Source organism: Delphinapterus leucas, chromosome 4 (assembly GCF_059928025.1).
Source record: "Delphinapterus leucas isolate spDelLeu-1000000601 "Yukka" chromosome 4, BTC_Dleu_Yukka2, whole genome shotgun sequence".
NCBI classification, from domain to species: Eukaryota; Metazoa; Chordata; class Mammalia; order Artiodactyla; family Monodontidae; genus Delphinapterus; species Delphinapterus leucas.
Window position 1 is genome coordinate 135,407,867 of NC_143132.1, and position 144,179 is coordinate 135,552,045.

A 144,179-nucleotide genomic window follows, 5' to 3' on the forward strand; every position below is an offset into this window, starting at 1 on the left:
AACACTCTGTGTGGGAGAGAGAGTATACAGGAAGTCTCTGTACAATCTGCTCAATTTTTCTGTAAACCTAAAACCGTTATAAAAAATAGTCTACTAATTAGAAATTATTACCTAATTTTATAAATTTTAAATAATAAATCCCAAATTTAAAGTTTTTGTCTCAATGTTTGCCAGTCAAAATTTCTAGAGCTAGATAAGTATACAAGAAATTTTAATACTTTAACTTTAAAATAATTTTTTGTAAGTTTGTAGCATATATATGTCTGAAGTTCATAAAGCTTAATACTGCATTAAGAATTTTGGGATGGTTATCTATTTATCTTTCTATCTATCTATATCTATCAATCTATCTATCTATCCATCTATCTATCCATCAATCATCTATCTAGAATGTTAATATTTGTGGAATCTGAGTGAAGCGTATACAGGAATTCTTTGAAATTTATTCTTTCAACTCTTCTGTGTCTGAAATTATGTCAAAATAATAAGCAAAAGAAAAAACCCTTCAAATCCCAAACGTTGTAGCCTTATGGGTGGGTTACTGAGTTTAGTTTACAGACAAATACACTTTGTGTTGCTTCTGGAAATCTAGCTTTGCGCCCCTTTCCTTGTGGTGGCTGGTGTGTAAAGTACAGCGTGTGTCTCACTTTAGAAGGTCTATCCCAACAACCCCAGACCACTGGCCCCTCAGAGGCTTCACCCATGTTCATAGGGTTTATCTCCCCCATCTGGCATGAAGGTACCTTACTGAGGCACCTAGATGCTAGCTCCTTGGGCCCACCAAGTCCAATTAGCATCATGAAAACATGTAATGGATCAGCTTGGTGTTCTTGGGTCCTTCTAGAATACATTATGACCAAGTGCAGGGGAGCAGACATGGCTGGAGGCAAGACAGGAAATGTGTACCTTTGTCCCTGCCGGGAGGGACAGGAGAGGATGGGGGTAAAAGCATTTTCCGGGTCAATAGAGGCACACCAGGTGCCAGGGCTATGTGGATTTGCTCCAGTGAAAATACCACCCCTGCAATCTTGCTGTGATTCCCCTCACCATTTGCTTACTCTGTGATCATTCTCCCTGACCCCCCTGACTGTGCACTGACCACCCAGGTGAGTTAGTTGGGCATAAGGTAGGAACCACCACCCTGCATCTTCAAGTCTTTGGTGGTGGCACTAAACTCTCATGGGGGGCAGAGAAAAGCATTATAAGAAGGCTGGCACACTGAAGGAGCTTGATAAATGGTAACCATCATCATCATCGTCGTCATCGTTGTTGCTGTTATTGTTTAAGCTAAACCAGGGCCAAAATTTACATTACCACTTTGCTTTATAAATACCATATTTCATTGGTCCTAAGAAGCACATTGTTTCATACTTTAACATCTCTGAAATCAATATATGATAACAGTGATGATGTGTTACTGCTTTCCAATTGGATTGAAATTGAATTCATTCACAGAGGATTTCTATTTGCTTCTACCAGTCCCTTGGGGGCAGAAACAGATCTACCTGAAGACAATGAAACTAAAACTTCAAGGCCCCTCACTTGTGCTGCTCTTCCAAGGCCCTGCAAGGGGCCTGAGTCACAGCTTCATATGTTCATCTGTTTTTGTAAAATTTGCAAGAAAAAGATATTCTTTATTCCTTTCCTAAAGATGGCTCCAAATCCTGTAAGCTTCAGGGTCTGGCTGAACCTTCTCTTGCTGTCCTACTCTGCTTGTCTTTTTCTTGCTCTTTTTTTTTACATCTTTATTGGAGTATAATTGCTTTACAATGGTGTGTTAGTTTCTGCTTTATAACAAAGTGAATCAGTTATACATATACATATGTTCCCATATCTCTTCCCTCTTGCGTCTCCCTCCCTCCCACACTCTCTATCCCACCCCTCTAGGTGGCCACAAAGCACCGAGGGGATCTCCCTGTGCTTTGCGGCTGCTTCCCACTAGCTATCTATTTTACGTTTGGTAGTGCATATATGTCCATGCCACCCTCTCACTTTGTCACAGCTTACACTTCCCCCTCCCCATATCCTCAAGTCCATTCTCTAGTAGATCTGTGTCTTTATTCCTGTCTTAACCCTAGGTTCTTCATGACATTTTTTTTCTCTTAAATTCCATATATATGTGTTAGCATATGGTATTTGTCTTTCTCTTTCTGACTTACTTCACTCTGTATGACACACTCTAGGTCCATCCACCTCATTACAAATAGCTCAATTTCGTTTCTTTTTATGGCTGAGTAACATTCCATTGTATATATGTGCCACATGTTCTTTATCCATTCATCTGTCGATGGATACTGAGGTTGCTTCCATGTCCTGGCTATTGTAAATAGAGCTGCAATGAACATTTTGGTACATGACTCTTTTTGAATTATGGTTTTCTCAGGGTATATGCCCAGTAGTGGGATTGCTGGGTCATATGGTAGTTCCCTTTGTAGTTTTTTAAGGAACCTCCATACTGTTCTCCATAGTGGCTGAACCAATTCACATCCCCATCAGCAGTGCAAGAGTGTTCCCTTTTCTCCACACCCTCTCCAGCATTTATTGTTTCTAGATTTTTTGATGATGGCCATTCTGACTGGTGTGAGATGATATCTCATTGTAGTTTTGATTTGCATTTCTCTAATGATTAATGATGTTGAGCATTCTTTCATGTGTTTGTTGGCAGTCTGTATATCTTCTTTGGAGAAATGTCTATTTAGGTCTTCTGCCCATTTTTGGATTGGGTTGTTTGTTTTTTTGTTATTGAGCTGCATGAGCTGCTTGTAAATTTTGGAGATTAATCCTTTGGCAGTTGCTTCATTTGCAAATATTTTCTCCCATTCTGAGGGTTGTCTTTTGGTCTTGTTTATGGATTCCTTTGCTGTGCAAAAGCTTTGAAGTTTCATTAGGTCCCCTTTGTTTATTTTTGTTTTTATTTTCATTTCTCTAGGAGGTGGGTCAAAAAGGATCTTGCTGTGATTTATGTCATAGAGTGTTCTGCCTGTTTTCCTCTAAGAGTTTGATAGTTTCTGGCCTTACATTTAGGTCTTTAATCCATTTTGAGCTTATTTTTGTGTATGGTGTTAGGGAGTGATCTAATCTCATACTTTTACATGTACCTGTCCAGTTTTCCCAGCACCACTTATTGAAGAGGCTGTCCTTTCTCCACTGTACATTCCTGCGTCCTTTATCAAAGATAAGGTGACCACATGTGTGTGGGTTTATCTCTGGGCTTTCTATCCTGTTCCATTGATCTATATTTCTGTTTTTGTGCCTGTACCATACTGTCTTGATTACTATAGCTTTGTAGTATAGTCTGAAGTCAGGGAGCTTGATTCCTCCAGCTCCATTTCTCGTTCTCAAGATTGCTCTGGCTATTCGGGGTCTTTTGTGTTTCCATACAAATTGTGAAATTTTTTGTTCTACTTCTGTGAAAAATGCCAGTGGTCGTTTGCTAAGGATTGCATTGAATCTGTAGATTGCTTTGGGTAGTAGAGTCATTTTCACAATGTTGATTCTTCCCATCCAAGAACATGGTATATCTCTCCATCTATTTGTATCATCTTTAATTTCTTTCATCAGTGTCTTATAATTTTCTGCATACAGGTCTTTTGTCTCCTTAGGTAGGTTTATTCCTAGATATTTTATTCTTTTTGTTGCAATGGTAAACGGGAGTGTTCTCTTGATTTCACTTTCAGAATTTTCATCATTACTGTATAGGAATGCTAGAGATTTCTGTGCTTTAATTTTGTACCCTGTTACTTTACCTGTTTCATTGATTAACTCTAATAGTTTTCTGGTAGCATCTTTAGGATTCTCTATGTATAGTATCATGTCATCTGCAAACAGTGACAGCTTTACTTCTTCTTTTCCGATTTGGATTCCTTTTCTACTCTGATTGCTGTGGCTAAAACTTCCAAAACTATATTGAATAAGAGTGGTGAGAGTGGGCAACCTTGTCTTGTTCCTGATCTTAGTGGAAATGCTTTCAGTTTTTCACCATTGAGGACGATATTTGCTGTGGGCTTGTCATATATGGCCTTTATTATGTTGAGGAAAGTTCCCTCTATGCCTACTTTCTGCAGGGCTTTTATCATAAACGGGTGTTGAATTTTTTCAAAAGCTTTCTCTGCATCTATTGAGATAACCATATGGCTCTTCTTCTTCTGGAACCCCTATAATTCGAATGTTGGTGCATTTAATGTTGTCCCAGCCGTCTCTGAGATTTTCCTCAGTTCTTTTCATTCTTTTTTCTTTATTCTGCTCTGCAGTAGTTATTTCCACTATTCTATCTTCCAGGTCACTTCTCCGTTCTTCTGCCTCAGTTATTCTGCTATTGATCCCTTCTAGAGTATTTTTAATTTCATTTATTGTGTTGTTCATCATTGCTTGTTTCATCTTTAGTTCTTCTAGGTCCTTGTTAAATGTTTCTTGCATTTTGTCTATTCTATTTCCAAGATTTTGGATCATCTTTACTATCATTATTCTGAATTCTTTTTCAGGTAGACTGCCTATTTCCTCTTCATTTGTTAGGTCTGGTGGGTTTTTATCTTGCTCCTTCATCTGCTGTGTGTTTTTCTGTCTTCTCATTTTGTTTATCTTACTGTGTTTGGGGTCTCCTTTTTGCAGGCTGCAGGTTCATAGTTCCTGTTGTTTTTGGTGTCTGTCCCCAGTGGCTAAGGTTGGTTCAGTGGGTTGTGTAGGCTTCCTGGTGGAGGGGACTAGTGCCTGTGTTCTGGTGGATGAGGCTGGATCTTGTTTTTCTGGTGGGCAGGTCCACGTCTGCTGGTGTGTTTTGGGGTGTCTGTGGACTTATTATCATTTTAGGCAACCTCTCAGCTAATGGGTGGGGTTGTGTTCCTGTGTTGCTAGTTGTTTGGCATAGGGTGTCCTGCACTGTAGCTTGCTGGTCGTCGAGTGAAGCTGGGTGCTGGTGTTGAGATGGAGATCTCTGGGAGATTTTCGCCATTTGATATTACGTGGAGCTGGGAGGTCTCTTGTTAACCAGTGTCCTGAATTTGGCTCTCCCACCTCAGAGGCACAGCACTGACTGCTGGCTGCAGCACCAAGAGCCTTTCATCCACACGGCTCAGAATAAAAGGAGAAAAAGTAGAAAGAAAGAGGATAAAAGAAAATAAAATAAAGCTATTAAAATAAAACAATAATTATTAAGAAAAAAATATTTTTAAAAGTAAAAAAAAAAAAAAAAAAGGACAGATGGAACCCTAGGACAGATGGTGAAAGCAAAGCTATACAGACAAAATCTCACACAGAAGCATACACATACAAACTCACACAAAGAGGAAACGGGGAAAAAATAATATATCTTGCTCTCAAAGTCTACCTCCTCAATTTGGGATGATTCATTGTCTATTCAGGTATTCCACAGATGCAGGGTACATCAAGTTGATTGTGGAGATTTAATCCGCTGCTCCTGAGGCTGCTGGGAGAGGTTTCCCTTTCTCTTCTTTGTTAGCACAGCTCCCGGGGTTCAGCTTTGGATCTTGCCCCGCCTCTGCGTGTAGGTCGCCGGAGGGCGTCTGTTCTTCGCTCAGACAGGACGGGGTTAAAGGAGCCGCTGATTTGGTGGCTCTGGCTCCCTCAGGCCGCGGGGAGGGAGGGGTACAGTGCAGGGCAAGCCTGCGGCGGCAGAGGCCGGCGTGACGTTGCACCAGCCTGAGGCGCGCCGTGCGTTCTCCCGGGGAGGTTGTCCCTGGATCCCGGGACTCTGAAAGTCGCGGGCTGCACAGGCTCCCCGGAAGTGGGGTGTGGAGAGTGACCTGTGCTCGCACACAGGCTTTTTGGTGACGGGAGCAGCAGCCTTAGCGTCTCATGCCCGTCTCTGGGGTCCGCGATGTTAGCCGTGGCTCGCGCCCGTCTCTGGAGCTCCTTTAAGCAGCGTTCTTAATCCCCTCTGCTCGCGCACCAGGAAACAAAGAGGGAAGAAAAAGTCTCTTGCCTCTTTGGCAGCTCCAGACTTTTCCCCACACTCCCTCCCGGCTAGCTGTGGCGCACTAACCCCTGCAGGCTGTGTTCACGCCGCCAACCCTGGTCCTCTCCCTGCGCTCCGACCGAAACCCGAGCCTCAGCTCCCAGCCCTGCCCGCACTGGCGGGTGAGCAGACAAGCCTCTCGGGCTGGTGAGTGCCGGTCGGCCCCGATCCTCTGTGCGGGAATCTCTCCGCTTTGCCCTCTGCACCCCTGTTGCTGTGCTCTGCTCAGCGGCACCGAAGCTCCCCGCCCCCCTCCGCCTCCCGCAGTCTGCACGTGCGAAGGGCCTTCCTAGTGTGTGGAAACCTTTCCTCCTTCACAGCTCCCTCCCACTGGTGCAGGTCCCGTCCCTATCCTTTTGTCTCTGTTTATTCTTTTTTCTTTTGCCCTATCCAGGTACATGGGGAGTTTCTTGCCTTTTGGGAGGTCTGAGGTCTTCTGCCAGCATTCAGTAGGTGTTCTGTAGGAGTTGTTCCACGTGTAGGTGTATTTCTGATGTATCTGTGGGGAGGAAGGTGATCTCCGCGTCTTACTCTTCCGCCATCTTCCCCCTCTCCACATTGCTATCTCTTTTCTGTATATTCTCATTTACCCATAAACTGAGGCCTTTAGTGTCTCAGCTTTATCAGGGGTGTCCTAGTAGACTTCCATTTGGGGTGGTTTTATTTCTTAGGGTTACATCCAGTAATGGTGCATTTTATAATCAATGATGCCTTAAGTCCTATGAACATAGTATGTATTAGGGCACTCAGGCTGGGTCCAGCTGAGACCCTGTGGAGTTGGACTGCCCTGTTCCCTAGAGGTCCCTTTTGTGCTCTGGGGAGATTAGCCCCCCTAACTAAAATGGACAGTTCAGGAGTTTCTTAAAACTTAGGAAATATCTGGGGACATTGAAACAGATGCCTGGTCACATACCCTGATTTGCCGAGAAAAGAATATGAATTCAGCCCAGATGTGGGGTTCACATCTGTCTGAGGAACCAAAGTGGTTGGTGGTAAGTCCTGATGTAGCTAGACTGAGGGAGAGGCTGTGGGACCTTGGAGAGAAAGTCACCATGAGGGAGAGAGAACTGGCAGAATGGTTCAGCTGAGCAAGTGAGAGCTAGATGTGAGGTCATGTGAGCCTCTCTTGATTCATTACCCCTTCCAAGAGGTCAAAGAAAGGAGAGGGATGCACATAAAATGAAAGACCTATGTCACAGGAGGCCAAGCGCTCTGCTAGGGGAACTCCTTCCAAAAGAGCTGGTTATGAGAAGCAGTGCAGTGGAATAGAAGGATTACCTGGAGGAAGGCTGCAAAACTTGGAATGGCAGCCACGCAATTTATACTCACTTAGGATACTATGGGATATCCTCCTGCCAGGCACTTCAGACATAATTGGGGAAGTGAAAGCAGGACTTCTCACAAATAAGCTTGCAAGTATGACCTCAGTTGTTTTCATGGTTAAGCCCGTTGTACATCCCACCCACCTCTACTCAACTTTAATCTTCACTGTCCAATATGGTAGCCACCATCCATGTGTGGCTATTGAGCTCTTGAAATATGGCTAGTGTGGCTGAGGAACTGAAATTTAAAAAAAATTTTTTTTTAATTGGGATATAGTTGTTTTACAATGTTGTGTTTGTTTTTACTGTACAGCGAAGTGGAGTTCCCTGTGCTATATATACAGCAGGTTCTCATTAGTTATCTGTTTTATACATATTAGTGTATATATGTCAATCCCAATCTCCCAGTTCATCCCACCCCCCCCTTCCCCCTTGATGTCCATCTGATGTCCATCTTGTTCTTTACATCTGTGTCTCTATTTCTGCCTTGCAAACTAAAATGTTGTTTAATTTTAATTTAAAAATTGAAACAGTATAGAGTATTTGTCCTGTAAAACTTATAAGAAAAATTTGAAACATGTTTCATTTTTGATATTTATAGATTTAGAATTGATTTTGCAATTTATGTAATACCTCCTTAAACATGATATTAATAATTGGACACAAGAGTGAGTGGATTTACTCAACTTGGGCAGGTGTGGTTTTGAAATTAACATGCTTTTGCTTCAAAGTTACATGAACTCTTCTGAAAAAGGTGAATATAGGTGGTCAATATTGTTGTAAACATCAAAGGAAAACAATTTTTTGGCCCTCAATTCACTTACTGGAAAACTTTTAAGTATGTTTGGAACAACTTGGATTTGTAAATCTACTTTTTCAACTATAAATTTTATGAGAGCTAAATACAGATCAAGTACTTCTGATGAAAATTTAGTATCCAAATTGAGGTGGACTAGAGGGCTAAAATATAAGCCAGATTAGAAGATTTAGTACCCCAAAAGAATGCAAAATTTCTAATTAATAAATTGCATGCTGAAATGATAGGATTTTGGATATAATGAGATTAAGTAAAATGTTATCAAAATTAGTTTGACATATATACACCTGTCCCCCACTCCCTTTTAAAAATGTGACTATTAAAAATTTTTAAATGACATATGTGGCTTGCATTCTGTTTCTGTTGGACAGTGCTGATCTAGGTTATTTGAAGGCAGGTCCACATTTTGTACATCTCTGTATCCTTGGCACCTACCATGGTGACATGTAACAGGGCTGCATAAATGGTTATTGAGGAAGAGGATTTAATCTTGGAGTGAGTTTTCCACTACTGAGCATGATGGTTGCTCAGGTAAACTGCTAAGACTGAATTCCCAAAATAATGTGTAAAACCACTCTTTAACTTTCCCAGGACAGTGTATGACCCTGTATGTTTCTCCTACCTCTTTTCTCTTAGTCACCAGTAGCTAAATGATGAGGTGCTGAACCTACCACTAGTCTATTGATTCCTGCCACCCGCCCCCCCCCACCCCTATCCTGTGATTCCCTCTTAAAGCACCCAGAGCACCACTGGTTAGCAACAACTTGTACGCTTTTTTGCCAAGTATGCTTTTTAGTTTAAACTTGTGAACCTTGTTTATACATTTTTCCTGTTCAGGGCTTCAATAAGAAATTTCCCTGCACAAGACAAAACAAAACAAAACAAGCCAACAAAGTATCTATGACTTGTCCAAAGAAATTATGTAGTTTGTTGCTCACCCACTTTGCAAAATGCCTTCCCCTAAAATGCAACATGGGTTTTGTGTCCAATCCTAGAGCTACACTGAAAGCTTGACTCCCTGTGGTGTGAATTACTTTTCACTCTCAGGAGGAGCTGGAGAAAATGGAGTATTTCCTCTTGTGTATGACCAGGACAATGGGGCTTTTTGTTGACTCTGCAGCACAGCACATCTATGCTGGGATCTACTCTGGTTCCTGCTCAATCTATTGTTCAAAATAACCAGTCTATATGATCTAATTAAGCCAGTCGCTTCTGCGGAGAAAATAGTTTGCTTTATTTCATCACTCATCTAGCAGATTAATTTCTTGAACATGACTGGACCTGCCTGTGCTATTGTGTCAGGAGACGGAGTTTTCAATCAAGACTGGGCAAGGACATGGCCTGGGTCGCCCCTTCCTCTTCTTGTGTGTTGGAATATCCAAGCTAGAAATGCTGGACAAAACTTCATGTATTATTTGAGGTCCGGGGATATGAAGTATGGAGTGTTTCTGTCTGATATGATTAGGGCTGCCAGATAACTTTTTAGTAGACATATGTCTCAGACAATATGTGGGACATACTTCTGTTAAAAATTATTCTTTATTTATCTGAAATTCAGATTCAACTGGGCACCTTGTATTTTTATTTTCTAAGTCCAGGAACCCCAGATAAGATGCTAGAATTGCCCCAAAGAGGCACCATCCTCTTTTACCATTTCTCAAAACAAAAAGATTACGTGTTTATGAAAGGATATCTATAGCACGATAGCATCAAAAACAATAAAATACTTAGGAATACATTTAACCAGGGAGGTGAAAGATCTCTACAGTGAAAACTATAAGACACTGATGAGAGAAATCAAAGAAGACACAAAGAAATGGAAAGGCATTCTGTGTTCATGGATTAGAAGAATTAATATTGTTAAAATGTCTATACTACTCAAAGCCATTTAGAAATTCAATGCAATTCCTATCAAGATTCCAATGGCATTTTTTACAGAAGTAGAAAAAACACTTCTAAAATTTACATGGAACCACAGAAATCCTGAATAGTGAAAACAATCCTGAGAAAGAAGAACAAAGTGGGAGACATCACACTTCCCGATTTCAAGCTATAGTAATCAAAACAGTATGATATTGGCATAAAACAGCCACATAGACCAATGAAACAGAACTGAGAGCCCAGAAATAAACCCACACATATATGGTCAACTAGTATTTGACAAGGGAGCCAAAAATACTCAATGAAGAAAACACAGTCTCTTCAATAACTGGCAAAATTGGATATTCACACATAAAGCAATGAAACTAGATTCTTATCTTACACCACTCACACAAATTAACTCAAAATGGATTAAAGACTTAAATGCAAGATGGAAACCCATAAAAGTCCTCAAAGAAAACATAGGAAAAAAGCTCTTTGACATGGGTCTTGACAAATGATTTTTTGGATGACACCTAAAGTACAAGAAACAAAATAAAAAGTAAACAAGTGGGACTACATCAAACTGAAAAGCTTCTGTGCAGCAGAAGAAACAATCAACAAAAGAAAAGACAACCTACGGATTGGGAAAAAATATTTGCAAACTATACGTCTGATAAGGGGTTAACATCCAAATTATAATAAGGAACTCACACAACTCAATAACAAAAAAACCAAATAACCCAATTAAAAAGTGGGCAAAGGGCATGCAAACATTTTTCCAAAGAAGATATATGAATGGCCAACAGGTAAGTGAAAAGATGCTCAACATCACTAATCATTAGGAAAATATAAATCAAAATCACAGTATGTTACCTCATGCCTGTTAAAATGGTTAGCATCAAAAAGACAAAAGATAGCAAATGCTGGAGAGGATGTGGAGAAAAGGGAACCCTTGTAGAATTGTAAATTGGTACCATCGCTATGGAAAACAGTGTGGAGTTTCCTCAAAAAATTAAAAATAGAACTGCCACATCATCCAGCATTTCCACTTCTGGGACTATATCCAAAGGAAATGAAAACACTATGTGAAAGAGATATCTGCACCCCCATGTTCATAGCATCATTACTTACAAAAGCCAAGGTATGGAAACAACCTAAGTGTCCATTGATGGATAATGGATAAAGAAGTTGTAAGATTACACACACACATACATACACACACACACATGCACACACACACACACACACACAGTGAATACTATTCAGCCATTAGAAAGAACGAAATCTTGCCATTTGTCATAACGGATGGAATTCGAATGCGTTATACCAAGTGAAGTAAGTCAGACACGGAAAGACAAATACTGTATGATCTCACTTATATGTGACACCTTAAAAATAAAAAAAACAACTCATGGAAAAAGAGATCAGATTTGTGGTTACCAGAGGTAGGGGGTAGGGGGAGGGGAAATTGGATGAAGGTGGTCAAAAGGTATAAACTTCTAGTATATGATAAATAAGTACTAGGGACGTAACATACATGATGCTATAGTTAGCATGATGATTATGGTTAACACTGCTGTATGGTATAGATGAAAGTTATTAAGAGAATGAATCCTGGGCCTCCCTGGTGGCGCAGTGGTTGAGAGTCCGCTGCCGATGCAGGGGACGCGGGTTCGTGCCCCTGTCCAGGAAGATCCCACATGCCGTGGAGCGGCTGGGCCCATGAGCCATGGCCGCTGAGCCTGCGCGTCCGGAGCCTGTGCTCCGCAACGGGAGAGGCCACAGCAGTGAGAGACCTGCGTACCGCAAAAAAAAAAAAAAAAAAAAATAAGAGTGACTCCTAAGGGTTCTCATCACAAGGAAGAAAAATATTTTTGCTCTCTATTTAAGATAATGGATGTTAACTTATTGTGGTAGTCATTTCACAATATATCAAATCATCATTCTGTATACCTTAAACTTATACAGTGTTGTATGTCAATTTTATCTTAATAAATCTGGAAAAAATATTTGTGTGCTATTTGGAGATAATCAGAGACCAGCATGGTGCTTGACGATTCCTGTTGAATCATCTTACCGAAACCAACAGAGATCAGATCTGAATGTCTATGTTCATGTTTCCTACGATAAACTGAATTATGCGAAGGGGTTGTGCAAAGTGTAACGTGCTGCTCTGCCTGCTTTGCTTTGTTTCTCCTTTTATGTGCACATGTGAACTCCTCAAAGAGATTGTAAACCCACCAGCGCAGAAACTGTCTCTTCTTTTTACTGGGATCCCCAAAGTCCAACAGAATGTCTGGGCACCAGCAGGTGCTTGGAAGTGTCATAGGTGATAATGAAGGTGAGACTTAAGGACTTTGGTCTGAAATCCAGTGGATGTTCTAGCAATCTCAGTGGGAGTTTACACTGTGCTCCAGGAGCCAGGCCAGAGGCCAGTGGAATTCGTTACCTCGTCTGGAAATACAGCCTGTCTGCGCTTTCGGAGGAGTCCGTCGGGAGCCCTTCTCTGGTCTGCCCCAGAACAAACACTCTGTCCTTGAGACCAGCACAAGCAGCATCCTCCCTGCCACCTGTCAGTGAACTGCCTCCAGAGTGTAATTGTACTGGATGTTGTAAGAGGGAGTCTGAGTTAAATGAGGCCCCAGAGGAGTCAGGGGGTCAGCAGTGCCTTTTCTTACCTGTTAATGAAGCCTCATTAGAAACAGCAAGAAACTGTGCTGAGAACTGGAAGCACCAGTCTGCTGGGCTCTCCCTGCCAAAGGATGATTAACTTAATGGTTTAAGGCAGCTGCTCTTTGAGATTACGGAACCAAGGAGACCAAGTGTGTGCGGTCCGGCACAGCGTGCGTCTGGTGGAAACTCAGGAGGGTGTGCAAATCCATTCTCCCCTTCCTCCCGTGGCTGAGACAGCTTCCAGGTTCTGGAAAATGCACAGCCATTCAGACACAGAAGTACCTCCTTCTGAGGCCCTCCAGCTGTGTTTAGGTTAGGGATTCAGGTCTTGGCTGGGGGGCAAAAATTCACTGTAACAAGCAAGAAAGAAAAGAAACAGACCTCAGTGAATGGGCATTTGATATAGCCAGGCGCACACTCTCTCTTCTGGGGAGGCCCTGGTACCCAGTGTTTCAGTCGTGGGCACCCCTGGGGTGTGCAGCTGCAGAGGGGATTGGTGCTTTGCTGAAATGCAGCATTAGGTGGTGTCTTGATGATTTCTGTGCCTCAGACAACAGAGGGAATTGTGCGAAGGTGCCATACAAACTGTAAATAGCTGTCCTGCCCACGGGACTTATTATTACAATTTCTTTGATCCTGGAAGCCAAAAAGGGAAAGCAGCTGGAGCAATTTCAACCGGGAGACCTAATGTCTTGCCTTGCTTCTCTTTCCAGCTTTCTTAAGAGTAAATAAGATTTCATTTGTTTATGTCGGCCTTAGCTATTTGGAAGCCCAGGTACTGAGGGAGGGTGTCTTCCAATGTGCCCATATTGGACACATCGTTCTGTCTGGATTAGCAGCTTACATGAGGACAGAGACTCAGCTTGGATATTCTGGTCTGCAGTTCTGTGTGACAGGTGGACTGACAGAAGCTTGGGGGAAGAATTGAGAACTTAAGTCTGGGCTGCGTGTGTGTGGTTTTGGAGGCATGCGAGACTGCGCTAGGACACAGGTGGTGGTTTCAGTTTTAATCAGAAGGCCGGGGGGTCTTGGCTGGGTATGTGGCGGATTCATGAACTATATTTGGCTGGCCTGGGCCCTGAGAGGGCTGGGGAAGGACCCTTGAAGTATATTCTGAGGCTGCAAGTGTAGGCAACCACAGCCTAATTCATCCCCCACAGATTTAAACTGAAGCTCCATTTAAGCTGATCGAGAAGTGCTCTGACAACAGCAGGGAAGTGGATGTGTCTGTGCATTACTACCCACGAAGAGCACGTTAAAGACACCCAAATACTTTGTGATGCCTGTGGTTATGATACACACAGACCCCCTCTGTAGCAAGAACATTGTTTTTGCCTCCAGTGGTGGCAATCTTGCCTGCCACGAGCACAACTCTTGCCCAAGAAGCACATTTATGTTGATAAACCCAAGAGCAGCTGACCCTTGAACAACAAGGAAGATGGCGTTACGCTCAGGGACCCTTCCAGAAGCCTTTAAGAATGGCCCCATGAGGAAAGGCCAGGCAGGTAAAGTGATATCCATCTCCATCCGACAGTGGATTGAACAAGGTGGGCAGACTGGAAGCCACACATGAAGCATTTATTTGGAGAGGGGCAAGGGAGGTTGCTCAAGCTACAGACTATTTGAATTCAGGCAGCAGGACACTCTCCACTTCCAGGAAGCTTTTCAGCTCAAGCTGAGCCAGCTGGGGAATCCAGCAGGGAATCCAGCTTGGGATGGGGGTGAGGAGGGTGAGGGAAGATGCGGGTTGTGGGGTGTGAGGGGGTGGGGACTCCTCAAGGAACTTCGCTGGTCACTCGGTGAGGAAGGTAGCATTTTCTTCATGAAAAGAGGGTGTTTCTCCATTAGCTGAAACAAACAAACAAAACCCAAAAAACACATTTGAGTGAGACAAGCAATGGATGATGAAAATTAGTAAAGAAATCACAACAGAATTATACGAAAGGCAGGTGTCTCATGGAAAGAATTTGGCCTTTGGAACAAGACAGTTTGGCTTTCAAATCCCACCTCCATGGTAGTTAGCTGTGTGACCTTGGGCAAATGATTGAAGCTCTCTGAGGTTTCGTTTCCTGGCTGTAAAGTGGGGATAATGATGTAGTTCTGGCAGGGTTTTGTGGAGAAATGACGATAACATAGAGCTTAAGACTGTGCTGGCACATAGCAGGCACTCACTGGATGGAGTCCTTATATTCTTGAAGTAAATTCAGTCTATCTTGTTACTTTTTGGATTTGTTTAATACGGTTTTGTGTAGTCAGATATTCATAGGCATCTGAAAAAATTCGCTTTGTTACAAACATCTAGCTTTTATAATCAACAGAAATCAGTCCAATAAAAAGACAGCTGGAAAGGAGCTGGATGACATGTTTTTGTTTGAAAGAGCAAGGGTTAGGTTGCTTCCAGGTGGCCCTCTTGCCTTCTGAGAAAGGGATGGTACAGAGCACACTGGAGACCCAGGAGACCCAGGCTCTGGTCGAGCTCTGCCTCTTCCTCCTATTTTGATCACTGGCAAATCCTTTTCTGCTCTGGCCTTCTTATTCTCTCTGGAATCAGGAGGGGTTGTACTACGTAATTGATAAGTTGTCTCTTAGAGCTGCTATTCTACTATGTATTCTCTTCCTCATTCAATGTATGCCACAGAAGGGACCTTGGAGGGCAATATGACGATACAGAATTGTGATAAAGGCTTCAATTTCCTTAAAAAGCTGGCAAGGAAGCTAAGCCCCAAGACTCATGCATATGCCACAGGAATCCTTACCCATTAAAAAAAGACTACATATGTATGTGTATACACATATATGTGTATACATATATGTATATATACCACATACACACATATATATACATAGACGTATACATGCCATTCCCAACCTGTTGCCTCTCTCCAGTATGGAGGCTGGAAAAGCTAAATAGTTGCTTTCCCAGCATCCCTTGCAGGTAGGTCTGGTCATGTGAGATAGAAGGAAAAGTCTGTTGGAGCCTCCCCAAAACATTTTTCCTTCGCTGAAAACAGGAGTGAGCCATACAGGGAAAAGCCTTTCTGCTGTTTCCTCTTGCCTCCCCTTTTCTGGCCATGCATGATGTCTTGTTATGATGTCTGGAGCTGTGGTAGGCATTTGGCAATTGGGGGTGACAAAGATGAAGACAGGGATGGTGTATCAGAAGGATGAAATGAGCTTGGGACCTGACTGACATCACGGAGCAGCCTGGCCTACCTCATTTCTGGAACTCTTAGGTAAACATGGTTTATGCCCTTGCTGCTCAAAGTGTGGTCTGTGGACCAGCAGTATAGGCGTCACCTGAGAGTTTTGTCAGAAATGCAGAATTTCAGGCCCCACCTCAGACCTTCGGAAATAGAATCTGCATTTTAAAAAGATGCCCAGGCTTGGCATGTTTTGAGTGCATATTAAAGTTTCACGAGCATTAGTTTATAGCTACACTAATTAGGTTTTATTACAGGCAGCTGAAAGCACTCCTAACTGCCACCATGTATGGTAGGAAGTATGCATGAACACATATAGGTATGTCTGTGGTGTGTGGCTGTATGTCTGCATCTATGAATGCATACAAACATCCACACATATACGTATACATACATAAGTACATAATATATTTTTGTCTATATATTTGCATATACATGAATAGAAAAATCCTGGAAGGACACAGGCTGTGGGAGTGGGGCTGGGTGTTGGGAAGTTTGGGAGGTGATTTCTCCTTTTTACACTAATTACTTCTATATTGTTTGAAAAAGTGTCTAGTTTAAACCCAAGAGTATCTACTCCTTTCCTAACAAAGCCGAGCAGAGACGCACCTGCTCTCCTCGCGGTCCAGCAGCGCATGGTAGGATGCCACGTCCCGCTGCATCTGGCACTTGTGTGCCAGCAGGTGCTCGCGGGCCTGCAGATGCTGCTCTGCCTCTGTGCGCATCTCCCTGAGCTCCGCCTCCAGCCTGCTGACCACGGCGCCCAGGTTCTGCAGCTCGATGTCGTGCCAGTGCTTGGCATCGTGCAAGGTGTTCTCCAGGCCTCGTTTCTACAAGAGAGGGAATATGGTCCAGACCCAAGGCCGATGGGCAGGGCCTTGGAAGAGGGAGATGGACAGAGCAGTGGGAGGGGCTGGCATCGGCCTGGTCTTTCTGTTTCTCCCAGGACGATGACCTTGACAGGCTGACGTGGCTCAGTGGGGAAGTAATGAATCCTCCTGGGGAGGCCAGAGTCTTGCTTAGTCTGATTCACTGATCCTTCCAACAGGGGTGGAGGTGGGGAGGGAGAAGAGGAAGAAGGAGGGGGAGAGAGACAGGAACCGGAGAGCCGGATGAGAGAGAATGATGAGAGAAGAGGCAGATGAGTGAGAGAGAGAATGAGAGAGGACAAGTGAGAGAGAGAGAGAGAGAGAGAGAGAGAGATTCTCACACACACACACACACACACACACACACACACACACACACACACGAGGCAGTTTGCAGGTGTTTTTTCTTCGTGAACCGCCACCGCCTCCTGCATTCCTCCCAGATTCCCACAGTCAGAACAAATGTCTCTGGCCTCTACACACTCACTGTGGTTTTTTAGTGTTTTAGTAGCACATCTTGCTAGTTCCTCTGCCCCTTGCTGCCCATTCGCCCCCTCCTCTACCTGAGCTGTGCTGTGCAGGTTGGTCTCTACTCCACTCGCAGCTTGGTCATCTCTGTGGATGACTCCTGTGTTGATGCGTCCAGCACAGATCTCTCCCCCAAGCAGACTCGGTACTGAGGTTCTTACCGGAAATATATGCAGGCCATGGGCCCTATTCAAATCAAGGTGTCCGAAATGGAGCCATCGGCTTCCTTTGGAACCTGCTGGCCCCCCCTCTCCTGTGCTCCAGCTGGTGAACCCACATGAGATACAAACCGGGGAAAGATATGGCCCTGATCCTGCTTCCCTCCCAAATTCAGTCATTACTGAGTCCTACCTCTTGTACATTCGGAAACATTTTCCCATACGTGCCCCCTCTTGTCCAGCCACCAATGCCCCAGATCGATTCTTATCACCTCTCACCTGGGGTAACCTCCATGGCCTCCTAGCTCATCTCCCTGCCTGTGGTTCCTCTCCCTCTGTATCCCCCCACAGCAGCCACAGTGTGCTGTCTAAAGTCCAAATCTGGGCTTGTATCTCCCCTTCTCCTCACCTGGCTGACTCCTATTCACCCCACGTCCAAGCTCAAGGGTTACATCTCCTAGGAAGACTTCCTTGATGCCCTCTTGCCTCTGACACCACCAGGCTGGGTTAGGGTGTCCCTCCTCTGGGTTTCGCAGCTACCCAAGCACGTGCATGCCCTTGAACTTATCATAGCGGGCTGAGCTTCTTAGGGGCGTGTCTGCTCTAGCAGATGCTGAGCTCTTTGAGAGCAGGAACCTAGTCTCTGTAACCCCAGCGACAGGACAGGGCCTGGCACAGAATAGGGGTGTGTGTGTGTGTTGCCCAAGTGACAGCAGTTTTATTATGGTGCACTTATTGCCCTATCTGTCTCCCCACTGGACTGAAACTTTCTTCTCATCTTCCCATATACCAAGCCCTGCAAACTGTAGGGCTGACCAATAAAAAAATGGTATGCCCCTCTCTTTAACATCTTTTAGTAGTAGTAATTATGTAGTTCTATAATTTAGCATCTGGCTTTTTATTTTATATAACACATAAGAAACAAATAAATATCTTTCTAAATTGGACTGAGTCAAGTCTTGATGAAACAAGTTTCTATACCCTTTTTTGACCACTGTGGCTGAAATAGAAGACTCTTGGTCATGATGTCATCTTGAATCATGGCTGCTGTTAAGCAGGGGCCACCATATTATCTTATTTAAATCTTCCCATTTCCATAGGATATGAGGAAGTTGAGTCAGATTCCCATCCTAGGTATGTCTACAGGTGGCAAAATGTGATTAGTGGAAATAAATCTAGATCAGTGTCTGGTCTGGTTATTATTTTGCTGGTGAGATCTGAAAACCCCTCCATGGCAGTGAGGATGCAGAAATGGTCACCTGGACTTTGAGAATCATTCGTTCCAACCTCTCTGGGTTTTCTCCCTTTGTTTATCAGGGAACTGCTTGGTTTGTGAGTGGTGGTTGTTGACATTGGACCTGTAACATCTGTGATTTGGAAAAAGCTTTCATGGAATCAGGTTTGGATCACCTGTCTATAGTTTTTGCCCTGTGTACGTGGTGACTTTTCCATGTGGCTTGGGGTTTTTCGCTGAAGACTTAGGACCCACTGCCCAAGGTGGGTTCATGGGAACACCTATCAGAGGTGCCACGTCTTTTCCATTCCACCCTTAGAGTCCAAGTCAAGCTTCTGCGCCTATGTCCCTGACATCTTGACCTGGTTCTCACAGAGATGCCTGTGCTTGAGTCTCTATGATCAGCCACTGCTGTGGGTCTCCTGCCCCGGCCCACTCACGACACAGCACCAGCAAGCAAACTGAGATCACAAAAGCATGCTTACTCTTGTCTCTAGAGATCTGAAGGGACTTCCTTAAATTGTTAAGCCCTCCGGAAAGTAAAATAGTGACCTTCTGTGATTTCTGGGCTGAATTCCATTCCTGGTCTGAGTTGACTGAACACAGAGCTCAGGGGCCCTCAGACACCATTATTGATGCCTGGCTGCCGCTATAAACAGTGCCTTGTTGGCAAAGGAGCTGAAAATGTCACCAGCTCGGCTATCTGAGACTTACATAGCTTTGAGGGCCTGTGTGTGCACAGGTTGCTGTGACTGAGGGTAGCAGGATGGCTGGATGAACTCTGCCATGTCGGAAAGCCGTAGACGTGTGTGCTACCTGTTCTGGCTCATCTGTGTTCCTGACCTTGCCTGCAAGGCCCAGCGACCAGAACTCTGATCTACTAGAGCCACAGGGGACAGAGGCAGCCCATCCTGGGTTCCGAGCCCAGCCAGCACGTCACTGCTCCATCTTCTGGTTGGGGGGTGAGTTCTTGTCCTATTTGTTCCAATAGTCAGGACCATGGGGTTTAGGTGTGGTGATCAGATGATGCCAACTTGGGGCTACTATACTAGAGGTTATAATAATAATTTTATAATGATAATTAATAACAGATACCATTTATTGACTCTGTGCCGGGCATGGTGCTAAGGGCTTGACCTGCATTATCTAGTTAATCATGCCAATGACTTTATGAGGAAAATTCTATGATGGTTCAGTGGTTGATCACGTTTCCAAAGGCAGCTGCAACAATGATCTCCAACCCACCTGCACTTTCTCTCCGTGATTTTGCCACTGTCTCATCAAGAGGCAGATTCCTGTGGAATCTGGGCTGGTCTGTGACTGCTTTGACAACAGAATGCTGCATAAATGATATTCGGGGACTTTCAAGCCCAGGTGTTAAGAGGCCTGGTACGTTCTGTGTGCACCCTCTGAGGGAAGCCAAATGCCATGTCCAACAATGTAAGACTGCCATGATACGAGGAAGTCAAAGCTAGGTACGTGCAGAGGCCACGTGGAGAGAGAAAAAGAGATGCAGAGCTGAGGCATTGGGCATGTGAGCTGAAGCAGCCATTCTTGGGCATTCCAGCCCCAGCAGATGCCACATGGGATGGAGAAAAGCCATCTCTGCTGAGTGCTCCCTAAATTGCTGAATAAATGAACAAATGATTTCCTGTTGTCCTAAGCCACTAACACAGCAGATGGATGTGATAACCAAAATAGATCCTCACTGTACAAGGGAGAAAACGGCATCTTCGGGAGGTCACACAGCTAGTGAGTAGAGGAGCCAGGATTCAAGACTCCAGGGTCTGAGTGTCCGTCCCGAACTCCACAGGACAGCCACTGTCTAGTGCATGATAGAGCCAGAGAGCTCTGCTCTCTACTTATGACTCGTGTTAGTGGGCAAATCCCTGAACCACAGTTTTCTCTTCGGCAAAATGGGATGCAGTCACAGTCTACCCTACTTAATGTTTCCATGAAGCTCTGATGAGAGATTGCAGGTGAGCATGCTCTTATTACTGTTTCTATCACTTTGAAGAAATTGTGTTTTGGGCACTGTACCAAGTGCTTTGGGGACATAAAACTACTTAGACATGGTCCCTGCCCTCCAGGAGTTAATGTGAGTTCAGTGCATGAGCTGATATAACCACATGAACCAGGGGCTCTGAGTGTGAGTGGGTGGCAGGTGGGAGGGATCACCCCAGCTCTGGAGTCAGGGTCTAGGCTTCACGGTGGGTGTGGCACTTCGGTGAGCTCCACCTCACCTGTGCCCACGGTGTGGATGACAGGAGCAGGTAGAGGAGGCAGAGTCGGGGGAGGAGTCTCCTTCTAGACATGGGAGAACATATCCAAGGGCTCAAGTGTAGGAAAGCAAAGGCTGAGTTCTGGGCATTAAAATGAAGCCGGAGTTGGGTGGTATTGGAAGGTCTGGCAAAGGAAGACTTTCTATTTTACCCACAGGCAATTCCAGGCGGTGGGGACACTGATAAAGCAGGAGAGAGGGGACAGTAGATAGAGGAATGGCCCAGATGGTGCAACAGGGGACAGGTGGAGTCTATTGAAGGGAGGAGAGGGTGGATAAAGCTTCAGAGATATTTTGAGGTGGGAAATGGAAGCCAGAGACCGCAAGTTGGAGGACATTCATCTTCTCTGCAGAACAGTGCTGGTGACAGCATCTGCCAAGGGGCAGAGCTAAGGGCGGGCTGGGGGCGTGTGAGGATGGAGACTGCTGGAGCATCCGCTCTGGGGAACACAGGAAGTATCCCTGCTTTTTTCTGTCATTTGTGTACTGGTTTTCTTTTACCAATCAGGTGATGAGCGTTTAGAAGACAGGAAACATATAATTCTTGATGGCCTCTCCCAAGTCTAAGGGAGGGCTCAGCACGTAGTAGGCTCCCAATACATGTGTGTGCAGTATGAGCTGGGTGATGTGCACCAGCTACTTAGGCTGCAATTTCTCCAGGCTTTGTTTTTGATGATGTGGCTTGAGGATACATCCCTCACCTTTTGCCTGGAACTTTCTATCACCAGAAGAGTTGTAATTTTGGCAGCCACGAGGACATCTGGGGGAGAAATGGCAACCTCTTAACTGTGTCTAAAGCAACTGCATTCCCGACATTAGGATGTTTATCAAGGGTTATGGCAGGTGAATAAAAGTGATTAGCATAAAATCCACATAACACTGAACAACGCAATCTCTTTCAGACAACTTTTTAGTTAAAGTAGCAGTGATTTAGGCTGTAGTTTCCTGATCTTTCTCACCTCAGATCCTTTCCTCACACCCCCTTGCACTGACCCAGATCCCATCAGAGGACGACTTGGAGAAAAGTGGAGCAATGAGACGTGTGTCATGTTGTAGCAAGACTGAGCATCTTCCCTGAGCCGACTGGGCACCATGTGACCTTGTTGCCGAGGACAACGGACCAAGTGAACTGAAGACCCTTGAAGGAAGGGAACTGGGGGTGATGGGATGATCTTGGCAGTAGGCAGAGGAAAAGTTGTTTCTGAGGGGAACCAACTAGAGCAAATACTTGAGCTAACTTGGTGGCAGGCTGTGGCTAAAGCAGGAGGTGGGGCTGGCGGTTTGTGATGGAGCTGTCATGGGTGGCAATACTGAGATGAGGTGTATGGGGCGGGTGGAAGAATGAGTACCCAAATAGCCCAGGACTTGAGGCTGTTGGGAGAGAGGGGCTTCTTGGGCCTCAACGACGTCCAGACTACCTCAGCTGCACAGGGATTATACAACCCAACACCTTCGTGCACTCTGGTGTGTACGAACACCTGTGGTTTGATTCAGTACACATGGCCCCCTGGAGGCATCCAGGAGGAGCCGTGCTTGACCCTAACAGAACTTCAGTCCACTCCAGAGATCAGAAGGTGGATTACTGTATTATTAATAATCATTTTAACTAATAATTAATAATGCAAGAGATCCGTCCACAAACCACAGTGAGTCTGAAGAGCTAGCTAGCTTACTAGTTTTGCTTGGGTTCCCCAGAAGCACAGCCAGACACAGGGATCCTGGTACATGCCAATAATTAAGGAGTTCCTTTCAGGAAAAGGGGGAGAAGGAAAGCAGCTCAGGGCAATGTAAAGTGTTAAGCCAGGAGGTGGTCTTGGCTGGACTGTGGCTACAGCCTGACCCCTTGGAGAGCTCTGGAGTGTGGATTACAACACAGAGCAGAGTCCACTTTGAAGCAAGTGGTCTGGGCTTTTAAACCCCACTGTCAGTCAGTCATTGGCCAATGGCTGAGGACTGGGGGGGCACGCCTACCATCCTAGGCCAGGTCTTCTTTTTGGCAGAGGGCAAGTCTCTGGGCATCTGTGGCGTCAGCAGCCAACAGTCATGGCAGCAGCCTGGTGAAGGGGATTTCACTGGGGCACTAACTGTGTCTACTACATTTGTCATTTGGTATCGGTTGATCCTTTGCAGGCCTCAAAACTCATGTGCTGTGAGATGGGAAACCCATATGACTACAGTTAGACAGTTGAGAGTAAAACTTCACGCAGGAAAGGCCAAGGCTCTTCCTGGCGCACTCACCAGGGCCCGTAAGGATTCCGTCTCAGCCTGCAGGCTCTGGATTTGGCAGGAAGTGTTGTGCACCTCCACCCTGAGGGCAGCAGCCAGCTTCTCTTCCTGGGTCTGGGCCCTGCGGGCCACCTCCGTCTGTTGCTGTGGAGAGGCAGGGGTGAGCAGGGGGAACCGGGGCCTGAACCCGTCCTTCCCTCTTATCTTCTCCAGTCACCACTCTGCAGCCTCTAACTCAGAGGAAACAGCCATTTGATTTAAAAATCGCTCTTTTTCTATTGGCGCTCACACCAGCTTGTATTCCAACATTTATTTAATTTGAACATATAATGCATACAAATGGAATAAAATTCAAAAGATTTTCTAAAGGATATATAGTAGAAAGTCTCCTTTTCTTCCTGTGCCCTACTTACTTTGTTCTCCTGTTTCTAGTTTCTCATATCTCCTTCCAGAAATATTTCATATATTTATAAATAAATGCATATGAGCATCCCTCCTTGCTTTGGTACTTAACATATTTTTAGAAATTTTTCTATAGCAGTATATATAGATCACTTACATTTTTTTTAAGGGCTGCATGGTAATGCCTTGCTTGGAAGTACTATGATTATTTGGAAGTTCCCCACTGATGGACACTTAGCTTGTTTCCAGTCTTGGCTTATTATGAACAATGATGCAGTCCCTCATTTTCCATACATGGGAGGATCTCTGAGGGGTAAATTCCTGTAGTGGAACTGCTGAATCAAAAACGTAGGCATTTGTGGACTTCCCTGGTGGCTCGGTAGTTAAGAATCCGCCTGCAATGCAGGGGACACAGATTTGAGCCCTGGTCCAGGAAGATCCCACATGCCACGCAGCAACTAAGCCTGTGAGCCACAACTACTGAGCTTATGTGCTGCAACTACTGAAGCCCACGAGCCTAGAGCCCGTGCTCCGCAACAAGAGAAGCCACCACAGTGAGAAGCCCACGCACTGCAATGAAGGGTAGCCCCTGCTCGCCGCAACTAGAAAGCCCGCGTGCAGCAATGAAGACCCAACATAGCCAAAAAGAAATAAATTTTAAAAAATAAAAAAAAAAGGAGCATATGGCCCTGAGGGTCAGAGCTGGGATTCAAGCCCAGCAGCCGACCCCAGTGCTGTGCTCTTAACAACCAGTACTTAATGCTGCCGATTCCACCAATGCCTCAACTTAAGACCCTCCAAATTAGAGCTGTCTCCCTCAAAGAGAAGGTGGATCCCTCTAAAATACCCTCATGGTTCACCAAGTCCTGTGATCAGTAGCCCGGTTTTTCTTCCTCCCTCTGGGGCCGGGGCCTGGCCAGATGGGCTGTGTGGGAGAGGGGTACCCTGGCAGACAAATGGAGTCAGAGTGGCCAGGGGCAGCCGTGAGCTGAAGCTGGCTCCTAAAAGCTCACAAAAGCCAAGTGTTAAAGTTTCAGGAATTTTGTGATCTGGTTGTTATGTAGCCATCATTCAAAATTAGATTATATCAAGTTACAATCAAATAAGTTATATGAAAAAGGGTAATAAATACATCACTGGCTAATTATTTTGCATTTTATCATTATCTATGCTACTGAGGTAATTTACATCAATGGTACTTGCGTGGTAGAAATAACACATAATGCTGTGCTCCAGCACATCTCTTCCCAACTTTGTGTTCATTTACATCATGTTAGTAGTTTGAAATCAACCATGGTGAGAGTATTTACACCATGGAAACTGGCAAACACTCCAAATCAGGGGTTGAATTATTGTTTTGTTGATTGTCCAGATTTAAGAAAGGGATGCAGAAAATGTTAATAATGCAGATTAAACTTAAAAGTGGGTCATGTCTGTAGCTATTGTACTGGGAATGGCACAAAAATTAGAGGGACTATTCTTCCAGTATATGAAAATTATCATGTGATTCACAAAGAAATCACTCACAATGCTGATGAATGAACTCATCCAAATATTAATCAAAATTCATAGCAGAGCTATCCTCATTCATCATTGATGTGAGTGACTATTTGCTTAACCAGATATTAATAATCAAGCATTTTTCTGTAATCTGACTTTGTGACACTATTGTTGATGACAGAATTGTAAAAATGGCTGGTGGATTTCGCAAGAAATAGCAAGTCACACTGAAGCTATAGATGCAAATGGAAGAGCAAAGTATTTTATCTTAAAGTGTGTTATTTCTAAAATTACATAAAGAAAACATCAACAGAAACTTTCATGTTACCTTTTAGGTAGTGTTATGAATTTGACTGGCACATGAAAACATATGTTTACATTTCCTTGCAGAGAGCAGCTGGGAAACATCACCAGCACAGGATGGGTAAGAGCCAGGCATGAGGGGAAGTCCAGTCCCACGGAGGCATGTTTTAAAGCCTTGGTGGGCATGTCTGGGGTAAAGCTGCTGGCCAAGGCCATAGCCCTGGCACTGAATGAACTGTCCCTCCTCTCGACCCAGATAATGTACTCGGTAGTTCAGTGGCGCACACTGGTCTCTGGAGAGATGAATCCCCAGGTCTTAGTTTTATTGGCAAAATGCTGTACCCAAGTGTTTCCCAAATATTCTTGGACAACCAGCATGGTTTGTCATATATCTGCATACTAATTCAAACTGTTTTTATTTGAAACAATTCACTTTTTCTTTGTAAATAAGTGTCTTTAAAATGTAAACTACAGTTAAGTTCTCAGATTTTAAAGTGTGTCAGCATCAACTGGGGGACCTTGTGAAAATGCAGATTCTGAATTCAGGAGATCCTGAGTGGGCCCCAGGAATCTGCATTTAAAACTTCCACGTGATGCCTGGTTCACGGAAGCAAAGTTCTAGATTGCTACAGAAACTGATAAAACTGTATTATTTGCCATAGATAAAAGATAACTGAAAAAAAAATCAATAAAATTAAACCAACCACTGTATTATATTCTAGCAAATGTCGCTTGCCAAGCTGCTGAGTCTCAAAGCTGGCTTTCTCTTTGTTGAAAGGCAAAATTAATAAGTATAAGAGAAGTGTTAATGATGCCCCAGCACCAAATGGAAAATTTCTTGCACCATTTTTAAATTAAGATGGAAAGAGAAAAAGAAATTAATTTGGTCACTGTGGGTTTCAGTTTTGTTTTATATCACGTCCCAGACCTTCTCAAATCAGCTTGCCACAAATGATACTTGCCCTTCATCTGGGGACAGTTAATTGTTTTAACTCACCTAAAAGTATTACATGTTCTTCTCCAATGGCTTTTTAGATTTATGTTTTCTCGTTATTATAATAACTCCTGTTTCCATTTCAACCCAACGCCTACAGATTTCTCCTCACAGACCAAATAGGAGGTGTGTGGTTCTAGCTCCTGAGCATGGGAAGGGAGGATTGATCTGTCGTTCAGTGTCATTGCTGGGATGTGTGCTGAGGTTCAGATATGTTGGTTCCCAGGCTTGCAAACCAACTTGAATTCTGGGCTCTACTACGCACGAGCCGAGCCACCCAGGTTTGCACTCCAGCTGTGTTTCTGGGGCAGGAAAGCATGTTGACATTTTGAAATATGGTAAAAATTTTCAAATTAAAATTTAAAAATTGGCACAGTGTTGCCCATGAAGGATGGATGTGACAGACAAAGAGCAGCAGGCTGTTGAGTAAGTCAGAATGAAGAATTGGAGGGTCTCCAAATGGAGGGGAAAAGAGGCATCTCCACACCCCACCCATTTGGCTGATTAGCGTTGCCATTCCCCAAAACACCTTTGGCGATTGGAAAAAATGGCCACTTTGTGGTGTGAGGGGAGAGTGAGAGTTTAGGAAGGGGCAGAATGTGGAGAGCAACGATGCTGGTGTGTTCTTAGCAGAACACATGTCCAGGCTGAGCCCTCAAGGGTGGACGTGTGCAGCCTGCCTTTCCCCGAGCAGTTGCTGTGTGGGTTCCAGCAAGTCACAAGCTCTCTGGTTTTTGCAGCTGGGGGACAGCTTTATGAGAGTATTGCTCTGCTGCAGAGCACAGCTAACGGCCTTGCTCTTAAGCTTCTCAGATCTCACAGGATCACACGGACCTCATTATGGTCACTTTCATGGAGAAAGGGAAAGCAGTGGGCTCCTTGGGGACAAAGGAGTTCCCGATCTTGCATGATAGAGGAAGCTTATCCGCAGGGAAGGCACAGATTTGTGGTCTGGAAAGATCCTGACAGAAGTCTGGCCTAACCTTTTGGTCCCTCAAGACAAAGCCCTCCCAACCTCATACAAGATGTCACTTGTGCTCATCCTTAAAAAAGAGGATGAATCAAGGTCTGCCCACTCCATGAGGTCTGTCTGGGTCAGAGTAGCAGTTAAGAGTGTTGATTCTATAGTCAGAACATGTGGTTTGAATCCCAGCTCTGCCATGGTCTAACTGTGTGATTTACCTAACCTCTCTGTGCCTCAGTTTCCTCCTCTATAAAATGGATAAAATCACAATACCTATCTCGGGTTGGGAAGATGAAATGAGAACAGACCAGTCAAGTGCTCAGGACACTGTCGGGCGCTCTGTAAACCCTCAATAAATGCACTGCTGGCCCTGCTTTCCCAGCACAGCTCACTCTGCCTGGTGTGGTCTTTCTGTCCGTTGTCTCCCCAGCCAACCTCACACTAGACTGTGGCACCTTGTGCGCAGGAACAACTTCTTACTCACCCCTCAACACCCCCGGGCACCTAACGTGGTTTTTACCCCTAGAACATGCCCAACGATGTTTATTGGAAGTCTACAACGTGTTTCAGGTGCAGTCTTGGGACTGCGGAAGAGGAAGATCTACCAAGAATGGAATTAAATCTCCTTTTCATTAGGAGGATCGGCTGTCATTATTGTAATGACTTTAAGGCACTTTCCAGTCACCTAGTGTCATATAAATGTTATTTAGCTGAGGACAGATTTTGATAGGCAGCACACACACACCTGAACTACCCCAGCCAGGTGTAGGATTCACTTGGGAGAAAGCTGGATGCCATCCAGTCTTCATCAGAGACATGGGTCCTCCTTAGTGGGAATTAAAAAGAAGTGCATGTCTCACTCGGTGAAACATCAACACTGGCAGAAGAGCTGGCCTGGCTAGGCTGAGCCATGTCTCTCCTTAACTTACATGAGAGCTGCTTGGCTGTTGAAGCGTGTCTCTTTAGGGTGTAGGACCAATTCCCAGCCTCGGCTGAAGCTGCCAAAGGAAACACAGAGGAGCGTGTGGCTTGGCAGACTTGCTGCCCCAAGGGTCGCGAGTGAGCACATCCAGCTGATGCACGAGGCAGAAGGGGCTCAGCAAGGAGGGGCATTCTGAGGAGAGAATATATTCTTCATCTGCAAGTAATTATTGGAGAAGTCTACGTGAGGGCATTTTTGTTCGGGTTCATGGAGATCATTCCATTCCTAAGAAGGCTCGCCTCTGCTCTGTCTCTGCCAGGAGACTAGGTGTTGGATACGAGCCACCTTACCTTAATTTCTCAGGGATTTGGGTTGTTTTGTCTTTGCAGATCTCTTAGTTTCGAAGTAAGATCCCTACGCTTTTCCTGGGAAAGAGTTACTGTTAAGAAATACCTAAGACGGCTTTGAGATAGTCAGAATCAGTGGCTGGGGATGAGCAAGAATTGAAGCCAGGGACGTTGTGTCCACAGCACCAAGCCTGGGGCCTGCAGCTTGGTTTGTGGTTGACAAATGGAGTCTGAATGAGTGAGTGAAGATTCCTTGGTGGAAGGTATGAGGATGAGGTTGCAATGGTGGATGGGTGTTGACCAGTCGTGGGGTTGAAAACACAATATAGGAGATGAGGACCTGGGCTCCCCCCGCATGTGGCTGTGCTGGGTAGTGGGGTAAAGGACTGGCAGTGCCCCCTTGATGAGACAGTCTCTTTATTTTCCCTAGTCTGATACCCTACCTTCCTGCCCCCAGCCACACCAGCTGGGGCACGCCACCGTAGCACACAGCTATACTAACACTTCCTTATAGGCTAACAATATGTTTTGAAAGCCAGCTGGAACTACCATAAATTAGGTAAAAAGACAAGTGACAGGGAGTTCCCTGGTGTCCCGGTGGTTAGGACTGAGCTTCCAATGCCAGGGCCTGGGTTCAATCCCTGGTCAGGGAATTAGGATCCTGCAAACCTCGCGCTGTGGCCAAAAAAAAAAAAAGACAAGTGACAAGCTGGGAAGATATTTGCAACTTATATCACGGAGAGAGGACTAATTTCTCTAATTTACAAAGAGCCACTACAAACCAGTAAAAAAGAATCCCAGACCTAATAAAAATGGGCAAAAGATATGATCTGATAGTACACACAAAAGCAAATATGGATGAAATTCAGCACGTAAAAGGATGTTCCACCTTCCTCATAATATGACAAATGCAAGATAAAAGTATACTGAAAAACCATTTTTCACCTATAATATTGGCAAAGATCACAAAGTGATCACAAACTGTGAGAACTCACAGTATCAATGAAGATGCGGGGAATGGACACGCTCAAACATTTCTGATGAGAATATAAATTGTTATAACCTTTACAGAGGCTAATTTGGCAATGTTTATCAAAATTACTGATGCACATAATTTTTGCCCCAGCAATTCCATGTCTATAAATTTATCCAGCGGATACATTTCTATATTGGGAAATGAGGGACATACAAAGTCAGTGACTAGTCTTATTTATAATAGCTTAAAGATTGGAAGCCACCATTCATCAGCAGGGCACAGGTTAAAGAAACCCTGGGATACCTGTTAGCTGGAACAAGGGTTGGCAACTTTTTCTGTAAAGGGCCAGATAGTAAATGTTTTAGGCTTAGCAGGCCATATGGTCTCTGTTGCAACTATTCGACTCTGCTGGTGTAATGCAAATGCAGCCATAGACAATATGTAAATGATGGGCATGGCTATGTTCCAATAAACCTTTATTTGTGAAAAACAGGCAGCAGGTCAGACTTGGCTTGTGGGCCACAGTTTGCTGCCCCCTGTGGTACAATATTGTGCAGCTAAAAAGCAATATGTTCTGAATGCTACTAGTTGTGTTAAAAGAGGGAATATATACATCGTTTCTTGTACCTGCATAAAATGTCTCTGAAAGGGCACATGGGAAAAGGAAAACATTGACTGACCCTACAACAAAGACTGGGTGGCTGGGACATGGGTGGGATGACACTTTTCACTGTATATCATTTTGAATTTTGAACCAAGTGAAGGTATTAGATATTAAAATGCATAAATAAAAAAAGAAATAAAAGCAAGCTGGGGCCCTTTTGCAAAACTCGCTCTGTGACGTATTTTGAGGTTTAGAAATGCTAGGTGACTCATCTTCAGTGCTTGCTGTGAGCGCACCAGGAGGAATAAGCCAGTGCTTATTTCACAGAAGAGCCATTGAGATTATAGCCAACTCATCAGTGCACAGGGACTCCTAGATTACAGATGCTCTCAGCGTTCTGCTCTCTCAAAGGAACTCTCCCAGTTGGCTATCATGGCAGGACCATATTAGGCTGTCTTGGAGCCTAGAGCAAGGGACAGTTGAGTGCCAGAAATCCATTTCATCTAATTTCATATATCCTAGAAAATACTGAATCTTCTTGGTAAAAGCAAGCAAAGAAAAGCCATAGACACAGCAGCCTGTATAAAATACTTGCCCTCACAGAGCAAGTTATTGTTTGTGAATACGGATGACATGGTGACATGTTACCCAAGTCTTCTAGTCTCTCATGGGTGGATCTAGACCTAGGCTGTCCAGTATGGTAACCACTAGCCACATGTAGATATTTATGTAAGAAGTCATAAACATTAAATAACATTAAGAATTCAGTTTCTCAGGTGTATCAGGCACATTTCAAGCACTCAGTAACCACACGTGGCTGAGCTGCCACACTGGACTCTGCATAGATTACAGAACAGCCCCATCACTGCAGAGGTTTCCATTAGAGGGCACTGTCTGGTGCCTCCTGCAGCTCTAAGACTATCAATAACCGGAAACCTCGCAATTCACTTCCATCTCTTCACCTCTCTTCATTCTTAACCATCTCCACAATCTGTCATCCTGACTGTTTGAGGCATGATGGTTATAGCTCAGATAAAGTTTCTGACCACAAATACCTTAAACTGATCTGAGGCAAGTGTGACCTACTGTCAGGGCAGGGAGCATGGAGAAATCTATTTGTTGTGGAGTTCCTGGCCCGGAGGGACTCATAGGAGCTGCCACCCAACCCCCCTCCAGCTCACGCTGGTGATTGAATAAGGCTTTGGTTACTGTGCACGTCACCCAGCTGCAGTGAACAAGGGACAGAGATTTGGCTTCTGCGAATTGAGGGGAGGGCCTCCAATCCCATCAAGGGGAAACCAAAGTGGGGTAGGTCAACCTTTTGAACCCTAAGCAGCCTGATTCTGAAACTTTGAGAGCCCTTAGCCTTCAGGGTGGCCCCGTTTCCAGGAGGACCGCACATTGTAAGGAAAAGGTCAGTTGGAAGAAACATGGGATTATATGTATCGTGATGGACTGACATGGACATGAAAGACTATAACTGCATAATATATATATATATATATTTTTTTTTTTTGCGGTACGCGGGCCTCGCACTGTTGTGGCCTCTCTCGTTGCGGAGCACAGGCTCCGGACGCGCAGGCTCAGCGGCCATGGCTCACGGGCCCAGCCGCCCGCGGCATGTGGGATCTTTCCGGAGTGGGGTACGAACCCATGTCCCCTGCATCGGCAGGCGGACTCTCAACCACTGCACCACCAGGGAAGCCCAACTGCATAATATTTTCGAAAGTGTCTTTTTGGCTACCTGGAACTTCATTTTCCTGTTGATGATATGATGTTTGAAATGCTTGCATTTGTGAAAGAAAAACTTAGTAGAAACAGCCTGGCTGCAGGGAAACTAGAAGTTCCTGGCTCTCTCTCCTCCTTCCTTCCCTCCCTTCCTTCCTTCCTGGTAGCAGAAAACACATCTGTGAAATGGGAATAACAAGAGTTCCTGCTTTTGAGGCTGTTGTGAGAATTGAATGAGCAGAAAGGATGTCAGAGGTCTAGCCAGCACAAATGGCCTCACATGGTTATCAGTTTTATGTTTTAATTCTACGTCTTGTAACAATGACTGACAGATGATTTCAACGTATCCATAAGTTCCGCAAGTTTTAGGAAAGAAGGGCACTGAGAAATCTTAATCTAGCCAACGTCAGTGTACAGAATACTTGCACTCAGGACTCTCTCTTTTGTTTGTCGCTCTACAGAGTGGAAATGTCTCAGCACATGAATCCAGGAAACAGGTGAATAATAGTGACCCTTCAGTATTGCCCAAGGTGGTCTTTTTAAGGTCTGTCAGTTGCAGACTGGGAAGTGTGTTCCATGGCTAGCCAGGAGGAGGTGTGGAGGGTGGTATGGCATGGTATGGCTGTTGGAGGTTCTGGAAGTATCCCCAAATACCCTGAGTTGGGTAACCACATCAAACAGAAAAGGAAGGGCCAGACTTTAAAACACTCTGGAAATTCTCTGGACCAACGTGATCCCCCAGTCACTGAATCATGCAACCTGAGAAGCTCCAAAGACTGGACCACTGAGGTTCCCGACCTCTGTAACACCGTGGCTGGAGAGGACCTGGTGTTATAAGCTTTTACCGATTAAGGAATCAAGAGTTGGCAGGGAAGTGACAGCAGATGCTGATGGCATCCACCTCGACCCCTTGGGCCACTCCTTGGTTAGTTCTCCCCAGCTTCCTTCTCTCTGTCAGATTCTGTACCTCTCCCTGGGAGCTCTCTCTGAAGTCTTTGAAAGGTCACTCTGCTAGCAGATGGCCGATGACTGAGGGGAGAGGGTATTACTACCCCAGCTTCCTCTCCTCTCTCCTCTCCTGTATTCTGTACTGTTCCCCAGGCCCCCATGGGGATGCTCCTGTCTCCCCCAGTGGGAGCTGGTTAGATAATGTGCTCTTTGTTTGCTTCTCTGCTTCCCGGCAACTTCCAAAGAAACCACCTACACTTCAATATTTGTCTCAGCATCAGTTTCTGGAGGAACTTAAATGAAGACAAATTAATCATGTCAATTAATTTTTAGCCTCTCCAAGCTGAGAGGTAATTAAATACATGTCTGTATTCTCTCTGCAGAATGTTTAGAAAGCAGTGTGTGCTAAACCATTTCACATTTGTGCTTTGCAGCCAAGAAACCTACAAGAGATGTTCAGGCTGGACAAAAGTCAGCCCCTGAGGGCATGATGGCAATTGACAAAACTATTTATTGGAGGACTTCTGGCTGTCAGTTCTGATCTCTGTTGATGATTAGAGGAATTCACTCATTCTGCAAATATTTTCTGAGCTCCTCCTCTCTGCAAGAGGCCCAGGGAGCATCGGCCAAACTGAAACAAGTACTGTCTGTTTTCTCTGAGAGGTAGCTTTCAGATTACTCTATTAAAAAAAACACTAATGAATCTGTTCAGAATTAATGTTTGAATGACTGTTGGGCTGGTGATGATTCTCAAGAGGGTGAGGGGTGAATAATAATGAAGTTTTTTTTTTCTTTTTCACACTATGCAGGATTAATTTCTGTTAATTACCATACTCTTCCACCCTTTCCCAAAGAGATAATCACTATGGTGTGGTGTAGACCCCAGGAGGGTTGGGACAGAAACAAGTCTGCAAATTCCTGGGCCACTGTGATTTAGCTTTGGAGGCAGAGCCAAGAGCCTAATGCAGAGAAAAAATCCCTGGATCAAGAGCCAGGAGAGCTGAACTGTGGTGTTCCAACCAGCTGTACGACTTCAGGACATCAACTGCCCTCTCTGGGTCTCAGTTTCCTCACCTCTAAAATGAGGGAGTGGGACTGATGGTCTCTAGGGTCATTAATTATAAATATTCATGAGTCCCCTAAGAAGCAATGGACCCAAACCATATATCTGCTTTGGTTTCACTTTCTCTTTGTGTGGTTTTGCCTCTCAGTGGTTATGGGGGCTGTATTTCGTGGAGTGACTAGGCACTATTTACCATGGAAATTGTTTGTAGTGACCTGGCCCAAGGATTTGAAGGTTAGAAAGAAGAGCTTTTGAAAAGGGGTAAGGGGTGGAGAATTGGGGAGTGGAAGATGTTTTCTGGGCTGGAGAACATTGGGGGATCCAGACTTGTGAAGACCCTGCGGGGAAGTTTCCTGTTGATACTTGGGGGGCAGGGGTTGAGGAGGGCTGGGAGAAGAAAGAGCAGAAAAGGTCCTCCCGGTTTTCTTTTGGGAGTTTTTATCAACTCTTGTGGTTCCCAAACTTTACTGTGTATTAGAATCATCAGTGAGCTTAAAAACCATGAAGTCCCTCTCCTCCTTCTGATTTAATTGGTCTTGGGCCTGGGTGTCTTTGAAAGTGCACCGAAATAATTTTGTTGTGCAGTCAGGATTGAGACCCACTCAGTGGTCACTGAGAAATCAGGAGCAGCCCTCTTGCCTTCTTTCAAATTCTACTTTATTTTTCCCACTTCCTTCATGCTTTCCTTCCTCTTCTGCTCTTTCAATCCTCTGCCTCAGAATTCCAGAATCATGAATGGGTGGGAGAAGGGGAAGGGAAGAACAAACCCTGTGCATTCTATTTTCTGGTTAATTCCTTTCTTATTTATGAGGTTTAATAAAAGATGCTTTCCCTCCATTAATATAATTCATACTACTTTAAAAAAAACAAGAAAAATTCGGAAACAAGAAAGAAAAAACATCACAACATGAAATGGGTCCCACACTTAAAGATAACCACTGCTAATGCTAATACTTTTACAGTTTAGAGTTTTCTTTCTGATTTTTTTTTAAGGGAGACCTTTTCTTCACAGCTTTATTAAGGTATAATTGAAGTACAAGAAACCGTGTTCTGACCTTTTCTTGATGCCTAGTTTCTTTGTTTGAATGCTTTACCTACTGTGTATAGCAGGGGTTGGCAACTGCAGCCCGAAGGTCAAATCCAGCCCACCTCCTGTTTCTGTAAATAAAGTTTTATTGGAACACAGCCATGCTCACTGGTTACCTTCTGTCCACAGCAGCTTTCACACCACAGTGGCAGAGCTGAGTATTGCAACAGAGACCATCTTGCCCAGGAAGCCTCAATATTTACTATCTTGTCCTTTACAGAACAAGTTTGCTGACCCCTGGTACATACCAATCTGTACTCTCTTTTTTCTCCCCATTTTACCTTATTGCCTGAGCAGTTCCCATATTGCTATAAATGCTTCATAAATATCATTTCTAATAACTGCCTGATATTTTATTGCATGGTTAGGCTGTGGCTTAGTCTTTCTCCTGTTATTAAATATTTATCCAGTTTTCTTCCCAATTTTTTCACCCTTATAATAATGAAGGCTTCAGTGGGTATATCTGGATGTACACTTTATCTGTATTTTCAGTTATATCTTTACGATGGGGTCTAGATTATTCAAGTGGTAGGCAGGAGCATTTTATGATTCTTGGTACATGTCATCAAATCCCTTCCTCAAAGATGTCACATGGGTTTGTGCTCCCCAACAACTCAGGAGAGCACCCACATTTCCACATGCTTGCCAGCACTGAGTATAACCATTTTAATTTTTTTCTGCATTTAGACAGGTAAACAAAAAGCTTTGTTTTAAATTGCATTTCTTTTCTGTCTAATGAGATTGAAATTGTTGCTTTTCTTCTTTTGCATGTTGGCTGCTACTCATCTTTGCTTGGCCTCCTTCTGCGCAGGGCAGAGTGAGGATGCTGGTCCTGCCTCTTACCTTAGCTTGGAGCAAAGCTCCCGCTTCCGCCCACTTCTTTTCGACATCTCTCTCCCAGTGAATTCTGATTGTCTCAAGGATGTCATCCAGCCCAGTGCCAATGGGAACATCCAATTGTTCCAGCTCAGACCCTGCCAGCTGTTTGTATAGCATTTTCACATCCTGAAAATGACAACATATACCTCAGTGAGTTCCAGAGGAGAAAGAAAAGACACAGAATTCTAGCCAGCCGAAGCCCAGCTCTGTGGGCAATACTTTGCTTCTCATTTTGCTGCTGCGAAACATGGGGCTTCACAAAGACAGGCAAAGTCCCTGGTCCTCTTCCCAGCATGGGCGCTATATTCTTTTTTCCTCAGGATGCATTTCTTAGGCTACTCTTCACAAACCCATGCCCACCCAAAGCAAAGATCAAAATAAATAAATAACAAAATAACAACACAGAGTAAGCAATAACAGCAAGATGAAATTTATGAATTTCATAAAGTCAGAGGAGGCGGAAAGAGATTTAAAGATAACTGCGGAGTTTTTAAAGCGTTACCTTGGGAGAGTGGTGAGAAACTATGGAGCTGAGAACAGGAGGAAGTTGGCTTATTGATTCCTGGTTAGCTTACAGTTGGACAAAAGAAGGAACTTCCCAATGTGAACATGGTTAAATGGGTTTTGACTTTTTCCAACTGCAAGCACTGTTTGGATCTTGACTGGTGTGAGGTTGTTTAGAATCACTGCAGGTCTTCAGGACACTGAACAACATCACCACAGGCGGTCCCCTTCAGTCCTGTCACTCAACGATCTGACCTAATTTCATTGAGTGTGACTAAACCACAGCCTGGGTCTACTCTCGGAGCTATTTTGTTTGTCCAGTACAGTGTTGAAAAAAAGTCTGAACTAGAAAGCTTAGGGGATGCTCCCTCCAATTCAACACACGTTCCATCACTCACTACTGCTTGGACCTGCTGCCTCCCCATTTATGTACCGGCCTGGTCCCTGAAGCCATTTGAGTTTGAAACTCAGGGTAACCTCACCCATTACAAGAAGTTGGAAATATTTTACTGGCATTTTGCCTGCAGCCCTGGGCAAGTGACGCGGAGCGTCACCTGTGTTGTGAAGCTCAGCCGGACAGGTGAGGGCCCCCACCTACCTCTTCATAGCTCCTTGACAGAAAGCCAAGTTCTTCTTTCAGGCATTCTATTTGACTCTCCAGATCCTTTTTTGTCGAATTCGCTTCATCAATGACTTTATACAGAGAGTTAATTTCCTCTTCCGCCGCCTTTCGAAACGGCTGCTCATTTTCATATCTGTAGGTAAAGGAACTCAATCAGCAGAGCTGGGTGACCCCAAAGAAAAATAATCAAATTATAAATGTGACCAACAGACCAATTATTCACTTAAGCAATGAATGTTAAAAGTCACTGTTCCAATGGGTTTGCGGACACTGTTAATGGAATTGCTGCCTGTTGATTTATTAAAATGAAAGCGATTGCAGCCAACTTCTGATAACAGGGCACAGGGATTAATTAGGTGCCATCTTCATGGGGCACTGGAAGCACAGAGCTCTAGGGAAAGCTTCTCCAAGAGGCCAGATCCAGGTAAGGGGACCAGTGTTGTCATCATTATGCTGATCTGTCATCCTTTTCACCTGGGGATCCTTTAACGAACATTACTGAGAATCTGCTAAGTCCCAGGCTGTGTGCTGGTGATCCCCAAATGAAGAACGTGCATGGTTCCTCTCCCCCAAAGCCCAGGTAAAATTTCAGGACCGTGGCTGCAAACCCAAATGCCTTCAGGGACCAAGTGGGGAATGTAGATGAGGGATGAGGGCCAGGTCTGGGCAACAGCATAGAGGTGGGGGTTGACACGCGTAGGACAGCACATGCTTCACCTAAAACGGTGCTGCTGCCCAGCCCTCCCCATCACTGCAGCGTGGGAAGGGGTATTCCCTTCTCTTGAGAAACCAGAAACCTGGATTTGCATACGAAATATGCAAAAACACACAGGCACACATATACACGCAGACACAAGTCTGAAACTGCCCCCTCTGCGTTGTTTCAATCTCTGGTTTGCACAGGGCCTTTTTTCTAACAGCTACCCAACATCTTTGGCAGTTTCTCCCAGTGGCACTCCTTTCTTCCATGGCCTTCCACTTAGCCAAATTTCACACCTTACCTTCATCCATCCACAGAAGGGAGAAATCTCACACCTCTCGTTTCAGAAAGCCTCTCAAGGTCTTAGAATTTTAAAGGAATTTCTTGTTCAACTATCCAAACTCCTGCCTGATGACAATCCCTGATGGCATTTTTGATAGGTGATCATGCAGGCTCTGCTTCAATACTTCCAGCAACGGGGACCTCATCATCTCCCAAGGCCATCATACCATTTTTAACAGCTGTAACTATTGCAGATTGCTTCCTTCAAGAGCTTTAGTCTCTATTCCTGAAAGAGTCTGAGTTCCACCCACTGGAACACCCAAAGTCAGTCTAATCCTTCCACTGGCAGTCCTACAAATATTTGGAGACACTCTCTTATGTCACTCTCTTGTTCCCCATCTCCAACCACTACACCCCTCCAAGACTTTTTGTCCTCAGGTTAAGCATTCCTACTTCCTTCCTCCATTTTTCATGCAAATGGGTTTTCATATTCGTCATTATCGAGGGCAGGGACTATGACCCTTTCATTTTTGTTTTTGCAGCAGCAGGTTTAAGATATATTTTTGGAATGACTTGAAATGTTCCAATTGGTCTGTGTCCTTCTTAAAATGTGATACAGAGAATGAAATGCAAAACTCCAGATGCTACCTGATTACTTCAGGTTCTTGTGGGACTGTCTGCTCCTTTGTTTAAACCCTTTAATTCTATTCATCACGGATCCTAAGATTTTTATTGTGGGTTTTGTTTGTATGTTCGTTCATTTCATTTTGATTAGCTGTATTTGCTGCTAACTAATATTGAGTCTCCTGCCAAGTAGACGTCCTGAACATTTTTCACAAAAGCTACTTTCAGCCCAATTTCTCTGTCCTCCTGGGTGCAACTGGTATTTGAACCCAGGAATAGGAGTTTATGTTTATCCTCTTTCAATGTCATTGTTCCATTGTTCCAATGTATTGGGATCAGAATCGTGATTCTGTCATTCTACTCTTCACCACCCCAACTGGCTTTGTATCATCTGCCATTTTGCCACGCCTGCTTTCAAGCACCTTGCAGTTAAAAATAGTAAATGAAGGGACTGAGGACAGAGTCCTGTGGCCTACCACCAGAGACTTCCCTCAGAGTTGGACCTGTACATTTGAATCAGCACTTGGGGGCTGGTTTCTGAAGCGTTTTTCTGTGCTCTATATGTGGAATTAGATTTTCTACCCAAATTTATTCTTTTTGAAGGATTGCGTTCTTATTAACATTTAGTTCTTTTGGAAACAAGTCCTATCCTTCCACCTGAAATGGAAACCCACTCATATGACGGGGATTAGTCTCTTTTGACCCAAGCTGGAAGAATCCCCCACGTGCCTCTGGAGTCCTATTTTGTCCTATTTTGATCCATAAAAGGGGTATCTTCATTTTGCTTCTCCATTAGGCCAGTGTTTTGCAAACCCCACTCACCTACACAATTTTTCACTAAATGTGTATCTTCTGTATCATTATTTACTTTATGTTGTTCCTTAAATTCTTGTACTGAAAGAGTAAATCTTAAATCAATAAACTTTAAACGCTCTTTATATTAAATAAATTTTAAATTGCCACTATAAATGGTAGTACTGTAGTAGAAAAACAGTCTCATGGGCCATAAACAGAAGGTAACTATAAAAATAAATATATGGGCCTTCCCTGGTGGCGTAGTGGTTGAGTCTGCCTGCTGATGCAGGGGACATGGGTTCGTGCCCCGGTCCAGGAAGATCCCACATGCCACAGAGCGGCTGGGCCCGTGAGCCATGGCTGCTGAGCCTGCGGGTCCGGAGCCTGTGCTCTGCAATGGGAGAGGCCACAACAGTGAGAGGCCCGTGTACCACAAAAAAAAAAAAAGAAAAAACAATATATATGACTGGGACTTCCCTGGTGGCACAGTGGTTAAGAATCTGCCTGACGATGAAGGGGACATGGGTTCGATTCCCCGTCTGGGAAGATCCCACATGCTGCAGAGCAACTAAGCCTGTGCACCACAACTACTGAGCCCTTGTGCCACAACTACTGAAGTCCGTGCGCCACGAGCCTGTGCTCCGGAACAAGAGAAGCCACCACAATGAGAAGCCCGTGCACTGTAACAAAGAGTAGTCCCTGCTCGCCACAACTAGAGAAAGCCTGTGTGCAGCAACAAAGACCCAGTGCATCCAAAAATAAATAAATAAATAGATAAATTTATAAATAAGTAAATACATAACCATTAAAATTAAAACGTTTATCTTTATACTGCTTAAAATGATCTTCATCAGCCACATTATAGGAAACACTATTAGACTCCAAAGAGGTGGTTCTCAAGGCTGGATGGGCATCAGGAAAGCCTGGTGAACGTTAAAAATACAGAGGCCGGGACCCACCCCCCAGCCTTCCATGAGGCTAGGGTGCATGCTGCAGACTCTGGGGCCGCATTACCCGAGTGGCCCAGGAGTCTGGGGCATGGAGGGACTGTCCCCTCGGCTGTGGAGTGTTACCTCTCCTTAAAGTCGTCCGCGCCCGCCTGGATATTCTCCGTCTGCAGCATGAGCCGTGCGTTTTCCAGGACTGCCTCGCCCACCTAGAACGACCACACACCAAAGGACAAGGTCACTGCGATGTCTTCCTACTTCAAATGGTGCCTCGCGCTGGGCACAGAGGCTCTGGGACGCTGAGAGCACTTTCTCATGGCAAATATTTTTAGAATTCAAGTGTCCCTCTCTAAGAAAGAGAGGGAGAGATAGACACTAAAGCATAAAATCTTGGTGTCTTCTAAGAGCTTTTAGGGTTGGGTTTTTGGAGCAAAAAGATTGTTCAAGGCAGACTTGTCTGTGGCCTTTGTCACAATGATGAGCTTTCGGCTCTCCAGTGAAATTTCTGGCTCCTTAAATGAAGTTTCACTGGCTTGACTTAGTGTCTCTTAACATTTTCTGGTCATGGATACCTTTGGGAAGCTGATGAAATCTCTGGACCACTGCTACCCAATAGAACTTTCGGTGATGATGGAACTGATCTGCACTGTGTGGTCCAGCACAGTCGCCACACGTGGCTACTGAACACTCAAAATGTAGCAAAGGCAACTGAAGAACTGAACATTTACTTTTATTTAATCTTAACTAATTTACATTTAAATAGCCATAGGTGGCCACAGGTGGCTCCAGAACTGGACAGCTCAGCTCTAGAATTCTGTCCACCCTCAGAACATACATGTGAACATAAACATTGTACATACAGCTTATGTATGTACATAAACATTGTACATACAGCTTATGTATGTACATAAATATTGTACATACAGTTCGGGGGTTTCATGGGGAAGAATGATTTTTCAAACTTGGCCCTAAGCACCCCTCAGGGTTCCCCACACGTGGGGATTGGGAGGATAGTCATCTTCTTAACCTGAGAAACTTCTTTTTAAAATAAATATATTTTTTACATATTGGCTTTCGGATAATCTGCAGCTTGGGATGGGGGATAAACTAACTGTTACTTTAAAATAAGGATACAAATCTGAGGAAACTTTCTGGAGTGATAAGGATGTTCCATACCTGGATCTGGTGATTACATTGATGTATAATAGGTAACAATTTGTTAAGCTGTACCATTAAGATTTGTGTATTTTACTATATGTAAATTATGTTTAATAAAAATACATAAAACTGAAAAAAAAAGGTTGCATATCACTGTTTTAAGCTCTTATCAGTCCTTTGCTCTTGAAAGTAAATGAGTTGGAAGTTCTTTGCTGACTTGGTGGAGGACTTCCGGCACCAGAGGTCAGAGACCAGAGTAAGATGAGAAAGACCAGAGAGGGGGAGACCCCAGTTGCCTGCTCCCCAGTGCGCGTCAGGGCAGGGCTGCAGCAGAGAGAAGATGAGGTTGCTGGTGGGAAATTCAATGAAGTGGACAAACAACACAGGATGACCCTGCTGGAACAGGGGAGCTCCATCCCTTCCACCCAGATCTGGGACTTGGTCCACGCCTGTGCTCCCTTGGTTTCCCCAGCAAAGCCCTCATCCCACTGTGCTGAAGTGGCCCTTCCCAGGGTCAACTCCTTGTTCATTGCTGTGTCTCCAAGCTCTGGTTGAGTGAATGCCTGCATGAATGCCTGCATGAATGAATTGTGACCATGGGTGAGCCCATTCCCAGTCTTCCCCTGTCCCAGGTCTGGAGATCATTTTCTGGAAGCCCCCAAGAAGGGTGTTTTAAGATGTACCCGGGATTTTGTTTTTATTCTGGTATGGAGAGGCCAACAGATCAGGAGACAACTGACATTGCAAAGATCATTTGTTACTCACAGTTCCCAAGAGGAGGGGGCAGCCATACCATGTAGGGCAACACAGAGAAGAACCAGGGTTGGTCAGGAAGCAGAAGGGGTGAGGGGAAAGCATGGGCAAAAGGCTTTATTGTGGTTTTCATGGGAAGGAATGGGCACAGGAGTGTAAGCAGCTGGGATTGGCTGGTTTGAATAATTTCAATGGTCTCTGGGCTATAGGGGTGGTCCCTTGTTGTCTGGTACCCAGCCCTGGGTGGTCAGAGCAGAGGAATATTGCCTCTTGGAGTGTGAGCCCCAGCAAGGGGAGGCAGGTTGGGGTATTGACTCAGGATGGGTTGGTTTGCATCTCAAAGGCACTCTCACAGGTAAGTGGTTCCTATCTCTAGGATTCACTAGCCTTGCAATGGGGCAGTCTCTCCCTGTCAATGAGGTCCCAGCTGCCACAGCATCAAGAATACAGAAAATGGGGCTTCCCTGGTGGCGCAGTGGTTGAGAATCTGCCAGCCAATGCAGGGGACACGGGTTCGAGCCCTGGTCTGGGAGGATCCCACATGGCGTGGAGCAACTGAGCCCGTGAGCCACAACTACTGAGCCTGCGCGTCTGGAGCCTGTGCTCCGCGACAAGAGCGGCCGCAACAGTGAGAGGCCCGCGCACCGCGATGAAGAGTGGCCCCCGCTCGCCGCAACTAGAGAAAGTCCTCGCACAGAAACGAAGACCCAACACAGCCAAAAAAAAAAAAAAAAAAAAGAATACAGAAAATAAGAACATAGAGCTAATATCGTTGAATATAGTTCATTCAAAGGCTCTGGCTATGTGAGGCCTCTGAGGACTGGCTTTGGCTGCTCTGACCCAGCCCTCTATTGGTCCTCCTTCACCCACATTTAGGAGCCCCTTTCCTTGTCTTTGGATGCTCCGTGATGCCATTTTGTAGATGATGAATTTGCAGCCCAGGGCAATTACCCTGCTCGTTTTCTCACAGTGGTGCCCATGGCAAATATTCCACCCTAGCACGGGACCTTGAGTCATAGCAGGTGTCCAGACCGTGGGCTCAAAAACCCCAGCTGCAGACATGATGGCTTCCAAAGTGCTCTAGAGTAGGTGGCCATGCAGGGCCAGATGTGGGCAGATGTGGGCTTGGAGCTTGTACAAGTTGGGAGACTGCCTTTAAGAAAAAGAATAAAAAATTACTAATACAAAGGGGGACGTGCAAGTGAGGGAGCTTGAGGCTTAAACTCTTCACGTGGGTACAGCTCTGTTTTGTTTCTGCTTTGAAAACATGCAGCGGGTGGACAGAAAAAGTAGAAAACAAAACCCAACCCTGGGGTGTGGGGGGATATATGTGTACCATATTCAGAGGCACACAATTCTGGAAAAGCAGAAAGATGCCTGGGGATGCAGTCACCTACGTCCCACCGTCCAGAACAAACACACTAGCGCTTGCATGTGCTGCCTTTTGACTTGGGATTTGCTCTGCCCAGCAGCAACTGTCCCCTGTGTGTGAATCGGTGACATCTGCCCAGCGGACTACAGACTCTTCATAAGTAAGAGGCTGCTGGGAGCAACGGTGCAGGAGTCAGTAGGAGATACAGGCTGATGGGAGGCGAGGCCAGGGCTCTGTACTTGCTTCTCCTTACTTGGGGTTGAGGACAGGATGCTGCCTGGGACACTTTGGACTCTGCCCAGCAGATGGGGAGGTTCTGTCCAATGTCTGTCCAAGGAGGCTGGGCAGCTCTGGGCTCAGGGAAGCTAGAGGTTCCTGCTTTCGCTGTTGTTTAGTAACAACCAAGAGTTTATTCGACCCTCAAGTGGAGGCTAATTATAGGCCCTGACTTGCCAAAGCACAGTTTGCTGGCCGTGCTTCCCCATCTCCACAGACTGGATCCTAAAATAGACCTCCAGGCCATTGCTGAGCGTAGAGAGCCTTCTTCTGTCCTCCCGCGGCCCCTCAGCCCCACAGAGGCCACGTCCTCTGGGTGTCAGGGGTGGCTCAGCACCCCCATCCGGGAAAGGGCCAGGCAGCGGGTCCAGGGCTGGGACACTGGCTGAGGTTTAGCACAGGCAGAGGACTGGGATGGTGGCCAAGGCCAAAAGTAAGTGTGGTGCCTACACTGGACAGGGACCATCTTTGTCTCTATACCTGGGAAAACCATGAAACCTTACCTGGGACTGAGGACAGGAAAGGAAGAGGGAGAGAAGTTGGATTTACTGCCTACAGGTGTGGCCCACCCACATGCTGGAGCTGGCTTGTGCTGGCTTGTACCTGCTTGCCAGGACAGACTGTTAAATAAATATTTCAGGAGTTTCGTGAGCCGGTTGTTAAACACAGCCACCAAGAAAATTTTAATTATGTGAACTTACAATTACACAAATTATACTAAAAACAAAGGTAACAAATACTCAAAATACAAAGGTAATGACTACTCATCACTTCCTAATTGTTTTACTATGTTTGACCGTCATCTCTGCTTTTGAGGTTATTTGCTTCTATTGTATCTGTAATGATTGTGGACAGGGAACATTGCTTGCCATTCCAGTAAACAAAGAATGTTGCCCACCATTCCAGTTCTACAAGGACCAGGCCATTAGCCCCTGCAGCTGCCCCCAGCCCCATGGTGCACCCAGAGAACTCAGGGTGGAGAAAAACAGGAAGTCTTCTGTGCTTTGGATACTGGCCCCAGAGAGTTAAGATGCATATTGAAGAAATAATTTCAATGAACCCAGACTCTGCATCTTCCTTTATATAGGAAAGCACTAAAATCATTAACTTGAGATGTCAGTTTCTTGTGATTAGCAGTAATCTTTTGATGTTCGACCATATGTTGTTTTCCAGCAAAAAACTCCAATATATCCTGCCTCTTACCTTACCTCTTCTGAGCAGTTCCTCAGAGCTATTTGGGAGGCTGTCTCTGGGGCTATAGTCCTCAGTAAGGTTCCGTAATAAAACTTAACTCTCAACTTTTAAGTTGTGTGTTTTTCTTCAGTCGACAGGTGGGAACACTATGTAACACTGTCCTACAATGCATCTCTTCCCAACTCTGCATTCATGCTGGTAGCTTGATGTCAGCTGTGGTGAGAGTAGCTACACTAAGGAAATTGGCGAACACCATAAAGTAGAGCGTTGCATCCATGGAGAGCCAATTGTTATACAGATCCCAGCTCACTGACTGTCCCCCACCTTCCACCCAATACTCAATATTCATGACTTCACTAAATGCTCACGGCCCTCCTCTAACGCTGATATCATTTTATGGATGAGGATGCCTAGGCTCAGAGAGCATATGATAATTGCCCAAATCGCATAGCTGGAATGTGGCAGAGCCAGAAGGCCAAACCAGGTTAATGTGACTTGAAAGTGTGCAAATCTTTGTCATCTGTTTTGGAAACTGAAAGGCACATCAGAATCAAGAGAGACTCTGTTGTGGAGGACTGTTTTCTGTCTTTGCTGTAACATAGAACAGTCAGGACTCCTGGTTCCTATTTGGGCTGCATCACAAAGACAAAGAGGCATCTTCCCTACTGGGTGTGAGGACGCTAACCAATCAAACCAAACCGTCTCCCACTCCAAGTCCCTGAGCTTTCATTTCCGAGCCTTGTAAGCTGAGGAGAGCTGAGGCAGGTCTGCGGTCCGCCTCTGAAGGCCCAGGGAGCTTCTGCGGCTGCGAACTTTGCTGTCGGGCCCAAGAGAGGAGAGGGTACTTGTGTTTAAAACTTCGAGAGATGTACATTAGCTATCTGGTCCTCTTGGATTTATGGCTGAGGTGGATGCAAATTAACCTCGCTTCTCTGATCACCTTTTCTTTCCAGGGGAGAAGGTGATAAAAATACCAAATGTACAGTGCCTCAAGGGCATATTTAAGGGAGGGCAGGCTAGCAGCTTGCACATGGTGTGCTGGGGACACCAGCAGATGACATCTTCTCCTTTCTGTCCTTCTGCCCAAACAGAGCTGGGACTCCTACCATCAAGGCTACGTAACTTAACACCAGGTCTTCTGTTGAAAAGAGGCACTGTCATAGCAGCAGCAGTGCGAATCGCTATGTGAGATTAGCTGGTTTTAAGGGATTAGGACCCATTAATTTCGCTGGAGCCAGAAACAAAATTCACCTTCAAAGCCTAAAATGCTGTGGATGAGAATAGCTGGGGTTGAGCGGCAGGGGAATGGCAGTCAGAGGTCACGGGGGGGCAGAGGTGTGTTCTGTGAGGGACGGTGCAGGGTGGGGCGCTGCCCGCTGGCTGTGGAGGCGTAAGCTGCTCTGGGCTTGGCCGGCAGCCACCTCATCTGACTTCCCTGGAGCTGTCTTCCTTTGCGCCTCCACGTGGACGCTTCCTTAGCAGAATTTACACCAGTGGTTCTCAAAGTGTGGTCCCTGGACCGGCAGCATCAGCCACCTGAAACTTGTGAGAAATGCACATTCTCAGACCCTACCTCAGATGTCTGAGTTAGAATCTCTGGAGTGGGTCCTAATGATGTGTGTTTTAACATGCTTTCCAGGGGCTTATGATGCACACTTGACTTTGACAGCCTTTGCTTTGCACAGACCTGCCTCCGGTCCTGCTCAGGCCGCCTCCAGACTGCTCCTGGACCTCCTTGCTGTCCTGACCCACGCCGTTGCCTCTGCCTAGAACACCTGGTCTTACCACCTGACACTCCCTGGCCCTGGCCACCTGAGAAACCCTTCCCCACTTTAACGCTCCTCTCGAACGTGGCTTCCTCTACGAAGCTTCTTTATTCGCTCATCCATTACTGCCTTCATGTCTTCAGCACGTGATTATTATTTCCTCTGTGCCAGGCTCTGCGCTGGTTTTGAGGAATCAGCAGCTATGGTAGGAGATGCGGTTACAAAGGCAGGCAAAGACCAGATCCTGGGGGGAAGGCCTTGGGAAGAGTGGGAAGGAAGTGGCATTTGCTGGGATGCCAATGGAAGGTTTTGAGCAGGCACAGGGGTAACCTGTGTGGTAAGTGGATCCCCCTGACTCCTGTGGGACACAGGGGGCCATGCCAAGGGCCCAGCTAGGGGGCTTCTGCACTCATCCAGGGGAGGTGATGGTGGCTTTTACTAGGGCGGTTGAGGGATGGTGGGGATGGAGGAGTCATGGGGAGAGTGAGGGAGAGGAATTGAGGATGGCCCCTAGGCTTTTAGCCAGAGCTACTGGCTGCACATGGGCCCTAGCTGTCTCCCTACCTCCCTCCTTGAATCATCCTGCATCTGGGTCACATTGCCCCCACAGCGGAGCATGTCCCCGTCTCTCCACGCAGTGTAAACAGTATGCAGGCAATGACCACATTAGCCTATTCTTGACCCCAGCTCCTCCCTCACCAATTTGGGCCAGTTACCAGATAAGTGACTCTAAGATTCAGTTTCCTCATCTGTAGAATGTGGATAATGCCACTCCCTGCCCCCTGGGATAGTTGTGAGAAACAAATGAGCCGATGCAAAGCACTGGCTGAATGCCTGGAGCAGAGTAAGCAGGAATGGTAGCCATCTTTATTGTTGTTATTCGTTTTAGGACAGAGCAGTTGTTCAGTGATTGTTGAGGGAGTCTGCTGGGTATGTGTGGTCTGGCACTGTCCCCACTCTGCTTTTTCTGGATGCACAGTTGGCTGAATGAAGACTTCTATCTAGTGGCTTCATGTTATTTTTCTTTCAGTTTTTCCATCCATAGTCATTTGCAAAGCCCTGGTCCCTGGTACTACGATGATGAGGATTTTACCCTTTCCTACTGCCATTCTCACCGCGGATGCAGTTATAAAAATAAATGGAGAGGACGGCTTGAAGATGGCGGAAGAGTAAGACGCGGAGATCGCCTTCCTCCCCACGGAAACACCAGAAATACATCTACACGTGGAACAACTCCTACAGAACACCTACTGAAGGCTGGCAGAAGACCTCAGACCTCCCAAAAGGCAAGAAACTCCCCACGTACCTGGGTAGGGCAAAAGAAAAAACAGAGACAAAAGAATAAGGACGGCACCTGCACCAGTGGGAGGGAGCTGTGAAGGAGGAAAAGTTTCCACACACTAGGAAGCCCCTTCGCAGGCGGAGACTGCGGGAGGCGGAGGGGGGAGCTCGGGACCGCGGAGGAGTGCACAGCGACGGGTGCGGAGGGCAAAGCGGCGAGATTCCCGCACAGAGGATCGGTGCCGACCGGCACTCACCAGCCCGAGAGGCTTGTCCGCTCACCCGCCGGGGCGGGCGGGGCTGCGAGCTGAGGCTCGGGTTTCGGTTTCGGACGGAGCGCAGGGAGAGGACTGGGGTTGGCGGCTTGAACATAGCCTAAAGGGATTAGTGCACCACGGCTAGCCGGGAGGAAGTCCGGGGAAAAGTCTGCACCTGCTGAAGAGGCAAGAGACTTTTTCTTCCCTCTTTGTTTCCTGGTGCGCGAGGAGAGGGGTTTAAGAGCGCTGCTTAAAGGAACTCCAGAGACGGGCGCGAGCCGCGGCTAAAAGCATAGACCCCAGAGATGGGCGCGAGCCGCGGCTAAAAGCGCGGACCCCAGAGCCGGGCGGGAGACGATAAGGCTGCTGCTGCCGCCACCAAGGGGCCTGTGTGCGAGCACAGGTCACTCTCCACACCCCTCTTCCGCGGAGCCTGTGCAGCCCGCCACTGCCAGGTTCCCGGGATCCAGGGACAACTTCCCCGGGAGAACGCACGGCGGGCCTCAGGCTGGTGCAACGTCACGCCGGCCTCTGCCGCCGCAGGCCCGCCCCGCACGCAGTGCCCCTCCCTCCCCCCCCCACCCCCGGCTTGAGTGAGCCGGAGCCCCCGAATCAGCGGCTCCTTTAACCCAGTCCTGTCTGAGCAAAAAACAGACGCCCTCCAGCGACCTACATGCAGAGGCAGGGCCAAATCCAAAGCTGAGCCCCTGTGAGCTGTTAGAACAAAGAAGAGAAAGGGAAATCTCTCCCAGCAGCCTCAGAAGCAGCGGATTAAAGCTCCGCAATCAACTTGATATACCCTGCATCTGTGGAATACCTGAATAGATAAGGAATGATCCCAAATTGAAGAGGTGGACTTTAGGAGCGAGATCTATGATTTTTTTCTCTTTTCCTCTTTTTGTGAATGGGTACGTGTATGCTTCTGTGTGAGATCTTGTCTGTATAGTCTTGCTTCCACCATTTGTCCTAGGACTCTATCCGTCCATGGTTTTTTAAAAAAATTTTGTTTCTTAATAATTAATTTTAATTGTAATAACTTTATGATACTTTACCTTCGTTCTATCTTTCTTTCTTTCCTTCCTTCCTTCCCTCCTTTAGACAACGAATCACCCCAAATTGAGGAGGTGGTCTCTGAGAGCAAGATTTATGATTTTTCCCCCTTTACCTCTTTTTGTGAGGGTGTATGTGTATGCTTCTGTGAAAGATTTTCTCTGTATAGCTTTGCTTCCAACATTTGTCCTAAGGTTCTATCCGTCCCTTTTTTTTTTTCTAAATATTTTTTAATTCAATAACTATATTATACTTTATTTTATTTTTACTGTATCTTCTTTCTTTCTGTCTTTTTTCCTTCTTTCCCTCCTTCCTTCCTTCCTCCCTCCCTCCCTCCCTCCCTCCTTTATTTCCTTCTTTGCTTCTTTCTTCCTTCCTTCCTTTCCTCCTTTCCTTCTTTCTTTCCTCATGCTTCTACTAATTCTCTCTACTTTTTCTCCCTTTTATTCTGAGCCGTGTGGATGAAAGGCTCTTGGTGCTCCAGCCAGGAGTCAGGGCTCTGCCTCTGAGGTAGGAGAGCCAACTTCAGGTCACTGGTCAACAAGAGACCTCCCAGCTCCACATAATAGTAAACGGCGGAAATCTCCCAGAGACCTCCATCTTAACACCAGCACCCAGCTTCACTCAACGACCAGCAAGCCACAGTGCTGGACAACCTATGCCAAACAACTAGCAAAACAGGAACACAACCCCACCCATTAGCAGAGAGGCGGCCTAAAATCATAATAAGGCCACAGACACCCCAAAACACACCACCAAACGTGAACCTGCCCACTAGAGAGACAAGATCCAGCCTCATCCACCACAACACAGGCACTAGTCCCCTCCACCAGGAAGCCTACACAACCCACTGAAACAACCTTAGCCACTGGAGACAGACATCAAAAACAACGGGAACTACGAACCTGCAGCCTGCAAAAAGGAGACTCCAAACACAGTAAGATAAGCAAAATGAGAAGACAGAAAAACACACAGCAGATGAAGGAGCAAGATAAAAACCCACCAGACCTAACAAATGAAGAGGAAATAGGCAGTCTACCTGAAAAAGAATTCAGAATAATGATAGTAAGGATGATCCGAAATCTTGGAAATAGAATGGACAAAATGCAAGAAACATTTAACAAGGACCTAGAAGAAATAAAGATGAAACAAGCAACGATGAACAACGCAATAAATGAAATTAAAAATACTACAGAAGGGATCAATAGCAGAATAACTGAGGCAGAAGAACGGATAAGTGACCTGGAAGATAAAGTAGTGGAAATAACTACTGCAGAGCAGAATAAAGAAAAAAGAATGAAAAGAACTGAGGACAGTCTCAGAGACCTCTGGGACAACATTAAACGCACCAACATTCGAATTATAGGGGTTCCAGAAGAAGAAGAGAAAAAGAAAGGGACTGAGAAAATATTTGAAGAGATTATAGTTGAAAACTTCCCTAATATGGGAAAGGAAATAGTTAATCAAGTCCAGGAAGCACAGAGAGTCCCATACAGGATAAATCCAAGGAGAAATACGCCAAGACACATATTAATCAAACTGTCAAAAATTAAATACAAAGAAAGCATATTAAAAGCAGCAAGGGAAAAACAACAAATAACACACAAGGGAATCCCCATAAGGTTAACAGCTGATCTCTCAGCAGAAACCCTACAAGCCAGAAGGGAGTGGCAGGACATACTGAAAGTGATGAAGGAGAAAAACCTGCAACCAAGACTACTCTACCCAGCAAGGATCTCATTCAGATTTGATGGAGAAATTAAAACCTTTACAGACAAGCAAAAGCTGAGAGAGTTCAGCACCACCAAACCAGCTTTACAACAAATGCTAAAGGAACTTCTCTAGACAAGAAACACAAGAGAAGGAAAAGACCTATAATAATGAACCCAAAACAATTTAGAAAATGGGAATAGGAACATACATATCGATAATTACCTTAAATGTAAATGGACTAAATGCTCCCACCAAAAGAAACAGATTGGCTGAATGGATGCATAAACAAGACCCTTATATATGCTGTCTACAAGAGACCCACTTCAGACCTAGAGACACATACAGACTGAAAGTAAGGGGATGGAAAAAGATATTCCATGCAAATGGAAACCAAAAGAAAGCTGGAGTAGCAAATCTCATATCAGACAAAATAGACTTTAAAATAAGGACTATTAAAAGAGACAAAGAAGGACACTACATAATGATCAAGGGATTGATCCAAGAAGAAGATATAACAATTGTAAATATTTATGCACCCAACATAGGAGCACCTCAATACATAAGGCAAATACTAACAGCCATAAAAGGGGAAATCGACAGTAACACATTCATAGTAGGGGACTTTAACACCCCACTTTCACCCATGGACAGATCATCCAAAATGAAAATAAATAAGGAAACACAAGCTTTAAATTATACATTAAACAAGATGGACTTAATTGATATTTATAGGACATTCCGTCCAAAACCAACAGAATACACACTCTTCTCAAGTGCTCATGGAACATTCTCCAGGATAGATCATATCTTGGGTCACAAATCAAGCCTTGGTAAATTTAAGAAAATTGAAATTGTATCAAGTATCTTATCTGACCACAATGCCATGAGACTAGATATCAATTACAGGAAAAGATCTGTAAGAAATACAAACACATGGAGGCTAAACAATACACTACTTAATAATGAAATGATCACTGAAGAAATCAAAGAGGAAATAAAAAACTACCTAGAAACAAATGATAGTGGAGACACAACGACCCAAAACCTATGGGATGCAGCAAAAGCAGTTCTAAGGGGGAAGTTTATAGCAATACAAGGCCACCTTAAGAAGCAGGAAACATCTCGAATAAACAACCTAACCTTGCACCTCAAGCAATTAGAGAAAGAAGAACAAAAAAACCCCAAAGCTAGCAGAAAGAAAGAAATCATAAAAATCAGATCAGAAATAAATGAAAAAGAAATGAAGGAAACAATAGCAAAGATCAATAAAACTAAAAGCTGGTTCTTTGAGAAGATAAACAAAATAGATAAATCACTAGCCAGACTCATCAAGAAAAAAAGGGAGAAGACTCAAATCAATAGAATTAGAAATGAAAAAGGAGAAGTAACAACTGACACTGCAGAAATAAAAAAAATCATGAGAGTTTACTACAAGCAACTCTATGCCAATAAAATGGACAATCTGGAAGAAATGGACAAATTCTTAGAAATGCACAACCTGCCAAGACTGGATCAGGAAGAAATAGAAAATATGAACAGACCAATCTCAAGCACTGAAATTGAAACTGTGATTAAAAATCTTCCAACAAACAAAAGCCCAGGACCAGATGGCTTCACAGGTGAATTCTATCAAACGTTTAGAGAAGAGCTAACACCTGTCCTTCTCAAACTCTTCCAAAATATAGCAGAGGGTGGAACACTCCCAAATTCCTTCTACGAGGCCACCATCACCTTGATACCAAAACCAGACAAGGATGTCACAAAGAAAGAAAACTACAGGCCAATATCACTGATGAACATAGATGCAAAAATCCTCAACAAAATACTAGCAAACAGAATCCAACAGCACATTAAAAGGATCATACACCATGATCAAGTGGGGTTTATTCCAGGAATGCAAGGAATCTTCAATATACGCAAATCTATCAATGTGATAAACCATCTTAACAAATTGAAGGAGAAAAACCATATGATCATCTCAATAGATGCAGAGAAAGCTTTCGACAAAATTCAACACCCATTTATGATAAAAACCCTGCAGAAAGTAGGCATAGAGGGAACTTTCCTCAACATAATAAAGGCCATATATGACAAGCCCACAGCAAACATCATCCTCAATGGTGAAAAGCTGAAAGCATTTCCACTAAGATCAGGAACAAGACAAGGTTGCCCACTCTCACCACTCTTATTCAACATAGTTTTGGAAGTTTTAGCCACAGCAATCAGAGAAGAAAAGGAAATAAAAGGAATCCAAATCGGAAAAGAAGAAGTAAAGCTGTCACTGTTTGCAGATGACATGATACTATACATAGAGAATCCTAAAGATGCTACCAGAAAACTATTAGAGTTAATCAATGAAACAGGTAAAGTAACAGGATACAAAATTAAAGCACAGAAATCTCTAGCATTCCTATACAGTAATGATGAAAATTCTGAAAGTGAAATCAAGAAAACACTCCCGTTTACCATTGCAACAAAAAGAATAAAATATCTAGGAATAAACCTACCTAAGGAGACGAAAGACCTGTATGCAGAAAATTATAAGACACTGATGAAAGAAATTAAAGATGATACAAATAGATGGAGAGATATACCATGTTCTTGGATGGGAAGAATCAACATTGTGAAAACGACTATACTACCCAAAGCAATCTACAGATTCAATGCAATCCTTAGCAAACGACCACTGGCATTTTTCACAGAAGTAGAACAAAAAATTTCACAATTTGTATGGAAACACAAAAGACCCCGAATAGCCAGAGCAATCTTGAGAACGAGAAATGGAGCTGGAGGAATCAAGCTCCCTGACTTCACACTATACTACAAAGCTATAGTAATCAAGACAGTATGGTACTGGCACAAAAACAGAAATATAGATCAATGGAACAGGATAGAAAGCCCAGAGATAAACCCACGCACATATGGTCACCTTATCTTTGATAAAGGAGGCAGGAATGTACAGTGGAGAAAGGACAGCCTCTTCAATAAGTGGTGATGGGAAAACTGGACAGGTACATGTAAAAGTATGAGATTAGATCACTCCCTAACACCATACACAAAAATAAGCTCAAAATGGATTAAAGACCTAAATGTAAGGCCAGAAACTATCAAACTTAGAGGAAAACATAGGCAGAGCACTCTATGACATAAATCACAGCAAGATCCTTTCTGACCCACCTCCTAGAGTAATGGAAATAAAAACAAAAATAAACAAATGGGACCTAATGAAACTTCAAAGCTTTTGCACAGCAAAGGAAACCATAAACATGACCAAAAGACAACCCTCAGAATGGGAGAACATATTTGCAAATGAAGCAACTGACAAAGGATTAATCTCCAAATTTTACAAGCAGTTCATGCAGCTCAATAACAAAAAAACAAACAACCCAATCCAAAAATGGGCAGAAGACCTAAATAGACATTTCTCCAAAGAAGATATACAGACTGCCAACAAACACATGAAAGAATGCTCAACATCATTAATCATTAGAGAAATGCAAATCAAAACTACAATGAGATATCATCTCACACCAGTCAGAATGGCCATCATCAAAAAATCTAGAAACAATAAATGCTGGAGAGGGTGTGGAGAAAAAGGAACACTCTTGCACTGCTGGTGGAAATGTGAATTGGTTCAGCCACTATGGAGAACAGTATGGAGGTTCCTTAAAAAACTACAAATAGAATTACCATATGACCCAGCAATCCCACTACTGGGCATATACCCTGAGAAAACCAAAATTCAAAAAGAGTCATGTACAAAAATGTTCATTGCAGCTCTATTTACAATAGCCTGGAGATGGAAACAACCTAAGTGCCCATCATCGGATGAATGGATAAAGAAGATGTGGCACATATATACAATGGAATATTACTCAGCCTTAAAAAGAAACGAAATTGAGTTATTTGTAATGAGATGGATAGACCTAGAGTCTGTCATACAGAGTGAAGTAAGTCAGAAAGAAAAAGACAAATACCGTATGCTAACACATATATATGGAATTTAAGAAAAAAAAGGATGTCATGAAGAACCTAGGGGTGGGACGGGAATAGAGACGCAGACCTACTGGAGAACGGACTTGAGGATATGGGGAGGGGGAAGGGTGAGCTTTGACAGGGCGAGAGAGAGTCATGGACATACACACACTAACAAACGTAGTAAGGTAGATAGCTAGTGGGAAGCAGCCGCATGGCTGGCACAGGGATATTAGCTCGGTGCTTTGTGACAGCCTGGAGGGGTGGGATAAGGAGAGTGGGAGGGAGGGAGACGCAAGAGGGAGGACATATGGGAACATATGTATATATATAACTGATTCACTTTATTATAGAGCAGAAACTAACACACCATTGTAAAGCAATTGTACCCCAATAAAGATGTTAAATAAATAAATAAATAAATGGAGCTGGTGGTGGCAGGTGAGGGATTTTTCTTTCATTCTGTTTCAAAAAGCAAGGATGAGCAGCATTTTCAAAAGTGTTATCATTTGGGCCCAAGGGTATAATTAGAGCTTTATTTGGAGTTAATGATATTGGCATCCCAGCAACCAGAGCTGCAGGTGAGGGAGGAGGTGGGTGGAGGTGGGTAAGACTGGGCCCTGGGAAATGAGACTCAGCTGGTGCACTGGCAGATGCAAGAGAACACTTTTCACATTTGTTTGACTTTCAAGTTTAGGATGAATGCTCAGCATGACTTGCTTCCAGCAATAAATGAACAAGAAATCATCATTTGTCCCTATACCCTACTCTTACTGCATCTTCACCAGGATGGTGAAGGCCAGCTTGTCACCAGCCAGCCGGATGCCTCTCTGTGCTCATCCTGATGTGCCGCTACGTTCGTCATGAGACACACTTTCCTCTCTTGGCTTCCATGAACCACTCTCCCCTGCTCTTCCTACTTTGTTGGCCATCTTTCGGCTTCCTCCTGCATGAAGTCTGTCTCCCTTGTCTGACCTCTAAATGCTAGAGTTCTCAGGACTGGGTCCTGGGGCTTTTTCTCTTTAATCACTTGAGTTATCTGATCCATTCACACGGCTTGAAATGTATGTGCGGATGACTTCTGCATTTGTATCTCTAGCTCAGAACCTTCCTTTCTACTCTAGGCTTGAGTACCATTCTCTCCTTGACATCTTCTCTACTTGGCTCAGATGTCTCAAACTTAACGTGGCCAAAATGGAATTTTTGCCCTCTAAAAGCAAATTGCCCCTCCCCTCCAGCTCCATGCCAGTAAACAGCACTAACAGAAACCAGGGAGTCTTGACATCGTGCTTTCTCTCATCTCCCACATCTAATCCAACACCAAGGTTAGTCAATCCCCCCCTGCCCCAATGTATCTCAAATCTATCTACTTCTCACATCTCCACTGATGTCACCCTGCTGCACACCCCCGTCACGCCCTCCGACCCCATGGCAACATCCTCTTAATCCTCTCTCCTCTCCTGCTTGAGTCCATTCTTCATCCTGCTTCCAGAGTGATTTTCTTCAACTCTTCACATCAGATGATGTCACTCTGATTAAATTAACTTAAAACTCTTCTGAGGTGTTTCTTGTGTCTAAGATAAAATCCAAGCTTCTGACAGCAGCCCTCAAGGCCCTGCATGTGTGTCAATCTTCCCACTGCTCACAGGCTCCACCCTGCTGGTGCCGGGTCTTTGTGGACCACGCGGGCCTCTCTCCTGCCTTGAGGCTTAAGCACGTGTGGACTCCTCTGCCTGGACTGCTCTCCCCTCTCCTGTGTTTGGGTGGCTCCCGCAACCTGATCACCCTGCCTAAGGTAGGACCTCCTTCCTCTCTGTCCCTCTCTGCCTTGTTCACTTTCTTTAAAACACTTAGCACAGCTTGTAATTATTACCAATTTTTGTTTATTGGTTTATTAGTTGTTATCTCTGTATTTGCTGCCAGAATATAAACTCCTTGAGGTCAGGCACTGCCTTTCTGTCCTGCTGTTGTTCATCCCCAGCACAGTGTCTGGTACAGGACATACAGTTGGATTAATGAGCCCAGAAATAGTGCTGCTTCTTCATGGACAACCAGGAAGGGGAGACCCTCCAGGAACACCCAGGTTCCTACCTAGTTCCAACCTGAGAATCACCTTTGGTACCTCCCTCCCCTTCACTCCCAAATCAGAACATATCAATTCCCCACACTGATGAGCTTCACTCCATTCCTGTCGCTTATGCAGCCTTGCTTCGAGCCCCAATCGTCTCTTTTCTGGTTCAACCTGATAGTTGTTACCTGAAGATGGAAAATATGAAGCCCACGCAGTGAGTTAAGGTTGCCCCTGCAAGTGGAGTTAGGGGACGTGTCATCAGGTAGTGGAGAGTGTGCCATGTCCCAGACAGCTCCCCCCAAGCACAGTCACAGCCACTGTGGGTCCCGGGAGAATCAGGCACACTGAGGGCTAAGGTCGGGTCTTCCGGGCAAGTTCAGGATGGTGGGCACTTCTGAGTTGTACTGCATGTAACCCTTGACCTCATCATCACGCTGCGCTCTGGCTGAGGGAAGAAGGTCTTAGTAGGAGAGGTCGGAGGAGTGTGGAGTGAGAGGCCAGAGCTGGTGGGTGCTGGTGTTCACAGTGCTGGGTGATCAGGAGGACCTGGCCCCTAGAGGCTGCCCTCTGTCTCGAGGAGGACAAAGTCCCCTAGGCTTCACCTTCTGTGGAGGCCTCCCTCATCCTGTTCCCACAAGTTCTGGCTCTGGGCTCACCCAGCATCCTGCCTGCAGCTACCTTGGCTGGATATAGGAGGGCTTGCTTTGGGCACTAAAGAGTTTAACTGCCACGGTACACCAGTATGTAAGCCTGGGTGTATGTGTCATGACCCGGCCCTTCAGGGCCTAATTTTCTACACATGCCCTAATAAAATCTGAGTGTTGAGCACCAGGCACATCAAGATACAGTGACCCTGGGAGGCTCTGTTTGGGCAGCCAGCTGGTCTCCCTCTGTGATATCTCTGTCTCTCTGTCTCTCTTTGCTTCCTAGATTTGGAGCAACTGCTTTCCAACTTCTCATTCCCCTTTCTACTGGAATGAACTTACTAAGATGCAATTTGAATTTATTCAGGGGTGTGCTCTTGAATAAACCCTCACAACTTGGCCCTGCTCTTCACTGGCTTTATCTCTTTTTCTCTCCCCTGCTATAGGCTGAACTGTTTTTCTGAACAGACATGGGCCTCTCCAGCTTCCAGACCTTGACTCATGTTGCTACCTCTGTGTGTCATGACCTAACTAGGCCATCCAGCCTCTATGCTTTCCTTATCTGCCAGGTGAACTCCTACCCATCCTTCAAAACCCAGCTCAGGAATTAATACAACATTGTAAATCAACTATACTTCCATAAAATAAATTAAAAAAAACCAACTCAGGCTGCCCTGGTCATCCTCTGTACTTCCCATATTCTGTGTGGGTATACCTCGATCACTGTAGTTGCCATGTTAGACTTTATTCTGATATTTTTCTGTCTTTCCCCACCACTAATATGTGTCCCTGAGACAGGTACAGTCTCTCACCTCTGCCCTCAGAATGGGTGCATCTGTATAATTTCCATTATACAGATGGGGAAACTGAGGCCCAGAGAGTTCAGGAACTTGCCCCCAGAACTAAGTGGCCCAGCTGATTTTAATCTGTATCAGTCTGACACAGCTCATTGCTCTTTTTTCTTTTTTCAAAAAAACTTTTTATTGTGGGAAATTTCAACTCCATCAAACTACATATAAAGGTAGAGAGAGACTCACCTCCTTACTTCAACAATGACAATCTCACGGCTAATTAAAAAAAAAAATCTCTATTCCCACTGACCTCTACTCCTATCTCTGAGGTTATTACATACATATCACTTCATCTATAATTATTTCAGATGCTCTCTTTTGTACTTCTTGTATTTCAATTTAAAAATTATCAAAGCAATACATACATTGGTTTAAAAAATTAAACAATACTAAAAAGAGATGCTTATAAAGGCTTGTAAAGAAAAGCGTTCCCTTTCCCACATTTTCCTCTCCCCATGTCCTAGTCCCCAGCTGTTCACTTGTCCAGAGCTTGCCCCATATTTCTACAAACTTCTTGATTGTTTGAGTTGTCAGCCACAGGCATTATTTATTGACTTCCTGGCGGACAAATGAAGATTTCGCTCACTCACACTCCACCTCCCTTTTCCTTTATTTATTGGCTATCTTGGTAACTTTAAACAATAAAGCTGTATGTCTTGCTGTATAAATTATGGAGAGTTTCTTCTCACACTTAGTCTTTCTCTTATAATTGCAGATGTTTTATTTTCTAAGGTCAAAAGAGAAGACTGAAAACCAGTTTAATTACTCAGCAACTCTACTGATGCCAGTGTGAAATATAGGTCCTTTCTGCTAAGAATTGCGATGGAGGTGCCCCTGTCAGAAGCTGTGGGCAGAGAGCCAAATTGTTGTTTTATTTTCCAACTGAGCATCCTCAGGCCTGCAGAACAATGTCCGCTGTTTGATTTTATGTTCATGGTGCTACCCTCTCCAGGGCATGCCTGCAATACCCACATGCAACCATCTTGCCTTACCACCATGTTTGAGCTGTGATTCTCATACTAAGTAGCTCAGTGTTTTCTCTTGTAAAAGAGGCAGCTTTATCTTGATAGTACCAGGCACACAATGATCCCTTAATAGACGTTTGTTGAATGAATAAGTGATATGTGTTTAAAGAGCCAAACGTGAAATAAGGATGAGAAACCAGTTCACAAGTATCAGACTGGCAAACCTTTGGGAGGTGAGGATGTGAAGAAAGTGGGGATCTCACACACTGTTTCCAGGAGCGTAAATTGGTGCAGCCACTTTGGAGAGCCATTTGACAATGCCGTGTAAAAGCTGATGATGGGCACAGCCCATTCTGCTCCTAGGTACTGACCTGGAGCCGGGGAAGAAACTCTTTCTTTTTTTTTTTTTTTTATTTTGGTCACGTCATGAAGCTTGTGAGATCTTAGTTCCCCAACCAGGGATTGAACCCGGGCCCTCCGCAGTGAGAGTGCAGAGTCCTAACCACTGGACCACCAAGGAATTCCCAGAAACTCTTTCTATAGTGGGCCAGGGAGGAAATACTTTATCTTTTGTGGTCTTTGTTGCAACTACACATCTCTGCTTGGGAGTATGAAAGCAGCCTTAGACAATTAGTACATGAACGGGTGTGACTGTGTTCCAGTCAAACTTTATTTACAAAAGCAGGCTCCTGGTTAGATTTCTGCCTATAGTTTGCCCACCTCGGACCTAGGGGGACTCTCCCATGTGTGCACGAGAAGGTTCATGCCCCTCCTGTTTGTGATAGTGAAACCGAAAGCAACCTCTATCCATCAGCAGAAAAATTCATAACCTATGGTATAAATACAATGAAATGCTCTATGTATAAACATGGATAAATCTCAAAATCAAAATGAGGAGTGAAGAAAGCAAGTTGCTGAAGGAAGTAGTGTGTGATGGTTAATTTTATGTGTCAATTTGGCTGGGCCATGGTGCCCAGAGATTTGGTCAAACATTACTCTGGATGAGATTAACATTTGAATTGGTGGCTCTGAGTAAAGTGGCTTGTCTTCCACAACGTTGGCGGGGACTCATCCAGTCAACTGAAGGCCTGAATAGAACAAACTATTCTAAACTATTCTGAACTGAGGTCCCCAGAGCCGGCAGATGGCCTTTGGACTTGACCTGGAACAACAGCTCTTCCCTGGATCTCCAACCTGCGGGCACCTTGATTTTGGACTTCTAGCCTCATTATAGTGTGAGCCAATTCCTTAAAATAAATCTCTCTCTCTCTAGAAACATCCTATTGGTTCTGTTTTTCTGGAGAACCCTGACTAATACACAGTGTAATGCAATTGAATATAAAGTTTAAAATCATGCAAAACAATCCAATAAAGGATTTATATACATATATAGTAAAATTGAAACAACACTTTTGGGAATGATAAGTGCCAAATGTAAAGCAGTGGTGGCCTCTGCGGAGGGGAATGGAATCAGGACGGAGCAGCACAAAGGGTGTTTCAGTTGTATCTGGAATCTTTGATTTTGTGTTTTTAAAAGAGGTCTGTAGCAAATAACATTAAGGTGGACACTTTAGGATGTTGGGCACCCCTTTATATGTGTTTGACATATTTCATGATTAAGAAGAATGAGACAACGTCACAAAACAACGAGGGAACGAAAATCAGTGCAGTGACTGGCATGCCCTAGGCCCCTATCATGTAGAGCAAGAGTGGCTGGAACAGTTGGATGGAGAAGGCAGGTCAGTGGTGGTGGGAGACCACTAGGTGGAGCAAAGGGGGGCCTCTAGAGCTCCAGAAGAGGCTTCTGGGCAGCGCGCATGAAGATGGAGCGGGTTTCTCCCGGCGTGGGAGAAGGGCGGAGCAGCGCGGCGTGTGCTGGGGCTGGGAGGTGGCTGCAGAGGTGTGCGCCGGACCCGTGGACATGGCCACGGTCACGTGGGCTCAGAGAGGCACTTTGTGTTTACTGGGAGGAGGCCCTGCAGAAATAGTTATCCTCGACTACCCTCTGACAAGATTTGTTTCCTGGGCGCTTGCCAACATCGGAGGAATTTGTGTTGCTCAGAAATATGTGGGGTACTTGTTGAGGCTTAAAAAGGATTGCGAACTCCTCTTCCCTATTTCAGGTGCGGCTGCTAGAGCAGACACTGTCAGCGCTCGGCCACATCCCCTCGGATTGTTTTTTCCACCCATTTTGCGCCTGTGGGTTCCCTGTGCTTTCACTTCCCGGGGCCCGCAGTCGGGGCTTTTTTTGGAGCAGTGCCCTCCGGCCAGCAGAGCCCACTTTTCAGTTCCCTGGGCGAGTCCTCTGGGAATGACTGACAGGCATGGGGGTGTGAAAGCCCCTTGCTTGGGGTTGGGACAACTCTGAGGTGGAACTTCCCCTCCTGAGTTGCCCTGAAGCTGGCCCTTGGCCTGAGATGGTTTGCTTGCTCCCTCCTCCCTCACAGGCTTCCCGGGGACACCTCCATAATATGCCACCTGGTAGAGTCCTAGACTTGGGGTCTGCCTCTTGGGAATCCATCTAAGACAAGCGTACTTCTCATCCCAGAAACTCTCCAGGGTCAGGATGCTGCGAGCTGTCGTCCATCTAGAGGGTTGCTGGGCACACAGGCTCTGGAATCAAACTACCCAAGCTGAAAGTCTTGTCTCTGTCACCTCCTAGCTGTGGGACTTTTTGCAAAAGTTATTTAACTGTTCTGTGCCTCAGTTTCCTCATCTTTATTTTTTTTTTTAATTTTATTTTTTTATCGAAGTATAGTTGATTTACAATGTGTTAGTTTCAGGTATATAGCACAGTTGTTCAGTTATGTGTGTATATATATATATATTCTTTTTCAGATTTTTTTCCCTTATAGGTTATTACAAAATATTGAGTAGAGTTCCCTGTGCTATACAGTAGGTCCTTGTTGGTTATCTATTTTACATATATTAGTGTGTATATGTTAATCCCAAACTCTTAATTTATCCCTCCCTCTCCCCTTCCCTTTTGGTAATCATAAATTTGTTTTCTATGTCTGTGAGTTTTCTCTTCTTTAAAAAGGGGGTCATAAAAGTATGGGCCTCATAAAGCTGATGTGAGGTCAAATGAGTTAGGATATGCAAGAACCTCAGAACAAATCCTGGCATATAGTAAGTGCTCAATAAACGTTACCTTTGTTACCCTTCACTGGAACTTAAGGGACACTTAAGGGCAATCAGGAATTAATATGCTTTACCCCTGAGCCTGTGTCTGCTAATTTAATTTAATTAACCCAGGCTAATTTAATGAAGGGGACAAATAACCTCAATTTATTTGTTATGTGGACACATAACCTCAACTTATTACGACGGTGTAGAATGGACCGGTCAGTAGATTGGCAGGGTGGGTGTGGGGCTAACAGTCTACTGAAGGAACTCTAGAAGAATCCTCACTTTTCCTTTGCCTGAGACTCCACCCCACTTCCCACACCCGAGGCTGGTTGAAGTACAGGAAGGTGGGTTTGGACGCCGTGTCCAGGAATGGGATTGGATAGGGAGACAATTAGGGAAGGGAGAGAAATGCTCACTCATTCTTGCATGAGCATCAGCAAGAAAGAGGGGACAGAACTCAAAGTATTAGACTTGGAACAGGAAACCGAGTTCCAGTCCTGGCTCTGGTTATCACTAGACACGGATTTCTCATCTCTGAGCCTCAGTTTCCGTCTCTGTAAAAGGGGGTAATAACACCAGTTCTGCTACTCCACAGAGAGGCTGTGAGGATCTAGGGGGACACAGCAGAGAACATGCAGGGTACTCTGCGCGGCTGTGCTCTGCAGTCCTACAGACGGCGCCAAAGCAAGGTGTTAGGAGAACAAGGCCAGTGCATGTTCTTGGAAATTATCCTTGGAAATCCCTTAGGAGGGTGCCATCTGGGGGACCCACAGTCAATACATCCAGCACAGATGGGGTTTTTCTTCATATGAAACAGCTGACTTAAAAGAGGAGTCATGCTATCTGGAAAGCTCCTCTCTTGAAACACCTATCATACTCAGCAAGGCATAGCCCTCACACCAGGAGGGACCCGTGGGAAATGAGCCTGTCTGAAGAGGAAGCAAATTCACGCCTTCCACCTCTTGGGCACAGGGCACATCCTCACTGAGGGAGCAGAACGCCAGCACCAGTTAAATGGTGTCTCTCTCCCCTACGCTTGCTTAAGGTATAGGCCTGTAGGAGACGCAGGGCATTAGAGCAGGAAGTAGAGCGCTGAGTTGCCGGGCTGCCTTCCACGCTGAGGGTGAGGCCCTGTAGACTTCTCTGCCGTCAGCTTTCAGGAAGCCTCAACTCAGAAATACCATGACGCAGTTTTAGAATTGCAAAGGGCTTTCGGAGATCATGCAAAGTGAAGAACCAAGGCACAGGGAGGCGTGATGGCCGACCCCAGGCCTCACAGCAGGCCCTTCTCTCTCTCTTTTTTTTTTTTTTTTTTGCGGTATGCGGGCCTCTCACTGTTGTGGCCTCTCCCGTTGAGGAGCACAGGCTCCGGACGCGCAGGCTCAGCGGCCGTGGCTCACGGGCCCAGCCGCTCCGCGGCATGTGGGATCTTCCCGGACCGGGGCAGGAACCCGCGTCCCCTGCATCGGCAGGCGGACTCTCAACCACTGCGCCACCAGGGAAGCCCAGGCCCTTCTCTCTTTAGCGACCGCAGCGAGGACTCATGGGAGAATAGTGGGCCTTGACCAGAGATGCAGGGCTTCAAACCCTGTCTTGGTTAGTTGGGAATGTGTGTGCTCTAAAAGAAGTCCCTGTTTGTAGAACGGGGATGAGGAAACTGTCTTCTCAGAGTAGCAAGACGATTAAAAGATGTGCATGTGTAGCAGAATGTTAAATTGCTTGAGCCCAGACGGGGAAGCCACTCACCCCTCTTTCAGTGCCCAGGGGTGCACCCGCCCCGGTAGCAAAGGCGTAACCCGCGACAGGCATGGCGGCCTCGGATCCGCAGAGCGGGGTCCTGGCGAGAGGGCACCTGTAGGGTGGGGGAGGCCGTGGGGCCCCAGCCGAGGAGTGGCTGGTCCGGCGGGGGAGCGGGAGTCTCAGCAGAGCTCATGAAAGTGTTCCCAGGAGAAGGAATCTGGTTTGAACTACAGCCAGACCCAGACGGTGGGAAGCCACCTTACAGCAGCGTGTCTGGAAAGGACTTTGCTGCCCTCCTTTCCACGCCTTCCTGCTTACACTCTGGCTGCGTTAGAAACAGCAGGGGGAGTGGGGGTGGGAGGACGCTGGTCCCCACCTTGGAGGGGAGAACGAGGGTCCACAGGTTGAATAATAGTTGACTAGCTGTGCTGTTCACTGGATTGAGACAGTGTTTTGTGACTTAGAACGAGCACAGAATTTTTAATTACTTATAAGTGATCAGAAAAATCCTGAGACCATCCATGTTCTCAACCACGGGCAGGAAACAGTATTTATCTCACACTGAACACGTTGAAAGGGACCTTGGAAGAAATTCCTTTCAAACCAAAGCTGATTTTGTAAGTGGACCTCGTGAGTCCCTCCTGTTCAACACACGGTTGACATCCATCGCACACCCAACGCTGTGCTTGGCATACGGCAGGCTCTCAACAATGTGTGGATTCATTTATTTACTCCTCGTCCCTCTTGATCTCCAGGTCCTGGAGGCCAAGAATTTTGACTCTTTAATATCTGAATTCCATAGTGCCTGGTGCAGAGTCAACCCACCAATGCCTGAGGAATGAACAGAATAAAAAGGAATTCTGTGCCAGCTCCACAGCAGCCACCATGACAAAGGTTACACTGTCGAGCCTGCTGGTGAGGAAGGAGGCGGGGCCAGCTCGCACCAACATCACTAAGATCCTGTAGTTACATGTGACACTAATTACACCCACAGGCTGAGGAGCTGCAGCCTAATCTCTGACACTGACAGAGGCTTTTCCCACTCGTGTTATTCTCCTTAAATTTCAAAAGAGTGGGGGCCATGATGGCAGGTGTAATTATCTCTGTCCTTTTGTAGATGCAGAAGCTGAAGGTGGAGAGATTAGGGACCCAGGCAAAGCCTTTGGTGAGCTGAGACTAGGTGAGACTCAGGACCCCTACTCCAAACTCAAGCTCTCACCTAAAACCCAAAGCCACAGAAAATGCAACTGAAAGAGAAAAGGAGGGGGTGGTTTCTCCCACCACAAATGGCAGCAGGAGAGAATTAAGACTTGCTGGATAATGTATGCAGAGTCTCAGGGTAAAGTGCAATTTTATGGTTGATGTAGAATCCTCAGGAAATTGGGAGCTGTCGTGGAAATTCTGAAATGAATGCGGGGCGGCATGAAGTGCGTGGCTGGCCTCACCGGATCAGGGTGGCTCCGGCAGGGAAGGGATGATTCTACGCATCCAGAACTTGGCACAAACCACATTTTGCTGCTGGGTGACTAGGGGTGCAAGACAGTTCCCGGAGCAGCCAGAAGGTGGCGCCACTTGCCAAGGGAACCCAGTCAGAGGCAGCCGCCTGGGGCTCCTCCACCACTCTGATTTGGCCTGGAGGCCACTCTTGGATTTCTGCCACAAGGTAAGATGCGTCCCAAACACCAAGGGTTCATCTCTGATTGCCCCTGTGCAACTGCTAATTCCTTCTCCCTGGGGTACTGCGGAGTTGGCTGAGCAGATGGTAATAATAGGAGGGCCTTGCAATCCAAGCAGTTATTATCATTTTAACCACTGCAAACAGTGACGTCAGTTACTACCACAGTTTATCGAGTGCTTGCCCGGCCGGACGCTAAGCCAAGTGCTCTAAGTGAATTATTTAATTCCCATGACAATCCTGTAGAGTAAATATTATTATTCATATTTTACAGATGAGAACGTTGAAATTCATAGAGGCTAAGAAATTTGTCTTAGGTCACAAATCCAGTCAGTGGCAAAGTCAGAATTTGAATGCAGTTCTTTTGGACTCTGTAGCTTGTGTCAGGAATCACTGTGATGCACTGTCTCTGTCTGTCTTCCTCCCTCCCTCCCTCCCATGCTTTCCGTGCACCTGGCATTGTGCCGGGGGTTAGATTCAGGACCCGTCGGACTATACCTCTGCTCTTGGTGATGAATGACAGCAGTGGGCCATGGGAGCATGTTGGAGAACAGGAAAGAAGGTTCACTTGTATCTGGTACCACCTTTAGGTCAGGCATGATGCTGGGCACTGTTTAAGTCGGAAATTCCAGGTGTCTGTTGGTTACATTTAATCTGGGTTTTTGTGATCTCAGATCAGGTGTGGGCTCTGGGCTCTCTCAGTAACCCTCTGACTAACAATGTCTCCCTTCACTGACAGTTAGCAAGGCCTGAGATATATTCTGGCAGGTGTGGGTGGGGGGGGGTTCAATAAAACTGCTTCATTAATGCTGGGGCACAGGCCACCAGCTGACCCTTGAAAATGAAGGAGGCGGCCAACACGTACTGAACGTTCCTATCCCAGCTGGCCAACTAGCAGAGTCACGATAGATTAGGGAACTGGGCTCATGGGAGTGCAGTTTCTTCCCTTAGACGTCCTCCACTGCTTGGGAATAACGAGGAACTGTGACAGGAAGGTCTAGGGTCAAGGCTTGGGAGAGCAGAGAATTCCACCCTCTCATTTTATAGGTGAGGAACCTTGGAGAGAAAGGGGTTTGCCTCAGGGCACTCAGCCAGTTAGCAGCACAAACTGAAGACAGACATGGGAGTCAGCTGTATTTGGAATCTTCATGCCCATGGAGAGTGTGGTAAAGTGACCACCTGCTCGAAGGAGTTATGAAAGGGAATCTGGCCTATTCCCTGTGTGTCTGCAAGGAGATGTCAGTTTGACCCAATCTCTTCATTTAACAGTTAAGGAAACTGAGGTTCAGAGAGGTGGAGTAACTTGTCCAAGATCACACAGCAACTTAGTAGCATTTACTGTTTCAACTATATGAATAGTAGTCTCTCGGGCTCTCTGTACCATGGCTTTCCTTTCTGAACCCCAAGCTCTGTGTGGTTTCATAGGATTTGGGATCTGATTTCAAGTGCAAAAGGAAGTGAGGGTGAGGTGGATTAGGTGCAGAAATATTCGCATTTCTGGAACCTTCAGAATGGCATTTGAGGAAATAGGATAAAATGTTGGAAATCAGGACTATAAGGTGATAAAAACAATAGCTATTGTTATGGGTGGAACTGTGTACCACCCAAAAGATATGTTAAAGTCCTAACCCCTACTGAATACCTGTAAATGCAACCTGATTTGGAAATAAGATTTTTGCAGATGTAATCAAGTGGAGATGAGGTCATTAGGGTGGACCCTAGGCCAATGTGAGTTGGTGCCCTTATAAGAGGGAAATTTGGACACTGACACACAGGGAGAAGGAAGGTGGAGACTGAACTAATACATCTACAAGCCAAGGAATGCCAAGGATGTGGCCTCCATCAGAAGGTAGAAAAGAAGCCTGGAGCAGGTTCTCCCTCAGAACCCTCAGGAGGAACCAACCCTACTGACACCTAGACTTCCAACTTCCAGCCTCCAGGACTGGGAGAGAATCAAGTTCTGTTGTTTAAGCCACACAGTTTGTGATACTTTGTTTCTGTTTAAAAATTATTATTTTGGCCGCACCACGCGGCATGTGGGATCTTAGTTCCCAACCAGGATCTTAGTTCCCACACGCCCTGCAGTGGAAGTGTGGAGTCTTAACCACTGGACCACCAGGGAAGCCCCTGTGATACTTTGTTATGGCAGCCCTAGAAAACAAATATAATAGAAATAGAAAACCTCTTATTAACTAATTACTTTTCTGGGCACGTCTTTTTGATTTAATCACTATTTGTTGTGCATCTACTATGTGCCAGGCACTGCCCCGGGCGCCAGAGAAAGATCAGGGAATAGAGAGGCCAAGTTCCTGCCCTCTGGAAGCTTACTTTCTAGTTCCCCTGCATTACCTGCCAGAATCCTCACAGCAGTTCTATGAAATAGGGATTACCCCCCTCAACTTGAGGTAAGGGCCTCCCATGGGGGAAGGACAAAGCTGGTGGCTCTGTCTGAGGGCACCACGCCGCCCTTCTCAGTCACTCTGTTCTCATTTACCGCAGAGGCGTGCGACTGACTCCCAGGGGAGAAGGTGACACAGGCAGGAGTGTGGGATCCAGCATTTCTGAGGTCAGAGTGGGTCCTGCTTCCCAAAGAAACTGCACCTCGGTCCCAGCCTGGAGAGCCCTGCATAGCCACTGTGAGGCAGAGACCCTGACACACTAGCTCTGTCCCGAGCCCTCCCTCCTGCCGCTGAGGACGGGGCTCAGGAAGCTCAGTCTAGCTGGAGGAAGCAAATCCCTGGCCCTGACAGCGGGCAGCGGTGGCTAACAGCTGGGCCACGGCACTGTCGCCTGCACACGAACGCTCACAGAGTATCAGCGACCAGCAGACAGGTACTCTGTGATCCTGGTGGGAGGGCACAGAGACAAGACCACGCCGTGACTGCATCTGAATGGAGAGGCAAGGACGCTCTGCAGCCACACAGACTCAACGCACGCCTTCCAGCCAGCTCCGTGAGGGACTATTGTTTACCCACGACGGCTCTAGGCCTGCTTCACTCCTGTCCACTGGGTACAAACTGTAAGCTACCCAGTCGTCCAAGAGCCCCCGGTTCCTGACAGCATCAAATGCAGAACAAGTCCTTACTCTTAACTTCCCCCAGATCACCCAGTACAGGCCCAAACCTCACAACAAGCCCCTTCCATTCCCTCTTCCTGAGATGTCCCCGGTTCCCCCAGAGTTTCTCTCCTGCTGCAGCAAGTGATAAACCTGACTTTGTCCCCATAGCCCTGTGCTCTTGGTGGTCTGCATGGCTGTAGCAGGTGCCTGCCTCACTCCCAGATCCAGGCCCTTGGGGGTCAGCACTGGGGGCCTCCCACTGGGTGTGGCCTCTCACCTCCCAGAAAGACCCCTCAGCTCTTCAACGGGCTCGTGGATCTAGGTGTGGTGGGAGACGATCCCGCAGGGGACCGGAGCTCCAGCCCAGCCGTCTGTGGGAACCTGTGGTGTAGGTGCGCGTTTTCTGAGGGGCACTCCTACCACCCCACGCAGGCGCCCACTGCCCATGCGGAGCTGCACCACGGGGAGTTCCTCAGCTCTGCTCAGAGAGAGAGGTTCCGCCTCCAGGGCCGACTGCTCAGCACATTTTTCTGAGAATTAAAAATCACTGAAAAAGGAAAACAGAAATCCCTAGGGGGTTGCACCATTCCTGACAGCCAAACCATTAAACTTTCAAGTCCCAGTACGGAGCGGTGTGACAGCTGGAAGGCGCCCAGCCTCACACATCCTCGCTAGAGCCATTAGTTCCAGTTAGAGTGAGTTTGGGTAAGGATCAATCACTGTTTCTGGCAGTTTCTCCCAAATTGAAAGAGGCAGAGAAATGGAGAAAAAGGAGGCTCATCTCAGAGTTTAAACTCCTCTCAGAGAACGGTCCTGGCTGACCACGACTCTATCTTCTCAAGCAGTGGGCACTCAAGCCATCCCTGGCCTGTTTACCCTTTAGAGTCTGGGGTCTTTCAAATGAGATTAACAGGAGGCTTTTCATAAGTTTTGGGGGACAGACAACATACTGAGTTAGTCCTGGATGGGACACTAACTCAATGAGGAACTTAATCTCTGTGGGCCTCAGTTTCTTTGTCTATAAAATGGATGTTATGGCCTACATTGTGTCCCCTATCCCAATCAACATGTTGAAGTCCTAACCCCTAGTACCTCAGAATGTGACTGCATTTGGGGAGAGGGCCTTTAAAGAGGTAAGTTAAAATGAGGTCACCGTAGCCTGATATGACTGGTGTCTTTATAAGACAAGCAAATTTGGACACGGGTGTAGAGGGAAGACGACAAGAAGACACAGGAAGAAGATGGCCACCTATAAGGCAAGGAATGAAGCCTCAGAGGGAACAATCCTGCAGACACCTTGATCTCAGACTTCCAGCCTCCAGGACTGTGAGAAAATAAGTTTCTGTAGTTTAAGCCTTGCAGTATCACCCAGTCTATGTTACTTTGTTAGGCGGCCCTTGCAGACTGATCCAGTGGGCATTCTCCCATCTTCCTGGGTGACATAGACATTGTCGAGAGAATCCATTGAGGCAGTGAGTAAAAGTTCCTGTTAATACTTGCAGGTGTCACGCAGAAATGAGAGTCCTACCGGAGGCCAGTGGCTCATAGTGACAGTGCGCACAGCTCATCTCCATGGGTCTTATCAGAGCAGGATTCTGCTAGGAGACACTGGAGGGAACCAAGGACACCTGTGCCTGCTCCAGAGGGTGGCTGGGACCTGGGTAGAGACCCCGGGAATTGGGGGTTTGCCCTCTGCAGTGAGTGACTGGCCTGCCTAGCCCTGGGTGTGCTGGGGGCCTCCTGGCTCCCTCCCAGTCACCTGTGGGCACTGAAATCCTGCCAGGAGCAATTCGCTCTGCAGGCAGTGCTCCTCGGGGCCAGGGCCAGGAACTTTACTCCCTTGTCTCATTCATACGTCACAGCCACCGATGGGCTAAAAGCTGTTTCCACCTTCATTCTGTACATGAACCAGTGCTAGTGAGTTAAGAGACACATCCCTCCCCAGGTAACAGTCAATTCATTTATCAGATAAACTTCCTCCTCAGAGTGGTTGGGAGCAGGCTAGAGCAGCGGGCCTGAGGCAGGAGATGGATGGGCCCCAGGCTGAGCCACTGGAGTTGGTCCCCTGTGGACAGACACTCCATGCTGAAGACAATAGCAGGAGGGAAGAGGAGCTGAGCTCTGCCCAGATAAGAGACAAAGAGACCACGTGTCCCTCATTCTGAGGTCAAGGAGAACTTCCTAACTACACATGCGCAGAAAGGCTCCTCGGGGACCAAAAGGGGAGGGGCATCATCCCGTAGTAGTTGATGTCAACCTACCCATAGGCCTCTTCACTAGAATCCATCTTGGCTGAGATGCGCACGCACACAGGGGAGGACGCTGAGTTACACCAGATATACCAGATACGGACTCAGAGCCAGGCAAAGCAAGATGATTGGCCAGAGGAAACCCGGAAGAAATGTCCCATACAAGTGATTTAAGGGCTTCCCTGGTGTCTCAGTGGTTGAGAGTCCGCCTGCCGATGCAGGGGACACAGGTTCATGCCCCAGTCCGGGAAGATCCCACATGCTGCAGAGCGGCTGGGCCCGTGAGCCATGGCCGCTGAGCCTGCGTGTCCGGAGCCTGTGCTCCGCAACGGGAGAGGCCACAACAGTGAGAGGCCCGCGTACCGCAAAAAAAAAAAAAAAAAAAGTGATTCAAACTACCACGAGGGCACGACTCTCCCTCTGAGCCCGCCCAGGTGAGTCTATTCACACGTACTCTTTTTACTCCTGATAAACGCATTACTTGTTTCACTACTTTCCGTCTCTTGATGAAAATTCATTTCTACAAGGCTGACGGGCCAGGGCCTTGTCACTGGCCACTCTCTCTGGTGGTCTAGTGGCCAGGATTCAGCGCTCTCACTGCCGAGGTCTGACTTCAATCTCTGGCTGGGAACAGAAATCCTGCTTCAAGCCACTGCAGGCCGAGGCCACCCGAGATCAGGCCCTTACCAGGAGGGGTGGGAGATGAAGAGATGACACAATTAAAGGCTGGTGGTGAGGCCTTGTGCTCTGGGCAGCCAGGGAGGGCGAGTGAGGGCGGGGCCTCGGGTGCTCTGGGATGGGGGTGGGGGGTGGGGGTTGGGCAGGGGAGGAGGGTGAGTGTTCTTTGCCTCCAGTGTAACTTTGCCTAGAGTCTGCTGAGAGGGGGCCTTTCTAACTTCATTTCTCTCTCCAGGCTGTAGTGTTTTGTTTCCCCTAAGACTTATTTAGATGGTTATTCACTGGTCCCTGAAATAAATAAATAAAAATGACCAGTTTTCCGATAGCAGGTCAGTTTTGTGATGGCGTTTTCCACTCCCTGCGCACTGCTTTTCATTACTTACTGATAGTGGCTGAAATAACTTGTCATTTCTCCTGAATAATGCATTTGTGACACTCAGCTCTACCAGCTCGTTTACAGCCAGATAAATGAATCTTTATGTGCTTTTCCCCAGCCAGACAACGATAAACTAGGTTTTATTTTCCTAAATTGAGTCCTCAACTTCAGTGGATCAGCATAAACCCTCTGGGGCAACGCCGGGGGCCCTGGATTACATTCTGCTGGGTTCAGCCATTCTTTGAATAACTCCCCATACAGAGGCACCACGTGTGTCCTCGGCACTTGCCTGGGTTAAGTTTTAACTTAGTTTTTCTGGAGAGTACAAGCCAGGAGGAGGTCCTTCCTATTGCTCTTGTACACGGCTCTTGAACTTTGTAGGGGTTTTGTCTTGAGAGGAGGCTGTGGAGAAGACTTCCTCCTCCCACCTGGTTTGGTACTTCTGTGAGCCTGTGGGGACTTCAGCAGCCCTGGACCTGGCTGGAATACCCCCTCCCCTCCCTGGCCCTCAGTGACAAGTCATTGGCAGGAGTTTTATTTATAACTTCATTTTCTTTTAAGATAAAACATTCTAACAGTGCAGGAGTCCAAAGTAAGCCTGCTTCTGCCTCTGTCTCCAGTCACCCAGCCCCACACTAGAAGCATCCATTGCCACCACTTTGTGTGTGCTCCAGAGAGGGTCTGCCCTCCCACCTTCCTTCCTCCCTCCTTCCCTCCCTCCCTCCCTCCCTCCCTCCCTCCCTTCCTTCCTTCCTTCCTTCCTTCCTTCCTTTTTTTATTAAACACAAACAGTGGCATAGCACACACAGGTTTTGCAGTCTGCCTTTTTATTCAAAAAAATATAGATTGGTGCTAGATACCCATCAGTACATAGCGAGCTTCCTTGTTTCTTTCTTACAACTGCAGAGGATTCTGCTGCCTTATTTAGCCTATGGAGCATTCGGCCTGTTTCTAGTATTTCTCTTCAGGGTTCTGATTTGAAACCTTGAGCCTGCCTGGTTCTGTATTCAGCCCTCACTGCCCACCCACTGTGGGCTGCCTTTTGTGCGCTGTGGTGTATGTAACACTCTTGGAATAGAGAGCTGAGGGAGGTGGGGTACAGACCGGGAGAGCTTGGCGCTTGGAGGTGAGACCTGAAAACTGCACAGCACCCTCCAGCCACCCCCTCACTCCACTAGGACACCTGACCAGACGCTAGCATGGCTTCCATTTGCTCCAGGCCATGTCCCTAGGATGACCCCAGCCATCTTGAAATGCCTGCCTGAGAAAGCTTAGGCTGCCAAAAGAATTTACTGTTCCAGCCAAAACCTGACAAGAGGCTCCTGACCTACCTTTTCTTAGACGATTGCTTTAGGAAACTTGGAATTGTAAATGCTTTCTCTACTCCTTCAAGATATGAATCTCCAACAACCCAGAATGTTTCCTCCAGGACCTGTGAAATGCAAATATCTGGGTTCCTGTAGGAGGGTGTGATGCTAACTTTGGGGGGCACTTCCTCCAATTTGCTCGTGTCATAAAGATATGAGAAGTGTGTTTCTCCTCTGGATAAGCGCCAGGTAGCAAACACGGATGGCCGAATTACCTAGACCACCCTCCCTCAACCTCCTTCAGTGTTCTCAGTTCTATTCTGAAGTCTCTCTCCCTACTGCTGTAGTCTGAATAAAACCTGTCTTGCTGATTTTAACAAAGTGTCCAGTGCAGACTTTCCCTTTGACAGCTGAGGAGTCAACCCCACATGCAGATTGCCCTGCAGACGGTCATGCCTGGTCCTGACTCCCAACTTGGTCCATGCCGAGCTTCTGGCAGGTTCGTTGGGTCTCACTTTTCATCTCCATTTCCTGGGGCACCTCTGAGGGCTGGTTAGTACTCCACTCATTCTCTAACCTCCTGCAGTGTCTGTGGTTTGAACCACTGATGAATTCATGTATATAAACACAGTTGTTTATGTTGTTACCCACTCAATGTTTCTATCTTTTTGTTTATTCAATTCCACAAACTTTAACTGGGTATTGCTTATGCACCCAGCAATTTATATACATTATTTCATTTAATACCTATGGACCAATTCTAGGAGGTAGATATTCTATCTTCATTTTTATTATGAAAATTTCAAACATATATAAAAAGAAAGAATGGTATAATGGACCCCCATATAACCATCACCAGCTTCAATGATTATAAATGCATGGCCTATTTTCACCAATATCCCCTCACATTTCCTTCCCACCCCAGATTATTTTATTTATTTAATTTAACTTTATTTATTTTTATTTTTTTTGTGGTAGGCGGGCCTCTCACTGTTGTGGCCTCTCCCGTTGCGGAGCACAGGCTCCAGACGCGCAGGCTCAGTGGCCATGGCTCACGGGCCCAGCCGCTCCGTGGCATGTGGGATCTTCCCAGACCGGGGCACGAACCCGTGTCCCCTGCGTCGGCAGGCGGACTCTCAACTACTGCGCCACCAGGGAAGCCCCCACCCCAGATTATTTTAAACAAATCCTAGATATCATATTATTTCTTCTTCAGATATTTCAGTATGGTATTGCTAAATTTTGAAGATGCTTTAAGAAAACTACATAACTTCTACAAAGCTAAAAATAACATAGCGCCTAAAAGTTAATAACAATTCCTCAATATCATCAAATATCCAGTGCCCCTTTCCTCAGTTATCTGATGTATTTTTTAAGTTTCCTTGAATAGTGGTCCAAATAATGTCCATTTCAATGGGTTAATGGGTTGATATGTCAGTTTAATCTCTTTTAATTTATAGATACCCCCTCCTCCCACCCATCTCTCTTTTTTCCCCTCACAATTTTTGCTTGTTGAAAAAATTGAATGTTTAGCCCTGTAGTTTCCCACAGTCAGGATTTGCTGATTTCATCCCCATGGTGTCAATTAACATGTTCATCTGACTTTTTGTATTTCCTGTAAACTAGTAGTTCTATCTTGAGGCTTAATCCCTTGCAATTTTCTTTTCTTCTTTTTTTTGGCAAGACTACTTCACAGGTGGTGGTGTGAACTCCACCACGAGGTGCACGTCTGCTGGTCTCTCTTTTTGTGAGATTAGTAGCTATTTGATGATTTTTATTGCCTAGATCCATTATTTTATTATGGTTGCAAAGTGGTGACATTCAAATTCTGTTTTAAGAATTATTTTTAGTGATACACATAAATAAAATTAATAATTACTTTTTTTTTTTTTAGCTGTAATACTTCTACAAAAAGACACTTCCTCTCTTCTTTTTTTTTTTTTAAACCATGATGTACCTACAGGTCTTATAGGAAAGACAGGAAGAATGCCTGGTTCTTTCTCATTATCTACCAGTTTCCAAAAAATGGGTTGGTTCCCCAGCAGACTCCAAGGAAACAAATTAGTGGGATTTGGCAGGGAGGGATTTAATACTGAACTCATAGATTTAAACATATTTGATATGTCTCAATCTATTGTAGTTAATATTCCTATTGACCCTTAGACATCTTTGATTAGTGGGAGCTTATTCAAATTGGCTCTTAAGTCTTTTAATGTGACTCTAGTAGTTCTTTATAGTTTTCTTGGGTTCTCAGACTCATCTTGTACATTTCCTGCCCCCAAACCTGGATCTAGCCATTTCTCTAAGGAGCTTCTGTTCTTGTAGTGAAAGATGGTGGTTAGAGACCAAAATCTGAGGCTGAAAATGCTCAGTACTGCTGCGTTGGACATTGTTTCTAGGTCTTTTCACTGACCAGAGCTAGGAAATGGGTATATATTTATTTTATGTTGACATACACCATGGTTTTATACTGATAATTCCAATTCAAATTCAGGACTAAAGAATTGTCACTAAACTTTATCAGCCTTATAACTGTGTCTCCTTTCACCTACACTAAAAGTCTTAGTTCTCAATGACACAAATATATAGTTACTCTTTTGCTTTATCTCACAGTACACGCACCCACACCCCCCCACCCCTCACAGGGTCACAATAATACCAACCTATCACCGACAACATGATGTCTGAAATGATTTAAGATTCTTTTTGCAGTACTCTTTTGTATCCCCCTTAGGGATGTACAGTCAAATTACTGTGATTTTAAAAGTCACTTGGAATATTTCTTCTCTGGGTAATTATACCATAAATTTGATACATTGTTGGATTCATTTGTTTCCTTTTCTTTTTGATTTTTAGGGTTTTCTTTTTAAGACTTAATTTTGTTTTATAATTCTGTAAAATATTTGCATGGTTCCAAAGTATCTCCACATAAAAAGATAAGTTAAAACAACTCTAGTGTCTATTCCTTTTCCCTCTACCCTCCTCCTGTAAGTGATCATTTAAAAACATTATGGTATTTTTTTCCATTATAAGCAAATACGTATGACATGAAGGGACTTATATCCCTTCCTCTTTCTTAGGTAAGTGGTAGAATGACATACATATTCTCTCCACCTTGCTTCTTAACTCAACAATATATCCTGGAAGTGATCATTCCATAATAGTTACAGAGCTATTCCTCATACCTTTTGTGGATTTATCATTGCATATTCAACTAGTCCCCTATTGATAGTTATTTGGGTTGTTTCCTGTCTTTTGCCATTATTCGTAGGATTGAAATAAATAGTCTTATGCATACTTCTTTTTTATTTTTTTTTGCGGTACGCGGGCCTCTCACTGTTGTGGCCTCTCCCGTTGCGGAGCACAGGCTCCGGACACGCAGGCTTAGCAGCCATGGCTCACGGGCCCAGCTGCTCCGCGGCATGTGGGATCCTCCCGGACCAGGGCACGAACCCGTGTCCCCTGCATCAGCAGGCGGACTCTCAACCACTGCGCCACCAGGGAAGCCCTTATGCATACTTCTTGTTCACGTTTTTGCCAATGTGTCATTGGGAGAGATTCTTAGAAGTGGGATTGCTGGATCAAATTCAATATACATAAATGCATATAAATTTGTCTAGAAATTGCCGAATTCTTCTCTACAAGTGGTTGCAACATTTTCTATTCCCATCAGTACTGTCTGAACTTCCCTGGAGCTTCACCAACAAAATAGATTGACATATTTGTGGAGTTTTGCCAATCTGATAGGTGAAAATGGTATCTCAGGTAGGTTTTGTTTTATTTTTGTATTTCTCTATCATGAGTGAAGTTGAGCAAACTTTTGTATGGTTAAGAACCATTTTCATTTAATTTTAATTTCAAATGTCTCTTTATATCTCTAGCTTATTTAAAAATGAGAGTGTTGCTAGCTTTTTTTTTTAAACCTCAAATTTTAAATGCTGTTTATAGAATAGGGCTATTAACACTTTATATTCTAAGTTGCAAATACTTCTTTTTTAGTTTGCCATATATCTTTCAGTTTTGCTTATGGTGTTATATGGCAACGTAAAATTTAAAAAAATTTTGGTAATCAAATTCATCAGTATTTTAAAAAATCAATAAATTGCTTTTAGATTTTGAATTGTATCAAAAACGAATGTTCTCACAGCCAAGTTATAAAGGAATTTCGCTTTGTATGGCTTCCTCTTTTTTTTTTAATTAATTTATTTATTTTTGGCTGCACTGGGTCTTCGCTGCTGCACGCGGACTTTCTCTAGCTGCAGTGAGCGGGGCTACTCTTCATTGCGGTGCACAGTCTTCTCATTACAGTGGCTTCTGTTGTTGCAGAGCATGGGCTCTAGGCGCGCGGGCTTCAGTGGTTGTGGTGCATGGGCTTAGTTGCTCCGCGGCACATGGGATCTTCCCGGACCAGGGCTCGGACCATGTCCCCTGCATTGGCAGGCAGATTCTTAACCACTGTGCCACCAGGGAAGCCCCACGGCTTCCTCTTTTACATTTAAATCTAGGATGCATTTAGAATTGATCCTAGAAAACAGTGAGGGATGGATCCTATTTTATTATTTTCCTTATGACTATCCAGTTTCCTGAATACCACTTGCTGAAAAGTCCTCCATTGGTTTCAGATGCTGCCTTTAACAATACTAAATTTCCATATACAGTGGGTCCTACTTTTAAATTTTGTTTTAAGTTCCATTGGCCTTCCTATCCCTCATGTACTTTAATGCTTTAATGATCGAGACTTTCTATTATGTTTTATTATCTGGGAGTGCTTTCCCTTCCCCTTGCTCTTCTTTTTTTAGTTTTTCTTCTTGGCTCTTCTTGCCTTTTTGTTCTTACAAATGAAGTTTATGATAAGCCCATCTACTGCTAAGAAAAAACAACTGTGGTATTTTAAAAATTAGGAATGCATTAAATTTATAAATTAATACAGAGAACTGACATCTTTATACTATTGAGTCTTTATATTTGAGCACATGGTATTTCTTTCCATTTGTATCTTTCAGGAGGGTTTTATTGTAGTCTCATATAGATTTTGGACATTTTAAAAAATACTTATTCATTTTATTCATTTCTTTTCTTTTTCATTTCTTTTCTTTTTTAAAATATTTATTTATTTATTTGGCTGCATTGGGTCTTCGTTGCTGGGCAAGGGCTTTCTCTAGTTGCAGTGAGTGGGGGCTACTCTTTGTTGTGATGTGTGGGCTTCTCATGGCGGTGGCTTCTCTTGTTGCAGAGCACGGGCTCTAGGCACGTGGGCTTCAGTAGTTGTGGCATGCAGGCTCAGTAGTTGTGGCACATGGGCTTAGTTGCTCCATGGCATGTGGGATCTTCTCAGACCAGGGCTCGAACCCATGTCCCCTGCATTGGCAGGCAGATTCTTGACCACTGCCCCACCAGGAAAGTCCCATTTATTTTCTTCTTTTTTTTTTTTGGCTGCATTGGGTCTCAGCTGTGGTGTGGGCTCCTCGTTATGGCATGCAGACTTCTCTCTAGTTGTAGCAGCGTGTGGGCTTTTCTCTAGTTGTGGCATGTGGGTTTTCTCTCTCTAGTTGTTGTGCAAGGGGTTCAGGGTGCGTGGGCTCTGTAGTTGTGGCATGCGGGCCCTTCAGTTGAGGCATGCGAGCTCAGTAGTTGTAGAGCGTGGGCTTAGTTGCCCCGCGGCATGTGGTTTCTTAGTTCCCTGACCAGGGATCGAACCCGCATCCCCTGCATTGGAAGGCGGAGTTTTTACCACTGGACCACCAGGGGAGTCCCAGACATGTCGTGTTAAGTTTATTTAAAGGTATTTCATTTTATTTTTTGCTATCATAAATGAGATTTTCTCTTCCATTATATCCTTTTTTGTTGTTTATAGATATGAGGGGCATTGATCTTTATTTCTTTTTATAACCTGCTACTTTACTAAAATCATGTTATTGTTTGTTGTAAAATTGTCACATGGAACCTTTTGGACTCTCCAGAAAGACCAGCATTTTCCCTTTTTTGTTCCAGTTCTTGGTGCTTTCCGATCACTTTCTCTTCTCTGATTGCATTGACTACTACCTCTGACCAATGTTACGTAGTAGTAGAGATAGTACACATCCCTTTCTTTTTAATTTCTGCAGGAAGGGCACTAGTGTTTTCTTCTCAGAGACAATTTATCATTCAAGAAAGTCTCCAAACATCCTCATTATCCAGATGAGGTATCAAGATGCAGAGATCAAGGAAGAACTTGCCTCGAGGTCATGTGACGCCTGAGTTTGACCTCAGGGCTCTCTGGTTTCATAATCCCCAGTCTTTGCAGCACACCCTCTGTTTTTAATTATCTAGATTTCTCTGTCCCTTTCCTCAAAACGGACCTCATATTTTAACAGATCTTAAGAGATTTAAGAGTGGCTGAGCTCGGCGTCTGGGAAGGGCACAGAGGCCCCGAGTAACAGGACTCAGTCTCTCCCCTAATTTATTTAGCAATTCTGCTCCCTCCCAGACACTCTATGCAGCAAAACAAGAGCCCCCAGGAAACCACCTTTCTTAGAAAGCAGCTTACTGACCACCTGTATTACTCAGTCAAGAGCCTCAAGCCTCCTTCCCCTCCCCTGCTCCGTCGGAGGACTTTTTCCAGTCTTACACAGCACTCTCCCTCAGAGGAATTCTCAATATATTTTCCTCTGTATGATTACATTTCTAATGATACTTCAGTGTCCCTTATAGACCGGCTAACAGAGTAACTATCTTACTGGCCTCCTCTCACTAAAGAAATTGTATTTCTTGAGCAGTAGACTGCGTGGTTTGTCTTGGGTAAATGCATTCAAGCTTTTGCAGGCTCTAAAACTGCTCAGTTCTTTCTCCCTCCCCCTTTCAGGGACACCAGGTTGTGAATCACAACAATGACCCTGTTGCCTTTCATTTTATTCAGAGGGGAGGATTCTTCTCGTATCTTTTATTTAAAAACCTGCTAGGACCACAAGTGCTGTGGGGAGAGAAACATGGCCCAGACCTAGATTGCCTAAGTTTCCAGCTATTTCCCCAAATAGGTAGATCCCCAGAGTATGGGGTCTCTTTCTCTGCAAGGGACAGAAAGAGGGACTGTGAGAGCAGGGAAAATATTCAGATCAGGCCCATTTAAAATTCTAATCCTCTTGCCTTTCAATAATTTTGATTGCTCCTGTACTCCAGCTGGCAGCCTCTGCTGTTGGAGGTGTAAGCCACTGGTTTCTCCCATGGAGACCCCTAAATTCGATGGAGATTTAAGCCGCCACGTTCCCTTTTCTTTCCCAGGCAGCATCTCCGCGGACCTGGCCTCCGCCCGCTCCGTGTGCTTTGAGACTCTGTGGCTGCACCTCCTCTGTCCCCATTCTCCTTTTATCTGCAGATCCAAGGAAGGGAGGCTGCTAATTCCAACCTTGTGTTTGACCTGTTTGAGGATGAAAGGGCCTGATGTTGCTGCCAGAGCTTATTATCAGCATTATTCACTTGGCAAGAAAAGTCAGAGCACTCAGCAAAGCCAGAGAGGGAAAGAACCACCTTTTGCCCGAGCAGTGGGCTGGTACCCAGGTCCTCCTTGGCCTCTGTGGCCACCACCTGGGAATTCTTCCATTTTTACTGCTTAGCAGAAGTATCAATATCTGAGAGGGTCTAACAGAGCTGAGTCACAGAGAGAGAGAGATTTGGACTTGAAAAGGAACTTCATATACATTTAACTCTAACTAGGCCCAGCTCCATAATTTGTGGGTCTCAGTACAAAATGAAAATATAGAGCTCCGTGTTCAAAAAGCAGGAGAAAGGGGGCTTTAAAGGTACTAAAATTTTCCTTTCTTCCTGGTTTTTCTCTTGACCTATCATGGTCATTTTTGCTGTTTAATCTTGCAACCCCTTGAGCATAGGGATAGTTAAGGGTCAGGTGCAACCCTCAAAGGCACCCAGGGGGCTGTGCCACATGATTTGGGGCACAGTGTGGCCCACTACTAAGGGATTACCCTTCCTGCCAGCCACTGGACTGAGGTGCCAGGCCCTGGCCAGGGATGGGGAAGTCCAGCCAGGCATCTCCCTTTCCTATAGACTGGCCACCCTAGTCCATGGGGGACGGGAGACCCCCAAGAGCACTGAACCTCAGTGCTACTCTGTAGGCATCTGGATCCAGTGTAGGCCAAGGGGCTCACCCTTTCCCTGTCAGTTGCCTGCGGAGTGCACCATGGTGCTGCCAGCCCTGGATCTGCGCCCCACCCAACATGCCACCCTGACCCTCCCTGCCCCTGTGACCAGGCCTCTGCTGGGGGTGGGGCAAGGCGGGGAGGGTCAGATGAGGCCTTGGGTTTCCAGGGGTCATGGGACCTGACTGTCCCAGGGAGACAGGGACCCTGTTTGAGCCAAGGCTCCAAGTTCCTGACACACGCTTCATCATGCCATTGGACTTCACTTACAAAATACAGATTCAAAGATACAGCTAGTGAGAGTTTCAAGATGGTGGCTACTGAGTCTTAAATCCCAACTTTGGGGGCCTTCAGAGCTCAGGTTCCATAGGGCTGTACTCTGCCCATGCCCATGAAGCTGGCCCTGACTCTGACCCTAGTTCTTCCAAGGCTCACAAACTTATACAGTGAAAGAGGATGGAGACAATTTCCTCAGGTTGCTTTCCCGACCCTGCTATGGTGTGAACCCCTGAGTCCCCGTTCTGGGCTGCTTTCCATGCTGTGGCTTTTCCCACAGTGGCAACAATCTCTTTCCCCCTCTCACCTTTGTTTTTCTGAATATGTGCCTTTGTCTCCTCATGGTTGGTGGGTGAAAGCTCTTGGTGGGGGTGGGAGAGACCCCTTCCCAGAAAGGCTCTGGGAGCTCTCAGTTAACACTGCCCTGTCCCCTTCCAACCTTTTGTTCTCTTTTCACAAACAGCTACAGAAGTGTTGGACATAAAAGGAAATCATGCTTGTCACTTGTTCTGAACTTCCCCATGGCTCCTGCAGCCTGGTCTGAGAACGTGCCGCTGAAATGGACTTGCAGCCCAACCTGCTCTTGGGAGACAGAGGTCCCTGTTGGATTTTGTTAGGGGCCCAGGCTAAGGAGGAGGTGACATTTCTCTCTAGGTGCCCAACCACCATTCAGCCCCTTCAGGGCTCAGTAACTGAGAGCTTGATCCCAAGCCTCAAGCAAGTGCTGGTCCTGAGGAGTCAAAAGTCAGGGAGGGCTTCACAGTAGAGGTGCCATTGAACTGGATTGAAGGGTGAGGAGTTCTGCTGGGTGCACAAGGGCGGGGAGGTGGTTGCAGATGGAGGAAAATGGGCTTCCAAGGGGCGAGGGTAAGGGAGCGTTGTGAAGGGTAAGGAATGCAGGGGCAGGTGTTTGGAAAGATGGGCAGGAAGCTCCAGGCCAAGAAGTCCAAGTGAGGGCAGAGAAACAAGAGTTTTCGGCTTCTGGATCCCAGCAACCCCCAGCACGTGTGGCTGCCTCTGAGACTCCGTGAGGAGGAGGTGACCCTTCCTGAAATAAATGGGCTGTGGAAGTGCGGGGGGCTGAGCTCTAGGCCGGGAACGGGGAGAGGGCCTGGGGGGGTGTTGGCTCCTTCCTGAGCAGGGAGGCAGTGGGGCCTGCCCCTCAGTGGGAAGGGTGTTGTTTCTCAGTGCCCAGAAGTTGGGCCTACCGTTTGGGGACAGAGAGGGCTTAGGAGGGAGCTGTCTCCCCAGGTTCTTGGGTGACGAGAGGACACTGTTGGTGGTGGGGGGGAAGGAGTCCTGCTAATAAGGCCCTGAAGGGAGCCATGGCTCCAACAGCAAGCCCTTGGCCAGAGGCCCAGCCCCCGGGGGCAAGTGCTCTGACTGAGGATGCCACACTGCACGTGCACAGCCCCTTTTCACATCTTATTTCATTTCATGCTCATAGCAGCCCATTCTACTGGTGAGGTGTTCGTCCATTTCAAAGACAGGGAAAGGGAGACATGGAGCAGATGAGTGGGTGGTCCATGTGAGTGGCAGAACCAGGATTTGAAGGGAGGTCCCGCTCATCATTGAGCATCGATCGTGTACGTGGCTCTAGGTATCTGTAGTGCCAGGAATGTATTTCTAGGCTGTTAGTCACTGATTTTACTCTAGGTATCTGTAGTGCCAGGAATGTATTTCTAGGCTGTTAGTCACTGATTTTACTAAATACATTACATTCAGTTAACCCCCTAACAGCCCTGTGTAGCAGATAAAGTGATCCCCAAATTGCAAATGAGGAAACAAGTTCAGAGAAGTTAAGTAACTGATGCAAAGCCACCCAGCTGGTAGGTAGCAGAGCCAACAAACAGCCAAATGCAGGTTCCCCTGACCCCCAGCTTGTGCCCTTTCTATTTGTCTAAGTGATCCTGGACTGTGAGGGTCTAGACATGCAAATGACACAGGACAACATGGTAGCTGCCGCAGTGGATGTATGTGCAGGCTGCCAAGCGATCACAGAAGGAGCAGGAAAGCAGCTCAGAGGAGTAGCCAGGTCGAGGGCATGTGGTGTGTTCACGGCCTCCCAGGTGGGTGGTGTGGCTAGGATGGAGGTGGCTTCGGAAGGGCCTTGTGGACTGAGCCCAGGGCTGTGGATTGTGTCCTGTTGGTTAGGAGGAGCCCAGAGGGTTTGGGGCAGGGACATAATGCAGTCAAATCGCGCATGTCCAAACGAGCATTCTGGTGATGGGGTGGAGAATACGGGTTGGAGAGCAGGTATCAGCAAAGCCATCTTAGAGCCAAATGTGGGTCCGTTTTGCAACAGCAACAGAAAAAAAATCATGTGTCTATCTCAGATATATAGAATTTTCTTTTCTCTTTGATGAAACAGAGCTAAACATGGCTGGAGGACTGGGCTGTGTGATACAGAAATAACTCCACTTTATAGGTTGTTCTAACTGTATCTTCAAGTCCATGTTTTATAAAAGAGGAAAAAGAGAACTCTGTATTCATACCTAGAATCTCACTTAGAGTCACCTGAAAGGAAAATGACCCCCATTCGGGGGCTGACTGTCTTGGCATCCAGCCCACAGCACTGTGCCTGTACTGCTCTCACTGTGCACTTCTCTAATCTGTAGCCTACCTGCAGGCAGGACCTATGCGACTTATTTATCTATATGGACTTGCTGGAATACCCACAGCGTTATTATACCCATTTTACAGATAAGGAAACTGAGGCTCAAAGAAGTTGGGTAAGTTGCCCAAACCTCTGGAGCCAGACCAAGTCAGTCTCTGTTGAGCATGGACTAGGTTTTGTGGTCATACTTTTTGACCTAGAAAGTGGGATGCCTGACCTCTTGTGAAAAGTCAGTGTGACATCTGAGTGCAAGAAATTGTCTGGCAAATGCTGAAATATTGGAATATTCCAATATCGAAATATTGGAATAGGGGCGTTCTGGTGGTTTACAGGATACAAATATTTGGAATCAGCACTGTTGGAGAGAATCCTGGAGGAATGGCTGTCTGAGATTTGCCAGCTTTAAGGCCCCGGACTGCTCTAAGATGGTTCTCCTCACAGCATAGATGGATGCAAGCAGAACAGCAGCTCTGGGGAAAAGCCAAGAGGACAGTGTTGGGTGTCATGCGTACTGTGCTGTCAGCTAGGCACCAGCTGGTGGTGGGGGAGAAGCATCCTGGGGTGAAGTGGGAGGCAGGAGGGGCAAATGGGGAGCCCCTGAGTGTGTGTGCCCAGCATCACCCAGACACACACGAATGAAAGTCCGTGAGCTCCCCTTGTGGGCTGCGTGCTGGGTGCCCCAGGGTGCGAAGGGTCTGAGCTGGCAGTTCCTGGCTGGGCTAGAGGCTGATTTAGCTCAGAGGGATGCCAAGGCCAGCATTTGTGGGAGCGGGGGAGGAGAGAAGCCAGCCACCCACAAAGAGACAGGTGAGCTGTGCAAAGCTGGCTGCAGCCCCAGCGTCAGAACCACAGGCTGCAGGCAGATGTGACAGATGAGCTTAGCACCCTGGAGAGCAGGTCCTGACCAAGTAAGGGACAGAGAGGAAACCTCTGTGCCCTGCCCTGGCCAATAAGGTAGCCACTGGCCACATGTGGCTATTTAAATTTAAATGAATGAAAATGAAAGAAAAATGTTAACTCCTCAGTCTCATTAGCCACAGGTCAAGTGCTCAATAGCCAGAGGTGGCTGGTGGCTACCAGACTAGACAGTGAGTATATAGGACATTTCCATCATTGCAGAAGTTCTCTTTGAATGTAAATGATCTCATTAATACTTTTTATATTGATTACATGTTGAAATAACATTTAAAATATTTTGAGTTAAATAAGATATAGTAATATTAACCTCACCTGTTTTTTTTTTACTTTTATTACTGTGGGTAGTAAACTTGTCAATTACCTGCATGGCTCAGATTTCTACCGGACAGCCCTGTATAAACGGATACAGGAACACACCTCCATTTAGCTATTGTTTTTTTGTTTGTTTGTTTGTTTGTTTTACATCTTTATTGGAGTATAATTGCTTTACAATGGTGTGTTAGTTTCTGCTTTATAACAAAGTGAATCAGTTATACATATACATATGTTCCCATATCTCTTCCCTCTTGGTGTCTCCCTCCCTCCCACCCTCCCTATCCCACCCCTCCAGGCGGTCACAAAGCACCGAGCTGATCTCACACCTGTCAGAATGGCCATCATCAAAAGATCTAGAAACAGTAAATGCTGGAGAGGGTGTGGAGAAAAGGGAACCCTCTTGCACTGTTGGTGGGAATGTGAATTGGTACAGCCACTATGGAGATCAGTATGGAGGTTCCTTAAAAAACTACAAATAGCTATTGTTTTTAATGCCACATCCATTCAGTGGTATTCCATTTGACGATGGCTGTAAAAACCCGTTCTTAACACAAAGGTTACAGAGTCAGCCCAGGCTGATGGGACAAATGCAAGCTTTGGACCTGGAAAAATTCAGGTTCAAATCTCAGCTCCATCTCCCAACTGGCTGTGTGATTTTGGGCACATAACTTCTTTGCGCCTCAGTTTTTTCATCTAAGAATGCAATCAATGAATGAGCCTCTGCACAGCATTGCTTTGAACCCTAGAGGAGATAGTGCCTGCACAGGGCCTGGCGTGGGCTTGGCCCCGAGTACACCTCAGTAAATTGTGGGCCCTGTTATTCTTGTTATCGTCATTAACGGTTTTAGCATGGAAGCGTAAGGGGTTAGGGTCAGTCTCTCTGGCCTCAGACCACTCACTTCCCTGCCCCCTGCCTCGGCACCCTTGCTCTCTGATAATGACCCTCCAGAGGTGCAGCAGGCAGCTGTTAGCATCCTCTCCCAGGCACTCACCTGCTGGCAGCTGCTGGTCCATGAGGCCCGGAGGGCACTGCAGCTCTCTGAGCGCGTGGCCTTGCTGTCCAGGTGCATCCGCAGCTGTGCCTCCAACTCCTGGCTGATTTTCTCAAGGGCGTGCACCTTGGCCATGTATTCCACCAGGCAACCCCCCAGGTCCTCGACGGCACTGAGGTCCCTCTCCAGGCCTGGAGTGGGTGCCGTGGCCAGGCCTGAGCTCCGCAGGCCCTGCAGGAAGACGCTGCTGATGCCCAGGGCCCGGCGGGTCACGCGGGCACCCAGGCCACCTGTGCACCCACTGGGTGTCATCCCTACATACACCCTGGGTGTTCGGGCAAGACCACCCACGGCAATAGTCCTGGAGGCTGGGAGGCTATCCAGGGAGGACGATGACTGTGCTCCCCTGAAGGGTGCCTTGTGCCTCTGGAGCGGCATGCTGGAGCTGGCCCCCGCGGGCGCCTCCACCACCACTCGCCTTGTGCTCATCGCCCCTTCTGCCTCTGCTGTGCCTGGTGGGTTTGCAGAGCCCAGTGGCTTTTGGTTTCCAGCCCCAGCGTCCCCGTGACTTGGCCTCTCTGGCAGCTTCCCTGTGCCAGGGCTGCTTTGTCTGCTGTTTTCCATGAGTTTCCACCATTCACCAAGCTGAAAGGGAAACGGCCCCCCCAGGGCTGTGTGCAGAGAGGCCCTCAGGCGTTCTCCGCAGGGTCATGTGCAGCCTGTGCACGTGACCTCCTAGATTTTTCTGCGGGTAGTGGGGAGGCTGGATCAGCGCAGGCTGTGAAGGTGGCTCATCTGGGCTTGTGTATTTCGCTACCTGAGAGGGCGAGGCAGGCACCCAGCAGCCCCACTTCACAGATAAGTAAACTGAGGCTCAGAGACCTTAGATCACAAGTGCAGCGAGTGGCTGAGCCAGGACCGACTCCAGGTGTTCCAGGGCTGATGTCAGGGCTCTCCAGCCTTATCTGGGTTGCGTGTGTGACTGTGGAGGTGTGCCTGCAGATGGCTGTGAACCAGCCTCGGTGGGAGGCAGCCCCAGGGACTCCAGAGGAACAAAGTAAGCCTGTTGCTTCCTTCACGCCCCCTCCCCCAGTCCCGGCGCAGCTTCCTGCCCCCCCCCCCCCCCCCCCCGCGCGCTGTATTCATTAGCTGCTTGACCTTGGCCACGCTGCTTCACCTCTCTGGACCTTACTTTCCATGCACTGGCCTGGGCTCTTAACTCTCTCATGCACTAGACGAGGGACCGTGGGCAAATTCAGGTCCCACACACGTCAGCCACCTACTGTGCTCCAGATGTTCCCCACACCTCTGTTTCCCCAACTGCCGGAAAACTAGTAAATAAAAACAAAGAGGTTTTCTGGTAAGATCTTTAAGGGTGCTCTAAGTTAGGATTGGATGACACCCTCTAGACTTTAACTCATGCTCTCAGTATCCAGAAAGGATCTTGCAGGCCCCAGGATAACAAAATGGACTAAAACCCACTGCATTTAAGTTTAACCCTAGAGAAATGAAGTATCCAAAACCCAGAGCTGGATATTTACCCCAGATCCTGCAATGTGGGAATGTACCTTGAGGAGAGAAGGGGAAGGGGTCAGCTGAATCCATCCAGTGCTGGGCAGATTTCCATGCTTTACTTCACTGAGTTCTCAGTTTGACCTTAGGAGGTAGGTTCAGGGTTGACATGCACTGACATTTGGGCTGCACAGTGCACAACTCCAGAAGCATCTTCACATGTCCTATGATCACCTATTCTCCCTTGTGTGATGACAACCTGAGAGCTGCTGTGACTCACCCAAGGTCCCCTGTCCAGGAGGTGGCAGAGCTGGGATGAGAAGGCCTCTTCTGACTCCTAGTCCAGTGACTTATCTAGGACCCGCTCTGTCTCCCTAAACCCAGAAAACAGGGTACCTCCCAATGTCACACAGGCAGAGTTAAATATTCTGGAATATTCTATGTGCTCCTCCCTTTTTCTTTCTTCCTTCTACTTTTTCTATTTGAAATGACATGGAAGGTACTTTATAAATATCAATGTTGGTTATATGATTATCAGATTAAGGAACCAACTTGATCAAGTAAAGGCTGGCAGTGCCCCTTGTTTATTTAGATGTGGCTTTCTCACTGAGGAACACCACCTCTGGTGCACCCTGAAGGCCCGTGGCTCCCATTAGTCTGTGTTATAATAACATCCTCTTAAAACAGGTGATGCTGATGGGCCCCAGGAGCTGCAGGAATTCTAGGATGCATCATCCAAGGCTAAATGAAGAGCTCAAGCCACTAATTACATTGTTTACAAAGGTGCCGTGTTTAGGCACTGTTACTCTACGGAATGGTGACACTCAGTGGCGAGGTTAACTTCAGATTTCTCTGACCAAAGATATTTACAATACAGTCCTGAGCCCAGGGAAGGGGAGGAGGGTGTGTCTTGACACCAGTATCTCCAAAGACCTGAAGACCAATGACTTTTGGGAGGAGAAATCCCAAACATGTTTCTAAAGAATTTTTTATCAAATGATAAATGGCTATTAGCTCATCACTCTGATAAAAATCCAACTTACTGTTAGATTAAAAAATACAGATGGACAGGTAGTGTTGGTACTGAAGGAAGACTTAAAAGTTATTTAAAAATGAAAAGAATGCAAAATGTATTAGCAACTTAATCCTCTGGCTAATAAAATAAGTTTATTTATATATACATGGTAGCTGAATTCTGTGGATAAGGAAAAATAAGTCATACATCCCACATATGTATATATAACATATGTATCTCTGATTACATATATTATATATAAATTTTACTTTTCAAACAGATTTCTTTCTCTGTATACACACACACATTGATATTTTAAATGCAATCACTGACAGAAATATTATGATAAGGTTGAAAGATCAGACAGCAACACGCTGGGAAATGAATCTCAGAGTAACACATAACCTGCTTCTTTGTGGGCTGAAGAGTCTTTGAAGACAGACAATCACCAAACTCATGTTAAGTAGGTTCACAGGACATTGAGAACACACACTTTTGAAGGCCATCTTTTTTTTTTTTAAAGGAAAATGTAGGAAGAAAGGAAAAAGTTATGATAAAGAGACCACAGCAATAACACGAACATATGACTCAACATTCAAGTTCAGGTCCCAATCTGACTATAAGAACATCTATATTCAAAATATACTATCAAACTATTTTTCTTTTAGAGAAGGAAGGTCAAAGCAGTTATCTTCTCTCCCAGCCACTATACAGTAGGGATAAAATGGAGAAGCAGCCATCTCTGGAAGCCCCTTTCACATCTCTGGGGGTCTGACTCCTGTTGGCCGTGGGCCCACGGGGCAGCAGGTGACCACCGATGGAGAGAGCAGTGAGGGGAGACGTCCCCGTGACCCCCAGGCAGGCTTGCAGGGCTGAACAAGAATACAATGACATCTTCCTCCCGAGCCATCTGCTTTGGCAATCTTGTTATTTTAAGATCCTGGGAGGAAGGTTTAGAAAATTACAGCTCCACACACCAAGGTTTCTTCCACAAACACGTTCCTCAGCGGTGTGATGTGATGGTCTTTTGAGAAAACGAAGGTGAACCCCAAAACGTTGGATCCTTGGAGAAGAGCAAGCATTCCGAAGCTCCGGGGCTGGGATCCGCATCCAAACCCTCTCCAGAGAAAGGCACGCTGTCTAATGCATTTGTGGTTGGTGGGAGGATGCAGGGATGTGCTTGAAGGGGAGCCTTCTGTCGCCCAGGAAAGCAGTCCTGCCTGGACGCTCCCTGTGTGGGCTGTCAGGGGGCGTGGCCTGAGGATGCCTCCGCGATCTCCAGCTACTGCCTGCTTCCGAATCCCAACTGTGCCGTCGCGAGGCTCCGGGCACCTGGGAGGATGAGGTGCTCCCTCTTCTTTGTCCGCCGGTGTCCCTCTAGGTGGCGGCCCAGCTCCGTCGCTGGTGTGTGGAGGAGGGGGCGGAAATGGGTCCCTCACATTGAATCGAGAGGAACCAGAGCTTTAAGAAGCCTCAGAGGCCGTGCACTTGGCCGTTTTAACATTAACTTGTACAAGTCGGTCTCTCCCCTCACCTGCCTGGGGCTGCTGGGACCCCCTACATGCTCAAGGACAGTTATGAAGAGAAGCAATCAATGCAACTGCTTTGCTTATAAATACCTTTATTTTATAAAGCCACGGATTGTTCTGTCAAGTTTTTTTTTTTTAAACCACACTTATAAAAAAGATGACAATTCTTAGGAAAAAAAAGCTGAAAATGTTTCTCATCAAGTCAGGGTTACACAAAGATTATATTTATAATATATATTTGTATATTGATAATTTAGAGCCGAAAGGTAGGGACTGGCAAAGCGAGGGCTGCTGCAGTTAGATTTCCGACACTTGATCGTTTCCCACAAACAGAGTTTCTTGGCAGAAGGGGTTAACGAGGACCATCCCGGTGTCTCTGTAGTCACCGTTGGCTGGGGAGCGGGGCTCCGAGAGCTGGTCCTGGGGGACAGAGGGAGCAGATGGCATGAGCTGGGTAGGGGTTATCAGGTGGCCATTCTTAAAGAAACGTACCCACGGGGACGTTTACTTCCCCTTGGGAGTGCTTGGTAAACATTAAAAAAGCTATTGAAATATAGTCAACATAACAATATTATGTGACTTTCAGGTGTACTACATAGTGATTTGACATTTACACAATTATGAAATGGTCACCACGATAAGTCTAATAACCGTGTATCCTCATACAAAGTTATTACAATATTATCGACCATATTCCTTATGGTGTACGTTACATCCCCGAGGCTTATTTATTATATAACTGGAGGTTTGTTCCTCTTAATCCCCTTCACCTATTTCACTCCCCACCACAACCATTTTTCACCATCCTCACTGCTGATGCTGGGGTACAGAGCCCTTTCTGCTCTTTTTTCAGACTTTTATAGCAGCTTCCAAAGAAGACTTCCTGCTTCCTGAATCACCTCCACCTCAGGTTGCCAGAGGTGGCATTGCTTTCCACGCTGCCCTGGTGGGCAAAACCTGGTCCACTTGGGCCCCAGACTCTCCTTCCTGCCTCTTTCTCACAGACCTCTGGGAGGCCTCACCACTTTTCTTTCCTGAACATACCCTGTGCTTGCCCACCTCCTTCTTCTCCTGCCACCCACCTGTCAGAGCCTCCAAGGCTAATTCTACCCTCCCGAATCCTCCCATAGCCTGGTCAGAATTCTCGGCCCATTTCTTGTAGCACTAGATGTGCTGAGCTGAAGGGATCTCAATCTCTGTGTGACTGCACAATAGGTGGTGAGTGAAAAATTCAGTCGCCTACACAGCCTGAGGAGTGGAAAAGCCTAGAAACAGACAATCTGCTCAGGTCATCTGAATGGCTTTGGTTGCAGCTACCAAGGACTGCAAGCACTTGGGGGCCACAAAATGGCTGTTTTCAGACTCAGGCCCAGGTGTTAACGTAGAGAAAAAAGCCATAGTTTGTTCCAATTCTACACAAGTGAAGGCTCAGAGCCTGCAGGCTATTTCAGGGCAAAGACTCAGCAGCAGGCCTAGATGTAACCGGCTTAGGCCAGACCAGCTTAGAAATGGCTTCGTCTTAAGAAGCCACGATTAATACTCTGAAGTTTATTTTTAAACAAAACATGTTATTTTTGACCAGTACGTATTACTTTATGGGTAATAAGGAGAGACAGGAAGAAAGGTCATTTGTTGTAAATGTCTTTTCAGAAGACAAGAATTTCCTTCACTGTCTGGAATCAGCTGTGCGCCCATCCAAAGGGTGGATGTGGGACCAGCCGTCTAAGTAAGGAGAATAGGGCAGCATGTCAGCGAGGGGACAGAAATCCTCTTTCTCCACTGGGCTTTGGGGTTGAGCTGCGGACGGGAATTTTGGAGCCTGAGATCTGGCTTGCGGCTTTACAGTCCTCACAACGCAAGCATTCAAGGGTGAACCACGTGGGAGAAGTTACTCTGCGTAGAAAAGAGAAGGTTATGTAGAAAATAACTAAGGCAGGAAAGAAGAAAACAGAAGGAGGGGAGGGAAAAAGAAGAGAAAGCATGGAAAAGTTTCCAGGCGCCTCTGGGCATCACAACTCTGCCCATACAGCCCAGATTCTGTTTTGTGGCTTTCATCAGCCCAGAAGGGGAGCAGGGTACCGGGGAAACTTGCTTAGGCAAAGCACTTGGCAGCCTCCAACCCTGGCAGCCCGGCAGTGAGCTCATGGTCCTGTGACTGTGGTCGCTCTGTGGGTGGGTGGCAGGGCCTCTGTACCCAGGGAGGGGACAGCTGCTGTTACTGAGAATACAGCAGAACGAGGGGAGGGGGCTGGCTGGGAGGGGAGGGTGAGAAACCCACTCTAAAGCCGGCAGAGCTTCCTGCCGCTGGTGCTGCTGCAGCCTCCTGACCCTGGGGACTGCGGCCTCTGCAAGCAGTGTACTTGTGACAGTACGCTCACCGGCACCGTACTCTAGCTTTGGTTTTCATTTACCAATTTGTAAAGAGCATATGAGTTTAGGATCCCGGGTACATGGCCCACACTCAAAGTGGGCCAGCCCCCTGTCCAAGTTACCTATTTTTTCACTCACTGTAACAGTTCTCAGGAACACTTCTGCCACCAAATTGCACCCTGGCCACACTAAAGGTCAACGCCGTTGTGAGGCCTGTCCCTGTTTGCCCTTCAGCTAAAGCTTCTTACTGAGCGTCCACTGTGTGTCAGGCTTTGGGCTGGGTAATGGGTAAATCGTGAGTAAAGTTCACTCATGTGACAACCATTTACAGAGTACCTACCATGTGCTGGGCACTGTTCGTGGAGCTGGGTATAGGGCAGTGAACAGAGCAAACAACCCTCCTGCCCTCAGGCAGCTTATGTCGTAGTAGGTGAGATGGATGCACACCAGTCAACAGAGAGAGAAGGGTGCAATGCCAGGCAGTGAGAAGTGCTCAAAACAGGGATGGGGACAGAGCACCAGGGGTTGGAGGGTGGGGTTCTAACCTGTGTAGAGCAGTCAGGGAAGGCCTCCCTGAGGAGGTGGCATTGCAGCAGAGGCCTGGAGGAAGTGAGGGGTGGAGGCAGTCGGGAGAAGAGCATTTCAGACAGGTGCCAGGACGAGCTCACTCTTGGGCTGGGGCATGTGCTTTCTGGCAGAGGGGGAGGAGGTGGCGCAGGGCCAGCCCGAGAAACGCCTGCTAAGAGGAATCTGGATTCTGTCCAAAGTGTGAACAGGGCCCCTGTGAAGCGTGGGAGCCGTGGCTGATGGGAGGTCCTGCCTTGGAAAGATCATCTGGCTGCTCTGTTTAGGACAGACCGTGGTGGGTAGCCAGTAGCGGGGAGAGCTGTTTGCAGAGCGATGGCAGCAATCCACGATTCGAGGGATGATGGCAGCCTGGATGAGGGGTCGCAGTGCAAGTGGTGAGCCCTGCTCACGTGGAGGAAGAACCAGCAGGGCTGCAGACAGACAGGAGGTGGGATGTGTGAGAGGAGAAGGCAGCCACGGTGCCATCTAATAATGAGAAACACCAGGGGGCCTTCTGGGTGTCGGGGCAGGAGGGAGAAGCCGAGAGTTCAGTCTCGGGCTGTTGGCTGGGAGATGCCTGTTAGAAACGTGTGCATCTGTAGCTGGGCACATGGGTCTGGAGCTCAGCGGAGACGGCCAGCCTAGGGCAGAACTTGGTAGTCACAGTGAGGAATGGGATTTAAAGGCATGGAGCTGAGAGGAAAGAGAAGAGAAGCAGTGTGGGAGCACTGAGCGTGCGCCCTCCCGTGACTGGAGGTCGGGGCAAGACAGGGGCCAATGACGGAGACTGAGGAGGAGCTGCGGGTGGGTGGGGAGAGCAGGACAGGATGGGGCCCAGATGCCAGTGGAGAAACATTTTGAGGAGGAAACGACCGACTGTGCCGATGCTGCTGGTAGATGGAGTAGAATGAGTGCCCAGAATGGCCCCTGGCATCAGCAATGTGGGGATAACTGGTTATTCCAGTGGGGGAAGGACATTCTACCTATAATGTCAGACCAGTAGCTGCACAATGACAACCCTGATAAGTGCCACGATGGAAAAGCACAGGAGCTGAGACCATACGACAGGAGAGTGAACCCAGCCTGGAGACAGGCAAGGCCTCTCTGAGGAAGTGACGGTTGTACTGGGCCCTGAGTGGTGGGTAGGAGTCACTGAGGTGAACAGCAAAGGGGGTGCCAGGGAGGGACAGAAGACATGCCAGGAGAGGGAACAGCTCATGCACAGCCCTGGAGTGGGATGTAACTTGGTGCCATAAGGCAATGAAAAGAAATGCAATGTGGCCGGAGCTTAGCAAACAAGAGGGAGAGGGCATAACATGAGGCTGGATAGTTGGGCGGGGACTGGTCCACCTGGCAGGCCCTGAACAGACTTTGAATTTTAACTTACCAGCAATGGGAAGCTACTGAAGGGTTTTGAGCACAGGAGTGATGTGATCACATGCCTGTTTATAAATGCTCATCTGGCTGCTGGAGGGATGAGAGGGGACGGTTCCTCCAGAAGTTCTCAGCTACCCCTGCCTTTACTCAGACGTCTGCCATCCTTCTCCAGGGCCATCTCAACTGTATCCCAGGTGACCTACTTATTTTTTGTGTGTCTGTCTGTCCTCTCATCCATTCATCCATCCACTAAACTACCCTTCCTTTCCTCCCTATATCTTCACTGACGACGTGCCCTTACCAGACCATCAGCACAATCTTTCTACAACTAGTTCACAAAAAGCGCAAAACTTTCAATGACCCTCCGCTGCCCAAGACTAAAGCACAAACTCCATTCAACCCCATCCAAGGCCGTGCCTAATCCATCTACCTTTCCAGCCGCACCCTGGCCTCTGCCCTATCTTCCGGTGGGAGTGGAAAGAGGTCTTCAGTCAGAGAGACCTGGGTCAAAGTGCAGCTCTCTCACTGGCCAGCTGGGGGTTTCAGGCAAATACTCTCCCTTCCAGCACCTGCACTGTGAAGCTTTCCTCCACTGGGTTCCACAGCTCTGTACCTCTCCCTGTAGCCCCCCTAGTTTGCTTTGAATGATGTCGGAGTTTGTACCTCACCCAAAATCTTGGATCCTGGGCCCCTTGAGAGCAAGCTTTCACCTTCACAGTCCCCAGAGAGTGCCTGCCCCCAAACGATCCTCAGTGAACAGTCGTTGACTTGTTCCCAGAAACCCCAAGTCCCAAGAACCGTTCTTCTCAAACTTCAACGTGAGCAGAAGGCCCCCGGGGATTCTCGCTAATGCAGATGCCCACTTGGCAGGGCTGGGCGGGCTCACAGCCTCTGGGGCCACGCTGCTCGGAGGAGCGAGGCACTAACAGGCAGGCAGCTGCTCTGCTCTCTTTGGAGCCTGTGCTCTTCCCACAGCGGCAGCCCTCCCCGGGGCAGCCCCTGGTTTGGGGCTCGTTACCTCAGAGGTTTCAAGGGACTGGATCTCCCTGGGAAGCTCCACAGCGTGCTTGCTGAAGTAGTCCATGGTGATGGCGTTGTTCCAGTAGCTCAGGCTGTTCTCGGGGTTGGCCGGCTTCTTCTTCTTCCGCAGGCAGCACACGGTCAGCAAGACGGCTGTTCAGAGAGTCCGTGTTAGAGAGCGGGAGGGTGGCGAGCAGGGCCAGGCAGGCCATGACGGTTACACATCCAGCCACTTGCCCTGCTCGTTGATTCGTTTGTTCATCTGCTCAACAAATATCTATAAACGCTGAGCATCTGCTTTGTGCAGGGTGCTGGAGAGAGGAGGGGCGAAGAGAAAGACAAGACTGCCCTGCTTTCATAAGCTTCCCGCCTAGCATGTGGATGGAGAGGTGCACGGGGGTCAGACAATATACAAGAGAACTGTTCAAAGAAAAGAAAACGTGGCAAAGTGAGAGAGACAGCAGGGGGTAGCTGGGGGAGAGGCTCCATCGTGAAAGGCTTGCCTGAGCAGTGACCTTACAGCTGAGACTGGAATTGGGGAAGAAGCTGGCCATGGGTGGAACAGGGGCAGTGTGTCCCAGGTGGAGGGAACAGCACATGCAAAGGGCCTGAGGTGGGGACAAGCTGCCTGTGTGTGAGGAAAGAGTCGCATGGCTGGAGTGGGGTGGGTGTGGGAGAGTGAGGTGGGAGGTGAGGCCAGAGCGATGCTCAGAGGCTGCCTCCATAGGCTCAGGGGCAAGAGGCGTGAATGCAATTTTGGATGCTTGTGCATGCTGCAGTGCCACCCAGTGAGTTTGCTCCAAGGAAAGGCCTTGCTCTCTCGCTGGGAGGGCTCCCCAGAGCTTGGCTGCAGGGAATGGCATGTGTGCACCACGTTGCACCGTGGGACTGATAAGGAGCGTTCTCAGTCAGAGCGAGAGCATGGCAGAGAGACGGGAAGAGCCCAGGGAATTTTACAAAATGAGCCTTGACTTCCACAGAGGGCAGAGGTTCACAGAGCAAATCTCTGGGCAGAGGTCTTGGACCCTGATAAAACAGCTGCTCTGGCCTCAGCATCATCGTCAAAAACAAATAGCTGCTAACAGTCTTATAGCATTTATGTGCCAGGTGGCTCCAAGCACTTTAGAAACATTAATTCAGTTAATCCTCTACGTAACTCCATGAGGTCCCCATTTTACAGAAAGGAAAACGGAGACTCAGAGGGGTGAAGTGACTTGCCCAAGAGCAAACCCAGACATCTGGACTCCCAAGTCCATGCTCTCAACCATCTACGATTCATCAGCCAAACACTGATGTGGAGTCCGCACTGCACAGGCGGGCCTGACGCGGCCTCCACACAGCTCAATGTGCCACACTGTCTGCTCAGTCTCGGAGACTCGGGGGCCCCGGGAGGAAGCAGCACGTTTGGATGTTGCTGATGAACCAGGTATGAACAGAGTGGCTTGGACATGCTGACAGGGAAGGCTTCTGAGGTCGGAGGGTGGGGTGGCCTGTCCAGGGTCACACAGGGGAACAGCTGATGCAAGGACCAGGATGACAGGAGCCTTCTTGGGGAGAAGCCGGTAAATGAAGACTGGGCACCTCCTGCCCAGGCTCCCATCACCAGAGCCCACAGGGTGGGTGAAACTCTCGGCCAGGGCTGGGCAGGGCTGTATCCAACAACCTGGAGGTGCCCATCATCGGCATTGGGGAGTCGGGGGGAGGCCCATGCCGAGCGGCCCACAAAGGCTGGTACTGTGGTGGCAATGGCCATCGGGGGGCAGTGGAGGCTATCTCTGTCTACCGCAGCCCAAAGGCTTGGCTGTCTTTGGGGGCCTGTGCACGCCAGGGTGTGGGGAAGATGCAAAAGCTGGCATCCACACAGGCTGAGACCTCAGGGCCCAGAGCCGAGAGCCCTGCGGGCTGACTGGGGAATTCTGTAGCTCTTCCCTGCTGTTGGCCTTGCTGGTATCTCAACCTGAAAAGGCTTCCAGGCAGAGTCAAGAGATTGGGCAAATTTCCATTCTAGCCAATCTGCTTTGATCAAAAAGACTTCTACTTTGGTTACCATTTTTCCAGGTCCCCGCAAAAAGTTTTAAAAATAGAAAGGCGATTTCTGAATATTTGAGCAAAAAGAAATTTTAGACCGGCTGGCAGAGATTCCTTCAAGCTTTGTGGGTTTCCTCCCTTCCTTCCAAAGAGCCCTTTCTTCAACTGGTTGAAGGAGGAAGGGGTGAGGAGGGAGGCTGCAGAGTCAGCCTGAAAATCTGCTAGATTAGGGCTCACCTCCTTGTTCTACAGATGAGAAGACTGCTCCAAAGCAGCCAGCTGACTTGCCACAGGTCACAGCGAGTGGTGGGACTGGGGCGAGGCCCCAGGTCCCCTCTCCCCTTTTCTGGAGTCTTTATTCTTCAGGGTCACTACTTTTCACCCTGCTCCAGGACTGGGATGGTGAAGCAGCCCAGGGGGATTCAAGCTGGGCAAGCCTAAGCCACAGGGAGAGGGCTAGGCTTCATGAACCCCCTTGCTAACCCGGGTGGGCGCAGGCTGTAGAATCCAGGTCCTCTGAGCCCCAGTCCAGTGCCCTTTGAGCCCACACTGCCCCTGCTCCGAGGCCTGGGCCTGTTTAGGATGCAGGACCAGCGGGAAGGGCTGGGGGTCGGAATGGGGAGTTCTGTTCCTAGCTTTCTCCCCCTCCCATGTTGTTAGTGCCCCCGGTCTGATTACACGTCTATCAGGGAGTTCCTGGTGCCTCTCAAACACCATTTCGCTTACATGCCAGAAGCCAGCCCAGCTGCAGGGAGAGCACGGGCTTGGAGTCCAAAAGACCTGCGTTCAAGTCTGACTCGAGTTACACTAGGTGTCACTCCATCACGCTGATCACTACGGACTCCACCAGGATGTAAGGAGAGTTAGAGATCATGAATGCAGAATGCTGAGCGCCCTGCCTGGTGCTTCATTAACAAGAGTTTCCTTCTTGTTCTCTCAGCATCATCCCTGAAGAGACATCCTGAAAGAAAAACTACACTGCGCAACTGTTGGGTGGTTCAAGGCCAGGCCTCCAACTGTGGCTTAGCGCTTTCATTATTTTGGGGTCTGAACTTTCATCCCAGAAAGAAAAGTACAATCAGACTTATGGAATCTCTACTCTATTCCCAGGTGCTCTACAGTCTGATTTAACCCACAAGATAGCTGCCTGAGGAAGGTGCCGGCACTCTTCCCATTCACAGAAGAGGCAACTGCAGTTCACGGAGGTTCACAGAATTGATCCTGGTTACCCAGCTAATTACTGGAGCTTGAACCCAGGCCTCTGCCACCCTGACGTTGATGGTCATTGTCCTAGCTCATCCTGAGCACTGGATGGGGCGTGCCTGAGGCAGGTGGAAGCACTGCATAAACCGCACAGCTCCATGCACACACAGGGCGTGAGCCACCCCTCTCCCATGCCACTGAAAGCTTCAACTGCTCTGCTTCTCCAAAGGGAGCAGCTGTCAAGACTCTCAAGGAGGTCAGTGAGATCCCTATTTCCTACAGTTTTGAAACTGGAGTGAGGGTGAAGCAAGCTCTCTCGGCTTCGCAGGCATGTCAGTGGGGAATCAGCTGTATCTTGTCAGATGTATGACGGGAAGGAGGAGGGTTGCTGATGTGAAGATGGAGCCCAGGTATTGTGTTGACGTTTCTGGGAGGGGCCTCATTTTAGGGATGGGACCTGTTGTGTGATGGGAAATGGAAATGAGAGCGTACAGGACCCTGAGGTTGCTTTTCAAATACCTGATGAAAGTGCTCTCCATGGCCTGCTGGAGAATGCGTGGCAAATCCTGACAAGATGAATATAATCACTGTCTGACCACTACCCTCATCCGGCACCTCTCCGTGGCAGATGCTGTGATAGGACCTCAGATGCATCCCCTCTGCTGTACGTAGCAAGCCTTTGGGGAGGCTGCTGCAGCCCTGGGAGTGCCTGCTCAGCTTTCTTGCTGCAGGGGCACAGCCGAGGGACCGCTCCGGCCACCGGCCCCTGGACTCACCACCACGTGTGTGCCGAGGCCACGCTTCCCGAGCTGCTCCCAGCCGTGGCTGACTATGCAGGCCTGTTCCTGCAGGACAGGAGACTCCCCTAACAGCCTGAGGACTACCCTCACCTGGCAGAAACTTCCTTAGGACTGCACTGCACTGCTGGGAAGCCTCTTCCTTCCCATCCCTCTGGCCCCTTCTCCTTCCTCAGGTGCCATACATGCACTGCGGTCTGAGGCTCTCCCTGCCTCCTCCAGCCCCTTCCTTAAGACCGCACAGGTGTTTCCCCAGTAAATCTCTTGCAGGCCTAATTCTGTTTTGGTATCTGCCTCCTGAAGGCCCTGAATTAACACAGCGGACACTAGTCCTATTTGCACAGGTGAGAAAACACTGGCCCAAGGCTTAACCTGTCCAAGTCCCACAGGTGACGAGTGGGAGAGCTGGGGTTACGTCCAGGTGTGTCTGATTCCCAAGCCGAGGCTTCCTATCACACCAGGCTCCCTCTCAAGTGATTCACATGGGTTTAAAGTTAGGAAAGTGAGAGAGGGCAGGGAGCTCTGACGTCTCAGTTTGGCCCCTCATTAGGGAGATGAGAAACCAGAGACCCTCAAGGGGGATTAGTCCAGCGGTGCCAGCCCAGCTGTGGACAGTCATTTCCCTGCTTTGGAGGTTGGGGAGGAGGCCAGGGGAGGCCTCAGGATGTAGAAGGAGACCAGGCTGGACAGAGGCCATGGGCCTGGGGAAAGCAGTTTTGGGGGCTCATTGACTTCCCGGCCTGGTGGGTAGGGATGTGCCTGAGGAAGCTCCAGGAGGTTCCTGCAGGGGGCGCTGGTCAGGAAGCACAGGGAACAGCTGTGAGAGCGCGGCCACGGCACTCTGGTCCAACCTCGGGGACACCCCCGGACAAGCCTGCCTTGTCCAAAGGCTTCCCCTCTTCCTTCAATTGGCTCATAAGCCCCAAGGAGACAACCTCCTTGTCAAACTTCCTTCCTGTTCTAGTCTCTTCTATTCTTTTTACTGGAAAAGCACTTCGGACCCAGGTTTTTTAATATAATAACTACAAAGTCATTGGGGTCTGTGAGTAAAAGGTACACAGATACATTCAGCTTTCAGTAACATTCACAGAACAACTGGTAATATATCCAGGAGCCATATGGGCACAAGGATGTGTTGTCTCTGAGTACTGTGCTGATGCTCCAACGGCATTTACTGTGCATCTGGAAGGAAGCCAACCTGCTCTGGGCAAGGTGCACACGGACGCTCACAGGTCCAGGGCCAGCGAGATGCGCTACTCTGCTTTGGACAGCTCAACTTGGACTGATGATGAACAACATGCGTAGCTGGCCTCGCTTCCTGCCTTCACCCCATGTAACCCCCATCTCTTTCAAGGAGGCTGGATGACGACATTCTCAAGAATGGATGGGGCATGTGCAGGACAGGCCAGGGAACCTGGTAGAGCCACACAACTGACCTGATGAAAGCCCAGAACACTGACAGCTGAGAGTGGGGACCCCTTCAGTGCCAGGCCGAGGCTTCCAGTAGGAGGTGGTGGGCTGTGTGTCCTGATGGTGGCAGCAGAGACCGGCTCAGGAGCCCCACGGCTCCCGGGACCCAGCCAAATGTGGCCTGGATCCAATCAATTTCGGTTCTCAGCACATCTGAAGCTGTGTGTGGCTGTCTCCAGCGTGGCTCAGGAGACAAAGCATTTCTCAGACCTGGCACAATATACATCCAACCGCTGGGCGGGGCTCACGATCTGGAAGGACAGGTGGAAGTGGTGACATCCCTTCTTGCGCAGGCCTGAGGCTTGCTGTGATCACCCTCTGCTTCCATCAGAAACTGGGGACTTGCCAGCCTGCCTGGCAGCCCCGGCCTCTGAAGCCTGGCTTCTGCTGAATGCAGAAAAGCAGGACCAGGGCTAGGGCTACTCTGAAAAGCCAGATGAGGAAATCTATGCACACACTGTGCTACCAGCACAGATCGCCTGAAATATCTGGCAAACTAGCAAAGGAGGAGACCCTTCTTTGAGGGCTGGAGAGTTTGCTTTAGGATAAATGTAGCTTCTGGGAAGGTCTGAAATACAAGGGCCCTTAGCCCTGGAAGACGTCTGCTGGCCTGATGACTCAAGCGGCGCCAGGCTATGAAAACAGCCTGGCTAGTTACTCATCTGTGCTTCCAAAGAGCACAGCGTTCTCAAGCTGGACAAGTGTCTCCTTTCTCAATGCCCCTCTCATCAGCACCTTCACAGGGTCAATGATGGTCCCACAGGACAGGGAGCTGTCTGTGGAGGCAGCTAGGCTGGAACCTTGTGGCCTGAGGATGGTGGAAATGCAAGACAGACACCAAAGGAAGCAGGGGCTGCAGTTCCTAGGGGCAATCTTCCTTTATGAAGTAATATGCTCTATCCCCGCAGCTGAAGGCTCCTGTCAGGGCCAGAAGCATTCTCACGGTGCAGTTCCAGGCTGCGTCCTTGCTCCAGTCTTGGCTGATGTTACTATGCATGGTTTAGGCAGCCCATGGGTTTTCCACTTTGCAGTAAAACCTGATCTAATCTCAACCTCAGACATAGCAAAAGGGCTGGAGAAGTCTTTTTAGAACTGCAAACGCAGGTGGGTGTGGCCCGTGGGGGTGCAGGTGGGGAGAGGGCTCTGGCAGCTGGGGGTGTGGGGAGCCACAGCAGCCACCTCCAGGTCCCTAGTGCTGGAACGGTGCTTGGCACACAGCGGGCGCTCAGGAAATGCTGTGCTGAGTCAAACGGATTCCACCACCAGATCTGGGCTGACTCATGTGTGACTGGGACCCTGGGCAAGTCACTTCACTTGATGATTTACTCCCCACCTGTACGGTATGTTTGCTTTTTCTGTTTTGTTTTATTCCTCTGGCTAGCCTGTTTTAAGGATGAATGATTCAAAATAATGGGAACTCCCTTTGTAAACTAGAGCCTCTAGACACATGGAAAGAATGGAAAATTAGAAAGCTGTCTCTAATGTGATCACTTCTCAAATATGACCATTATTAATAATTTATTGGCTAACAGCGCTACATTTTCTCATTATCATTCTTCTGTTTTAGACGTGGGCAATTACAGTTTTATGAATACCTCTGTGCTTCCATGAGTGACAATACAGCTGCTTAATGAAAGAATGAAATATGCAACCTGCAAACATTTTCACTTTTCCTGCACTGGGGCCTTGAGCAGATGTAGGCCGCCTACCCCTGACGTGGAAAGTTTGTTTTGCTTATCAACTAGAAGGAGACAGGGAGCTGGGAGAGATGTGGCTCCTGGAAAGAGTCCAGACTCCAGATTAAAGAGGATCTTGCCAGAGTACAGTGCCAAGCAGACATCAGCTTAATGTTAAAGGCACACACCTCCTGTGCTGACATTTGATCGACCCACAACAGGAAAGGCTGGGAGACCTGGCTTAACAGCCTCCTCTGTGGAAAGCTTCTGGGGCTTCGTTCCCCCTGAGATTGGGCTGAGCCCACGGTGTGACGTGAAGCATTACAATCAACGGAGCTGACGCAGTACAGGATGCCCGGATGTGACCAAAGTGTCCAGAAGAGAGCACCTGCCACGTGCTCTCCTTTGTCACAGCAGGGCATGTGCAACGCTGTGCTCCCTCTGGGGAAGCAGGCGTAAACTGGAGGCTGTCAGAGGGGCAGATTGGGGCAGGGCCAGGGCCAGGGCCAGGTGGCCCTATGAAGAGACTGGAAGGAACAGGGATAAGCAGCTTGGAAAAGGAAAACCTGCCCTTGAGAGCCATTTCACGTATCTCAGGGGTTGGTGGATGGACTTGTTTTATGTATGGTTTCAGAGGGCACAGGTTAGGACCAAAGAGTGGGAATTACAAAGAGGTGAATTTCAGGCCCCCAGGAGAGCTGGAAACAACCCAAGGGGTCACAGGAGAAGGGGCTGATGAGTGGGGAGCACAGGGGGTTTCTCACCCCTGGAAGGGCTGAGGGCGTGCCTGGATGATGGCCGTGTGGGTTGGGGAGTGGCGGGTACAGTGAGGATTCCTGTGGGGCCATCAGAGGAATGATAAGAACTGAGGATCGAATACTTGGGGAAGACGTAAAGGAAGCCCTGGGTCCTGAGTGATTGCATCAGGTTCTTTATGGAGCCATCAGTGGGGAATCCCCTCGACTCTTCATTAAAGGAGTGATGGGCAGCAGCAAGGAGGCGCTGGTGGCCTGGGGGAGCCCTTCCCCACATACCAGTGAGAGCAAAAGACAACGACAAGGTCCACAAAGCATCAGCTCACACCACCCGTGAACAAACCAAACATGGGGGAGGGACTGCTAAATTCACATGTAACTCTCAAGCCTCAATTTAGCTACAAGAACTCTGTTTTTATCAAGGCTAATAGAACTTCCCTCAAGATCAAAGCTTCATTTTTTCTTCTTTCTCAGGGGAAGACAGAGGAGGGGGAGGAAAAGAGGTGAGAGAGGAGAAGAACAGCAGGAAGGGCGATGGAAGGGAGGTGGGGAGGAAGGCGAGGGCTCTGCTACTCAGAGCCTGTAAGTTTGGAAGCACCAGTTTTCAACCTGCGGTGTATTGGTGCCATGTTGCTACAGGAGAGAGCAGGCAGGGTGGTGTCACGACAAGAGCCCTGGGCTGGAAGACAGGTGCTCGGAGCTCACATCCCAGCCCTGCCGCTCAGTAACTCTGGGGTCCTGGGGGAACCATGTCCCCTCCCCAGCTTGGTGTTTCTTTCTGCACATGCAGAGTCGGATTGGACTCCACAGCTCCTGGGAGTTGTGCATTTACCATCAGTGGGCATGTGAGCCATGGCCTGACCGGCCAAGGACCAGGGGTGGGGATAATCCATGATTCTTGTTCTACTACCTCCTTTCCCAGGATTCTGGGAAGTTTGCAGCCCACTTGGTGGGGGCTGCCAACGTGTGGGGCAAAGGGATTCTAGGGATTGGCAAGCCGGTGTGGTGGGTGGGTGGGGGGAGAAGGGAGAGGGTGAGGCACTTACAGCAGGAGGAGATGGGCACGCTGATGGCCAGGATCACCCAGGCGATGTCCATCTTGCTCAGGCAGATGGTGGCTCTGTGCTGGGGTTTGTCCCCTTCGGCCACATGGGAGATGTTCCCTGCTGTTCCAGGCTTCCAGGTCCCAGCAGGGACCAGACGGTTGAGGAAGTTTCCTGTGGCTGTGGACACCACTGTGGAGAGAGGACTGGACACCCTGCCAGTCATGGTGGGCGTAGGGGTGGCCGCAGCTTCCTCCTTGGCTAGGGAAACAGTGCTTTCTGAAACCCCGGGGGGGCGGGCCGGGGCCTGCGGGGCTGAGGATGTTCCCTGAGGAAGCCCCTTGGAAGGGGCTGAGACACTGGCATCGAAGGCAGCCTGAATGGGCCCCATGGTGGCCGTGAAGACCCCAGAGCTGGCAGATGGAGGTCTGCTGGTGCCAGGGGTGACAGTAAGCCAGGAGTCACTGTGGCTGGGGCCATCCTGTGGGTCACCGTGGGGGTGCTGAGAAGGCACTGGGGCAGGATGTGGACTGGCGGGGGTGCCTGAGGCTGCTGTGGTGGCCGGCTCCCCTCCTTGGCTGGTGAAGGTGGGACCACCCTCCTGGTCTGCTCTGTTAAGGCCGGGCTTGTCCTCCGCAGACACCAGGGTCGTGTTGGGTCGTACCCACGAGGTCCTGCTGGGCGCTGAGGTTGTGGCCACTATCTGGGGCTGTGGAGACAAGGAGTAACCCCAGAGCGGGTTCCTGGGGGTGACGGTGGAGGGGTCAGGCTCCACAGACCCTGTGAAGTTGCCTTTGTAAATCTGAAAGATCTTCCCCAGGGGCCGCTTCTGCCCCAGATGCGTGGAGCTCTGATTTCGTCCCCGCTGGCCTTCCTTCCTTCTGGAGTGACCGCTGGGTGCAGGCAGGACAGGGTGTGGTGAACTGCTGGCTCCCTTTCGGGAGGAGCCAGGGGGCCTGGGGGGCCTGCGTGGGGTAGCCTGGGAGGGGGCTGTGAGGGGACGGCTGGTAGCATCCCTTGGCTTTGTCAGTAGGATGGTGGGCACAGCCTGGCCCGGGGGGCGGCCCTCTGAATGGGAGGACGTGGTTGCCACGGCAGCAGGAAGTGGCCCTGTGGACAGGGGGCCTTCAGAATGGGGGGTGGTTGCCGTCGCCATGATGGTGGAGATGGCGTTTTTAGGAGGGTGACCGCTTGGATGGGGCGTTGTCGTTGCCATGGAAGCTGCAGCCTGTGAGGAGGGTCCGTCGGGATGAGGGGTCAGTGCCACCGTGGAAGAAGGGGCAGCCACCACGGAGGAGTGTCTGGTAGAACTGAGGGGTGCTGTCACCATGGTGTCTGGGGTGGTGCCTGAGGGGAAGACTTGAAGAGATTCCCTGGGAGATGGCTCCTGGGCAGCAAATACCAGTGCTTCAGTCAGTGCCAAGGTCAGGAGGAAGCCTTGCGAGGGAGACAGAGAGCAGAGAGGTGAAATGCCCAGGAGCAGCTTGGCCCTGGGCCTTCCTTACCCACGAAACTGAAATGCCTGAGAACTCAAGGGAGACATCGGGAGTATCCCTGAGGTCCACACCCATCAGACACAGGACCATGGGGACGTGGGGAAGCTTCAGCAGGTCGGTGCCACCCAGCACCTGTCCCAGAGAGAACCCAGCCACAGGGGAAGCAGAGCTGGCTAAACCAGCCAGGCCCATCCTTTCCCAAACAGCTCTGAAATGCCATGGCCCTCCGCCCAAGGGCAGCTGCTCACAACAGGCTGGGGGTAGGGGCATGGAAGAAGCCTTGTGGCCTCTGAGTGCCTGCTGGCCCTCTGCACCAGGGAGCAGTCAAGGCCATGCAGCCACAAGGACGCCAGCAGCTCTGTGTGGGCTGCCTTGAGCCACTGAGTGGGGCTTGGGTGGGCAGAGCAGACCAGCTGCCACACCTCTTCTGACTCTTCCACTTATGAACTAGACAAAGGCACAAACGACAGACCCACCCACCAAATGATTAAGGAGGGTCTAGCCCCTCCTTGATCCTGGAGACACAAGAATGAACATGGCAGTCTCTGGCCCTGGGTGAGCTCGTACAAATCCACAAACAATCCTAAAACAAGGCAGAGACGTCTCAGTGCCATCGGAGACTGATAGGCAGGAGGGGACAGGGGTTCAGAGGGTGACCAGATCTGGTGCCTATTAAGCACTTAGCACAGAGCCTGCAGGAGAAGTGCATTCCATGAATGCCCGCTGGTTGTATGGTTGTTGTCACGTTAACTGCATGTCCTATGTGCTCATGCGGCTGAACTCTGTGGAAAACCACTGGTGGTGCCTAGCCTTTTAGAGGAGGAGGAGCCCTTCTGAGCATTAGAAGGAAATCATGGACTTTGCGTGATGGTGAGTGTGTATGCTTTTAGTTCACTGAGAAAAAATGCACAAGGACAAAAACCTATATATTTAAAAACTCTTCTAAATATGCATGGATTTTATTAATCACAACAGCATATGCCTATCTTTAAAAATAACACCTCATATCAATGTGAGACATAGGATCTATCCAGATTATAGACGGCAAGACTGACCACCCCGTACAACACACAGGCTGGGAAGAGCTGCTCTGTATTGCCGAGGAGCGCCTGACAAACCTGATTCTGTCCTGAGCACTCGCCCTGTTCATATGAGCCCCCTGCTTGGTCACTCGCATGCCCTTCCTTCAGCCCTGCTAGCCACCCAGACAATGGTAGAGATGGGCCTCTGCCTGGTAACTCTCTTGGCGCCTCCCTCCCCCACCAGATTCCAGCAGGATGAATGGTCAAAGCAGGGGCCCTGGCAGTGATTCCTGGGAGCCTGTGGTGGTCAGCAAAGCTGACAGGGGACATCTGGGGCCCTGGTGAGTTTCTGGAAGCAGAGAGGAGGAGGAAACCTCCTGACACTCCTTTGAAACAAGGATCACCACTGAGGCCTCCTCCAACTAGGGGAGGGTGGGGTGGACCAGTGTCCCCTCACCCTGCATGTCTAACTTAATGGGTGGGGGAGGCTGAGGGACAGCAGACTGAGCAGAGACGGCAGCACCCACATCTCCAGGACCAGCACTTTGCCCTAAGTGACCTAGTTTCTCTAAACTTTCATTCATAGTCTAGCCCATACACCAACAGTGTTTTCTCCTTCTCCGGGTCAATCCTAAAATCTGTTTAACGCTGAGCACCAGCTCTGGCCCCGTCTTTCCCTCTCGATTTAACCCTCACAACCACTTGATGGGGCAGGAAGTTGAGGCTGAGGGAGATTAAGTAACGTGTTCAAAGCCCCTCAGTAGCAGAAGGGGTATATAACATCCAGGCGTTCCTGGTCGCCCACCAGCAGTGAGGCAGGAGAAGAGGACGGAACGTCGCAGCCACAGAAGGAACAACGTGCTTGTGCTCTGACCGGTTCAGGGTTATTCCCGCTCCTTCCTGGCATTTTAGCACCACAGGGACAATCTACTCCTAGAGCTGGTGGTCGTGACTACTGAGGTTTTAAGGGACGTTCTCTTATAAGCTTCTGTTTGGCTCACAAGCACCCTGGTTAACTGTAAGTGTTGAACACATCCCCCTCAAATCCGTATGTTGAAGCCCTGACCCTAGCACCTCAGAATGGGACTGTACGTTAGACAGGGCCTTTGAAGAGCTGATGAAGGCAAAATGAAGCCGTTGGAGTAGGTCCTAACCCAATCTGACTGGTATCTTTATAAGAAAAGGAGCTCAGGGCACAGAGGTGCCAGGAATGCCTGTACACAGGCAGGACACATGAAAGGTTGGCCACCTGCAACCCAAGAAGAGAGGCATCAGGGGACTCCAACCCTGCTGGCACCTGGATCTTGGGCTTCCAGTCTCCAGAACTGGAAGGAGAAAACTTTCTGTTTGTTGTTTAAGCCCCGCAGCCTGTGGGACCTTGTATGGCAGACTGACCAGACTGATATACCTGTCATACCTTAGCGATTCCTGAAAAAGGAGAGGCGGACACTGGGGCTCGTGTGCAGGTGGTTTATTTTGGGAAGTGACCGTCGTGGACAGTGGTGGGGGAATGAGATGAGTGAAACAGGGAAAGTCAATCCCAGGGCAGTTTATCAGCTGATCAGGGTGCAACTCAGATCCACTGGGGGTCTCGGAGGAGCTGAGCAGACGCATGTCAAACTGTGAGAGGAGCGCCTCTCACCAGCAGCTCTCCTTCCCACAGCCCAGCACTGCTCCATCCCACCTCTTGCCTCCTCCCCTCCTCCTCGAGACGCCCCGGGCGGGGGCTGTCAGCTCACACCTGTGCCTGGCTGGAGGCTGCTGGAGTTAAAATTAAGAGCCCAGAGGATTTCTGGGGTGGAGCACAGATGTGTCCCATACAATCCAAGGCCCAAGACCAAGGACACTGCCGCCTTCCGGCAGTAGCGTCAGGGGCAGCGCAAAGCTTTCAGAGAGGATCTGACGGACCCAGGGACAGGCCGGGGGTGGGAGAGGAGCAGCTTGGCCTCCAGGAGATCTTCTGCAGCCTCTAGAGGCAGAGGGCTTAATGCATCCTGGTTTTTAAAATACTCAGGGAAAGAAATTCCCCTGACTTTCCCACCACGAGCATTTCAGGGGCTAAAATCCTCCCAGCTGGGAAGTATACGACAGGAGTGCTTCCTGCAAGACTAACAGTGGAAGTAAACATGTTTGCCCTTGCTGCGGCTCTTTTTAGCTGCCAGCACGCCCTGAAGTTATTCTTCTCTCTAGGAGGACTGGTAGGGCAAATTACCTCCCAGCCCTTTCTTCTTTAGGCTTTAAAACTTTGGTACAATGAATGGATACTGCCATCCTGGGTGCCGAGGGCTTTCACCTGGAGGATGACATTTAGCTGTCACAGTGAGAAGGGCACTAGAGGCAACTTACTTAGTTCAATCCCCTCATTTCACAGAGGGGGCAACGGAAGGAGTGAACTGACTTGTCCAGGAACCCAGCTGGTTAGGGACACAGCCTGGATCATGGTCATTATTTCAAAGCAACTTTTCATTTGTATCATAAAAATTGCTACAACACTGCACTGTCCAAATGCCTCCTTCAACATCCACTGTCACCTTCACTATGGAAATCGTCTCTCCTCTCTGGCACAAAAGGTTAAGGACTGAACGCAAGGGCGCATACTGTCACAATAACTGTGCAAGGCCTTCAACATAGGGCTCCCCTAACAGATGCAAATTTCCACTCCAGGCCCTTTGTGCTGGCCTGCTCACTCCCCTCCCCACAATCTGGGGCTACCGCCTCTTTGCATATCATTTGCACAGATTTGCATAATGGGCTCTGGAGGCTCTAATTCCAAATATATAGGAGAGACTATAACTAAAATCTAACTTGACGTGTTTTAAATGTGGAACCTGTTTTTAATGCATGTCAGAATAAGGACAAGTGTAGGGGGTGGAAACTTGCAGATTGATGGGTGCCCTGATATCACAGGAAGGCCTCCCCCTACCTAGAATTCCAATGCATACATGATCCCAGGATCCAAGGGAAGGGAAGGCCTTCCTCCTTCTGTTTATTTGGTTGGCTGCCCACAGTCCGTACTGGGCATGATATTTGCATCTGGCAAAGGCAAGGAGGGATTTGGTGAAGAGAGAAATGGCTAATCTGTACTGAGTGCTTCCTGCATGCCACATGCCGCTCCAAGGCTGAGCCTGTCCTGACACATTTAATCCTCATAACAACCTGATGAGGCAGGTACTATCGTTAGCTCCCCACTGCAACTGAAGAAAAGCAGCACAGAGAGGCACAGGAAGCTGCCTCCTTCCACACAGCCAGGAACGGCGAGCTGCGATTTGAACCTGGCAGCCTGGCCCCGGAGTCCACACTCTCAATTGCGTTCACTCATCGCTCTGCTCTGCACATTCAAAAGCAATGGTCCACTATCTTTTGGGAATTGATTTTCTATTACTGCTCTTTTGACTTTTCTTTCCTCTTACCTGTTTTCTTCTAGCTCCATTTCAGGGCTCTATATTAACATTTTTGTTCTTTTAACAAGTTAGTCAATTAACTTTATTTTGCAAGTAACTAGGGGGAACTTGTAGTAGGACAATACAAAAGCTGGACATCCCTGCTTTAATTCTCTCCTTTTTTCCAAACCTGGCATTTCATGTACACCATTGTTTAACTAATTAAATTAACTGTATAATTTTTATCTTAAAATTGCTTACACACATGCACATTTATTACATGTATACATTTTCCCTTGCACATATAAATAGAATCCTATCTCATTTTCCTTGTGATTTAAAATATCTGCTAAGTAGAGCTTCCCTCCCAGTTAAATTAGGTTTCCACTGCCAGATATTCTTCCATTGCCTGTAAATCCTGTGACAGAACCACAGGAATCTGAGAAGTCTTCTAAGCCATCCCCCATCACTAAGCAAGATGTCAGCATGGCCATCCCAGATGCTTGTGTGGTGATTTAAAACTGGGTCTGCAAGTTCTCCAAAACTGCTCCCACCAAGAGGTGGAATCTGAACCTAGCTGGGCCTTTGTGACCTCCTTGATGAACAGAATGGGGAAGAAGTGACACCACGTGGTTTCTGAGGCCAGGGAAGAAAAGTCATTCAGCCTCTGCAGGTTTCTCTTGGGGGCCTTCAGGCCCATGTAAAAAGTCTAGCCACCTCGAGGCCAGCATGTGGAGAGACCGTGTGAAGAGCAACTGAAAGGCCTGAGGAGCCCCAGCTGTTCCAGCCCCAGCCAGGCATTGGACATGAGAGAGGCGGAGCCCAGGAGATGAGCCTGGTCCAGCCACTACTGGACCTCGACCACACAGACCCCAAGACAGAGCCACCTATCTGAGCCCAGTCAACCCGGACATTCATGAACAAAATAAACAATTGTTACTGCCTTACTCCACGTTTGGGTGGGGTTTGTTTTGCATCAATAAGTAATCGAATACTTGGGAATTTAGCTTCTGCATCCAGTGTTTCAATGACAAAAAGAAAGAGAACCCATGCGCACCAAGTCTGACCATCAGGGAGTCTGTTTTCTATGTGGGCAATAACATACCATCTTGCCAGGAAACAGGCTCTTTTCATTTCAAGATTGTTGTCTTTTAATTGGAAGGGGCGCTAGGGTTCTCTGGTATCTAATTCACTTTACAGTGAGAAGGCTGAGCCCCAACAAAGTGGAATCCTTGCCCTGGGCTGCACACTGCCCGGCCAGCCCCACTATGATGCACCAACCCACAGGGTTCTTTTTATATCACTGTGGTCCCGGTATTCTGATGCTCCATCCTCCGTACTTCAGTGATCCCTTTTGTTTTAAAGATCAAAAGCCTCCTCATTCCTAAGAGCATGGTTTCCCTCACTCAGAAATAAATATGCATCATTGACTTTAGGGTGAGCTGGGTGACTGATCGGAAGAGGTGCTCATGCCTGTGACCTTGGCCTTCTTTATGAAAGGGAGATTTTTTTCACAAAGAAAAAAAGGAGTTTTGGGTACATAGCTTTGCTGCTACCCTTTTTCCAAGCAGTCACATTCCAAATGTTCCCTCCCATCAAGTCCTGCTGGGGACATGCCTCAGGTCACAGGGCTAAAGCACAGAGGGTTCTGCTTAGTTCTTAGAGACAGCTGAGGCCATCACCTGGTGTGTTCCAGAAATGTCTGGAGATCACTAGTTTCAGAGTTGGGCTGATGAGGTCCATGACTCCACTGGGAATTATTACTCAGAGTACAATCTCTAGAACACATGTGCGCAAGAAAACCACGCGAGATGGGCCTGAATGCCCCAGACACACCTATGAACTCACCTCGTGTTGCAACTCTGGGAGGCTGACAGATCACAGCTTCCTAACAAAAACATGTGCACGCATGTGTGAGTTCGTGCACGTGCATGCTCACACACGCACGCACACAGAGACAAGCACTGTACAGGTCCTCTCCTGGGAGCAGGAACTTGGGAAGAATGACAAATGTGAGTCCTCCCATCATCTCCATGCTAACATACAGTTAAGTCATTCATCTAAGGTCAGAACGGCCACCATGTAGCAGTATCAGGATTTAAACCCAGGTTTCTCTGACCCTGGCTGCTCCAGAACCTAGGTACTGAGAAAGTTTTGATCCCGGAAAATGTCCTACGTGAGCAGGAGAACGCTTTATGAAGACAGGCAATGATATAACAATAGTAACGGCTGTGATGACCACAATTAAAAAACAAAAATTTCCTCCAAAGCGGAAACACTTGGTAACCACAAGACCTTTTATCCTCAGCTTTTGCTTCTCTGCCTTAGTCATTCAGTTCCATTTGGGACAAACATTTTCCAACTAGAACTCCTCCTGGGCCTTGAAGCCATTGTTAGGAGCCCCTCCTTCTGTGCCTGTAACCACTAAGCCTACCCCTGTTCTAGCCCCCATCTCTCTAAATGTCTAAATATCTGTTTCCCTGTCTGAACTCAAAGCTGCCAGAGGACAGACTGTGTCTGGATCAATGATATTTCCCCATATCTAGTCCAGCACCTTAGCCACAACAAATCTTTGCTGAAGAATAAGAAACCTTCCTAAATATCCAAAATAGAAGAACTCATACAACTCAATTAGCAACACCCCCCAAATAATCTGATTAAAAACTTGGTAGAGGTGCTGAATAGATATTTTTCCAAAGAAGACATCCAGACGGCCAACAGGTACATGAAAAGGTGCTCAATATCACTGATCATCAGAGACATGCAAATCAAAACCACAATGAGACACCACCTCACACCCATTAGAAGAGATAACAAGTGTTAGTGAGGATGTGGAGAAAAGGAAACCCTTGTGCACTGTTGGGGGAAATGTAAGTTGGTGCAGCCAATATGGAAAACAGGATGGAGGTTTCTCAAAAAATTAAAAATAGAACTAATATATTATTTAGCAATTCCACTTCTGAGCACATTTCTGAAGGAAACAAAAATCACTATCCTGAAGAGATATTTACATCCCCATGTTCACTGCAGCATTATTTACAATAGCCAAGCCATGGAAACAAGCTAAGTTTCTACTGATGGATGAATGGATAAAGAAAATGTGGTATTACACACACACACACACACACACACACACACAGAAAAATATTACTCAGCCACAAAAAAGAAGGAAATGCTCCCATTTTCAACAACATGGATGGACCTTCAGGGCATTAATGCTAACTGAAATAAGTCAGACAGAGAAAGGCAAATACCATATGATCTCACTTATATGTGGACTCTAAAATAAAAATCAAACTCACAGAAACAGAGAACACATTGGTGGTTACCAGAGGTGGGGGATAGATGGTGGGGGAAATGGGGGTCAAAAGGTGGTCAAAATGTACAAACTTCCAGTTACAATAAATAAGCTCTGGGCATAATGCACAGCATGGTGCCTACAGTTCACAACACTTATTGTATATTTGAAAGTTGCTAAGAGAGCAGATCTTAAAAGTTTTAATCACACAAAAAATTTATACCTATGTGAGGTGACTGATGTTAACTAAACTTGTTGTGGTGATCATTTCACAATATACATACATATCAAATCATTATGATGTAATACAATGTTATATGTCAATTATATCTAAAAAAAACTGGAAAAAAAACCTCTTCTAAATCAATCACTAGCCAGCTTGTATTTCCAAAAATAACCACTGTAACACACCCCAACCAGCTTACTCTTTTTCTAAATGTGACTTCAACACTCCTACTGAAAGGTGAGGTCTGTGTTCCACCCGCTGGAATCTGGGCGGGTTTGTGACTATGGCTGAAGTGATGCTACGTGACTTCTGAGGCCAGGTCATAAAAGATGGTACAACTTCTTCCTAGTCCTTGCTCTTGGGTGTTACTCTCAGAAGTCAGCCACCATGCTGTGAGGAAGTCTGAGTTGTCCACCGAGGGGCCCCTGTGGAAAGGAGCTGAGGCCCCAGGCCTTCAGTCCCAGCTGAACTTCCAGACGAAGCCAGCAGCGACCTGCTAGCCAGGGGAATGAGCCTTCTTCAGCCCAACTCGAGCTACCCCAGCCGAGCCTGGGTGGAGCAGAGACAAGGGATCCCTGCCCGAACTAAAGATGTACAAGCAAAATGAGTGATCACTGCTGTTTTAAGTTTTGAGGTGGTTTGTTAGGCAGTAATAGTAACTTGAATATCATCTTTGTCGAAGTGAAATTAAAGTTCTTTCAGTGACCATTCTGGACTTAAACATCAGGGTTTTTAAGTGCTGGAGCTCAACAGGCTGATCTTGACCTGGGTTCCCTTACTGTCCTCTCCTGCCCAGACTCAAGGAAAGGGAAACATCTCACTTCTAGGCTCTTTCTACAGCATCATGATTTCTCTAATCTACAGCTACAAGTTCCCCTAAAGAAAGGAATGAATAAATGCATACTAGCAGTGGCATGAAGCTCCTGGCACGCATGTACTTTGTGGGCTGGGGGCACAGATGGAATAAAGGTGGAGACTAGTATAAGGTGACCAAGACATGAGTTCAATATGCATATGTATGTGGTACATGGTGCCTACATTTTGAAGACATGACCATTTCCTTCAAGGGGCTGCCATTCTAGAAGGGAAGAAAATCAGCTGTGACAGGGGAACAAACCTACACACCAAAGATGTTCTCTCAAAGACTTTCTCCAAACAACAATGAAAATCAGAATTAGATGGATGAAAAGGTTAGCTCAGCTTCTAATAAAATAACAGGATCATTTATATTCAGGTAACATCTCGCTGACATCATGCGAAAGAACACAAATGCACTAGTCCAGACTGCTTTGTACTCTCCCAAACTAAATGGAAAAGACTCATAAAAATGTTCCCTGCTTTACAGGAGAGAACCTGACAGACATTACCTCAGCCAGGTGATCAAGTCATGGTGATAGTATGCACCCTAGATATAAAGATAGCACATTACCTCTGTAGCTTTCCTTCCCCAAACCTATATCCCCAGTCTAACCATAAGAAAAACATCTGAAAAATCCCAATTGAGGGACATTCCACAAAATAGCTGACCAGTACTCCTCATCAAGGTCATCAAAAATAAGGAAAGTCTGAGAAACTCACAGCCAAAAGTACCTAAGGAGACATGACAACTAAACATAATGCGGAATCCTGGCTGAGGTCCTGGAACAGAAAAAGGACATTGGGGGAAAATGAAGGAAATGTGAATAAAGTGTGGACTTCAGTTAATAACAATGTATCAACACCAGCTCATTAACTGTGACAGTGGCCGCTAGTAATGTAAGATGCTGATTACAGAGGGGACTGGGTGCAGGCTATATAGAAGCTCTCTGCTTTACCTGTGCAGTTTTCCTGTAAGTTCAAAACTACTGTGAGATTAAACAAAAGTTTCATGGAGGTCAGATAGCAGGGACAGTGTGAGGGTGGGTCCTGGAAGGAGGTTTGTGGGCAACTTTCCCAGCACCCTGGTGTGAGATCACATGCCCACAGACACATTTTGGAGTCCACTTAGAGAGAGGGGAATGACTATTGCTGCATCTGTTTCTGTTCCCTCTGGCTCTCACCATTTAAAGTGTTCTCATTCAGAGTGTGGAGTTTGGAGGTGAAATCGTCAGGGAGACTGACAGCTTGAACACATAGTTTTTAAACCCGTTTAAATTCCAACTGAGGATTCAGTTTATGCTACATGCCACACGTGTAATATAAACACTCTTGACCAAGGAAGCAGGCTGCATGAAAATCAAAGCTTATGTATCATTACCACGGGGCTACATTGCCCCACCGTCTAAACATGAAAGGTATGAGGTGCTGGATACAGACGGATACCCAACCTATCAAAGTTTCTGCCCATATACCACTCCCTTTCCTGCTGGGTGACCATGTAACCATCTCCAAAAACCCAACCTGACTGTCACCTTGTCTTGACGAGATCATAGTTCCTCAATTCGGCCAGTTAGAAGTGGTGGCTCCCTAACCAGTGCTCCCAGGGCACTCTGCTCCCGTTCATACGTGGCCCTTCTCCCCACACAGCCCTTCAGCCAAGGGCATGGTGGGAGGGCAGGGATGGACCTGGGGTCAGTGGGATTTAGGTCCATTCTGGCTCTGGAACTTCCTAGTGGTGGGACCTCAGGCAGATTAGTTCAGCTTTGTTCTCCTCGCTGTACGTAAGGAAGATAATGCCTAACTTCAGGGTGCTTTCAGGGGTGGGAACAGGACACGAAGAGGCACAGAGGCCCCACACATGGGCTGGATGCGACAGGTGGAAACTGTTGCTTTAGCTTCTGCTACATTTAGGTCAGTCCCCTGGGGCCGTGAGCTTCTTCAGCATCTGGAGCCCCAGAACATAGTGCACTGTCTGACTCGTACTAGAAGCATAATAATGTTTTCTGAAAAAGATGTGAGGATGAAAGAAGACTTAGAGAATTCCATGCATTTGAGGTATTTGCAGCTGAATCCTTGCCACAAAATTATAGATGTTTATTTCGAAGACAATATCAACAAAAGAATACAGTAAGCAACGTGAGTCCTGTGTGTGTGTGTGTGTGTGTGTGTGTGTGTGTGTGTGTATCTTGTTTTCACTTTGCTTGTTTTAATGATTAACATTAATAGGTCCAAATGAACACAAATCCCATAAGACAGGGAGGCAGGAGAAGGTTGAGGCGGATGAAACCAGCTTCCTGCAGATCCCTGCCACACCCGCCACTGCCATTTCCATTCCTCATTACCTAAGCAAATCGGCCTTCACTGTCCTTCCAAAGTTCTAACGGGTTGTGTGAGAGCATTGGTCAGGATTTGGGTTTTACAGACAAGTCCCAGATTTGGCTTGCTAACTCAAGGCGTGTGCTCTCGGGAGGTTTGGATGAAACCAGAAAGGAAGCAGGACAAACAGGAGGACTTGTATTGGGCGGCTGCTGGCAGGGCAGCCCATGGAGGGCCCGGTGTGCCCTAGACAGCCATGGTGTCTCCGAACCTGTGGCTCCTACAAACCCAATAAAATGACTCCCCCAGAGCCTTTAGCCCCACAGCCTGGGGTCTGGTCCAGTGGGCGCCTCAGCAACTATAATAGGATCTCTCGGATCCTGAGGAAGCCCTGGGGAGTCCCAGGACCTGCCTAAAGAGGCTGAGGTACCTGCCTGAGCACATGGGCATCTGCCTATCCTCAGCTCAGAATTCTCCAAAGCCAGGAGGAGAAGAAAGAGTCCAGGCCTGATCACGCCTAAGAGTCACTTACCTAAAAAGGGCACTGGGGCTTTCGACCTGACATTCTCTTGGGCTTGCTAACAGTCTGAAGTATCATCTCTCAGCACGTGCCCCTCCACACAAAAGAGTTTGCGAGGAAAGAAGAGGACAGGAGGAGGGAGGAGGCTGGCAGGGAGGTAGCAGGGACGGTGGCAAGGTGCCTGGGGGGAGGGGCAGGCAGGCTGGGGCGACTGGGGAGGGGCTGATGTCAAGAAGAGTGCCTGCTGTCTCCGGCACTGGCTCTGCTGCTCCTGAGCCCATGGCTGCTCGGTATTCTGGCCCCGGTCCTGTTGGGCAGGCTGCAGGCTGGCTGGCACTGCTCTCCTCGGTTGCCAAAGGCTCACCACCTTTTCCAGTTTGCCTGGAACAAAACGGCTCAGGCAACACAGTTGTGCATCCTTGTGAAACTGTCTAATTTCCCATTTCAAGGCAGGATGCCCATACTACAATGTATAATTTAGGTTTGGGGCACGAATTAGATTTCACAAATGAATTCTGAAAGTCAGCCCTCCAGGCTGTGCATGCTTGGGGATGAAAGCTTTCCGCCTACCTCGTCCCTCCTTCTCCCCAATACCAATACTGATACTGTCACTAATCCTAAATCTCCATTTATTGAGCATATACTATGTGCCAGGCACTCTACTAAGAAATTTTTATATGTCATCTTACTCAAACTTCACAAAACCCTATGAGAAAAAAGAACAAACCTCAACCCATGCCCTATATAATTATAAGGGTACTTGCTACTCGCCCTCCACATCTTTATTATTCTCTTTTGGACTATAAATTTGTGAATTTAGGTAACTGAATAGTTCAGTGTGGACTTGGAGGTAGTTTTTTGGAGGAAAAAATAATAAAATCATCTTGTCCACATCAAGCCAAGGAGATGAGAACACAGAACAAGTAGAGAATGGAAGGTGGGCTGTAATCCAGGGCTATGTTGGATGGAGCAGATTTTATGGGCAGCAGCTTGCAGGGAAAGCAGGGAACCCACAAAAGCTGGAGGAACCCAGGAAGGCTTCCTGGAGGAAAACCCAAAGCCTCTTACTATCATTCCACCATTCATCCATTTCTTCATTCACATGTTCAGCAAACATCTACTGAGGGCTGAGTGTGGCTTTGTGTTTCTTGGGTAAACTGGCATCCTGGTCTCAGCCATGGAGCTGGCTGTCATTACCCTTTCCCCACCATGGGTAATAAAATGCATCTTGGCAGAGAAAATTCTGGCAAATTCTGAAAAGGTAAGTTTATCTACAGGTGGGAACCACTTTATAGGGTGCTAATGTTCAGAATAAGAACATATATTTATTAAGCATATTATATTTGTGAGTATTTCACGCCTGCAAACTAATTTAATAGTCATTAAATTTTGCGAGGTGGGTCTCATTCTCTAAAACTGAGGTTCAGAGAGGTTAAAGGATTTATTCAAGGGGGACCCATGATACACACATAATATTTGTTTTTCTATACCTTCCTTCTCTTTTTCTATTTTCAGTGGACACTGCCAGCTGCAAAAGCCCTTTAGTGGTAACACTTGCTTACTTTTGCTCCCAGCGAGCTCACCACCTGATCAAAGGACTCCTAGCTTCAGCAGGCCTTGGAGAGGACAAGTGGGTGATTATGTTGCATTGGACTCTCAAAAGCTGTTCCACTCTGGTCCGGCTCCACTCCAGGCACACAGTTCAAACCCTGCCTCTAATCTGAACCCGAGAAAATAAGGTCAGGAACGAAACTGAGGTACATCTCTCAAAGGCTCCGATCCCCAGGTCAATACTGTGGGTGGCGTGGGGACCGCCATCAAAGCCCCACTTGGGATGTTGTCTTTTGTAGACACCCTGCTTAGTAGGAGAAAGGAAACTGCCCCTACCTCCTAGGCAGGGGGAGAAGGGGAGATGGTTTCTTGCCACTGAAATTTCCTTAGCTGTTCTCTCCCTCACTCCAGCCACTGCAGCCAACAAGCCAGGTACCCAAGGCACACAGGGAAATGCGGCCCCCAAACGTAGTCCAGATTTTAGAATCTAGAACAGACAGTGTTTGAATACTACAGATCTAGAAACAGGACACTTGGTAATAAAGGGTGTTTAAGTTCTATTCTTTACCTCTCTCCTCTTTCCTGGAGAGGTATGGAGAGAACACAGACACTGGAACCAAACAGAACTATGTGTAAACTCACTAATTGTATGGCCTTGCATCAGTTTCCCACACAAGCTGGCTATGTTGGGATTCTGCCCCATGATTTCCATTCACCATGGTGCTCTCTTGTTGGTTCTTTAGATTTTGCATGGAATTGGTATAGTGAACACTGTGGTCCACCACCCAGATTCCTCCTTCTGCCCCCCAACAAGGAGGTCTTCATTCCATCGCTGCTAGGAGTGTTAGCAGCTGAGGATACACAGCCGAGTTTCTCTTTAGGAATTGCTCTCAGGTCAAGGTGACACCTCCTTCCTGGGAAACCTGCATCCAGTGACTTGTTCATGTGGGGTTAAAAGGACTGGTCCCCTTGCCTCAATTTGGGAGGACTAACCCAGCTTGGGAGTTCTCCTTGGGGTTGGCTGAGGCCTTTGGTGTGACTACACCACAGCCCCACTTCTTTCCATGCCCTTACTCTCCTAAAGGTGTTTTTTTTTTTTCCCATTAATTAATTAATTTTTGGCTCCACTGGGTCTTTGTTGCTGCACGTGAGTTTCCCACTGTGGTGGCTTCCCCCGCCACGGAGCACGGGTTCCAGTCGCGCGGGCCTCAGTAGTTGTGGCTCGCTGGCTTCAGTAGTTGTGGCCCATGGGCTCCAGAGCACAGGCTCAGTAGTTGTGGCACATGGGCCCAGTTGCTCTGCGGCATGTGGGATCCTCCCGGACCAGGGATCGAACCCGTGTCCCCTGCATTGGCAAGCGGACTCCTAACCACTGTGCCACCAGGGAAGCCCTCCAAAAGATGTTGTATGCAAATCTGCAGCCCATAGTCTGTTTCCTGGGATCTAGGTCTGCAGCAAACAGTATCCAATCAATGCTGATGACGATTCTTCCTTTTTATCATCCCTTTCCTCTGCCTTACTCCACCATACTCTTTCCATTTCACGTGACACCCCTTTAGATTCACCGATTCTGGGTAGCCTCTCTCAGTGTACCCCTTCCTGGTTTCAGTCACCCTAATCGTGAATGCCACTATAAATGACAGTATGTAAGACCTTTATTCTTGTCATTGTGTATTTTCTCACATCTTTCTATTAGCCTGGGAGCAACCTGAGAATAGACAATTTCAAATTTAATTTTAAAATATTCCCTCTCACCCACTTGCATACAGTGGTGGTTAGAGGCTACCTGATCCTACTGGCTGGATGTTTGACAAAACCTTCCTCTATGTCTCATTTAATTCATTCAGCACACATTTACTGGGTGTCCTATCAGAGCTAAGCATGATCTGTGTTATGGGGACGCACAAAGATAATGTTTCCTCCCTACATTGTGGGTGAGCAGGAGGGCCCTGTGGAAATGTAACTGACCCTGAAGCCAGACTACCAAGCTTCAGCCCCGCTGTCCCCATTTTCTAGCTCAGTGGCCGTGGGCAAGTTACTTAAGCTCTCTGTGCCTTAGCTTCCTTACCTGTAAAATGAGGTTAATAACACTGTCTACCTCTTAGGATTATTGTCAGGATTAAATGAGTTAATATATAAGGGTTTATAACCTTGTCTAGTACACAGTAAGCACGCTCTAAGTCTACACTGCCCAATATGGTAGCCACTGGCTACATGTGGCTACTGAGCACCCCACGTGTGGTTAGTTCAAGTTGAAACATGCTATAAGTGTAAAATACATACGTAATTTTGAAAACTGAGTACAAAAAATGTAGAATATCCCATTAATATTTATTTTGGTATTGATTACATGCTGAAATGATAATATTTTGTATATAGTTGATTAAATAAAATACACTGTTAAAATTAATTTCATCATTTTTATTAATGTAGCTAGTATAAAATTGAAAATTGTATATGTAGGTCACATTTCTACTGGACAATAGTGATCTAAGTCTTTCCTGTAAAAACAACAATGAAAGCAGAATATAACAGGTACCATGATAGAGGTATAGGTGCCGCCAGAAGAGCTACTCTAAGTATGGACCACCAGCAGCATCAGCATAACCTGGGAACTTGCTAGAAACAGAGACTCTTGGGTCTCCATTCCAGACCTACTGAATCAGAAACTGAGGGAACAGGCTAGGCAACTTGTTTTTTTTTTTTTTTTCTTTTAACTAAAACCTCCAGGTGATTCCAATATCACCAACGGTTTTGAAAGGTACTGCCCGAAGGAGTGCAGAGGAATCAGTGGAGGAGACCATGTCGTCCACAGGATGGTAAGGGAGAAAAGGTAGGTGCAGAGGCCACCCAGAAAATGGTCCAGGAAGTTAGTAAATTTGAAATAAAAATGTCAGGTGAGCTACAGCAATGCTTCATTCCGCTCTGCTTGGCTCCTTCAGATGCTGCTTTTTCTGGAAACAATTCCCTCTGGCCTGGCTAGGTTCCTCGTCCTCTGTGCCTTTTTTTTTTTTTTTAATTAATTTCATTGGAGTATAGTTGTTTTACAATGTTGTGTTAGTTACTGCTGTACAGCAAAATGAATCAATTATACATATACATATATCCCCTCTTTTTTTTAACATCTTTATTGGAGTATAATTGCTTTACAATGGTGTGTTAGTTTCTGCTTTATAACAAAGTGAATCAGCTATACATATACATATATCCCCATATCCCTTCCCTCTTGCGTCTCCCTCCCTCCCACCCTCCCTATCCCACCCCTCTAGGTGGTCACAAAGCACCGAGCTGATCTCCCTGTGCTATGCAGCTTTTTAACATAAAGTGAGCCAAGAGCAAATGGAATCTGAGCTGTCTGCCAGCAGTGAAATTAATTTGCATTTGTAAAGCACAGCCTCAAACGGTGGTTGTTCTTCCCTGGGTTGTGGATGTGGAGCCAACTGCCTAGCCCAGGTTCAGAAACAGACTGCAAGAGAGAAGCAGCAGCTCCAGAGTCAGCCCCTAACAAGTGGGTCAGCTTCTAAATACAGCCACTTCCCGAGAGCACCATAAGCCAGTGGAGGATTAGGGGTGGGTGCAGAGATCCTTTTCCATTAGGAAAATATTCTACGCTGACTTCATGATTTTACACTTTGGATTTGTGGTCTTTATTTTCTCCCGGGCTCCTACCAAATGAATGCCTTTTAATTGATGAAGTCCAAATTCTGCTATTAGTCTTCAGTGGGGTTGTACAGAGGGTTGCCAGTCCAGAGATGTCCATGATTGTGGTGTGGGTAGGACCCACTGTGAATTAAAGGACTTGCCAAGCTCATGCCACATTTCTTTCCCTAGGAGAGTGGGATGGGAGAGCTGGGAAGAAGGGGCTCCATGGGGCAGCGTCACTGTGCAGGAGGCTGCAGGTGTATAACAAACACATCTTTATATGGAAGCCTGTCTTTGCTCTCTGCCCCCCAGGTTTCATTTTATTTACATCTCACAATGACGATACCACCTTCACTCACTGTGAATTACGATGCAGAAGTTTTGGGCCAGCAGCTGGGTTTCCATTAAACAATTTCCTGGAAATAGCTTTGGTTCTGGGGCTCTCAACCACCATGGGAAGGGCAAGCACCAGAACACCAACAGTGACAGGTACATCAGGTTTACTGGCAGTAACCTATAATATTAACAGTAAAAGTGATAGCAGTAACAGTGCTGGTGGTGGTAGTAATGCTCAGATAGGTATTGTTTATTTGGTCTTACGATGTTCCAGCTACTAGGTTATGTATTTTACTACTCTGCTAGATTATATCTTCCAAACATGACTACACCAAAATATCTCACCCCACAGGTTCTTCCTACAATGTCATATTGACATTCATTTAGAGATAGCATCTATGTTCCCTCTCCCTGCATCTGGGCAGACCCGGGACACTATGAGTTCTAAGTTCCACTATGAGTTCCAAAGGTGACCTGTAATAAGTTTGGTCTGGTTTCCAGACCAGAACCCACAGCTGGCAAACAAAGAACTGGGGCAGGCAGAGTGTGTTCAATTGTCTTCATTTCTCCAGGGTTCCTGCACTATAGGACGGAGACTTATCCTGTTTACAACCACCCTGGAGGGCTAACTTGACTCTATCTTCTCATTATCAAATATTCTTTCCTCTTTCACTGCCCCCTTTGGAGTGATTCAGGGAGACATTTGTTTCTTTCGTTTAAAATTAACTTTATTAAAGTATGATTTATATGCAATAAAACCCACACATTGTAAGTGTACAGATGGATGAGTTTTGACAAGTGTACACCCTTGTTTAGCCACTACCATAATCAAGATATAGAACATTCCCATCTCTCTAGAAAGTTCCCTCCTGTCCCTTTGCAGTCAGATCTCCCCTACACCCACTCCAGGCAACCAACGATCTGATTTCCATCACTATAGGTTTGTTTCATCTGTTCTAGATTTTCACATATGTGAATTTAGATAGAATCTTTTGTGTCTGGCTTTCACTTGGTGTAACTTCTGTGAAATGTATCCACTTGCTGCCTGTCTCAGTGGTTTTCTCCTTCTTCATTGCTGAGTAGTATTCCATCACATGGCTATGCCCCAATTCGTATCTTCATTCATCTGCTGATAAACATTTGGGTTTAGGACGATCATAAATAAAGATGCTATGAACACTTGTTTACAAGTCTTTGCATGGACATATGTTTTCATTTCTCTTGGGTAAATACCTAGGAGTAGAACTGCTGGGACATATGGTAAGTATATATTTAACTTTGTTAAAAACTGCCAAACTGTTTTCCAAAGGGTTTACCATTTTACATTTTTGTTTTAAAATGTAATGATGTTCATCGACAGACTGATTGTTTAGGTAATGAAGTACACTGGCATAATCCCAAAGTCAAAATGCAGATAATCAATACAGTGAAGAGTCTGCCTCCCAGTTCCAAGGCACCTCAAGCTGAATGGTGTTACCAGTTCATGACGGATCTTTCAAGAGATGATTGAAACATCCACAAGCAAACACTTAACTACATTTTCCCTTTTCACTCTTTATACTGATGGGTGGGTAATGCATACACCTTGATTTTTCACTTAATAATATACCTTGGATACTGTTAGAGAGTCATTTTCCAGTTTCCTGAGGAACTCTATACCCATTAGGTGCTCTGTAAGAAAAGGGTTCCTAAATAAACTTGGGAAAATGCTGTATACTTCAGCTACCTCTCAGAAATTCACAGTGCATGTTAGCTTATTAAAGGTTCTAAGAAGTCCTCTGATTAAAAAGCAGAGTTTCCATAATGATTTGACCTGAGAATCTTTTTCTTTCCAGCAATACCTATTTAACATTTTGCAGAAGTAGAATTCTGCAGAAAACTCTTGGGGAAGCATTTGTCTAGACCAAACTAGTAAACATTTTGGGCTTTGAGGACACCCAATCCAGCTATTGCCATGTGAAAGCAGACACAGACAAGATGTAAATGAACAGGTGTAGCTGTGATTCAATAAAACTTTATTTACAAAAAGAGGCAGAAGACTGTAGTTTGCCAACTCCTGCTCTAGAGTACGGTAGGACTTGAGATGGAAAAGTTTCCAGTTAACTTTTTTTTTTTGGCTGAGCAGCTTGTAGGATCTTAGTTCCCCGACCAGCAACTGAACCCAGGCCCTTGGCAGTGAAAGCGTGGAGTCCTAACCCCTGGACCGCCAGGGAATTCCCCCAGTTAAGTTTTTAAAGTGTTTCTTCAAGGCCTCCTGTTTGTGCTGCTTTCTCCATACGCGCCCCATTCCCTTCCCCACACCAACTAATCTGCCTCCTCAAGGTTTAGAAGGAGGGCAGGAAGGAAGGAGAGGAGTGGACAAAAGCAAAGAAAGAAGATGGGGGTGTAGGGAGAGGGAAAGGTGAGAGGGGAATTGTTGAGAAGGCGTCCATAGAAAACAAACCCTGTAAGGGCTGAATGAACAGCCACCCAACCTGAAACCTCATCCCTTCCCACTTCTGCCCTCTCCTCCCCTCCCTTCTAAGCCCAAAATGTCCACCTGGAGCACTGGGAAAAGGGCATGCATGCTTCACATTCTCATGGTCCACTTGATTAGATAAATGTCCAGTGACTGAATGGAGGCTTCTGGATTCTGGGCTTCAGCAGCTCCATGTGTAAGACCATAGAATCCCCAAGACTCCTTTACAGCTTACTTATTCTAGCATTCCACGAAATCTTTGTTGCTCACATTGAAACCATCTGAGGATGTGTCAGCTTATGGCCAGACGTGTGATTCTGGGAGTGAATTTTATAAGTTTTCTCATGCTAACAACCAGGCAATAGATACAATACTTATCTAAGGAAATTCTAGCTCTTCTAAGTACCATATTTCATCAAACATAAGTAGCAACATACTATTGTTTTATGTACCAGTATGAAAGAAAAAATACTGCCAATTACACTATAACACAATGCTTTCTTAAATTTACAATTTTTATTCTATACCATTGAGAGAGCTCCTTTAGACTTATCCAGACACTTTCATCATGCATCCCTTCACTTACATCATGCAGTACATAATTGTCAATCCTTCTGCAAGCATTTCAGCAACAAAACACAACCCAGTTTCAACTGCCCTGTGAGGGTTTTTTTTCCTTTAGTCCCATTTAGAACTTGGTTGTTGCTCTGGAATATGGAATGGAGACTATTCTTACAATGATGAACACTTGTTCCAGAAATATCAAATTTCTGCCCTGCTGTTCTGCTTTGATGCCCTCTGCACACACAGCAATCTTCTGAGTCAATGCTGAGTCACAGTGAATCTTTTTGAAGAATTTAAAATAGCAGTTAAAGATGCATAGTACCAATGATGCATGTGCCTCAAACGGAGAGATGACGAGGTGAACAACTACAGCCGACACTCGCCTGCGTGGTCTGTGATCGCTGTCTGGCTGACAGTGACCTTAAGATGCATCCCAGTCACAGAGGTGTTAAAATGAACAATATAAACCTAGAGGAAGATGTGTGCTTAAACAAAGTCCTACTTTCAAACTTTAGGAGGTAAAGAAAAAAAACAACTGCCTTGAAGCAGCATGTTGTAGCATCTTCCTTCTTTGCAACCATTTCCAAATGCTGCAGAGTGATATTCAGATACTTTAGCTGAATATCTGTGCCCTGGAAGTCACCTGGATGGAAACAGGTCTAACTACGAAATTCATGCTGGTGCTAACTTGAAATGACCCACAAAAACTGTATCTTCACACTTGCCCTCCTCCCGCCCTGTGAGCTCAAAAAAAATCTTCTGGTTTACATAATGAATTGTGCAAAGGAGTGTGAAGCGCTGATCATTTTAAAGGAAGAAAATCAGAATTAAACTAGTTTTTTTCCCCAACATGTGCTTAGCGCATATGCCAAAGAAATGTGTAAAGGAAAAAGCCAAATTAGAAATTTATATCTGTGTAAAAAATGGTTATATGACATTTAAAGTAAGATCTGACAACTACTGCTACAGTTAAGGAGGCTGCTTGGCTCCTTTAAGCCCTTCTCCTAGCTGGGCCTGCCAGGTTCTGTTTGGTGGGGAGGGGGTGCAGGGATCTAGGGAGGTGTGGGTGCTTGTTGGTGTGGTGAGGAAAGCACATGCTGTACTGTGGGTCTCTTCTCTTGGTTATGGATCTTGTGTCTCTCTCCTGCCTGAGATTCAGACTCAGGTCTCTCTAACCCAATCTCCTATTCTTTCCACCTTATGTTGTTTCACAAATGTGCTGCTAGAATCCAATATCAAAACCCTAATATTTCTATTCTGTACAACCCAATGTAGTAAACAAGCTTCCTGGCCACTGTCCCCTGGATATGAGGCTGAGTGACATGATGTTATGGGTACCAGCTCATCCTTCTGTGCTCCTCTAGCACGGCAGGGGTCTGTCAGATGCCTGACAGGTGTCTTGGGTGCCTCCATGCGAGTCAACCTCCAGATGTGTCCCCAGCTCAGAGCTTCACTGGCACACACCAGATGTGGTGTATACCACGCTCCTATCACAGGCGTGGAAGTCTGAAATGATAAAATTTGCTTCTGACGTATGCCTTTTACACTTTCAAAAAGGCTTCAAGGTTGTTTACAACAGGATGGGCACAAACATAAGCCTCTGTAACATAAAAACTGAGATCAAAACTTTACAGAGGAGTAAGAAGACTAAAATGAGGCGAAACAGAGGGTGGAAACAAAGGCAACAGGGGAAGAAAGAGCCACCTGTGAAATACCATGCTGCTCGCCCTGCTTCCTGTGGTCTAATTGTTAAGCAACCTTAAAGAATACAAGCAAATCGCTGCTTCTCCCAAATGTCAAGGAACCATATCTGGGAGAAATCATGTGCCTGCTTGGTGCTTGGGAAGGAAAGATTGGGAAATGGGCTGTATGATTAAACCGGATAGTAGGCAAGACACAACACTATTCTTTCTCTGAAAGGGAGGACCTGAACATAGCAACTGGGGAAGCAACAGGGTTCTTGGCTGGCTCTTAAGCTGCCTCCATGTGTGTAAGGGATGATTATTTCTTCCCACTGCACCACCTTTCTCCCAGTTCACATCTCACACCTAGTACTTTTCTGTCAATCTAGAAGCAGGAGGGCTGTAAGAGTTGGGGCAGACCCCACATGCCCACTCTGAGTCAGATAATCTAAGGTCCTAATTTGCCAGAGATGAGGAGACTGCACAGGGCAGAAGCAGATCCGGCAATCCTGCGCATAGGACACCTGGCTGCCGTTTCCCTGATGGATAGGATCCTTAGGATGTCTGAAGTCACACCAGATTCTTGCTATGTCACTGCTCTGGTAGGCTTGGGTTTTACATCTTCATTTTGTAAGAACTAAGACTAACAATATATGTGGTTCCATTTAAGGAATCCTTACAAAAACAGGCTCTCCTAACTCTTGAGCCACAATCAACATCAGACTGCTTCCCATAACTTTAACTTCATGGAAGTGGGTGGTGAAAGCAGAATTATCAATACCCTGGTATCCCTTGAGCAACATCTTTGTCCTCGGCCTTCTGGTATTCTGGAAAGAGGTGTTCCCCATCTCCATCCCAGCATGTCATTTTTTTTTCTTATTGGAGTATAATTGCTTTACAATGTTGTGTCAGTTTCCGCTGTATAATGAAGTGAATCAGCTATATGTATACATATATCTCCTCCCTCCCCCTGCATCCCACCCATCTAGGTCATCACAGAGCACCGAGCTGAGCTCCCTGTGCTATACAGCAGGTTCCCACTAGCTACCCATTTTACATATGGTAGTGTATTTATGTCAAACCTAATCTCCCAATTCATCCCACCCTCCCCTTACACCGCTGTGTCCACACGTCCATTCTCTACATCGGCCTTTCTATTCCTGCCCTGCAAATAGGTTCATCTGTACCATTTTTCTAGATTCCACATATATACGATATTTGTTTTTTTCTTTCTCACTTAACTTCACTCTGTATGACAGACTCTAGGTCCATCCACATCTCTACAAATGACCCAATTTCATTTCTTTTTATGGCTGAATAATATTCCATTATATATATGTACCACATCTTCTTCATCCATTCATCTGGGTACAAATTTCCAAGACTGAACCAGGAAGAAATAGAAAATATAAACAGACCAATCACAAGTAATGAATTTGAAACTGTAATTAAAAATCTTCCAACAAACAAAAGTCCAGGACCAGATGGCTTCACAGGGAAATTCTATCAAACATTTAGAGAAGAGTTAACACCTATCCTCAAACTCTTCTAAAAAATTGCAGAGGAAGGAACACTCCCAAACTCGTTCTATGAGGCCACCATTGCTCTGATACCAAAACGAGACAAAGATGTCACAAAAAAAGAAAACTATAGACCAATATCACTGATGAACATAGATGCAAAAACCCTCAACAAAATACTAGCAAAAAGAATCCAGCAACACATTAAAAAGATCATACACCATGATCAAATGGGATTTATCCCAGGTATGCAAGGATTCTTCAGTATACGCAAAACAATCAATGTGATACACCATATTAACAAATTAAAGAATAAAAACCATATGATCATTTCCACAGATGCAGAAAAAGCTTTTGGCAAAATTCAACACCCATTTATGATAAAAACTCTCCAGAATGTGGGCATAGAGGGAACTTACCTCAACATAATAAAGGCCATATATGACAAACCCACAGCAAACATCATTCTCAATGGTGAAAAACTGAAAGAATTTCCCCAAAGATCAGGAACAAGACAAGGATGTCCACTCTCGCCACTGTTATTCAACATAGTATTGGAAGTCCTAGCCATGGCAGTCAGAGAAGAAAAAGAAATAAAAGGAATACAAATTGGAAAAAAGAAGTAAAACTGTCACTGTTTGCAGATGACATGACACTATACATAGAAAATCCTAAAGATGCCGCCAGAGAACTACTAGAGCTAATCAATGAATTTGATAAGGTTGCAGGATAATCTCTTGCATTCCTATACACTAACAACAAAAGATCAGAAAGAGAAATGAAGGAAACAATCCCATTTACCATCACAACAAAAAGAATAAAATACCTAGGAATAAACCTACCTAAGGAGGCAAAAAACCTGTACTCAGAAAACTATAAAACACTGATGAAAGGAATCAAAGATGACACAAACAGATAGAGAGATATACCATGCTCCTGGATTGGAAGAATCAATATTGTAAAAATGACTACACTACCCAAAGCAATCTTCAGGTTCAATGCAATCCCTATCAAATTACCAATGGCATTTTTCACAGAATTAGAACAAAAAATTATACAATTTGTATGGAAACACAAAAGACCCCAAATAGCCAAAGCAATCTTGAGAAAGAAAAACAGAGCTGGAGGAATCAGGCTCCCTGACTTCAGACTATACTACAAAGCTACAGTAATCAAGACAGTATGGTACTGGCACAAAAACAGAAATATAGATCAATGGTACAGGATAGAAAGCCCAGAGATAAACCCATGCACCTATGGTCATCTAATCTATGACAAAGAAGGCAAGAATATACAATGGAGACAAGACAGCCTCTTCAATAAATGGGTCTGGGAAAACTGGAAAACTACATGTAAAAGAATGAAGTTAGAACACTAATACCATACACAAAAATAAACGCAAAATGGATTAAAGACCTAAATGCAAGACTGGACACTATAAAACTCTTAGAGGAAAACAAAGGAAAAAAACTCTTCAACATAAATCACAGCAAGATCTTTTATGACCCATCTCCCAGAGTAATGAAAACAAAAATAAGCGAATGGGACTTAATTAAACTTAAAAGCTTTTGCACAGCAAAGGACAACCCAGCATGTTGTGTTTCATCCAATGATGCAATCTCCTTAAAGCATAAGGAGGAGGTAACATTAGCTTTTAAGATGACACCAACTTTGTGTTCTAGGATATTTTTGGCATGCATCTAATAAGTAGTTCTTAACCTTGGCTTCTCACTGGAGCCAATGGGATTTTAAGAAACTCCCTAGGTGAATCTAATGTGAAGCCAAGACTGAGAATCACTGATGTAATAATAGCTGCACACTAAGTCTCCTGCCTGTAGTCTCCATAGCCCACCTCACTGAATGGAGCCTGAGAGGAACTGAGCTGGCAAAAACACTGAGGTCTTTGGAATCAGACAGATCTTCACTCACATTCAGGTGGCTCAAGAAAGTGCTTTCAGCTGTGTGATCTTGGGCAATTGATCACTCTAAGCCTCATTTCCTCCATATGTAAAATGGAGACTTATGAAGTTTGGTGAGATAATATATGAAAGTGCTTCTCACAGTGTCTGGTACAGTCACTGTGGCTGCTATTATTATAATATTAACCCGGAAGGTTTCTTCTTCCTTCCTAGAGCATCATAGTCTCTAACCACCCATCGGCCTTCCCAAGGGTTCAGAACAAAGCAGTAAGTGAGAACATGGTATGTCCAGAAAAAGCCCACCATGCTGGATGTTCAGCACCTCCTATGGCCTTGACTTTCTATAACAGGCACACAAATGTGGGGTGAGGTTAGCCAGGGAAGTGCAAGTTGCTGGGGGAGGTAGGAGCCAGTGGGAGAATATTCCCTGGAGACCATGCTTTCTTACAAGCATGTTGAGTTTGAAGTAAGCAGGACCCTCTGGGTGACTGAAAATCAGCCCCTCCCCACCATACACAAATGTGAAGTAATCCTGAGGGTCCCATAGGAGCAAATAGCTCAGGCTGCAAACCAAAGCTGATATGCTCTATTTGTCAGGGCTTTGTCAGCACTGGAAGGAAAATCTATTCCTCCAGATGTTCAGTCTTTCAGGCAAGGGAGGTCCCACCTGGACCACAGTGATGCTGGTGGCTTTTCCTACTGCTTTCTCTTCCCACTTACACTCCCCACCTTGATAAAACCTATTGTTATAATAGCTATTTTACATCTCTTTTTATCTGATTTGGAAAATATCACACAAAAAAGTCATTTTCAAACCTATTTTTGGACTATTTATCAATATTTTACTCCATTTGTTTTATAATTTCATCTTTTACATTTACCCATGTAGAGAATATTGTATGCCACTCAGATCTCTTCAAGACTGAGGCTGTCCTCCCCCAAATAGGACTGTTGGCTGCTCACAGCAGAATCCCTCTCCTGGATTTCCCTGGACAAAGGAAGGTGCCAAGGCTATATGATTCCAATTTATATACAATAACACACATTTTATTTTATTTTTTAATTGAAGTGTAGCTGATTTACAATATAAGCACTGGTTTGTTTTCTATGTGAATCTGCTTCTGTTTTGCATTCACATTCATTTGTATTATTTTTTAGATTCCACATATAAGTGATATTACACAGTATTTGTCTCTCTCTGACTTATTTCACTAAGCATAATATTCTCTAGGTCTACCTACTTTGCTGCAAATGGCAGAATTTCATTCTTTTTTTATGGCTGAGTAATGTTCCATTGTGTATGTGTGTGTTTATGTATGTATGTATGTACATATGTATGTATGTACATATGTATGTATGTATGTATGTGTATATAGCTCTCTGTCTCTCTCTCTCCCTCTCTCACATATTTCTTATCCATTGATCTGTTGATGGACATTTAGATTGCTTCCATATCTTGGCTATTGTAAATAATGCTGCTATGAACATTGGGGTGCATATATCTTTTCAAATTAATGTTTTTGTTTTCCTCGGATATATACCCAGGAGTGGAATTGTTGGATCATATGGTAGTTCTATTTATAGTGCTTTGAGAGACCTCCATACTGTATTCCATAGTGGCTGTACCAATTTACATATCCACCAACAGTGTAGAGGGTTCCCTTTTCTCCACATCCTCTCCACATTTGTAATTTGTGGACTTTTTGATGATAGCCATTCTGATAGGTGTGAGGTGATGTCTTGTTGTTTTGATTTACTTTTCCCTAACAATTAGCAACGTTGAGCATCTTTTCATGTGCCTGTAGCCATTTGTATGTCTTCTTCGAAAAATGTCTATTCTGTCCATTTTTTGATTGGGTTGTTTGTTCTTTTGATATTGAATAGTATGAGCTGTTTACATATTTTGGATATTAATCCCTTGTTGGTCATATCATTTGCTCCCATTCCGTAGGTTGTCTTTTTGTTTTGCCAATGGTTTCCTTTGCTGTGCAAAACTCTTAAGTTTAATTAGGCCCCATTTGTTTATTTTTGCCTTAGGAGACAGAATCAAAAAATATTGCTATGATTTATGTCAAAGAGTATTCTGTCTATGTTCTCCTGTAGGAGTTTTAGGGTTTCAGGTCTTACATTGAGGTCTTTAATCCATTTTGAGTTTATTTTTATATATGGTATGAAGTAATGTTCTAATCTCATTGTTTTACATGTAGCTGTCCAGTTTTCCGGGCACCACTTGTTGAAGAGGCTGTCTTTTCTCCGTTGTACATTCTTTTTTTTGTTTGTTTTTTGTTTTTGTTTTTGTTTTTTTTTGGCGGCACGCGGGCCTCTCACTGCCGTGGCCCCTCCTGTTGCGGAGCACAGGCTCCGGACGCGCAGACTCAGCGGCCATGGCTCACGGGCCCAGCTGCTCCACGGCACGTGGGATCCTCCCGGACCGGGGCATGAACCCGTGTCCCCTGCATCAGCAGGCGGACTCCCAACCACTGCGCCACCAGGGAAGCCCTGTTGTATATTCTTGCCTCCTTTGTTGTGGATTAACTGACCATATATGCGTGGGATTATTTCTGGGCTTTCTATTCCATTCCATTGATCTATGTGTCTGTTTTTGTGCCAGCACTATGCTATTTTGATTACTGTAGCTTTATAGTATAGTTGAAGTCTGGGTGGGTGATACCTCCAGCTTTTTTCTTTTTATTCAAGATTGCTTTGCCAGTTTGGGGTCTTTTGTGGTTCCACATGAATTTTAGGATTATTTTCTAGTTCTGTGAAAAATGGCATGGGTATTTTGATAGGGACTGCATTGAATCTGTAGATTGCCTTGAGTAGTATGGTCATTTTAACAATATTAATTCTTCCAATCCAAGAGCACAGAATATCTTTCCATTTCTTTGTATCATCTTCAGTTTCCTTCATCAATGTTTTATAGTTTTCAGAGTATAGGTGTTTCACCTCCTTGGTTAAGTTTATTCCTAGGTATTTTATTTCTGTTGATGTGATTTTAAACAGATTTTTTAAAAATTTTCTCTTTCTGATAGTTCATTATTAGTGTATAGAAACACAACAGAATTCTCTATATTAATCTTGTATCCTTCTACCTTGCCGAATTCACTTATTACTTCTAATAATTCTTGTGTGGAGACTTTAGGGTTCTCTATAGAGAGTATCATGTCATCTGCAAACAGGGACAGTTTTACTTCTTCCCTACTTGGATGACTTTTATTTCTTTTTCTTGTATGATTGCTGTGGCTAGGACTTCCAATACTATGTTAAATATCAGAGGTGGGAGTGGAGATCCTTGCCTTCTTCCTGAATTTAGAGGAAAGGCTTTTAGCTTTTCACCACTGAGTATGATGCTGGCTGTAGGTCTGTCATAAATTGCCTTTATTATGTAAAGACGTGTTCCCTCTATACTCACTTTGATGACAGTTTTTACCATGAATAGATATTGAATTTTGTGAAATGCTTTTTCTGTGTCTGAGAAGATCATGTGATTTTTATCCTTCCTTTTGTTAAAGTGGTATATCACATTGATTGATTGGCAAATGTTGAGCCATCCTTGTGACCCTTGAATAAATCCCACTTGATCATGATGTATGATCCTTTTTATATATTGCTGGATTCAGTTTGCTAATACTTTGTTGAGAATTTTTGCATTTATATTCATCAAAGATATTGGCCTATAATTTTTCTTTTTTTTTTTTTTTTGGTAGTGTCTTTGTCTGGTTTTGGTATCAGGGTAATGGTGGCTTCATAGAATGAATTTGGAAGTGTCCTGTCTTCTTCAATTTTTTGGAATAGTTTGAGAAGGACAGGTATTAGTTCTTCTTTATATGTTTGGTAGAATACCACTGTGAAGCCATCTGGTCCTCGACTTTTGTTTTCTGGAAGTTTTTTTTTTTAAATAACAAATTCAATTTTTCTACTAGTGATCAGTCTGTTTAAATTGTCTCTTTCTTCTTGGTTAGGTCTTGTCAGGCTGTATGTTTCTAGAAATTTGTCCACTTCTTCTAGGTTGTCCAATTCGATGGCATGTAACTGTTCATAGTATTTTCCTATGATTCTTTTTTTGTATCTCTGCGGCGTCAGTTATTATTTATCCTCTTTCACTTCTTATTTTGTTTATTTTGGTCCTCTCTCTTTTCTTCTTGGTGAGCCTGGCTAAAGGTTTATCAGTTTTGTTTATCTTTTCAAAAAAATAGCTCTTACGGGGGACTTCCGTGGTGGCACAGTGGTTAAGACTCCATGCTCCCAATGTAGGGGGCCCAGGTTCGATCCCTGGTCAGGGAACTAAATCCCACATGCATGCTGCAACTAAGAGTTCACATGCCATAACTGAGGAACTGGTAAGCCTCAACTAAGGAGCCTGTGAGCTGCAACTAAGGAGCCCACGTGCCACAACTAAGACCTGGTGCAACCAGATAAATAAGTAAATAAATAAAATTTAAAAATAGCTCTTGGTTTCCTTAATCTTTTCTATTATTTTTTTAAATTTGTAGTTTAGTTATTTTCTCTCTGATCTTTATTTCCTTTCTTCTGCTGATGTTGGGCTTTGTTCATTCTTTTTCTAATTCTTTTAGGTGGTAGATTAGGTTATTTGAGATTTTTCTTATTTCTTGAGGAAGGCCTGTATTGCTATAAACTTCCCTCTTAGAACCGCTTTTGCTGCATCCCATAGATTTTGGAGTGTTGTGTTTCCATTTTCATTTGTCTTGAGTTATTTTCTGATTTCCCCTTTAATTTCTTCATTGGCTCATTGGTTTTCTTCTATAATCTATTGAGCTGGTCATTCGACTACTCTCCTTAGACTTCACGGTCTACATTAATAGGTACTAATAGCAATCCATCTGTACATTCTTTGAATAACCCTCATTTTATCTTGACAGAACTTTGTTTCAGATTGTTATATCTGTATTTATGATTAATATTGGTCTGTAAGTTTGAGATGTTTAAGGCACCAGATTAGGTTTTGGTAACTGGGTTACATGAGCTGTGTAATACAAATTGAGAGGCTTTAAGTGTTTTCTGTGACATGGGCAACTTTATATAGCATGTCAAATATTTGTTCATTGACCTTTCTTTTTTCTTTTTTTTTTTTTTGCCTATTTGTAAAACAGTAAAAACCCCCTTTTGGACATAATTCTTTAACAACTTAACAACCTAAAACTTTGACAGTTTAAAAATACTTTCTATGCTTATAGTTCTACCTGGTTTGCTATATAATTTTGGTTACTTGTATTTTTCTAGTAAATTGTAAATTTTGTTGAAATTTTCACACTAAACACATAGCACAAGGTGTAGCCTTGTTTAAAAAGTTCCTCATCTGTTATATATTTCTTATAGTTTGTTTGTTTTCCCTCTTTTAATAGGCTTGTCAAAGGCACACCTTTTATTTTTTCAAATAATCAACTTTTGAATATATTCACAAGTGTGACTATTTTTCTAATTTACAATTTTACTTCCTTTTTATTTTCCTCTTCATACTTTCTTTAAGTATATTTTGTTGTTTTTTAAAAAAAATTTAGCTGAACTCATAGGTAACTTATCTTCATTCTTCCTCATTAAGTGATGAAAGCTTTCAAGGCTATGGATTTGTCTGAATTGAGAATTAAGGACTTTTTTTTTTTTTTTGCTTTTGCATTCAAAATTTATTACAAACCCATCTTCCTTCAACCGTTACATATGCTTGACTATTTCCATAAAATGATATGTTTTAATCACCTTTCAGCCATAAACTTTGACATACAATTTTTGTGCTCCTATTTTCTATGCAATCTATATTTGAAATATTCAATTTCTCTAATATCTAATATTATTTAGGATGTTTGCTTTAACAGCTGTGAGATTTTGGTTTAAATTTTTATTTTTAAAATTTCTAACCCTAGTTTTTGTTGCACAAGGAGAAAATTTACTTTTTTGAATTTACTGAGTTAAAAAAATTTTTGGTCCAGTGTAGAATAATTTTTTATAAATGATCCATGAATATTTGAAAAGCTTATATCATCTGTAGAGTACAAAGTTTGATACATAAACTATTATTAAGCATATTTATATCCTATTTATTTTTGACTCCATGATTTACTGAAAATATGGCATGCCAATTTTCCTACAATTGTGTTTCTTTCCAGTTTTTGTCTTCTAATAGCTTTTACTCTCTATATTTCTGTTCTAGTTGTAGTACATTATGCATTCATTGTGGATCACACCTTTTATAAAGCAATCCTCTTCATCCAAAACTTTACCCCCTTGTTTTATTCCAGTCAGTATCAATATTGCCACTCCTGTGTCATTCTGCCTCTTTATTTGCTTTTTTGACTTAAAACATATTTCTGCTTTATTTTTGGCTGATTTTTCTCTATCTTTGTATTTACCAATCTTTTGTGTCATTTTGTTTTAGGTTAATGGAGCACATTAGCTATATTTTTTTTAGATGAAAGTCTTTGTTACCTAATAAGGGATTTTAGTTACATTTCTTCACATAAATTTTAGGCCTTATTTCTCTCACTTTGCTTTATGATTTCTGTTTTATTGTTTTGATGTTTCCTCACTTGTTTCTTTATTTTTAAAGTATATAAACTGTTACTGTCCTTCAACAATTACGTTTCTCTAATTATCCACGTCAAATATGAAACTCTGAATCTTTCCCTTACCTTTCCACCAATCCCACTTAAAACAGGAATTTATCAAGCTGAGTGGGTCTCACCCATTTCTGTTTCTAAATAATTGTACTTATTTAAACAATCTCTTCCAAAGAGCTACCAGCAAAAAATGTCAATTGTTCTTCATTATTCTACTAACTGAATTTTCTAACTAGCCCTGGTGCCAGGGACACTGTGTATCAATTATGCTTAAAGTGTCATTTAAAAATAAAACTGCTTGAGGACAAATCAGAAATTAGCAGATTTAACTCTCTGCTTAATTACCACAAGAGATCTTGGTCACAGTTTCCATATTTTACTTCCTTCTGCTACAGACTGAAAAAAGTCAGATCTCCTCACTACATATAATTTCAGGTCAGCCTCAAGGAACAGAAGAGCGACACCAAAAACTCCTTCTCTCCCAGGACCATACCTCACCCACCCCATTCACCCATCACTCATGCTGGACAGATGCAGTCACTGTCCTGGCTGATCCCAGGTCCATGACTTTTCTCTGGCTACTTTCTTACATCCATAATGATTTTTTCCATCCAACCATTTTTTCAAAGATCAGCTCAAATCTCAGTGATTTTCCTGCCAACTTGCTTCTCTGAGTGGCCAAAGAAGTGGAGGTTGTTGTTCTGCTTAAGGGAGTTCATCTGTTGTCTTATAATAACTATTTCCGTGTGCCAAGTGTCCCCTCAACTTGGTTATGGGATTCTTCAGAGCAGAAATACTATCTTATATTTCAATCATGGAATTACAAGATTTCACGGTTGTGAAGAATCTCAAAACTCAATCATAGATTGAGGACCAGGAAGACCAGGGTTACAGTGCCAGATCTGATTCTAACTCAATGACTTCACTTCTTTGGACCTGCAAAATGAGGGTGAGCTCCAAGCCACTTCAGAAGTCAACATTCTATGACTCCGTGGTAAGACCAATAGTCGTTTTACAAAGGAGGAACCAACCCACAGCCCAGAGAGAGAAAATGACTTGCTCAGGTTCACAGAGTCAATTAATGGCCAAAATATAATTAGAAGTTCAATTTCCTGATCTCTGGCCTGCTGGGAGCTATTTCAGAATGCCCTTTGACTCCCACAGCACCACTGCGAACCTCAATGAAATAATGCTCAATGAAAACATACAGATTAACTTACTAAAAAACTAAACTCTCCACAAAGATGCAACTGACAACAAACTTTGAATATTCTTAAACACTTATTATTTATTACAAAATTGTACAATTACTTCTCCACTTCAACTCCAAGGCACTGATTCCTTTTATGCCATGCCAAAGGTTAGCTCTCTTTTTTCTCTGTTAAAAAAGTCTTATTCTTAACTTTGGAACTGTCTGCCAAGCTCTGTTGTCCCTTACTTGTTTCTGATTTTCCACTTGCTCTTATCTTTTTCACAAAGACAAGTTATAGTAGAGGCATATTAATCTCTTTGGACTTCTGTTTCCTTATCTGTGACCAAAAGTTGTGGAAATGAATGTTCTCTAAAGGTCTTTCTGACTCTGAGATTATTTGATTTGTTTTCTTTTTGAATGAAGAAGCAGGAGCAGAGTAAGGAAGGTGAAAGGAGAGGGGATGTTTTAACCCTGTTTTTCCCCCCAAAGCAGGCTGAGACATGGCTTAAACATAGGTAGTTTATTGTGGAGATGATTTTGGGGAACAGGTGTAGGGGACTGGAAAGTGTGAAAAGTGAAGGAGAGAAAGAACATCCAAGCATATGTTACTGAGCTGATCACCACTGTGGACAATTGGGATGCAGTCTCACTGAGGATCCTTGGAGGAGAAAGGCAGAATGTATCTTATTGTCCTTCCAAGGCTCAGAAGAGGGAAAAATCTGCCCATTGGCTCTGTCTCTCATTAGTCAAAGGGTACCTGTCTCTTGGGATGTTAACCTGCTCCCGTGGCAGGAGTGTGCATGACAGAAGGGCTGTGTGGTCCTCACAGTCTTCCCACATGGCTGTGACAGAGAAGATGGGGTCAGAATGAGAAAAGATGTGGAGTGCAGGTGCTGTCTGGTTACTTCTCTATGTGGCTGATTTCTGCAGCAACCACTAGAGTAAAAGGTGGACTGAGAGGATATGAGGCTGGTGGGCCCAGAGGAAATGGATTTGGGATTGAGGTCCTCAGACCTAACTCTGCCTGGGTGGCCCAGAAAAAAGGAGTATTAAATCAGAGTCTGGGGTGGACTGAGACACAGTGGAATTTCCCAGAAGGCTTAAAAATAGGGGGCAGAAATATCGTTCAGAGAAAGATGATTTTAAACATATGATAACAGGTTACTTCTCCTCTCAAAACTCTCTAGGACTTCTGGTTCACTTACAGCAAAAGCCTAAGTCTTAGCAATGCCATTGACCTTTCCTCTGACCTCATTTCTTCCCCTCCCCACCACCACTCTGGTCCAGCCACACTGGCTTCCACATTGTTCTTCCTACACACCAGGCAGGCTCATCCCTCAGGGTTTCTGAACTTGATGGAGGTTCCTCCTGCACTTGGGGTCAGTCTCTGCTGCAATGTCATCTGAGAGGCCTTCCATGACCATCCCACAAATGGTCCCTTCACCCTCACCCCTGACCCTACTTAATTCTTTTTTCCATACACTTATTCTACCTTGGTTCATATTACATGTCTTTTTTCCCTCAACAACTTTTTATTAAAGTATAGCTGATTTACAATGTTGTGTTAGTTTCAGGTGTAGAGCAAAGTGATTCAGTTATATCTATCTATCTATCTATTCTTTTTCAGATTCTTTTCCATTATAGGTTATTACAAGATATTGTGTATCTTGTAATACTCAATATTGTGCCATACAATAGGTTATTGCTGTCTATTTTATATATAGTGGTGTGTACCTATTAATCCCAAACTCCTAATTTATTCCCCACCACAAACCCCCCTTTCCCTTTGGTAACCATACGTTTGTTTTCTATGTCTGTGAGACTATTTCTGTTTTGTACATAAGTTCATTTGTAGCTTTTTTCTAGATTCTACATATAAGTGATAATATATGATATTTGACTTCCTCTGTCTGACTTACTTCACTTAGTATGATAATCTCTAGGTCTATCCATGTTGCTGCAAATGGCATTATTCCATTCTTTTTTATGGCTGAGTAGTATTCCATTGTATATATGTACCACATCTTCTTTATCCTTTCACATATCAATGGACAATTAAGTTGCTCCCATGTTTCGGCTATTGTAAATATTGCTGGTATGAACACTGGGGTGCATGTATCTTTTCGAATTAGAGTTTTTCTCTTTTTCATATATATGCCCAGGAATGGGAATGTTGGATCATATGGTAACTCTATTTTTAGTTTTTTAAGGAACCTCCGTAGTGGCTGAACCAATTTACATTCTCACCAACAGTGTAGGAGGGTTCATTTTTCTCCACACTCTCTCCAGCATTTTTTATTTGTAGATATTTTGGTTGTTGTTGTTTTGATAGTGTTTTTAAAATTAAAAAAAATTTTTATACAGCAGGTTCTTATTAGTCATCCATTTTATACACATCAGTGTATACATGTCAATCCCAATCACCCAGTTCATCACACCACCACCCTGCCCCCCACCCCTGCCACTTTCCCCCCTTGGTGTCTATACGTTTGTTCACTACTTCTGTATCTCAATTTCTGCCCTGCAAACCGGTTCATCTGTACCATTGTTCTAGGTTCCACATATATGCATTAATATACGATATTTGTTTTTCTCTTTCTGACTTACTTCACTCTGTATGACAGTCTCTAGATCCATCAGTGTCTCAACAAATGACGCAATTTTGTTCCTTTCTATGGCTGAGTAATAATTCATTGTATATATATACCACATCTTCTTTATCCATTTGTCTGTCGATGGGCATTTATGTCACTTCCATGACCTGGGTATTGTAAATAGTGCTGCAATGAACATTGGGGTGCAGGTGTCTTTTTGAATTATGATTTTCTCTGGGTATACGCCCAGTAGTGGGATTGTTGGATCATATGGTAATTTTATTTTTAGTTTTTTAAGGAACCTCCATACTATTCTCCATAGGGGCTGTATCAATTTACATTCCCACCAACAGTGCAAGAGGGTTCCCATTTCTCCACACCCTCTCCAGCATTTGTTGTTTGCAGATTTTCTGATGATGCCCATTCTAACTGGTGTGAGGTGGTACCTCATTGTAGTTTTGATTTGCATTTCTCTAATAAGTGGTGATGTTGAGCAGCTTTTGATGTGCTTCTTGGCCATCTGTATGTCTTCTTTGGAGAAATGTCTATTTAGGTCTTCTGTCTATTTTTGGATTGGGTTGTTTGTTTTTTTAATATTGAGCTGCATGAGCTGTTTATATATTTTGGAGATTAATCCTTTGTCTGTTGATTCGTTTGCAAATATTTTCTCCCATTCTGAGGGTTGTTTTTTCATCTTGTTTATGGTTTCCTTTGCTGTGCAAAAGCTTTTAAGTTTCATTAGGTCACATTTGTTTATTTTTGTTTTTATTTCCATTACTCTAGGAGGTAGATCAAAATAGATCTTGCTATGATTTATGTCAAAGAGTGTTCTTCCTATGTTTTCCTCCAAGAGTTTTACAGTGTCCGGTCTTACATTTAGGTCTCTAATCCATTTTGAGTTTACTTTTGTGTATGGTGTTAGGGAGTGTTCTAATTTCATTCTTTTACATGCAGCTGTCCAGTTTTCCCAGCACCACTTATTGAAGAGACTGTCTTTTCTCCATTGTATGTCCTTGCCTCCTTTGTCACAGATTAGTTAAACATAGGTGAGTGTGTGGTTTTATCTCTCGGCTTTCTATCTTGTTGCATTGATCTATGTTTCTGTTTTTGTGCCAGTACCATATTGTCTTGATTACTGTAGCTTTGAGTATAGTCTGAAGTCAGGGAGTCTGATTCCTCCAGCTCTGTTTTTTTCCCACAAGACTAATTTGGCTATTCGGGGTCTTTTTTGTCTCCATACAAATTTTAAGATTTTTTTTCTAGTCCTGTAAAAAAATGCCATTGGTAATTTGATAGGGATTGCATTGAACCTGTAGCTTGCTTTGGGTAGTATAGTCATTTTCACAATATTGATTCTTCCAATCTAAGAACATCGTATATCTCTCCATCTGTTGGTATCAACTTTAAATTCTTTCATCAGTGTCTTATAGTTTTCTGCATACAGGTGTTTTGTCTCCCTAGGTAAGTTTACTCCTAGGTATTTTATTCTTTTTGTTGCAATGGTAAATTGGAGTGTTTCTTTAATTTCTCTTTCAGATTTTTCATCATTAGTG

The 144,179-nt window shown here is 45.9% G+C and overlaps 2 protein-coding genes and 1 non-coding gene across 3 annotated transcripts; all 3 read right to left on the reverse strand.

Annotated features, from left to right (window-relative positions):
• Positions 1–14,203: 14,203 nt before the first annotated feature.
• BFSP2 (beaded filament structural protein 2) lies at positions 14,204–87,742 on the reverse strand. The gene is made up of 7 exons (XM_022582472.2): positions 87,119–87,742; positions 40,460–40,542; positions 36,962–37,118; positions 35,824–35,985; positions 23,155–23,286; positions 16,456–16,676; positions 14,204–14,494 (listed from the first exon to the last, which is right to left on the reverse strand). The coding sequence occupies exons 1-7, from the start codon at positions 87,740–87,742 to the stop codon at positions 14,491–14,493; spliced, it is 1,383 nt and encodes a 460-aa protein (XP_022438180.1). The 3' UTR covers positions 14,204–14,490.
• TRNAE-CUC (transfer RNA glutamic acid (anticodon CUC)) lies at positions 60,107–60,179 on the reverse strand. The gene has a single exon. It is a non-coding gene; the product is annotated as a tRNA-Glu (tRNA).
• Positions 87,743–90,886: 3,144 nt separating the features above from the next.
• TMEM108 (transmembrane protein 108) lies at positions 90,887–108,582 on the reverse strand. The gene is made up of 4 exons (XM_089909933.1): positions 108,456–108,582; positions 105,484–106,980; positions 96,507–96,661; positions 90,887–91,594 (listed from the first exon to the last, which is right to left on the reverse strand). The coding sequence occupies exons 1-4, from the start codon at positions 108,580–108,582 to the stop codon at positions 91,472–91,474; spliced, it is 1,902 nt and encodes a 633-aa protein (XP_089766059.1). The 3' UTR covers positions 90,887–91,471.
• Between the last annotated feature and the right edge of the window lie 35,597 nt (positions 108,583–144,179).

Excerpts from the sequence above, each read along its gene's own strand:
- BFSP2 (XM_022582472.2), bottom strand. The coding sequence starts at position 87,742 with ATGGAAAACAGCAGACAAAGCAGCCCTGGCACAGGGAAGCTGCCAGAG. Across the intron at positions 37,119-40,459 it reads GCGGACGACTTTAAGGAGAG|ATATGAAAATGAGCAGCCGT; the intron begins GTAACACTCCAC and ends CTTTACCTACAG. Across the intron at positions 16,677-23,154 it reads CGGAATCCTTACGGGCCCTG|AAACGAGGCCTGGAGAACAC; the intron begins GTGAGTGCGCCA and ends CCTCTCTTGTAG.
- TMEM108 (XM_089909933.1), bottom strand. The coding sequence starts at position 108,582 with ATGAATGAAAGTTTAGAGAAACTAGGTCACTTAGGGCAAAGTGCTGGT. Across the intron at positions 96,662-105,483 it reads CGTGCCCATCTCCTCCTGCT|CCGTCTTGCTGACCGTGTGC; the intron begins GTAAGTGCCTCA and ends CTCTCTGAACAG. Across the intron at positions 91,595-96,506 it reads AGTCCCTTGAAACCTCTGAG|GACCAGCTCTCGGAGCCCCG; the intron begins GTAACGAGCCCC and ends TCTGTCCCCCAG.